The following is a 144,179-nucleotide window of genomic DNA, read 5'->3' as shown; positions in this document are numbered from 1 at the left end:
GTCTTAGGTGGGTTATACCACAGTATGTTTTTTCATTGCTGGTTACGTATCCCTAGGCAAATGCAGGGAGGTTCAGCAGTGCAAACTAGGACTTCTATAATATAATCTAATAATCTACCTTGCAAGGACCAAACATGGAGTATTTTAAGTTTTTCTCTTTACCTTGTTTAACTCAAGAAATAACAAGCCCTATTAACTGAACTCATGTTGGACCAGGGTGTATACTGACCTTTTAAGTTTTACTGCACCAAAAATGATGGCAAATTAAAGCCAATCTATAAGAACAAAACATTGTCCTTAAAGGATAAATCAACCCAGAATATAATTTTTGCCTAATAGAAGAAAACAAAATTCTAAGCAACTTTGCAATACACATTTATTACAAATGTTTACAAAAAAAATCCTGTGTTTCTTTACAGTGCAGCTTTTCTGTGAGTGCTTATGGCTGTATTTACATAGACCTTTCTGATAAAGCTTATTTAGTCTTTACCTTTCTTTCTCCTTTTATGAAAATAAAGGGTTTAGGAAATATTCACCTTGCGAATTCCCAGTTAACTGCAATAAGTATTTCTGTTGTGATGCAATGGATCACCAACACTGTTTCTCATTCCTCATCAGTACGGCTAATGTCACATGCAGGTTGGGCACAGCCTGCTTCAAGTGCTGATGAGGTGCAAATATTCGGTGCATATATGACTGTAGAGGCACAGGGATGTGCACATCACCACTTAAAAAGGCTGTGCCCAACCTGTGGCTGACATAAGCCACACTAAGGAGGAATGACAAAAGATCTCAGCAATCTTTAGCTTTTATATACAGTAGTTGTTGCAGTTAACTGAGAATTAGCAAGGTGAATATCTCTAAACACATTGTTTTCATTAATGCATAAATATTGCAAAAATGAATCTTTTTACACATGAAAGCCATATATGAATGTTATTATGAAGGTGAACCACCCTAACAAACAACACCCTGTAAGCTTAAAAAAACAATAATTACAAAATTCACATGGCTATTTATTGGGGTTTGCCTCTTTTAGAAGATCCTAATCCTAATATATTAGGATGACATACTCTGATTATTGATTTTTATTATGCTTTTATTTTTCAAAAAATGATGTTTGTTGAATCTAAAATCAAAAGGAAATGTGACAAATCTCAGCAAATAGGATGTCAAATGAATATAAAATCCTGCAGCTGTCAGTGTGTACAGTGCAACAAGGAGGCGCACTTACAAGTGGCCATGTGTTATACTGATTACAATAAAGAATTCCATGGAGTGCTAAATTGTGAGATTTTCATTTTTACAGATCATTTTTTATTGCTTTATTAGAGTATCAATTTCCTGTTTGAAGGGAAGTGGTTGATTTACTGAAACTATGCCACAGTACAGGCCAGGCTGAAAGGATTTTTTTTCCTAGCTAATTTGAGATAGGAATGCATGCTTAACCAAAGCAATGTCTTTTCCCTACATTCAAAATTCAAAACCGTTTTCATTAAAGGTGTAGAAAAATGAGAAATAAATTATCCTCTGAAAGTAACCCTTCCTTTATTACACTATTGTGTGCAGTCATTTCTCCCGTTTACAACATGAATCATTTTTCTTAATAATATCTATACAATTAAATACTATCTTGCTAAGAAATACTGACCCATATCATAGTGTTTCAGCTTGTAGTATCTGAGCTAGTGTATACAACCTGCATATATCAGCGTTATCATCACTCAACATCCAATTTCTTTATTCCCCACCTCATTATGGCAGTTTGCTACTGTTATGACATTGAGGGGATCAGGAAACAGGATGCACAATTTCCACGTATTTTCCCAGAGTAAATTTTTTCATCAAAATCCCTGGATGCAAAGGGGCATTAAATCTGATGCAATTGTGCTGTGACTGGCGCAACTGTGCCTGAATTGACTAAATTAACACAATTGCATGTGGGATTTATCACAAATTGGGAGCAGTTGTGCCAAATATTTGCTAGATCTGTCTGGTGTCATTTCTGGTGTGAGGTGTGCAAGTGCAAGCGGGTAGCAGTAGCTCCATGGTTCCCCTGCTTCAATAGGTGCAGCAGCACCTGATTTGAAACAGAAGGCAGGAAGGACATCATAGCACTGAGAACAACTTTTAAATACCTTTAAGGAAAGTGGTTTTAAACACAGCTCACCACAGGGAGAAGAGCAAGCTGCCCACTGCACTTGTGGACATATAAGTCTCAAAATAAAACAATTAAAGGGATCCGTTTTTACCAAAGCTGCAGGGTGCTGCATTGGTTGTAATGTCTATATATTAAGGTTAAACATTATGGACACTTCTTACAAATGCAGTATGCCGGGTTTATTGGGTCATGGCTATGGATCCAGTCAATGTACACAGATGGAAGGGCATCACATGCAATGAAGTGATATTGGGCTGCACTCTCTGTTGTGCTCCATGGTTCTTGTCATGTAGAACATAACATAAGCTGCAGCCAGTGTATATGATGAATATCTTAATTCACTTAATTCACCCAGATCCCACATAGGAACCCACTGTTTTAAACATTTGAAATGTCACTAGTGAAATTCTGATGGGGGTTACAGGTACCTGCAAATATTATTGTTATGAATTTTATGTACTTTAAATGATTTAGAACTCATCTTTCGAACCACTTAAAATCTTCTGCATTATGACATTTTAAGTCCAAGTAGAGGAAATACCAACCAATTAAAGTAGCACCTAGAGCGTGATTTGGGGCTAAAAGGCAGCAATATCAAGAAGAAGCCCTTATAAAAAAAATAGCTAATTTATGGGTGCAATTTTAGCACAAAGTTACATAAATAAGGATTTGTGGCTAGACTGGATTGGGGCTAGGGGTATTTTGTAAGTTGCCGTTCAAAAAAATAATCATGTGACCTATGTTTGAAATATGCATTATAATCATACCATTCCTAATTCAAAGGAATGATGTTTTATGATGCAACATAATGTTCAACTGTAATTGCATTGTAGGTGTTTCGCACTTGCCACCCAAGTAAGGATCTGTGTTTTATAAACTTCTAGCATCCTCTGAATCCTTTGATCTAAATTCTCTCACAACCATCTTGTTTTCAAGCTTCCTACTGAGACTTTGCTTGGCAGCCTGTAGATTTCCATAGGGAAGGGGGGGATGTGTGAGTGAAAATGACACATGGACAGCGGGTATTTGTTCCTGATGCGAGGTGCGGTCTGGACAAATCACAGAAAGGCACTGTGGCCTTTGACCCTCATTTACCTCACCTCATCATTTTATATGGAGGTGATGAGTTCTACAGAGCCACTCACAATTCACAGCTGTCACTGTGTCCTCTTTGATTGCCAGGCCTTGTCTCTCCAACATATTTATTGTCATAAAAATAACAAAAGCAGGGTGGGAATGATACCCTTCACAGTTAGTTGCTGGTTTTTCATGAGACTCAGTGTCTGCTTGACAGGGGAAAAACCGTCAATATCATAAAAGCATGCATAAAGCATTTATTTGATCTCATAATTATCTACCATGGCTATTATTTTCACCTGTTGAAAACAGTTTGACAACATTCTAACACAAACATTTTGACAGTAATAAACCATGAAATCTGTAATCTATAATATATATAAAAGATCATTTTAGTACAAAACTCTACCTTACAAGAATTTATATTCCACTGATTTTCTCAAACAGATAGTACAGATAGTTTGAAAACATTGATGTGTAGAAAACACATACTCTACTATATCCTTAGTTTAGACTACTATATCCTTTAGTTTAGACTTAGAGCATACCAGTGGTAATTGGCATATTGATTACCTCATTTGAGACATAGACAACTGTAATGGTCCTAAGTATGTGGTGCTGTTGATGTTGTTGTCAATTCCTCAGCAGGCAACAAGATGGCATCTTACAATCATCTATAAATACAAATAAAAATATCAAATGGAAGTAACAAATGTAATGCAAATATATTTAGTAATAATATCAGTATAATTCTTATTTATTTTTATACAGTATAATTAATTTTAAATGAACTGATTCACCTTAATTAAAAAGAGAATTTTTAATTTAGGAGATTCTACTATTAGAACTGACCAGTAAATTCTACCTGCTGATTTGCTCCTAGAAAACTTAATGTCATTTATAACATTTCCCCTTAGAACCTGAAAGTATTGGAGATGGAGAAATAGTCCACTATGGTTCTTTGGTGCCTGGAGAAGTGCACATAATACATGTAGCTACAACTACAGACTCATTGCTTGTTTATGACTGAAAAGCATAAAAACAAGGTAAAAATAAGTTAATTAAATAAGATGGAAATGGTTAGGGAATTATGAATTATGATTTATGCCCCTTCTTATAAAATTTATAGAAGGGGCAGGACATATATATGGTTGGTACTATGGTATATGTGGGGTAGGCTAATGGCTGAAATTGCTAAAGGAGATGGATAGGAGAGTTTAAAAAGAATTTCTCTGTCTCTAACCAGCAGGTGTTTACATCTATGGTATGCAGCACTGCTCAGAACTCCATCCATAGCAGGGACCCCCAATCGCTTTTTTTTTTACCAGTGAGCCACATTCAAATGTAAAAGGCTATGATTCACTATTTGGTAGCCCCTATGAGGCTGTTTGGCAGTACACCTGATTTCTGTGCAATCAAAACTTGCCTTCAAGTCAGGAATTCAAGAGTAAGCACCTCCATTAAGACCAATAGGAGCAACATTCAAGGGGTTGGGGATCAACATGTTGCTCACAAGGCACTGGTTGGGGACCACTGATCCATAGTCTTCCCTGTCTGTTATTCCATTTGAAAGACATTGAATATTCAGTGTTTTACTAGAGAAATGTAAATAGATGGGCTATACGTGGATTTAGCGAGATGACATAGGATAGGACTGAAACACTGTAGTGTAATGTATTTACACAAATAATTATATCATATAAATGGGTTACTTTGTTTTGCAGACCAATTACCAACCACCTAGTATGGTTTAAAGGAGCTGGGGATTTGGTTAAGGGCAATGTTAATAGGGATTCTCAGTAAAGGTCAGCAAAGATACCTTTAGGGTGAAAGCACAAGGGAGATTTGTCGCCTTTGGTTAAATCTGGGCTACTGCAGGCAACAAATCTCCCCTGAATGCTTTCCCACTGGCGATAAAGTGAATCTCCGTTGGCAAAACATATGCAGCATTTCGTTTTACAAACTCGCCCAGAGTTTCCTTGCAAGGAAGAACATTCTGGGTAGATTTGGGGCAACAAAACTCTCCATGTGCCATCACCCTTAGTTACCATAATTTAAAGATAAAGAAACCCCAGAAAAATACAGTTGAATAAAAGCATTAATGCATGCGTTAATTTGCGCACCGAAATAACACTAACGCATGATTCACACTTAGACGTGCTAAATATCGAATTAGTCTATGTGAAAATTAACACCTACTTGAGGCAGGCGGCAATTATAGAAAAGTACAGTTAATGAGCTTTTGGCAATAAAATATGGACTTTGCAGTGTGATTTATTCAAGTATGTGTTGGCCCTAGAGTGATGCAGCCTCCAGTTTGCAAGGAAATGGTCATTTTCAGTACAGTAATATTCCAAAAGTAATGGCATGTATGGCTAACATGGCATGCGTTTTTTCGCATGCGGCAAATATTTGTACGCGGTGCGTTGATTAGCGTTTGTTCTGTCAATACCACACAAAAATAGTCTTCGCGACTAAAATAATGCAAGCAGCATCGCGTGTAAATTAAGTATGCTTTTAGTGAATCGTGCGTTAGACGCGATAACATTTTTAGCGCACGCTATAAATAACGCACGTTTTATCGACCTTTAGTGAATCAACCCTATGGTTTTCTGTGAAATGTAGAACCATTTTTTGTTATGTATGATGTTTAGCACCATAAACTTAATTATCTTCTACATTATTCTGGGTAAGGCTCTTCTAGTCCACTCAGTCTATGTTTTGTTACCCTCAGAGGAGTAGATTATTGATTATTGGCAGAATAAATGAAACACAAACAGACAAACTTCACTATTGTTTCCCCTTCTCCTTCCATTGAACTCTGTGCTTTGACACCATCACTGTGTTTAATGAAATGTATCATCACACATTTCCCTGAGACTGACGAGGGTTTCTGTGTCAGATCTGTCACAAATCCTAATTGATTTTCACTAGTTAAAGAGCTTGAGCCTCAACTAAACAGAATTTTTTTGTCACAGACAATGGTAGAGGTGCTATGAAGACAAGAGGTATCGTTTATCAATATCTGCCTGTGCAGACATAAACAAATTACTAAAGGCTGTTGATAAATAAATGCCAATTAAAACATACATTTTATTACCTTTAAACTAAATGCCATGTTTTGACACAATGGTTTGGCATAAACCTAAAAAATGTGTAACCATAACGAAGGAGAGGTTGCCAGTGCTTCCAGGTTTATAATAAACTAATATCATGGAAACATTTTTCTTTTCATTCATTTGATCTAAACATTTCAGAGTAATTGAGCCAGAGATCTGTATTCACTATAATAGATTACAGATAAATATATTCTCATACAATAATGAAAAGAAATGAATAAGCAGAAGGATGGATCTTTAGTCTTTTGAGGGAACAATCTAGTTTGACTGGGATATCCCATGCTCTAACAGTGTCACACGATGCTGGCAATATCTACCAAGGTATTTTCAGTAAAAATGGATATAAATCAATACAAAAAGGATTTAACAAGAGAATGATAACACTTTAGAAAAATATTTCTATAACTACCCACTGTAAGAGGAGTGTAAGACTATTAAGGGGGTGTACCACTGGTTGACACAGAGGACATTGCCTTTTTCTCTTTTCCAACTGATCTGGCAAGTTGCCACTTCACATAACCCCCAGCACAGCATTTAATACACAGGACTCTCTCAGGCAGACCCTCACTGTAGGCATGGAGGAAGAGTTTTCATCAATCACTTCACACATCATGAACAGATCTTTAAATATTTTTGGTGCCAGTGGTTCTTTAAAACAACAATTAACCAATACAAAGATTTCAGCAATATTTCAGGTGTTTATTGCTTGGCTATTAGGCATTAGCAGAGCATTAATAACAGAAAGCTGTAATACTCACCAGTGCCCTGTCCCTTACAGTGGTTATGTTCATGGAATCTCTTTATCTCAAAGCCAGCTTGAGAGAAGTGGATATGCTCCTATATGGTCCTGTGTGTAGCTGCACTGACACCAGAATGCTGCTACGTGGAGTAAATATAGGTTTGAAAATGCATGCTTTCATGTTTTTTAGACTAATTTCTGTTCCATGTAGCTGTACTAAGGCCAACGTTGTGTGTATAGGAATGGATCCCCTTCTCTCCACCTGCCTACAATCACAGACATTGGGGTAATGTGGGTAACCTTGGGGGCCTCCAGTGGGCCTCCCTCACCAAAAATCAGCTAGATGTCAATTGGGCAGGCTTGATTTCCCCATCAAATCAAGGACTGCATTGGATTTTTTATGCCATCCTCACTCCAACAGCTTGTATCCCCTTTATTGTAATGTGATTGTTTAGCACTAGGGGCAAACAATCAGTTTAGAACAATATCACCCATATCAGGGAAAAGATCCACTCATTTGGTGACCTTGCCAAACGAGTGGATCATGTTTAGTCATAGAAGGGCTCTTATGAATAGTGTGCCAGTGCACCCATAAACACTAGGGAACTACTGCTAGCCTGGAAATACCATAATTCCATGCCTTATCAGGCTGTGTAAATGACTGTAAATGACTTTCACTAAGTGAATCACGCACTAATAATGTGATTAAAACTGTGCACTGAAAATTACACCATACCAACACCAACAAGTGTGAAAATAGTGTGAAATGCATCTTGCAATGTACTGCAACTTGCATATATATAAAATATACATGTATATATTTTTGTTTGTAAGACTAGTAATGGGCTTGTAGTATTAAACTGTGATTAGGCGAGGCACCGTGTAAGCTTATCCTTCTACCTAATAAGGAAACAGAAGTAGCAGCTATAAGAAGTCTCTTTTCTTTATTGTTATCATGGGGTATAAATGCATTTTCTGTTGTTCTTTTGATTGAAGAGAGATTGAAGAAACTGGAGAAAAAGTGAATTCCTAAACCTAAAATGACCCATGACAACTGTTTGAATTTATAATATAACTGAGCTGACATGACTGATATCTCTCCTGTATTGCAAAGTAGCAGGTGGCTGGGCTTATTCCATAACCCTTTGTAGGGACTGCTTCCTCCTCATGTGGAGAGGAAGTAAGTGAAATTTCACTGCACAGCTACAATAGTCTGAGAGAAAGTGATACAGCCCCAGGATCACCCGCTAGTAAATCACACTGCTTTGGTCTTGCTTGATGGCAGAATCTAAGGTGCTGATTTTTACTAGGTCTTGCCTGTCATCATAGGCTGTGATTTGCACAGCAAGGGTAAGACCTCTTTTCCCTTTCTTCTCACAACTGCCAGGGGATTGTGTTACATTAGACGGAGTGAGGTCTGACAGGTCGCGACCTTGGTCACTGTCACCCACTTCCTGCTTCCTATGAGCGCCATGCATGGGAATAATCCCTTTTTACTTTAAATAGGGGTCTAAGCAATTAATGGAAAGAGTGTGCACATTTGTGGTGTATACACACTAGGCATGTTACAGAGAGGGGACAAAAATAAACACTTGCCCAGCTCTTATTCCTGGAAAATGCTTTTTATGCCATAGCACCAATTGTGACAGACTTTCAAAAGAGTCTTGAACCCATTAAACAATACACTGCTGTTCCAATAACGGCCCTTATGGAGGTAGTTGTGGGAATGGTGTCAGCTGCTAAGGAGTTCCAAACTCTGAGCACTGGCAAGATAAAAGGAAGATTCTAATAGAAACAATGCACTTCTGTGTTCTTACTAGAAAAAGAATGGAGAAATCCTTTGTATTGAGCCAAAGATACATGTATACTAGCTGTAACGTTGCAGTCTGAAATGACTAGGGTATGTGTCAGGAAGAAAATCATATCATTTAGCAGTGATCCAAATAACCTTGGCTTTATCCTGCTTTATTAATTCTTTAAATGTAAAGTTTATAAATATAGTTATCAGGCTAAGACAAACTGGTGTGTCAGGGGTAGCTCAGGGCCAGCAATGATCCACCGCAAGCAAGTAGTGTAAGGAAGGGAGGTAATAGATGATTACCTTACCTTATGCTATAGCACTGGGGGCAGAAATGTAAACACAAATGGGTAAACATAAATCTGTGCAAATAAATAAATACAGCAGCATTCAGATATATAAGGAATGCCCAGTCTGTCACCTCCACATGTAGTTGGAATTCTGGAAAACTACCAGTAGGGGGTGTATCTATAAGGGGTGCAGGCACATGACCCCACCAACCAAATGCTAAACCAAAAGAGCTTGACTCCAAAAAGTCTGAAAATCACTGTGATACAGGTCAGCAGGGCCTTCAATTTGACCAAGGATTGATTGGGGTAGCAGAAAATGACTTCTTGCCATATTAATTATTAGTGATGATAAAAATGTTGCGCGGCAAAAAAAATTGTCGCCCATGACAATTCTTTTGACTATTGCCCGACTATTCTTCTGAAGCCCGCAAATATTCTTTTGATGCCCGCGGCTATTCTTGCAACAATTTTTGTTCTTTCGACAATTTTTTGCTGTGCGGTGAATTTTTCCACTGCTATTTTTTTTTATCTGTTTCACGAAACAATTTGCCAATGGAGAAACGCGGAAATTCACCACAAATCCATGCCTGCCGAAACATTTCACCCATCACTATTAATTATTCTTATTTAATATTGTGTCAGATTGCAATAGATAATGAAAAGCTGCAAAAGGTGAAAAATATTAGTTAATATTCAGGAAAAACAAATTATAGTTACAGACAATTGTTGTTCTTGTTCAAATTGTCTTGTTCTTTCTTTCTTAAGAATATTAAATATGTTTTTAGATGACTGAAAAAAGGCTAAAAATATTTTACAAACTTAAAAGTTGTTTTAAAAATTTTTCATGAAACTGTATTAATTGTATTTCCTGGCCTATATATATATATAACCCATTAAAAGATCATCTACTTTATAATACATCACCAATACTCAAATAACGATAAATAACTTTTTAGAAGTAACTCTAGCCCTTGCTAAAGTAAGTGGTCATTTTTTTCTTTCGAGGAGGCAGGGATGACCCCCAAGCAACTTGACTGGCATTTCTCCTCTACACTGTGTAACCCAGACTTCCCATATTCAGGAAGACAAGTATGTATGGACTTTACCCTCTACAGAGGCTCCAAAAATCCAGCCAAATCTAACCTCAGTTGGACCAAAAATTTTACCAGTATTTGACCTACCATAATGAAAAAAAAATCAAACCAAGCAAAGAAAGACTTTTCACACTACAAAGCATTATTTTCAGTTGACAAAAGATGTGGCAATTAAAAAAATCAACAAAATGTAATATATGTATTATCTATCCCACACAGCACAAAGTTTGCCCAGGTGCAGTAACCAAAGCAACCGATAAGATGTTTGCATTTACATTAAAATTATATAACCACATATAAATCTTTCTATACCTTGTTATTATATATTATTGGTATATTACAGAGACATTATATAGAGATTGCTCATCATTCTCACATTGCATGGAAGAACCAGCTGAATACCAATCTTAGGGCAAGGGAACACGATTCTCTCAGCTGTCTCGTTTTTCTGGCCGACCTCCGTCCCGCTCAGCTCTGTCTGGCTGCACTCAGGTGGTTACTGTATTTTTTAGTGCAGGCAAAAAAAACAAAGGGCTGAGAGAAGCGGATATACACACTGTGTATCCTTGCCCTTAGGGTTGCAGAAAGTTGCAAAGCAGACAGGTAGGCACCAGAAGGAATCGGATGCTGCAAAACCATGTGGAGAAGGCCAGAAGGAGGAGAGAGAGAAGATTACTGAGTAGGGTTTCTACCTTTTGGCTTTAGCAACTCCAGGCAGGGGGGCCGGTGGTGACGTCATGGGGCATTGATGTCATGAGGTCTGACAGGTGCCATTGGGGCAGAGGTGAGGCATATGTGGGGCTATGGAATGGCAATTAACAATTGGCCTATTGTTGTGTCAATCCAGAAGAAAATCCAGAGTCCTGTCTGATTTTCCTAATCTGAAACATTGGGCAGTCAGTTTTTACCCAGTCAGAAATCCTGAAATCTGGGCTGTCCAGGTCAAAACTGGACAGGTGGCAACAATATTCCAGAGATCAGGGAGCTGCATGTGGGCCTAAAAAAGGGAGGGCATATCCTGTGCTTGGAGAGCTAAAGACCTGTGAAGAGTCCTGATTGGAGGAACAACCACTTGTAGGGGGATCCCAAGGCTTCATGCCTGCAAGTGCTGGACTTGCCTAAAGATTCATGGTAATGCCTGTGCTGGTAGTTAGGGATGTAGCGAACATCGCCAAAAATGTTCGCGGACCCGTTCGCGGACTTTCGGCAAAACTCGCGAATATTCGCGAACTTTGCGAACCCCATAGACTTCAATGGGAAGGCGAACTTTAAAACCTAGAAAAGCCATTTCTGGCCAGAAAACTGATTTTAAAGTTGTTTAAAGGGTGCCACGACCTGGACAGGGGCATGCAGGAGGGGAATCAAGCAAAAATTTCTCTGAAAAATACTTTGTAAAAAACCGCCAAAAAAAAAACGCAAAAAAAAAAACCGCCAAAAAATAACGCCAAAAAATAACGAAAGGAAAAAAAACAAACGCCAAAAAATAACGCCAAAAAAAAACCGCCAAAAAAAAACCGCGGCGAACCCAAAATGGCGAACATCGCCAAAAGTTCGCGAATTTCCGCGTTCGCGAACACCCGATGTTCGTGCGAATTATTTCGCCGGCGAACAGTTCGCTACATCTCTACTGGTAGTTAGATAGCAAGACTCTGGATGCCAGTTTGCTAGGATTGTGTTAGTATTAGTTTTCTTTTAAATTTAAAATAAAAACTAATTTAGTTAGACTGTGTCTGTGTTATTATTGTTCCTACTGAGGCCACCCGTATGCATTCCCAGATCCCACCAGATGAAGGCATTGCGCCTGAGTGTTACGTACCCAGTCTCTACCAATACCAATCAAGTTTGTCCTGTGCCAACAGGTAAGCACCACACGTGGAGTGTAACACTGTTAAAAAGAACCAGAAAGGGCGTTGATAGTCTTACACATAGCAGAGGAAAAATATAAGCAAATGAAGATAATCTAAATTGAGAGTTTGCTACCTTTTTATACCTGCAAAATGCAAATAGGACCAGGGAAGAGGTGCAAATAGAGTAACACATAGTAGTTGCTGTCTCTTTTTTACAGGAATATATATGCAAATACCAGAAGATATGAGGTGCAAATCAGGTGAACTTTATATATAGAAATCTATGAAGAACTTGCTGGCTGTTTCTACTTGTATATACATTATGCTTCAAGTATAAAGCCATGCCTTCTTATCTATGAAATGGTAAAATACTATATTATGTTTTTATCACTGGGCATACAGGATTGCCCCAAGCAAAATCCATTAATATTTCCAATAAAATGCTTCTCTTGCTATGTAGAATATTGTGGTGTGTGCTTTTGAAACGAATCCCTAGGAAGCTTATATTCGAACAGAAATACACTAGACACTATGAACACTGTTTTACCTTGTGCAATGGTAGTATAGACTAAACTCTGTTTGTAAAGAACCCTGTGTATTGTGCATTTCTGAGAGGTGAAGTTAATACAATTTAAACTGTTCAGAAAGGGCCAGCAGGTCAGTAAAGGTCCCCATACACTATAAGATCCGCTCGCTTGGCGATGTCGCCAACCGAGCGGATCTTTACCCGATATCCCCACCTACGGGTGGGCGATATCGGGTAGCAAGTGACTTTAAAAAAAATAATCGGATCGTTTGGCCCTGGGGATTGGATCGGATTACATTTGCTGCCATGGGGCAGTCGGTTTGGGGACCGCATCAACGAGCCGATGTGGTCCCCGATCTTTCTAACCTGGCCAATTTCAGGCCAGATATCGGTCAGCCAGGCCCCTCGTTTCTGCCCCTACATGGGCCGATAAGCTGCCGAATCGGCAGCTTCTATCGGCCCGTGTATGGGGGCCTTAAGGGCTCAGTGGGAGATAAGTTTAGCATAAACATAATTAATTAGTACATTATGAAGTCTCCTTGTGCTGTGTTCTAAGTACCTAATACAAGTACTATGTCCACAGAGGTTTTATCAGTAAATACTGTCATTATTTTATTATAAATGATTATTAGAAAATATAGGTGAGAAAGGCCAATATATTTTTGTTCTTCATGTGGAAGTGGAAATACTGAATCATATTCATATAGACATATTTGGGTAATTTATTTTGGGACACAGGTACAATCAGATTGTGCAATTTACACACATGGGTTCAACCTATTCATTTGCTGAAACACTTGTGGTTGACCACACTTGGTTGGCTCACACATTCTTTATTGGGGCATCATCCATCCAGATATTCTATTAAAAACATCAACCTTAATGTATTGCATTGCAGTATGTTCCCTTAAAAAAAATGTTGATGTGGAAATCAAACTGTAGAATTTGTATTTTAGCATGCACACAATAAAACTGCTATACAGGTATGGAATCTGTTATTTGGAAACCCATTATTCAGAAAGCTCTGAATTACAGGAAGTTTATCTATAATGTATCCTCATTAAAGGCAAAACAATCTTATTGGGGTATTTAATGTTTAAATGATTATTTAGTCGACTTAAGGTGTGGTGATCTAAATTACAGAAAGATCCTTTATCTAGAAAACCCCAGGTCCCAAGCATTCTTGATAATAGTTCCCATACTGTACGAAATAAAGAATATTTAGGAAATGTATGTTTCTTTACTTCCCTTTTACTTGAGAAAGTAAGCGTACAATTATCTCCTTGTTCAACATTTGTGAATTTTGTATTAAATTACCACTTTGTTCTCTCTAACAACGTGGTTTTCTGACTATAAAACAATACTAATTATTCTAATGGAATCAGCCAACACTATTCAAGGAAACATTCACATAGAATAATCAGCACATATTTCATTTTAAATTGTAATGCCCTGGGGATGAAACTGAGCTGGCAACATAAGTTATATAGTCTAATGTTATCTCTTTAATGCAATGTTTTTAAGTGGAGGTACAAGGTTCATTCCTGGTCAGCTACACATTTCTAAAGCTGGCTATATACATTCCGGTAAAATCATACAAAACCTATTTTCCTGCGATTTTCAGACTGTCCTGATAATTTTTGTATCATGGTGATCAGTCATTTATTTTAATCGGCCTGGTAAGAAAATTTCGGTCGGCTAACAAAAAATCTGCGCATGTACTGTATTGGAGGATATGCTTGGGAGACCTACAATGGAAATCACTTTCATACTATTAGGGGCTGATTTACTAAGACACGAATTTGAATCCGAATTGGAAAAATTCCGATTGGAAAACGAACATTTTGCGACTTTTCGTATTTTTTTCGATTTTTTCGGCGCCTTTATGACTTTTCGGAAATTATCGCGACTTTTTCGTTACCAATACGATTTGCGCGAAAAAACGCGAGTTTTTCGTAGCCGTTCCGAAAGTTGCGCAAAATCTGGCGATTTTTTCGTAGCGTGAAAACTTGCGCGAAAATTTGCGCCTTTTTCGTAGCGTTAAAACTTAAAAGGTGCGACGTTTCGCGCAAGTTTTAACGCTACGGAAAATACGCAACTTTTTGCGCAAGTTTTAACGCTACGAAAAATCACCAGATTTTGCGCAACTTTCGGAATGGCTACGAAAAACTTGCGTTTTTTCGCACAAATCGTATTAGTAACGAAAAAGTTGCGATAATTTTCCGAAAAAATCGCTAAATACCGATCATTATGAAAAAAACGCAATCGGACGCATTCGGCCCGTTCGTGGGTTAGTAAATGTGCCCCTTAGTGTCTGCCAATTATTTCATTTTCAGAACATTTGCCAATTTGTATTTTAAGGGCTTTAATCCTACAATTTCAGTCTGAATGTTAGTTTCTGATTGTTATATTTAAACGTACAACCGAAGAAAACTAAAATCTGAATATGTATGGCCAGTTTAAGCCTAAATATACAAACCGGATTCCAAAAAAGTTGGGACACTAAACAAATTGTGAATAAAAACTGAACGCAATGATGTGGAGGTGCCAACTTCTAATATTTTATTCAGAATAGAACATAAATCACGGAACAAAAGTTTAAACTGAGAAAATGTACCATTTTAAGGGAAAAATATGTTGATTCAGAATTTCATGGTGTCAACAAATCCCAAAAAAGTTGGGACAAGGCCATTTTCACCACTGTGTGGCATCTCCCCTTCTTCTTACAACACTCAACAGACGTCTGGGGACCGAGGAGACCAGTTTCTCATTTTTAGGAATAGGAATGCTCTCCCATTCTTGTCTAATACAGGCCTCTAACTGATCGTCTTGGGCCTTCTTTGTCGCACCTTCCTCTTTATGATGCGCCAAATGTTCTCTATAGGTGAAAGATCTGGACTGCAGACTGGCCATTTCAGTACCCGGATCCTTCTCCTACGCAGCCATGATGTTGTGATTGATGCAGAATGTGGTCTGGCGTTATCTTGTTGAAAAATGCAGGGTCTTCCCTGAAAGAGATGACGTCTGGATGGGAGCATATGTTGTTCTAGAACCTGAATATATTTTTCTGCATTGATGCTGCCTTTCCAGGCATGCAAGCTGCCCATGCCACACGCACTCATGCAACCCCATACCATCAGAGATGCAGGCTTCTGAACTGAGCGTTGATAACAACTTGGGTTGTCCTTGTCCTCTTTGGTCCGGATGACATGGCTTCCCAGATTTCCAAAAAGAACTTCGAATCGTGACTCGTCTGACCACAGAACAGTCTTCCATTTTGCCACACTCCATTTTAAATGATCCCTGGCCCAGTGAAAACGCCTGAGCTTGTGGATCTTGCTTAGAAATGGCTTCTTCTTTGCACTGTAGAGTTTCAGCTGGCAACGGCGGATGGCACGGTGGATTGTGTTCACTGACAATGGTTTCTGGAAGTATTCCTGAGCCCATTCTGTGATTTCCTTTACAGTAGCATTCCTGTTTGTGGTGCAGTGTCGTTTAAGGGCCCGGAGATCACGGGCATCCAGTATGGTTTTACGGCCTTGACCCTTACGCACAGAGATTGTTCCAGATTCTCTGAATATTCGGATGATGTTATGCACAGTTGATGATGATAGATGCAAAATCTTTGCAATTTTTCGCTGGGTAACACCTTTCTGATATTGCTCCACTATCTTTCTGCGCAATTCTGTGGGAATTGGTGATCCTCTACCCATCTTGGCTTCTGAGAGACACTGCCACTCTGAGAAGCTCTTTTTATACCCAATCATGTTGCCAATTGACCTAATTAGTGTTATTTGGTCTTCCAGCTCTTCGTTATGCTCAAATTTACTTTTTCCAGCCTCTTATTGCTACTTGTCCCAACTTTTTTGGGATTTGTTGACACCATGAAATTCTGAATCAACATATTTTTCCCTTAAAATGGTACATTTTCTCAGTTTAAACTTTTGTTCCGTGATTTATGTTCTATTCTGAATAAAATATTAGAAGTTGGCACCTCCACATCATTGCGTTCAGTTTTTATTCACAATTTGTTTAGTGTCCCAACTTTTTTGGAATCCAGTTTGTACAATTAATAGATAAATATAAACAAATAAATAAACAAAATGCAAAAAAGTTTAATTTTCAATAAAAAAATAAATAAATATATATAAACAGAAAAAAGTCAGCACTAGACTCGCGCTCTGGCACCCAGGTAACAAGCATTTATATATATATAATGTTTACATGTATAGTTTTTTATCATGTACTAATCAACATTTAAAATGATTCACTACATAATTGTAAATGTGTGTACCTATCAGTACTGTATATATCACTAATTAACATTATTTACGTTTGTGTGGTCTGTAGCTACATATAACATGATATAGTGGCTGGTAAAACCAATTTCCTGTTTAGGTTATCTGTTAGCTATTTTATGGAGCATCCTGTGAAATGATCCATGCTGTTGGGCTACTTGCCTGCCTACTTTTATAGTGAACCGTTCTTAATGATTGTCTGTTTAGGGCTGAGAGAGACTTTTTCTCAAGCTCCAAAGGGCTATCACTGTGCAGATAAGACACCAACATCAGCAGAAGCTGCAATGATAGATGATTCCAAAGTAATAGATTAAACAAATGTTGAAAATTAGCAGGCACACTAATTTAAGTCATTAGCCTTTACTCTTTCCACAAACAAACAACTACGCAAGAGACAAACACTAATAAAGTTTGTCCAGACACCTTTAAATGAGGTGGAGTGTTGTATCCAATGCCACCCACAGTTCTCAAAGAAAGTTGTTTTATTATTATTTTACTTGCCTTTTCAGTCCTTTGCCTTAATTAAGCAAAGCAGGACAATGGATTTTTTGCAGAAAAAATAAAATAAGTTAGTATAATACAAAACTGATTGATAGACTACGAATTAGTTCTCAAAGATAGTTGTATTGTTGTTATTTTACTTGCCTTTTTAGTCATTTGTCTTAATTAAAGAAGGCAGGACAATGGAATTTAAAGATAAAATAAGATGAGTTAGTATAATACAAGACTGACTGAAGACAGATGAATTATATTGTCTTCTTAATAAAAGATTAAATAATGCCACAATAAATTAAAAAGAAGACCATGTCAGCCCTACAATAATTGCAAATGTAATGTAATGTAAATGCAAAGCAAGACTGTAATACCATGTTGAGAAAGAAAATACAATGCTACCAACCAGTCTACCATGGATTTACTACATGTATTTTATTTTTCATTTTCAGCAAAATGTAATCAATTACTCAGCTGTGCAGCATAATTTATATGCACATTGATATATTGTTGGGGGTTGTTAATTCATATGAGTGGGAGATTAGATGTTGCTTGCAGGAACAATGTATCCATAGATTACACAGAGCAATGTTTTCTTATGATCAAAGTCATAAAAAATGGTAGAGCAGAGTATGGTGGTGTTCTACTGGTAATAGACATTCCTAGCCATCCTGCTAACAATGCCATTGCAAATGTCCTAGGCACACTTGCTGCAATAGTTAGTACCTAATAACAGTGCTGCCTATTGTCTATTTAGTTAGTGGCAATTGGTAACCTACTTGTGGCAAGAAAGGACTAATGGGTGGGGGAATACAAATCAGCATCAAAGGCAGAAAATGATGAGCCTAAAGCTGGCCATACACGTGGCGATCCGACGATGTTTCGTACGACCATCGGTCGCACGAAACATCGTCAGATCCGCCACACACCATTCAGGGCTGAATCGGCAGGTAAGGAGGTAGAAACCATAGGATTTCTACCTCCTTCTGCCGATTCAGCTCTGAAGGGAGAATTTTGGTCAGGCGCCTTCTATGGCGCCCGATCAAAATTTTCTAACTTGGCCGATCGGCGAGTCGACCGATATCAGCAGCTTCCTGCGATATCGGTCGGCTCGCTGACATGCCATACACGCACCGATTATCGTACGAAACGAGGTTTCGTACGATAATATCGGTGCGTGTATGGCCACCTTTAACCTCGTCAAAAAGAGACCAAATGCTATATATTCAAATATATAATTTTAGGAACTCCAATGGAAAGCCTTCAATTTGTAGCCTTGTGTATGTTACACACATACACACCCCACCACATTTTCTCAACCTTACAATTTTGTGACTTCATTTATTTCCTTAATTAATGAATCCCACTTCATATAACCAGTTGTGGTGGGCCGATTAACCCCTATATGTAATAAAAGGCACTAAGTTTTCCAGGTGCAGTTACCTATAGCAACCAGTAAGATATTTGCTTTTAAAGAGGTGACCAGTAAACTCTACCTGCTGATTGGTTGCTATGGGCGACTGCACCTGGGCAAACTTAGTACCTTTTATTACATAACCCCCATAGTTTTCCATAGGAGAAAGCTCTATCAAAGAGGCTGCAGGAGTGGAGTTATCCTATGAGAAGTGATGAATGAATCTGTCTTGTTAAACTTCGCTGAAAAATTTGCAAAACTTCCAAAAATTTTCGAAATGTCGCTACTACACAAATTTTTTTGACATGCGCAACTTATTTTTTGATGCAACCAAAACTTTTTTTTACATGACCTCAACTTTTTAACACGACCACAACTATTTTGATGCAACTGCGACTTTTTCCTCACTCAGCGGACTTTTGCCACAGCCATTTTTTGCAGCGATTTCACACAAAAAAATTACATATGACAAAATGTGGAGTTTCGCAGCGAATCCATACCTGGTGGAAAATATTACTGATAGCCAAGACTTTTGCAATTTAGGGATGTCTTGTTAATCCACCATGCACATACCGAATATTACATGAAACAAGGTTTTAGTGCATGTATGGCCAGCTTAAAGGAGAAAGAAAGGCAAAGTCACTTGGAGGTGCCAAAATATTAGGCACCCCCAAGTGACTTAGATCGCTTACCTTGTACCCCGGGCTGGTGCCCCTGCTCGGAGAGAACAGCACCAGCCCGGGGTAGCTGCGATCGCTTCCTCCTTCCTGATTCCCTGCGCGCGCATGCGCAGTAGAGTGAGAAGCTGAACTTTAACAGAGAAGTCGGCTTTTCACTCTACTGCGCATGCGCTGACCGCTGGCATTTTAGGAAAAGGAAGCAGGAAGGAGGAAGCGCTACAGGTACCCCGGGCTGGTGCTGTTTTCTCCGAACAGGGGCACCAGCCTGGGGTACAAGGTAAGTGATTGAAGTCACTTGGGGGTGCCTAACATTTTGGCACCCCAAGTGACTTTGCCTTTCCTTCTCCTTTAAGGCATCAGAAGTCCATTTTATTTAACAACACAAGCAACATATCATCAAATTTCTATGTTAGTGTGACTAAATTCTTTGTTAGTCTGCTTAGGGAAGTAAAATGACAGTATAGGGTTTTCATGTCTCCATGATATGAAGGCACCATCTTGTTTTATCTGTTAAGGCCTTACATTATGCATCTTAAGTATTAACTATTAATTTTCCTCCAGGGCCTTTCTGCCTTTGGATACACTGCTTGCAGCACAATCGGTCATTATTTGAAACAGGAGGCATACAATAGGCAACTGCAAGATTGAGGCAGTTTTATTTCTGTTTGTTTATATATACAGGTATACAGATAGGATAACAAAGGCCCTACTGTCATTTACAAAGCTATTAGAAGGGTCAAATCATTTCTGTATACATTTCCATATAGAACCACCTGTGTTTCTTATTGTCGTTATCTTTTATTTGCACCTCACCATTCACTTACCTTAGTCTTAATTTGAGTACCCCCTTTTTACTCTGTTTGCACAATATCCCCTTAGCTCTTACTTTAAATCTATTAGTAACTGAGTAAAAAGGTTTTGGTTTGGTAGTTTGCAATCTAATTTAACTTATATTTAGATTATAGTTTTCAGGAATCTGACCTGGCCCTTGTAGTATCTGAGTTTCTCTAAATCCTTTGTACTGTATTCTGCTGATCTACTGATCCCCAAACAATCACATTTGCTGTGAGCTGCAATGAAGCTCGGTAAATATTATTACTGCTTGGTTAAAAAAACGGATCCCTTAATGTCATACCTGGATTTCTTTTTACAGTTGTCCCTCTGGCCAACATAACACAACACAATGGTTCGGGTGCAAGCAAAGTTGAAGCTAATGTCAGCATTGAGGCTGATTCCCAGCCTGTGCTTTTCCACAGGCCAAGATCAGCCCCTGTGTGGCATTAGCCTAAGCAACCCCTTGTTAAAGGCTGAACTCTTAAGTCCCAAGTCATACCCTCCTACCATCAAAAGTTCTAGTGAATGGCAAGTAGATCTCTGCAGAGACGTCCATTTTAATTGCCACGAATTTCTAAGGAGATCAAAAGCACCCGTGTGTAGTGAGCTTAATACATGCAGTTTGTCTTTTTTAACTGAAAAGTCATACAGTGTTTACATTGTTTTCAAACCCCACAATTGTTCAATATTATTTTTAGCACTGTTCGTTCATATCACCATTTTTATCAACAAGTTCGTGCTTATACTTCACATATTTTATACCAATCAGTGTTTACTTTTTAGACTGTGGCGAGATGAAAGGTTTAGGTGATAAAACATTACTGACTAATTCAGCCATTCATATAGGTTATATATTAGTAAAGATTCTCAAGTTAGCTCCATACTGCTTTCCTAAGAAAAAAAACCCTTTCCCTTAAACGGATTGTAAATAATGCACTAAACTTATCTATCATGATGTTACAAAATACCTTATTAAGGGATACCGGAGGAAATGTTTAACAAGGCTACCAATTTATCAATGTAGTGTGAAATCCTTCTTTAGGGCACAGTGAGTCATCCATGAAATTAGTTAGACAAGACAACTGCAATCTCATCAGTAACCATTCTCTTGTACATAAAAAACCTTCTAATTTCTGCTAGTACACAGGGGGCATAGGTTAGTACATTATGGGTTTTTAAGACTAGGGGTACAGTATATGCTTGTTTGTATGTTTTCTCCACTAGTGTAAAAATACTGGCAGAGAACAGGCATATCTGTCCTTCACCTGCCCCAATGTGTTTAGTGACAGAAATGAATCTGATCTTCTTTGCAGAATTTACTGTGTGTACAGTGACAGGCTGGTCACATTCATTTCTAGCACACAGAATATCTCTCTCTACATCATACTACATCATATGCAGGACTGTGGAAGTTGAATCGCCAATTGCAGAAAGACTGACCTGCATCTGTCCCACATGTCCAACCAAAGAAAATGGACTGTGTATACAAAAATAATGTTTTCTTTCTCTGAACAAGTGTTTGTTTACAAAATGTAGTTACCCAGTTTGAAAATGTGTATTAATAATCTAGCTGTTCTTAAAGGCCTAAAATCCAAGCCAGTTTCAAATTTACTTCAGATTTGCCCGGTCTCTGCTATATCATACACCTTTTTTACATTAATGTCCCATGTAGCCTCTAATTTTGACCCCAGTTTTTTCCTATCAGACTCTACCATGTAATAAGTTCACGACAACATGTTACTATTTATCAAACAGCACACTGCTGGAACAGAATTTATACAAACATATGGGAAAAGAGTTTAATTTAACCCTGTAGAAACCCATTAATATAGACTGGTATGTTAAAGCCCAAGCAAGCTAGAGCTATAGATTCTACATTTCCAGGTTTCTGTGCCAACCTAATATTAAAGGATTAAATAAACAATAAGGCTACTTTTAGACATGGCTGGAAAAGCCTGTCCACTTACCTCTGCTCCATGATGTTGTTGCACCTACAGGCACACGTCGGCCTAGATTTCAGCTTGGGAACATGAGAGAATGTATTTTCACTCTGAAATCTGCTCTGTGTGTCTGTAGGTGCAGTAACATCATGGAGTAAACATGAGCGGGCAGACTTTCTCGGCCTGTGTTTATACATGGGGCGAGAAAAAGCCATGCCTGACCTACTGCCAAACAGGGCTGATTCTTTGCCTGCGGGTAAACACAGACTGAGGATCACTGAGGAGCACAGGGAGCGGATTTCAGCGCTAAATTGCATATTCATAGAGGCCTGCTTGTGTGTGTGTGGGGAGGGTTGCAGAGGCTGATTCACAGCTTGTATTTATCCATAGGCAGACATATTTTACAACATAAAACAAGATGATATGTTACACATTTCTATTATTATAAAAAGGTGAAACCACTAGTTCCTATTATAGTTCCAGGGCTGATCTTGGAAGTGTTTGTCTATTATAATCTGAATTATTTTCAGTCTAATAATGAAGCTGTAAACCAGTGCTAAAAAAGAGACTAATTCCAATAGAATACCACTAGATTGTTTTAGCCAGCACTTTCTTCTGCTTACTTAGTCAGGTCTTGATTTTTCTTCTGCTTACTAGCTCTCATAGATCATTTTCCAATATGTACTACATATTCACCAAATTTCTTTTGTTAATTTGTCTTCAGATTTGCTTACTTTCGATACATATGATCTTGTATTTCTGTACAATATATTAGATACCAACTGCTACTTGCATTTTCCATTTATTACAAACACATTTAAACATTAAATGGTTGGTTGAAAATGATGCACCACTGTTTTTCTGTTAACACAGATGTATGCTAGGGTATTTATAAGCTACAATACACTGTTTTATAACAGAAACAACCAATTGGGCACATCAGACCTCAGGTCTGCAGACAGCTAAAACTACCGTATAGGCTGCTAATTCATAAGCCTATATTGTCAACTAGGAAGTGCATTCTGAACCACATTGGTCAAAATGTGCCCAAATGCCACAAAAGTTTTGTTGGCATTTAAAGAAACTGGCACTTAGAGTTTTGCCTGATATATACTGTATAGACAACAGTGGCTGGATAGTAAACTTTGTTTTTCTAGAGAGGCAAATCTTCTGCATATCAAATTGCAATTGCTGCCAGATAGCAGTGGCAACTAACTTATAAATCTTGTAACTCACCTGTAACCCATGTATCAATCATGTTGTTTTACCTGATGATGTTTGGAATAACACCAGTTATTACTGAGTGCTTAAACTCATCCAAAACAAGAGAACATAAAAGATACTGGTCCTTATAAATAAATCCATATAAATAAATCACTTTAAAGGAGTAATATTTTGTGATGTTATATGTGAGCAGGGATCAAGAAGGTAAAAACATGTACAAATTGAGATATCTGACAAAGTATTTCATTGCAAACCCTGCTGCATTTGAACAATAATTAACTAGCCTGGTCAATAGAACTCTCTTATACAGGGCAATACCATTAAAATTATGTTTTCTTTATAAAACAAACATCCTTCTTTTAGACTCAGATCTTACTGAGATGGCAGATTAGAGCAGAAATTATGCTGTTTGTCACTGACTGAACATTTTTTGTACAGGTATAGGACCCGTTATCCAGTATGCTCGGGACCAAGGGTATTCCGGATAAGGGGTCTTTCCGTAATTTGGATCTCCATACCTTAAGTCTACTAAAAAATCAATAAAACATTAAATAAACCCAATAGGATTATTCTGCCCCCAATAAGCATTATTTATATCTTAGTTGGGATCAATTACAAGGTACAGTTTTATTACTACAGAGAAAAAGGAAATCAGTTTAAAAATTCTGATTTATTTGCTTATAATCTAGTCTATGGGAGACGGGCTTTCCGTAATTCGGAGCTTTCTGGATAACGGGTTTCCGGATAAGGGATCCCATACCTGTAGTACCATAACTTTACCTGCAGAATACATGCTATCAGGAATATCATATTTCAGTGGGATTAAATATTATCTCAAGAGATATTAGGGTTGATTCACTAAAGTGCGTTAATTATTATCGCATGCTTTTTTGCGTTAAAATAGACGCGACAATTAGCAAGCGATTCACAACAGTATTACCGCATGCGTTAATTCGCGATTAAAATTTTTACCGCACGCTATAAATAACACAAAATGTGTTTTCAAAAAAAGGAGAAAAATTGGAATAACAAATGCAATGCAGAATTAGTATAGCCAGCGCAACGTGAAAAGACACATTCCCATAGATGTGTTATGAAGCAACATTTTAAAAGTCGTTTCCATTTGTTTTTCCCCTTTCACTACTATATTTATGTGACTAAGAAAATGACAAATGTATTTTAATATCACTATTACATAGCTTGTGATTATATGTTTTTATGTTGTGGCTTCTAGGAAGTTAAAATCTTAAATTCTAGTTTGCCTTCTTTGCATCAGATGTGTCAGTAGCACTCCAGAATAACAAGCCAGAAAGGCAAGGTTGTATCATTAGCCTACAGAATCCAGCCTGTAACCAGGTGGCCCCTAAAATTAAATGACTATGTCTTTCATTAACTACATGTTGGTATATACAGTATGAATTATGACAGATGTCAGGGAATTCAGACTGGAGAAGTACTGGAAATAAATAGTTTTATATTTTTATCTCTTACATGGTCCCTAAAAACTGCATTCTTGGACCACTTCTCTTTGTATTTAGGAAAAATATAGAAATTATCTGAATTACAGATTATCTATTCAGAAAACGGTTCCTAACCTGTCCCCAGACAACACGATAAAGTCTTTGAATCTCCATCTAATCACCCAGTTACAGTTAAATATAGGGCAACAGCACACAGGGCAGATTTTCAGCCTGCAGGTAAGCACAGGGTGACAATCCACTCCTACGCTTCTAGTTGTGCCTTTACCTACAAGGATTGAATCCACCTGGGTGCAGGCACATGCAGCCAATAACGAACAAAAGACTTGGCATTTGTTGGCAGATTTCAGCCTTAATAACTGTTTATATAAAATGCAGTCAGCATCTATTTAGTGAACTATAATCAAATAGATCATTAGATACATTATGTTCTATAACATACTATTTTATGTGATGAGGATATGATAAACTTTTTCAAGGTTTTAGGGTAAATGCTCAGGCTCTTAATAAGCTTAACATTTACCATTAAAGTTAAAATAACTCTATTGAAGCTGAAATAGCACACTGTACAAATAATACAACACAGAACAGAAAGGGGAGTGTTAAGTTGTGATTGTGGCCTTTACATTGAAGCATGAAGTCAAATAACCCATAAATAGGAACAAACTTGGTGGTATTTACCTTTTTAAGTTTATTACAATATGTAATCTATGAATAAAACATTGAATAATTACTACAATGGAATATTATCAATAATGAGAACAGCACACCTTTAAATGTACTGACCTTCCTTTTATATTCCACCGGTGCTCACAGCTTCCGAGTCCACTGTTGTAGTATTGTAACAATTCAAAAAGAAATATGAACTTGGGGCAACACGAGTAAAGGTGCCCATACACCTTAAGATCCGCTCACTTTGCAATGTCGCCAAGGCAATATATGATTGACAGCTGGGATATTTAAATGCTTATATAATGGGTATGGATGTGTTAATAAAAAAATGACTTTGGGTTCCATGTTTAATTTGAAAAGGGCTTTTATTACACAGCTTTTTATGTCTGTGTGACAGGTCCACTTTAAGGAAGGTGCAAGGCTTGTAGCCAATTTTATCAAGAAAAAGGCAAGTGCACAACATTTCTTCATATGAAGAAGGGTCTTTACCCTGAAACGTTGTGCGCTTGTCTTTTTCTCTAATAAAATTGGCTGCAAGCCTTGCACCTTCCTTACTCGTGTTGCTCCATGTTCATATTCCTTTTTGGATAATTACTAAAAAAGGGTCACTGCAGCCCTAATTGTCAAATAAACAGCAGAATCACACCTACAAGTATGCTTTTTAAATAGGTTGATAGTAGCTTTGCCATGGTCCCTTCGAACATGAAAAGTCACTCCCCTTATTATAATAAGCTTCTATGTGTAACTATGTATACATATATATATGACAGTAATGTTTGCAGCCTTGAATATTATATGAGGCCATTTAACATTTGCCATGAAACACTGGTGTCACCACTCTCAAAAGCCTCTCTAAGCCAAAGTCCTCTACAGCACAGACTATGACACTCAATTCAAATGGTTTTCACATAACAAAAAAACACATAAGGCTCTGCATAATATCAGCATAGTGCAACATTTATTGCTTGTTATCTTTGATTTCAGGAGCAAGTTGTAACATTTGGGAAAGTTCCTTCTAACTGGTAATAGTGGCATTATCACTAAATAAGCAGATCCATGTCTGATTTGGCCACCAACATTCAGGGGCACTGCTGTCATAAGAATCTTGCCACAGGTGGCACAGGTTACCAGGGATGGCAACATTTTCAGCTCTTCAAATGCAGAGTGGGTGCAGCCCCCATGACTGACGCCAAAGCTCTGAGTGGTAAGCACAGGGGGAGAGGGGGGTGGCAATGAATAGTCTGCCTCTGGGCAACCAGGGGCTTAGAATGGGCAACAAAAAAAGCACTGGCACTCAAAGCTGCAAAAATGGGACAAGCCCTATAGAAATCTTTATTGCGGAGGTGCAACATTTCGGGGCACAATAACCCCTTTATCAAGGGGTTATTGTGCCCCGAAACGTTGCACCTCCGCAATAAAGATTTCTATAGGGCTTGTCCCATTTTTGCAGCTTTGAGTGCCAGTGCTTTTTTTTGTGGCTATTGGAATTCGGGAGGGTGCCGATCCCTCCAAGCAGTGTGCACCGAGCGTCAATTTTTTTGGAGAGCTAAGGGTGTGCGGGTAGGATCTCCTGTTCTTTTCTGCTTAGAATGGGCAAGTCAGCAACTATTGTTGGTCAGTGTGTGGCCACCATTAGAATTTTTCCTTAGACACACGCCTTACGTGGAATTAAAAAAAAAAAGTTGTTTACACATTTTAAGTTAAGTTATCAGATACCAATTAATAATTAAATATAAACATTGTTTAGAAAGCTTAACTTTCAGACACAAGAACCCCTTTTTAAATGGTCTGTAACACCAGAAACGTCATTTACATTTTAAGATAATAGGAGTCATAATTAAACCAGTGCACAAGTTAAAAAAATCAATATAATGGAGAGCACAAATTGATGCAATTCATTAAACCCTATCCCGTTTTAGCCTCTCCTCCACCCCCCTCTATGCAAAAGTTTTCTGTTCAGAAGTATCCTTGTGTGCTAACCTGCTATAAATCTTCAGAGCTGCACACTGAATTTAACAGAACCATCTTCTATCTGTCTTGCAGGAGCATGCACAGTTAAAGCTGATTCAGGACATGGGTTTAACTGCGCAAGCTCCTCCAAGATCCTTGTAGGTGCACTGACAGAAGAGAATTACTGACAATAAGAGAATAATGACATCAGAAATGAAACATTTTTTACAACTATAATATAATTGTCTTTTCATGCTATTTATAATTTTGCCCTGAAAGTATTTGCCTAGTAATTTTACTTATGTGACCACCCATGTTCCTGTATGAAGGAGCCACCATATTTGTGCTGCAGTAGTGACTAAATGTTACAATGTAGAAATTCAAGTGACAGGATGAGAAGTGATTGCTCAGAAGTACCCCGGACATGTGCAATTTTCAAGAGCACTGGTCTGGGTGGTATCAGGTAAGTGATTATAATCACTGGGGGTGCCCAACATTTGCCAGAATTACAGGACTTTCAAAAAAATTGTCTAACAGCAAAAATGACCATATCTTTCTCCTGCTAAGCCCACCTAAGGTGGGTTGTATCAGAGTAACACAATCAAATTACATTGAGGGGTATAAGAGCTGTATCAAGGAGCATATCAATAAGCCAATGCAGGCCCTGATCCAACGGGGGTCCCCATACACGGGCAGATAAGCTGCCAAAATGGTGTGAAGGACTCGAATCAGCAGCTTAAATCTGCCCATCTATGGCCACCTTAACAGAGGGGGTCAAGTATTTCAAGACATGTTCTAAAGCATGTTCTAAAATTAAGTTTGACAGAAGCAGCCCCTGTGTAAGAACCTCTTACTTTATCCCATTTATGGTTATTATGATTATGTGTAACTCTTTCCCCCAATTCGCCCCCCCCCCCCCCCCCCACACACACAATTTATTTTCTCATTCTTTTCTAAAGTCACTGACTTCCCCGTAAAGTTTAATGGAAAGAAGAGTTGAGCCCCTTTTAACAACAGAAAATGTAATATTGATTGTAACCATTTGCCAAAGGAAACTGGAACCCTTGTGCAACAATAAAATTAACAAGTGTCTCAGGTCTTTCAAAGCTGTGTGCGGGGATTAATAAAGCTAACAATAAAGTGGCTTTGTTATTGCAGTTTGTACGAACTACAGGTGATACATATTGAGTTATGAGTCAGTACAATTTGCAAGAATAGGTTGTTGCTGCCAAATGGCCTGAGGTTATGCAGTCTAATAAAATTCAGACCACCATCAATCCGCTTTTTTTTTGGTCTTGGCTGCTTGTACACCTTTGAGGTTAAAATGATTAAGGTGCTGGCATTACACTGATAATTTGAGTGATACAATTGCGCCTTGTTAAATTACCAGTTAATGTATTTCAATTCTTATTACTTCCTGTTAGCATCCAAATACCCCCAGAAAATAGCTGAAATTACATTCTTTGATGCTCAGAAAGATTAATTGCCTTCATCCAGCATTTTAAAAAATTATAGATGAATGGAGTGCAAAGTCTTCTACTCCTATGTCCATGGGCTAAGCCATAGAGGGCCAGCAAGTACCTGGATATGTGTTTGATTTTAAAGGGATACTAGCAAAATTAAAAGTTTTTCTGTCTGTATGGTTTAGTGAATAGTGTTTTTTTCAAATGTTCTAATCTGTAAACCTAGTCACTTTTCTGGTTGCACATCTCCTTACACGCAGCCTATATACTATATTGTAGACATGTAATTCTAACTCTATTTTATCTGAAATAGAGCTTACAAATAAGTTGTCTTTCTTCATTTTAAAGCTCAGGAGCTTGAAGGTTTATCAATGAAAATATGAGGGATTAAGTTATACAAATGATAAAGGGCAGCACTACATGATTTGTCAAAAGCAATGAAAGCTTTTTTTGTCATAAACCATGACAAAGGGGTACATGAGCAGCCAGCAATTACATATGATATGCCCCTCAGCCCTAGGATGTTCTTGCAGCTTCAAGCAGAAACAAACTGGGTGTAAAAAATGAACGGTCATTTGAAATACTAAGGCCAGTGGCACATAGGTTGTTTTCTCCACTGGCGTATAAATGCTGATGCTGGCACATAAATGCTACCTGTGTATTCAGACAAAAGGTTTGACATGTATGCTCTAACTAATCAATGTGGAACAAATGTATGCTTTCTAATCTAAACTGCTTTAGATGGTATATCATCTTTTAGTGAAGGCCTTGGGGCCGTGATGATTTTGTGGCATGACCTTTTTTTTCCCCTTTGAGACAGTGTTTATTATTTAAGCTCACAGTCAGGCCTGGAATGGGATTTGAGATAGGCCTTAGTATTTCAAGTACAGCCCAATAAATAGTGACTGCCTATGGCATCTTACAGCAGCTGCTCTGGCATTTGCCAGTCGAGGTCTGCTCACAGTCGATCTATTGGGAACTGTATTTTAAAAGGTTTTGAGTGTAAGTGCACTAGATCAGTTAGCACCATGGATAAAATATTAAGAAGATTTAACCGAATAATAATAGAATTGAAATTGCAGTAGGTCTTCTAATGTACAAAACCGATTATAATCACCTGACCTCCAAACTACTTCCCAACAAACAAGGTATTCAACCTAAGTGTTATTAACCCACAGCTTGGCAAGTCTATTGATGTCCAATAACCCTTTAAAATAACATAAAAGTCTGGTTCAGTAATAAGATTAAGCAACAGAGATATAAAAGAGGATTTTATTTAGCACTGGATAAGAGGTCTGTGTAGAGATTCTGTAACTCTCTGTGAGTGCTCAATGCTCAGCTGTGATGTAAGGAAGTACTGATTTTCTCTAAATGGCTTTCGGATGTTATACTGTTTTTTCCCGTGATTTATGTCTTTTCCGACAGCCTAGAAAACATCAGCATCTTAAATAGTACTACAACAACTCTCCTGGAAATGTAATAGGGTAATATAAGCAGTTTAGGCTGCTCTTTAAACAATTCACAGTGTGTGGCTCAGATATTACGAGTCTGAAACGCCTCTTCATCTGTCTAAACAGAAGCAGATGTTACAGAAGCACAGTCATCAGCACAGAGTAGCTTCATACATCTGCCCATAGTTAGGATAAGTACAGATAAGTAGCAGCTGCATCAGCTCGACCTGCCAGTCACTTGCATAGAAAGCCGTGCATGTTATCCTGCCCCTTTGGCAAGTTCATTTATCTGAGGATAATCCCATTAATGACCGAGAAACGATCTACACCTTCCACCAGTTTCCTCTGCACTCTTACCTGTTTCCATTCTAGAGGGATGTTAGAATACTGTGACTATCTCTAAGATAGACATATGCACATTTTTACCTACCTATTTCATTACTGACATTTAAAAAAAATGAAAACTCCACAAAATTAAAAATGCTTCGAAAAATATAGCAAATGGTCCTTTATAGTACTTTCAAAATGTTTTTTTTTTCCTTTTAGCTTTAAAAGGTAGGACCATACATATAATATCAAAGGTGGTTATTAAAAACTGTAATTGCATCTCATAGGTGGCCACAACTTGATATACAGTATTAAATAGGTGAAAGGGAATAGTAGGGGTCATTTATGACCAGCTTACATGTGGCACATTCATGTGAAAAAATGGAATTCTTTAAAGATACTTGTGTCTAAGGGCAGTGACAGAGGGAGAGATTAGTCACCCGCAACAAATCTTCATTTCTGTGGGCGACTAATCACCCCGCAATGCCATGCCACTGGCAAGAATGTAAGTCGCCGGTGAGATGGCATACGTGTCACTACGATTTCCGGAAGTCGCCCAAAATTTTCTCTCATGGCAACTTCAGGTGACTTCCGGAAAACGTAGCAACACTGCACCTCATAAACCAGACAGACTCAAATGCCGAAAATACCCCTTGTGTGTGCAATATAAACAGCTGATGTTATTCTATAATTAGCATTTCATATAAAGAGCTCCATTGATTACTGTGCTAATAATTCAGTCAGTTTATTGGGGGTCAGTGGAGTTTGCCGTTAGTAAACCCCTTCCCACCTACCTGCCCTTGCACTGTGCTGTCATTGCTTGATATGGAAGTTACGTACGTTTTTTCATTAGTAACATAAACTGTGTAAGTTTAGGGGCCCAATGATCTTGCTGTGAGGCCCAATAACGAGTAGTAGTAGTAGTTGATAAAAAAAAAAATAAAAAAAAAAAATAGTAAAAATAGTAAAAATAATGAATATGGTAACGAGTCAGTATTTTATATTGGGGGGGTCAGTGGAGTTTATACGTAAGTAACGTAAATTTTTTGTTTTGTTTTGTTTTAAAGTAACATGAGTTTTTGCATAAGTTCCGTAAATTGCGTAAGTGTAGAGGCCCAATGATGTTGCTGTGGGGCCCAATAACCAGTCATTTCCCCTGTTGGAAACTTTATGTAGGAGATATATAATTTAGTAAACGGATCCTAATATAAACAGCTGATGTTACTCTATTATAAGCTATACATATAAATAGATAAAATGAGTAATTAATGAACTATTAAGTCAGTCAGTTAATTTGGGCAGTAGAATTTACCTTAAGTTTTTTAATTCACTGGGGGTCAGGGGAGTTTGTCCCTTCTTTGCATTGTCTTTTGCTTCATACACAAGTTACTGAAGTCTAAGGCAAGTTACATAGCTTTCTAAGCCGTTTTTGTGGAAGTTACATAAGTTGCATGTTTTGGCATAACTTTATGCGCAACTTACGTAAATTGTGTAACTTTCGCAACAAAACCAGGCCCCCGCAACAAAGAAATTTCACGGGGCCCGGTACAGTTGTTATCCCTCTACCCCCCTAATGGTGGCCCTGTGCTCCCACTTATGGCAATCAGATATCTCACAGGTGTGTTAGCCTTCAAGTAGCCACACACTAAAAGATCCACTCTTTTGGAGAGGATGCCCCCAGTGAGCGGATCTTTCCCCCGAAATGCCCACCTAAGGTGGGCAATAACAGTCTAATCCAATGTTTTGGCCCTGGGACCAAACAAAAGAATTTTTACGGGGATAGGAGCCGTTGGAGCAGGGGCCACATCAATAAGCCGATGTGGTCCCCAGTCCAACAGGGAAACCCTACCAGATATCAGTCAGGGAGGCCCATCGGGGGTCCCAATCTGTCCGCATATGACCACCTTAATTCTCATGTCTCCTCCAACCTACACATTTAGCTATATGGTGCATGCACATCCTCCTTCTCCTCCTTTTCCTGACCACAAGGAACATACAAGAGGCTCAAACCAGCCACCACTTGGGTATAATGAATAACCAGTGCTACATAGACAGACATTAACATATTACTAAAGGATACAACACCAGTTGTCCAGTGAATATTGTTCAGTAAAACTGTGTAAGTACAAGGGCACAGTTTTAAAAAACCCTCAGAAGAAAGGTAATTTTATCTTCAGCTAAACACATATTATTCAACATCAATTACAAATCATTTGTCGTCCTCCTCTCTGGACACTTCTTGTTTTTAATCTCCCACAGTTCAACACCTCAGCATGCAGCAAAGTTGTGCTTTATTGGTTCTGCCTATTCACCAGTGTTTTGTTTGACTTCTCTTTGGGTTTTTTCCTGTAAACCTTAACTTTTTGCTGTGTTTTGCAACAACAATTAAACTGACTAGAAAGACTGGAAGAATTATGCCATTAGAATTCTCCTCTGTGGCTTCTTAGAGCTACTTACTCTGTCACTATAAGATCAGTAATGCTATGTGTTTGTTTCTCTAACCCCATTCCAGTAATTCATTCAACAGCTGTCTGCAAGTAATTTACCAAATTAAGTAACAGGAGAATTTACATAGAGATTACCAATTGTATTCTTTAAATATAGTTTAACATAGGGGCAACAGAACACATGAAGGAGAAGAGATTGAACAATATTATTGCAGATACAGAAAGGGTCTGTAATATGCAGATAGTTTAGACATCTGAAGTGAAACAATAATAATTGAGTCATATAATTGATGCCAAGTACAAATTATTTAATCATTAATATTTGGCAGAATATTGTTATATTTCCCTGTTTGTGGCCCCCTGGAATTCACTAGCAGTGAGGAAGGTTACAGTGGCAAAATTAATAATAAAGGTAAAGTAATCATAAAGTGTGTGAGGTAAGTAAAGGTTTCTTAAAGGGGGAAAAAAGGTTAGATCACTGGGGGGGTAACAAAATGGTAGGCACCCCCCAGTGACTTTAATCACTTACCTGAAACCCCCGGCCAGGATGTATGCAAGCGAGCGTTCCTTCTTTGACCTTCTCACATGCGCAGTAGAGTAAAAAAAATAACTTTAACAAAAAAATCTGGCTTTTTCACTCAACTGCTCATCCCCTGGCATTCTAAAGAAAGAAGATAGAAGGAAGAGGAACACTCGCTTGCATATACGCCAGTGCAGTTTTTTCCTAACAGGAGCACTGGCCAGGGGTATCAGATAAGCGATTACAGTCACTGGGTGGTGCCTAACATTTCTCCTTTAAATAATAAAAACTTTGGCACCTAAGAGCTTCTGACCGTTTTCTTATTTAAAAAAAAAAAAAGCCAGCCTATGGAAAAAAAGCCTCAACTGGCCAGGTATTTTTGGGAAAAACCGTTGGTGAGCTCCTTAACTCACACAGGGTTTCCTTCATGATTGCTTAAGCCGAAAGGCATCATTTTTTTTATAACTGTTTTACTCTGCCCTGCTGTAATCGCCTATGGGTGCAGAATCTGAGCTTTCCCCATGAATTCAGAACTGCCATTGTTCGGCACTGTATTCATGAGTGGTGGGTTGGGGGGAGACACATATGCAACATCCCCCACTACCATCCCGTACTTATTCCCTTATGTTGGTTGTCTTTCAGATGACAACCAAAATACTTTTAGTTCACTAACACTTGTGTCTGTGGTCATCATAAATGAACCCTTTTTTTTTTTTTTTAAAGTCTGCTGAAACTTATTTCCCAGAAATCATGTGATATGTACAAATTCCCTTACTGGTACATGTCATGTTCTAAGACAGAGTTCACTGACAGGCAATAGATGCAGCCGGATTAACCATTCACAAGTAGACAGAACTAAGCAATGTGACACAATCCTATGTAAATAAAACAGTAAGAGTACACAGCCTTATTTCACAATGCAATAAATGATGAACAAGAACATTATAATGAAGAAATTCAAATTAGAAATACACTGTCCTGAATATGTGCTGCATGGATTTATGGCATGAAGGGCTTTTTCCATAAATAAACATAACAGTAGCCGAGAGTTAAACAGCTCTCTAAGGAGAAACAAGGGGAAATCCTCCTAACTTCATGAGTAAACTGTTTCATGGTTGATAGGAACTTTAAATCTTTAACAGGATTTCCCTAAGCTGTTATGGACCTCTGCTCTCATAATATAGTAAAACATTTCTTTTGCCTACATTTTCATAGTGTAAAACTGTGGGATTGATGTGGATTAGAGAAAAGAGCGCTTATGTTATGTCCCACAGAGGTTCCTTTTTCATTATGATCACCAACAGCAGTACGCAGTCAGTTTGATTGTGGTTTTACTCATTTGCAATTTATCTCATTAAATCCAAACAAACTAAAAACCAAGATAAACAGGACTATGACTTTAGAGAGGAAACAAGCACATATGTTCCAGCCATGGAATTAGTTCATCAGAAAGGCTTATTCTTTTTTGTTTTATTATTAGTTAAAGAATGTGTTTTGTCACTATGCCTGAGAAACATTACATTCAGTAATCCTCACACGGATGACTTTTGTTATCAGTGTTTTACAGCCCACCCTGCAGCAATAATGGGGTGTAAACCCATCAAGAATATTAAATGCAAGCAAATATGCTGTTATTCTCAGCACTTTTGCAGTTCATTTGAATTCTTCATTATGCAACTTGTTCCTTGTTCTTGTCCTGTTCTACAGAGCAGGTTTATTTTGGCTATTATTATCAACCTTGTCTGTATTAAATATGCAGGAAGCTTCTTTAGTTTTGGCCACAATATTAATAGGCCACCCATATTAATTACTAGTCTTTTGGGTTTATAATCTGATCCATTGAATGTGATATGTTACTGTGCCACATAACAAAGACAAAAATATACACAGTATATAATTTAAGGCCTTGCTATGCCATCCATTTTCCTGGGTCTCTCAGCCTTCTTATGGTCTTTGGTCCTAAATACATCTAAAAAGCATGTTAAATGCTAAGTGCCCATAAGCTCCAGAGACATTGTTTATTTTCCATCCAGAAGTCCCCTTAAATGTCCTAGGTTTCTAATATCAAACAGCAGTAATAACAATTTTACTTGTTTAATGTTCTTACAACCCTTAACCCAAAGAAATGTTACTTTAAATACCCAAACATTAAATACCTAGACATTAGAAAATGGAAATGTGCCAGACATTTTTATAATGTATATAGTCTGCCTCCATGGTAACGTTATACTGTACAGCAGTATACATATCATTGACACATTATCTTGTGGGAGTTAAAACATCTCTAGCCAAGTTCATCATGCTAAATAGTATACACATAGAATGATTTGAATTGGATTCTTTTTTTTGCCATTATCAGGTAAAGGCTTTCCAAACTAATATAACATAGAAACTGTACTATAAAGCAGGACTTTGGAGCTTGTCCAAACGTGATCTACATGCCTTTCATGAAAAAATTACAATTATTGTGAGATTTGAGAATAATTATATCAATAAAATTAGCTCTTGCTTGCTTAGCTGATAAACATAAAAAAATTTACAGGTATCGGACCCGTTATCCAGAATGCTCGGGACCAAGGGTATTTCGGATAAGGGGTCTTTCCGTAATTTGGATCTCCATACCTTAAGTCTGCTAAAAAATCAATAAAACATTAATTAAACCCAATAAGATTGTTTTGCATTCAATAAGGATTATTTATATCTTAGTTGGGATCAATTACAAGGTACTGATTTATTATTACAGAGAAAAAGGAAATAAGTTTAAATTCTGAATTATTTGATTAAAATGGAGTCTTTGGGAGATGGGCTTTCCGTAATTCAGAGCTTTCTGGATAACGGGTTTGCAGATAAAGGATCCCAAACCTGTACTGTGTATGTATATATATATACATATAAGGTCAAGGGCAACAGCTGCTTAAATTATTACTAATGTAGAAAGAAAACATCCATGAGCACTGATTCTGGACATCCTAACACGTCAGGCCAGCCCAAAAGGCATTATCCATCCCAAACCCTGAGTGGTACCCCTCCCACAGGCAAGTATAATGAAAAGCAAAAATTAAATGTTTATAGGATAGTATGTAATATAGTCACTGTTGTTCTGTATTCATTTCTATTAATTTTTGTTGAGTAATCAATAAAATGCGTTTGCTAATGGGGCAGGGTTACCTCTAAAGCTGCTCAGATATGTATAGTTTCTCCTAGGCATGGTTATTGTAAGCTGTTACTTATTCATAGTGCTGACTGGCAACACGTTTTTCTGAACAGTGGGCTCATATCCTTAAGGTTCTATGTCAAATATTTTCTTCAAAAAGTGGCTAAAGGTCAGACCTTAGTAGAAAATATAAGCACAGAGCACACTTGCTTTCATCTCTGCTTATTTGGTTTTTCCCTCAAGGACAGCTTGTGAGACATCTGTTCCTCTGGGGACATCTGCTGGTTGTTTTAGCAAAGCAATGTGTAGAACTTAATGCCAACTTTACAGGAAACAGTACAATGATCCTTTCACAAATAAATTATAAAAAATACTTGTGTTGAGATTTTTTACATATTTCTGTGCATGTGAACAACGTTGTTGCTCTTTCCTGAGAGAACCCAGTTTTCTTAGGGAAAAGATTCCCCTGATTTAGCCAGTCATTTAACCACAGATTTCATTATTCTGACCACGCTAGGTCAATCAGACATGATTGTTTCTACACTGGCACAAAGTAGCACCTATCTTATGCTGCATAACACTACGTTGTAAATGCTTTTGTATTATTATAAATGGAAGCAGGATTGTCTATAGTAGCTGCAGGTACATAGATGTACAGAACACATAATAGCCTCTATTTGATTAATGGCCACAGGCTCCAACATTTCAACCTGCCATAATCTTATATCCATTAGTCATTGTTCAAGTATGACTTCCAACATACTTAGATTTCGAATGTCTTTTTGTACTGGAGTTGTACTTCAACAGCTGGCAGATCCTATCACAATCTAGCTGTGTTCTATGAGGAGGTGAGCAAAAATATCTGATACAGTACCTCACAGAAGATTACTGGTTAAAATAAGGAATTTTGTACTTGGATATAGAACTGGCTGATGGTTACAAATGGTTACAAATAGTAGTGGTAAATGGAATATATTCTAATTGGACCAGTGTTGTTAGTAGAGAACCACAGGGTTCTATCCTTGGTCCTTTGATTTTTAATTTGTCTATAGGAGACATTAAAGTAGACATTGTAAGTAATGATGGGTGTAAAAATTCGCCAGGCATGGATTTGCAGCGATGCCCGCATCAAAAGAATTGCCGAGAGCGTCAAAAGAATTGTTGCGCGTCAAAAAGTATTGTCTCTCCTGGCAAAAGAATTGTCGCACGTCAAAAAGAATTGTCTCTCATCAGAAAAATTGTCTCGCGCATCAAAAGAATTGTCGCGTGACGATTTTTTTTTTTTTGCCACACAACATTTTTTCCATTTCCCAAATTTTTAATGAATCTTTTGAAAGAAACGGGACAGATTCACTCATCACTAATTGTAAGTACTGACACAAAATTGTGTGCCTAACAGACATTGTAACTATGGGTAATGTCCATTAGTGCCTGCTACACCTAACAAATACTCTTTTGTTTAAAAAATGCATTGACTAGAGTGATGAAAATAATTCTTTATAGATCCCTGGTAAGGTCTCACCTTAAATATGCAGTATAATTGCAATCCCCAGTGCAACTAAACTGGTAAAAGGAATGGAACAAAGAACTATAAAGAAAGACTGTCAAAGTTGGGCTTGTTTTCTTTGAAGAAATGCTTATGAAAAAATATAATGCTTGCTAAAAATATGTTAGAAAGCATTACCAAATAATAGCTGGGGATATTTTTTCACAAAAGAAAAGAACAAACATTTTAGACTGTAGCAATGGTCTCTCTAAGCCATGAGCTGTTGTGCATGTGTATAAATTTTGGGCCCAAAAAACACAATGATTATGTCTTTAATCCAGAGCTTTCTGAAATGGGTTTCTGGATAATGCATCCCATACCTATGTCTATATACTCTTATATTCATATTTATTTATTATAATTGTCTTTATATAAAGTTATATTATTATTTATCTATACAATAGTCCAGCAGATCCATACAGTATATAATAGTTATTTTAAACAAATTACAATGGAATCCATATGTTAGATATTATAATAAAACTAGGCATTTTTTCTTGTACTAAAATAATTTGGCTGATTTCCCACGCAAATATGCACTGGGATGTTTTATTTGTTCCAAGCATATTGCTAAATATGCAGTCTAATATACTACTTCCATAGTTGAATAAATAAATATAAAGGACTGAATGTAGAACATACTATGCCCAAATGTTTACGGCATTTCCTTGCTGTCAAATTATTGAAAGATGAAGGTTCTATTTTTCACATGAGCTTCTTTCTACATGAAGGTTTATTAACAGTGAAAGCAGGGATCTAGCAAATTCAATGCACACATAAATCAGTGCAAGATTGTAACAGATGGGACATGTTTGAGACTCCGCTATAACTGTCCTGGAGAGAGATTCTCAGCAAAATTGCATTTATAATACCCATCAGCCATAGTAGATAGACCCGTTAATTTGCATTTAGGCACCCTTGGTTAAAGCCTCACTCATTTAATAGCAGCAAGTGGCAAACTTAAGGAAGCAGTGGGTCATGGGAAAGGTCCAATTAGATCAGTAGGAGCACACTCTAAACAAATACAGACACATGGATGCAGACATTAGGAACACTGCCCAAGGGAATATGCAGACATATGTTCAGTGTGGATGATCAAGGCTGGCTTGAGGCCTTTAGAAACCATGATAAAAAAAAAAAATTCCATCAATCAGAATCTGGCCATGTGAATGAAAGAACCAGTAATGCTAGGGGAGCATGTGCTATTTTCTCTTTCACCATTACCCCCTTATCTTTTTTGTTGTTCTTCTTCTAAACAGCTGCTTACTTTGGCTTGGGCTAAAGACTGCCTGGGGACAGATCCAAAACTCTCAATGGATATGCATACTAGTAAACATCATCATGCCACAGTGTGTTTTCCAAAGAGACGGAAAATGTATAATAAAAGCAGAGATGTAGTAAATCTGGCATTAGGCTCAGATGTTAAGTGCCAGCCTTCTACCACAGGCTATATGTATATAAAAGAAAAGAGGTTTAGCCATTCAATTTTTAGATAATATAAATAATAAATGACCACATCCTTAATAAAAAAAAAAAAGGGTTTTCTTACTTCCTGTATGGATCTGTATGCAATCTCTATGATCCTAATAATAATAACACTGGTAATGAACAATAGCATACGTTTGTGAAGTACAGTGAATTAAATATGACCTAACACAATATTTTATTTTATCTCCCCTAAAATAAATTGTTTGACTACTTTTCCTAGTAGACTTTTCCTAGCGCAATCCCCTTGATTAGTACATTTCTGAATTAATTTAATTAGGGTTATCTTAAAGGTTCTTTAGGTTTTCCCTTCAGTATAAAGGGCTTATTTTGTTCCCACGACCATCCTTCTCTGCCTAATTGTATTACATATTAGTGTGGTTTGCAAAGAAATGCATCACCTTTTCTGATCCATATTCATTTTATTACATTACACGCTATAAATGAATTAGTTAATTCATTATTAGTGAATCATTCTACCCAACAAAAAGGGCTTCAAAAATATGGATGCTTCCTTTGTAGATATTGTAAAAAGCCCATTTCTATTTCTTCTATTGCCACAGGAGTGCATATTTTTTATGTGTAAATATAAATTCATATTAACATGTTTAACCCCAATAAATATTGATTGGAATCTTGATCATGGCATCTGGTTTTAACAACTTCATAATTGCAAATCACAAATCAAAAAGACCAATGGCAAACATGTGAAAGCAACAAAGAATCATACAGATATTGGGCAGAAATGATAGCTGTCCTTGTCTTCAAGAGATTACATTCTGGTACTTGCTGCCATCATGAGGAGCAGATCATAATTTAAAAGTAATTATCTGACAATAGAAGCCAGAAGGCATGTTGTAGGATGAGGGGTTGGAGATAGAAGAAAATCCAAGAAATTATCATGTAAAATCTGCATACTTGCATTGGAAACTAATTAAAGACCTCATGCCAGCAGGCAGCTTGAGCACAAAAATAGTATTGAATGATTAAAGCCATTAGTGCCTGTCCCAGTGATTGGAAACCCCCATGGGAATCACTGTTTGCAAATAGCCTCAGGCTAAGAGGTTTTCTTCCCATACATTCACCCCATCTTATCCCTCCCACTTGTAAGTTGTAAACACTGCCTGCTGCTGCATGGACAGGGAGCAGTGAGGGTTACAGTAAACAGCTTAGTGATGGTTAAGGGAAGAGAATGTAATATGTTACTATTTGCCCTTTGAAGAGCTGAATATTTAGGTCCCTATTTATAGAGCTGTGTAAAATGATTTACACTTGAAAAGCAGTATAAAAAGTGGCGTACAATAAATGGTGTATTAAAAAGCTGTATGTTTTCCTTTGGGTTTGATTTAATGACATCCATCACAATCATAAAAACCATCCATTTAAAAGAAATGGCCATGTTATTTTATATACGCAGTGTGATAAATATACAGGATTGTACCAAGTGAAGCTTGTGTTTAGACACCATTGTGGTGTACAGTAATTGATTGCATTTTTTTACACAGCTTTATGATTAGGCACCTTAAATACAGGGGCGCTGCTGCCATGAGGTGAGTTCAGAAACTCCAAGTTACCAGGGATAGAAAATAACCACTCCTGGTAACTTCAAGAGCCAATTTTATGTTTTTTAAACAGGTAATTCTGGTCTGCTAGTGCAAAGAGTGCAATTGCACTCTCTGCACTAGCTATGTGGCCCCCACTGGACTGTAAAGCGATAGGGGCGAGGGGGGATGCATTGCAGGAACCACCTCAGGGCCGCTTCAGGGTCAGATATGCCTCTGCTTAAATATATTCTAAGGAAAGCAACCATTGAGTGCATCATCTGCTTTCCTCAGCCTGCATCTTTATACAGGTGGAGGAAAGTGGATTCTGCTCTTTTATCCTCCTCAATAACAAGGTGTTGGCAAAAAAGGTACCAGATGTAGCCCAGTACCTTTAATATTAAAATATTAAAGATGCACCTATGGTTTTCATCTTTCTTTGACTTTCGGTCATGTTCCTTAAGTTTCTTAAATACACAAGCACACTGCCTCCATCACAGCTGCAATTATCTATTCTATTCAGGTGCCTGCCTACCTCTCATGTGATGTGTACATTTCTGATTCATTTTGATGCATGTGATCTTACTTTTTGACATGTATTGGGAATTTTTGTTAACTTGTTTTGTACTGTACCATGTGGTAGTTAAACCAAACAGCCACATTTTATATGAAGTGGGAAGGGAATTAACTGCAAGGGAATGTACTACAAGGGAAAGGCTCCATGCTCCTAGAAGTACAAAGTTAAAGTATTCAAACAATTCACAGTTAGATATATTTGATATTTGTCAATTCAGGTTGCCAAGATAAGTCCCACAAACTCTGGGAAGCCTGGCTGGATCAAGGATCCTTCTCCACAAAATATTTACTAACCTGAAAGATTCATACATATAGTAATAAACCCCCCAAGAGTTCGGGTTGTATTCTTTTCTCAGATGAATCAGATAAAGTAATACCATATAACTGTACCATAACGTTAATAAATGTTATTCACTTCAAATTGGTAGGGATTAAATAAAAAGGATTAGTAGGGTAAAGGATTTAGTCTAGAATTTACACATTGATCTTCACAGTTTTGGAATCTGTCTCACAAGAAAACCATGGGAAGCCACTACAAGAAAGACCCAGTACACCCTGCCACTGTAGGACATAGATCAGGCAAATGTCAGACAGTAATAAATACGGGGGAAGTCACCCACGTTCAGATGAGCAAAGCACATAAGCAATATTTTCATATGGCATTGACGTTTGAATGTTTCTAGTTTGAGCTTATTTGAGACACTTGTCTCCTGACAATTTATGGCAAGAGAATATGATGTGTAGTCTGTAGGCTTGCAAACCAAACTTTATGGCAGAAGTGTTTTGCTGCATATTTTCTTTGGATAATGGCACAGGGCAGTTTTGCCCTTCCCTGCCATCCAGAGAAAAACAGTGGTGTACAAAATCCCCTGTCTGCCCGTGATCACTCTTATCATTAATAAGAGTAGTGATCTTGCCTCAAACATACTGTCTCACTGCCATCACCTGTTCCTTTATATCCCCACAAGCCAACAGCACAGAGGTTCTCTAGAGCTTTCTCCCACCCTCCTGACCAATGACCAATGCCAAAACTAGTAACCATTTTGGGTTTTTGAGCCCAAGACAACATCTCGGTTTGTTAACAAAATATTAGCTTATTTTAGGACAACCTTTATATCCACAGATATCAGTAGAAATGTGAAATGTATTTTAATCCATTAGGGGGACTGTTATTGTAGGGTTTATACTATCCAGCGACAGCTCTCTGTGATATCATCATTATAATATAACATGGTCATGTGGTAAATAATAAGGTCTTATGCTTTCTCAAAAAAGTATTCTCAATTTGAAATTGCTGTTTATTTTAAGTACTGTTCTAATCTGTTTTCCCACAGAGTGCTAAGAATGACAGTTGACATTTACATCTAACAGATGGTTGAAAGCTGCCATTATGCTTGCTTCACTTTAACATAATAGATCTGCACCCTGATCAGTCATAAATATCTGATGATATTTTAACTTCATAGCTGCATTACCAATGTCTAATTTGTAATAGAAGCCCAATTTAAAAAACAACAACAACACAGCCTTAACCATGGGAAAAGAACCACCAGAATGTTGCTCATTTTCATGCTGCTACTGCATCTGCAAATATCATTGTTCCAACAGAATCCCTCTGGCAATGGAGAAGGATACTTACACTCCCTGTCTGTCTGCTTCATTACTCAGTGAAAAGGAGATACCTCATTAACAGCTTGTAATGAGCATCAATAAACCATGGACTGGTAAATTATGAATACTGGTGCTCACCTGATATGGCAATTACAAGTGCTACTTACAAGGCTATAATAGAAATATTATTCTTAAGTAACATGTGAAGATAGACACAATTGGGACATAGGGAATATATTAAAAATGTTTTACCGCATTATCCTTCTGCTCAGTTCAGCAGTATTCTTAGAATATTGACTGAAGTCTTTCTCCTGCCTTCAGATGTAAGGAGCTTCCTAGTATAAAAACTTTTGCAGTTACATTTCTATGCCAAGCATGGGAACCATAGGGTTCCACGATATCACTTTCATGCAGAGAGACCTAATGGTGTATTAGATTTTACATACATTATACATATTATGATCGAAGTGGGCAACTAGTGCGAATTTATGGATGAGGGTGCGCAAAGAGCAACATCTGTATTATTCTGAGGTACCAAATTATGCCACCAGTAATATAGTTGCAGTTAAGTAAATGGCGGTAAAGTATATGTAGAGGCATTCATCCAGCAACACCAAAGCTGCAGACCAGTGGTCCTAAACATAATGCCCTGCATTGCCATTTTTATAGAATACAGTAGTTCATTGACAAGGGCAGTGGCAGGTCTCATTTATATGTATGAATGCAAACTTGTGGGAACCTGTGCTTTTACTCCATCTTTCCAAGTTAGAAAAAAATACATGGATCATGAAATACTGTTATTTTTAATAGAGCTGTAACAATGGTTAGCTCTTCACATTTATAAACTGAATTTCCTTTTTTGATTTTTGATTCTTTGGGGTGTTATAGTTCAGTGTTGCTGGGTTCTGGGAGCACAATATGGCTCAAGTATATATTAATTAAAGCCATCAAACTTCTGCCCCCTCTACCTCTAATGAAGTAACTCAGGTCACGTAAGCATTATATTTGTAATGATATCATTTTATGATAGGTACGTTATATTTCTGTGCTTGCTTTGGGTACTCAGTGGGTGGTGCAACAGCTTTATCCCCTCTTTCCGCCATAATATTTACACAAATATATACCCCTGGATATGGTACTAATGTGGTTATGTGCTAAGGAGCAGAAATGTCTGAAATTTACAAAAAAATCTGAAATGAAAAAAGCACGAGTAAGAAAAGTCACGAAAATTCCAAATATTTTGGTTTGTTGCATGAAAACTGCAACTTTTTCAAATTGTTTCACAAAAAACAGTGTCAAAACCAAAACCTCTAAAGTTTATAAGCAAAAGAAGGATCTTCCAGGGAAAGGAAGGGACATCTGCTAATGACGTCTACATGATCTCAGCAAGTTTTAGTTGGCCAATTGTCGGATTCAGATTTTTAGCTGTTTTGACATGTAGTAAATCTTGTCACCTGTTTAAAAGCAAATATCTAATTGGCTCCTGGGCAAACTTTGTGCCTTTTATTACATATGGGGGTAAGTTGCAAAACATGAGATTCCTAAATCAATGCCAAAAAGCGCATGGAACACTGCAACAGGTATGGGCAGCTTCCAATGGTTATTTTATTCCCCCGGAATAGCTTTTATAGGCTATGCTACTACTTTATTATTACAACATATCTCTTAGGAGGCAATTGATTGTTCCTTGTTACATGCTTTTCCTAGTCAATGATTCTGTAAATCAGACTGACATTAGATTTGAGTAATAATCCTTCATATCATTAAATACTGTTTTTGTGGTTTTAACAAGCATGCAGTAGCATATTGAATATGAGAACCGTGAGTAGTTGCATTTGAATGAACATATTTTTGTAGGCAGCAGATAACGGCATGCCTCTACATAATTGCCTTGGCTTTGAAAATGCCGAAGATAAAAATAAGGATATGGCAGGATATGGTAGTTAATATTTAAAACTGAGAGCTTACAACTGTGTTATTGCAGGGTGCGCACAAGGGTTCATTGTCAAGAAATAATTGTACCGTGCTATAATAAAAAGATTAAAGGCTGAATAGCTGCAGTCTGGTTTAGTTATTGTGTGAATATAATTTAGTGGTATTAAAACAGGATGCCTGAGAGATATCAATTCTATGCTGAACATCATCTCCTAGTATTCTCAGTGGTCACTTGGAACTGTAAGAACAGTGAGAGAATCACAAGGATTTTACTGTATATCATACTGTTAAACAATGCCACATTGCTAAAAAAAAGATGGACAGCGGCACACCTACATAACCTGACCATGCAATTTTTGAATTTTCAACTGAATATCTATTCATGAAGAAGTCCACAAATAAGCCGGTTAAGCATTCTCACTATGGTGCTATCACAAAAGATGACCACTCAAAACAGAAAGCCAGCCTAGCTAAAGGCAGCAGAGCATATGAATAATGGACAGAATGGATTACTTTTCCATAGTGATAGAATCAAGTCCAAGGCCAACAACTGTACTAACAACATTCTGTTTCCTAAGCCCATATATTCTCCTACTTCCAGAAGTTTGTATGTATTAGGTATCAGGGTAGAATCAGGCTTAAGTTAAGGTCCAATTGGGTAAGGATTGGGGGGTCCAGCTTTGCCCAGGGTAGCAATAGGCTTGGGGTAAGTTTCAGTTGGGTGGGGACGGGGGGGACGTGGGGCTCCAGCTTTGCCCAGGAATTGAAGAACATCCTTTTCTTGCCTGTAAGCATGGTTCATCATGCAACTGCACTGCAAAAGTGTCCTGACAGTCAGACAAGTGTTTGACACATTAACAAAGAAGATCAACTTGGTAACTTTCTTTGAGCAGCCCAACACCATTCTGTGCTGTTGGGTGTTAGAGCACAGTGGCAGCTTTGAGCTCTATCACCCCATCAAATGTTCATGCTCATTAATACAATGAACATTGTATTAAAATGAACCCAATCCAATTCATAGGGGAGGCTCAACTATTCAGAAAAAACTCATTTACACAATGAAATGGAAAAGACCTTATTATCACACAGTGACACCTCAGTTTTGATTATGATACCCTGATATTGTTTTCCCACGTTTTATTCTCAGTGTTTTTTGTGATCCCATAAATTTTTAATGCATCTCAGTGAGTACTTTTCCCTGATTTTACATCATGTTTTCCCAGATTTTACACCAAAATTTTGTCCTGATTCTCCCAAAAATGGCTGTTTGTTATTATTAGTGAAATTAGAAGGTTTAAAATATTAACCAGATGCATATTTTGCCTTGGGTTCGTCTGTAATAATAAACAAATCTCCATTTGCTTTAAGTTATACATCTGACTGAGGTCTTGCACATGGCCCCCATAGTGTTACAATAATGCTGCAAAGCTTAAGCTATATTTCCTTCATACATAATCATGAAATAAATGAAACCAGCAAGAATGATTACATTTATAGAGAATATGTGCACTATACACTCAGTATGGATATAATAAATCCAGAGACAAACAAACCCCAGTAGCCCAAACAATCCAAGGATTTAATTAGCTAATTACAACCTGCTGCCATGCATACACTTAATAAGCTATTCAATGAACATTTATTTTTAATTCATTTATTATTAACCCCCCTGTAAACATCTGATCTCTCCTTCCCAGAGGGAACAAAGTAGTAATTGATCTCTTGAACACCAAATTCTCTTGCCAATATTCTTAGCTGACAATAATGTATCACCGGCTGTCACTGTTCACAAGAGAAAAGGATGAGAGAACAAGTTGCGAAGTACATTCAAGCCTTCTGGTGTGAGTTCTGTCAAGAATATTGTGTTAAAATATTCCCATACAAGTCCAGGGGAAATTATTTACATTGTGTATCATTCTCTTTGTTCTGCTACGTGACATGGTTACATATTATGGTTTTCTACCTGAATATAATAGATTTTAAATATTACAGTACAAGATACTGCCTGCCAGAAACCCAGGCTAAACCTAGCATTATGGATAGAATTTTTAAAGGCCTGACATTTAATTGATCTCATATTAATATCATAATAATCACACAATACTAATGCAATGACTGTCTAGGATGTGTATTTGAGTGAGAGTCTGCATACATTCTGACTTACTGAAATACTGTATAGTAAACCTGAATGTTAATTTGGCTGTAAGCAGGTCTAAAAATGAGGCCCAATGGGATAAAGTACACAGTAACAGACACAGTAATTGTGTATATAGTGGGTTGAGTGAAAGGGAAGCTATAGCACTGAACAATGTAGATCTCTAAAAAAAAAATAACATAAAACAGCTCATATGTAAAACCCTGCTTCATCTAAACACATCATTTTCATTAAAATAAACTTTTCAAGTAGTATGTGCCACTGGGTAATCCCAAATAGAAAATTGCCATTTTAAGTATTAAAGTGATACTGACACTAAAAAACGACTCTTAAAAATATGAATCTACATAAAAAGTTCCCTATAGTTCATGTTGATCATTGTTCGCTGATAGGGCTGCTTTTGTAAGTATTTGTTACTTGAAGTTCCCAAACCTGACTGTTTTGCCAACCTGACTTTCCCTTCTCAGCCTGTCAGTTACAGCTTCTAATGCTAACGGACTCCTGCTGGACAAATATGGCAGCCCCCCATAGGGGAACATGGGGGATCAGATAGGGAATGTAAAAGCATCATGCAAATACATTTATGGCAAAATTATTAAGGTCAAGAAAAGACAAAGTTATGATAAATGTACAAAAAAGGCTTCATTTCTGGTGTCAGTATCTCTTTAAGGGCCGCCTCCTGGGTTTATACAATCCACAGTGCACACAAACAAGCCAAGGCACACATACATGCTAGGCCACATCAGCCAATTAATGGACAGAGCTCTGTCTTTTACTCCCACACTTCCTGTTACAGTTGAGCTGCATTATTTTCTGTCAGGTGATCTCTGAGGGAGCACACAGCCCCATCACTAAATGGCAAATTAAGGTAACAGATGTAAAAGGGCAATATTTACTGATATATATATATATATATATATATATTATACTTTGGTATGGTTCTATAACATTTTACATAGAAACATCTCTGGACAGCAGAAAAGTACCATATTTCTGTCTGGTCTGTCCATTAAATGTTTAATTATGACTTTATTCTAAGTCCTTAACATAAGGGTAATGTCACAAACAGTGTCAAAAACAAACTGCAACAGAGGAAACAGCTGTTTACTCTTATCTTCCCCATGTGCACACTGGCAGGTAAATGCTATGTCAGTGGTGCAATAACATCGCTGGATAGGTGTGGGCAAGTTAATAGGTATATTGACTATATGCCTTCTCCATGAAGAACAGGCCTTATTTACCTATGTCCCGTAATGAGTATTCACTCAGAAACTTGCTTCCTAGGGTCCCACACCCTTTTGCCTACACTGATGCCAAACACAGGCAGCACTTATAGGGGAAGTGTAGGCGCACTCCATGCTGCACCCCGAGTTCAAAGTGCGGGTCAGGCTGCACTTTATAAATTGGCCCTGGCATCTGTTATATTTAGTTTTCTCTGTAGACAGGGCCTTTAAAATCAAAACAATATTTAAGATGAGGTCTAAATAAAGCTTGAATGAGAATATAGAAATGGACAGTGCTCATTCCCAACATTGGATATCTTCCTTTACAAACATCACTATTTACTGTTTGATCTCATCACAGAAGCAGTGCTAAAGTGTCTGATCCCTTTTGTGGCAGCCTGCCACTTCCTCAAACATCTAAATAGTGAGCAATAAAGTCATGGTAAGAACCTCTTTTTTCTACTGGCTTACCTATTTCTTTACTGGCTTGTACTTCATTTTTTGCATACTTCTGTAGATTTAAAGGGATATGGTGACAGTATTCAAATCTCTGCAGGGAACCCCCTAATGCTAATGATGCAATTTTTCATCAAATTTCCATATTTTTGTAGATACAGCAGCCCAAATTCTTAACAGGGCTTATTAAGAAGCACATTAGGGAGCCAGATTTCTGCACGCTGCTGTAATGAAAAGTGAGCAGCAACCAAACAGCAAGCTCAGTAATGACTGGGACTTAGAGGTTCAAGGTGCTGTAGCCCTAAGATATGGCTACAAAGAATTTATTTATAGGTTTTTAAAGCAAAAGCCAGGATAATAGCAGATCAGATTCCCAACTACAGACCGGTTTCGCCCTTCTTGGGGCTCATCAGTGTAGTGCAGGGTTCCCATACTTCTGTGGTCCAAGGTAAGAAAAAGTGGGCGGAGCCAACAACAGATCAGATTTCATTTAGTGACTTCACATTTTTCAACCCAACATGAAGTTTGTTTTCAAACTTCCCTTTCTAGTTGAACTTATTTGCCTTATTGAAGACAAAACAATCCTACTGGGTTAAATTCATGTTTAGATTATTTTTTAGTAGACTTAAGGTATGGAGATTCAAATTATGGAAAGATCCTTATCCGGAAAACCCCAGGTCCCAAGCATTCTGGATAACAGGACCCATACCTGTATTGTAACCCAAACTGTAATAGTACTTTGTGCAATAACTTTCCCCTTGGGTGTTCATTATATATGGTAAAGACATGATATTATTTACCTAAATGCAAGACTGACACATTACATTAGTAAATGCCTCCAGATAAAGAAGAAATAGTTTTTCTTAACTAGCAGGCACAATTTTCTCCCCTCCCCCTTTGTAGTGATGGGATGACACTGAAAGTTCTTCACATGATCACAGACTGTAAAAGTTACTGTAACAAGATCCATAAAAGTCAAAAAGAACTTATCCATTCATGATTATTTGATGTTTCTCACAATGTACATTGGTATCACTTGTCAAACACACACATAATGAGTTGCATGCCCAATAATGAATGACCCAGCTGCTTCCGTTGAACAAGCACAGGTGCATAACAAACCTTATACTTATGTGTTGAAATAGCTGAACAGCGTTTTCAGGATCATTATATCTAATTACATGCCGGTTAATTACTGCACATGATTAATTAAAAAAAGGAATTGCAGTGCAGTGCTACTAGTATACCTCCCAGATGTCACAATCTAGTATTACCTGAGTTTCACCAATAGAAACATATAGCAAGGTTGGCCTAGTGTATCAATACGAAACCTAAGAGTGAACATGCATTTTAGGTTCACTTACTCTTTCTTTTAACTCAGTCTACATCCTAATCTACAGCCACTAGTGAGGAAGATCACACAGTGATCACATTACACTTATTGCTTGTAATTCACACTACCATTAGAGAATACTTTTGTATTTTGATGCTTCCACGTGAGCAAACAAAAGCATATTTTCTATAGCTAACAAAACAGTAAGACAATGCAGGCACACCTTGGGCTGGATGGGTGCTGTGCCACACTACAGCTGCGCTAATGTTCCCTTACACAGCCCACATCTCTTTTTTTTCCTTTAAAAAAGCAAACAATTACCTGCCAGTAAAATCGATCACAGCACAGTTTGCAAATCCTACATTCCATGTGTAATTTGGACACCCAGCCAAGCAAACATTAACTCTGAAACCTGCCAAAGCTAAGGCCCAATGTAAAGCCATAGAATTGGCACAATGCAAAGGCTTAGGGTGAAGACACACTGACACACTAGTAGCAGCTACTTTTTAATACCCTGCCATAGACAATAATGAGAATTGCCTTGCTAAAACACACGTAATGTAAAATGATCAGCATTGTCTATTTATAAGCCATGACAAGTAGCTGCTACTAGTAGCTCCATGTGTCTTCACCCTTAAGAGCAGTGGCTCACAGGGAGATTAGTTGCCCCGAGATAAATCTTCATTACTGCGGGCAACAAATCTCCCTGCAATGCCATCCCACTGGCTAGAATGTAAAGAAAGTAATGTAATTACCGGTGGGATGGCATATGTGTTGCTTCCTTGAGAGGCAACTTCGGGCGACTTTAGGAAACGGAAGTGACGCATATGCCATCCCACCGACGATTTACATTCTTACCGAAGGATTGGAATGTCAAGGATAAAATATGATAAAATCATATGAAACGTCATTTTGGACTATTTTCAGACTGTGTGTGGGTTCCAAATTATTGCCCTGATAACTTTTCGTACTATATCAGTTGAACGGCCAGGTTAGAAACTTTTAGTTGGATGTCAATAAAATCTGTGCATGTGTTGTGTATCGGACAATATCCTTGGGGGACCTACAATGCATTTCCAGGAAGTCATACGACTGGTGTCTGCCAACTATTTCATGTGCAGAACATCCTCCAATTTATGTTACAATTTCAGTCTGAATGTTATTATTAGATTGTTGCATTTAAGGTATAATCGATATCCGAACGTTCGTCAGAAGAAGAATAAAATCTGAACATGTATGGCCACCTTTAGGCCGATGTCCCACAGTGCATATTAGTGACCCACAATAGATCTCTGCTATCTCAGCGACTAACCACTCTGAAATGCCTTTTCACTGGCAACAATAAGAGTGGCCGGTTGAAGGGCTTTGGTTTTCTAAAGTCACGTGAGGAAAAACCAAAGTGATGTGAAGGCCTTTCCACCAGTGATTACTATTTGTATCGTGGTTAGTCGCCCACGATAGCAGAGATTTACCATGGGCAACTAACGTGCTCCGTTAGACATCAGCTTGCTAATTCTTCAGCAATTCTACAGCAGTATGCTGAGATTTTGCAAACACAGCACAGTAAACAACAAATGTATACAGTTTGAATTCATTATGTTACCATGAACACAGAATTTACGATACATTATTAACAGCAACTGCAGAAAAGGAGTACATTGTGTTTGTGCTTATGACAGGTATTACTATACACATAGAAGAACTATACAAGACTGCTATGAACTTTTACTGCAAGTGCCACCTGCATCTGGATTTTAGATCCCTTCCATAAAAGTTGAGTGCTGTCCTTGTAAAGAGAGTTGTTACATTTTAAGTATTCTGCTATCCATAAAACACTGTTAATCTTTTAAAGAACTGATAAGATAAGGCATTTTTTTATCAACATGAAAAGAGAACGCACTATAATTAAGCTCCTGCCTTAAATGTAAATACGAGACATTGTTCTTCTTCAGAAACAGACCACATACATATGAACAACACAATTTGTTCATTAAACATCTGCCATAGGGTAGAATTATTGATTTGTATGGCCCATATTCAAAAAACACTTGAACAATGGCACCCTGTTCACTGAGAAACAGTGAGCAACTAGGATTTTTTTGTGATTGCAGGCCTGCTCAAATATAAGTGTGGGCCCTACTGTCCCTGCCCAGACATTTGGGTATCTCAAAAAAAGTGCACTGAAACATGCGAGGAAGAGGTACCATCTGAAACAACATAGTCATGCACAGAAGTATCTTTATTTGAAATAATAGATTGCCATGGCAAAATGCTGGGAATTGTCCATGCAAAGGCTTCAATGGATGGTAATTACCAGGCAGGGCCCTGCTAGTGCACTTGGAACCACAGCAGTGAAAGTTCCCAAGTAATAATCCAGTGCATCGCCATGGTCAATACAATTACCATTAAAGTCAGTGCAGGGGCAAAGAGTGGCAAAATGCAGAAAGTGTCTTTTAAATATGGCACAAAGGAGACTATAGGGCTCATCTCCATCTGCAAATGCAGTGAGCTAAGTATAATATTGAGTGCAATCAACATATTTTTGTCCAGAATTCTGGTGTCATTGTGGATGCAATTCTCTTAATTCAATTGTGCTGCACCCACCACATGTTAGCTTTGCTATAATAAAAAATACAAATGGTTCACTCTAAGGCTAATTCAATTTATGTAAAATATTGAGACTAATCTGGCCAGAATTGTCTTAGCAATATGCCATGACCATTCCAACATCAGCTCTTGGTTATCTTATAGCCTTTATACAGACACTATAAAATTATGGCAGTATTTTCTAACCTAAGCACAATTCTACATGAAATTTGTTTAGGTTTCGTGTCTGCTTAAAAACATGTAGTGCCACAATTTATATGAGAAATACCTAAGTGCCCCACACCTTTTCTGAAAAACCTAAGGGCGTTTATTGAGAACTAGGGGTCTGGGCAATGTCACCCATGCACTGCTCTAAGCAGCCTTGAGAAAAGCATTGTAAGGCAGCTTTACTGAAAGCCTAACATACATATTTGCTTACTAACTTGTAATCCAGTTTTACTTTTGCCAATGCTAATATGGCACAATGTAGTCTTCTTCACACATTTTTCCTGTGCAACTCTTGGATGTCCATCTGGCCCCTGGGTCTCTAGTTGGACAGTCCTGTAAGATATGACATCTGATGAAAATCCCTCAAGTAGGACAAAGAATTCACCATTCTATTTAAAGAAAAGTGTAGGAAGTCAATTAGAGATGAAACTTCTCGTGCTATTGTATAATATACTGCAGCTATTTTTATGGATTCTCAGTGGAGTTGTAATTACCACAATCAATAGGGTTACACAAGCAGTTAGGAATGCTTTTTGCTTGTCTTTACTCATAAAACCTGCCACTGCTTTAAATATTAATAGGTTGTATGGATTAGGTTATAAATGACATGGCGCGAAGATAAAGTGTGCCTGCATTTGCTGTCTCACTTAAAGGGACAGCATACACCTAAAACACCTTTGCTAAAATGAAAGCAATAAATAGCACTAGTGCTAAAATTACATTTTGCCTATTGTTTATACTTTTTTAAAAATCTGTATTTTCCCATATGGATTATTAAGCATGAATTTGAAAATTCAACTGTTTTTACTGAATAAATGTTTACTGAATTTGTTTAGAGCTCCCTGTCTACCTTTAAACAAACAAACCTCTTGCTTCATTCAGGCTGTTGGCAAGGTGATTGCCCGCATTTTACTCGCAAGGCAACTTTAGAAAAACAAAGCACTGCGTATGTTTTTCTATCAGCGATTTACTTTATTAGTCACCACAGTAGAGGGGAATTAACACAGGTGACTAATCTACGCATGGGTCAGCAGCCGAAGCAGCAGCCTTTGAGCAGTTCATTATCAGGGGCTTCTGGGTGGACTGGTAATTAATTTTATCAGATCTTCTGAAGTTCTGTAGAATCAGGAAACAATAGAAAGTGCTAAAGTGAGACTGACTGCATATTCTTGAAAATGTTAAGCACATGCCCTGTTCAGCCAATGCCCAATTCATTGAGGTCCTGTTGGGAAAGGTTGTGTACTTTATCTTTAAACAACTCCATATGAACTATTCGATAATTACACTGTTTTCACTTTCTTATTTGCTTTCATCTAAAAAGCAAATTATGCCTGAATGGTTCCTGCTATTCCCACAGCTACTTGACTCTTTAATGGTATTCCTCCTAGACATCAACAGAATAGAGAAATCTGTTTGAGAATACAAGATGATGATGTTGCAGTGGTTAGCACTGGACTGTGGAGCAGTCATTGGTGGGGGCCCAGTCTAAAAACTAATTAGGGGCATATGGGTGAGTATGGCTATTTGTGTTCTTGATACTCCTGGAAGCTCAGTTTAAGCTGTCCGTAATATTCTTAGAACTATTAGTGAGTGGCTGATATAGAAGTATTTAAATGTATCTGCAAGCTTGTTTGACTAAACTGGCCCCTCACCAAATGTTGTACCTTAAAGGAATCTTGAACTAAAAATTCCTGAAAATCTATAAAGAGTTCTTTCCATTTGAAAATTTCCAGGGTAAATACCAAAATAAATCAATAAATAAAAGTTGCAGAGCACATATCTTTGAGAACTTAACACATATGTCAGAAGTTATAATAGACGAGCTTCTCCAGCAGGATCCTGCATTGAAATCTGTTTTTAAAAAACACAAACAGATTTTTTCTATTTAATTTTGAAGTTTCACATGGGGCTAGCCATATTCTTCATTTCCCAGGGTGCCACAGTCGCTATGTGACCTGTGCTCTGATAAACTTGAGTCACACTTTACTGCTGAGCTGCAAGTTGGAGCAGCCGATCAGCAGAACAATGGGAAGGCAGCAAGATAGCAGCTCCCAGTAGGTATCAGAATAGCACTCAATAGTAAGAAATCCAAGTCTGGCTTTGGACTCCTCCAGTTACATGGGAGTAGAAGAAACAGTAGGTTATCTGAAATGTTCAAAAATGAAAAATTATTGGTGAACTTTGTATAAAGTACTTACGAAAAATGCTTTAGCTCCTAGTTGTTGCTCTGTGCTGCAACCAAATACAACTGCAAAAATCCAAAAATAGGAAAAAAAGCTCCAGCAGATTAACTGCAAAACATTTATTATGGGTAGTGGTAACTATGGGTGTGTGTTACCACTACCCATAATAAATGTTTTGCAGTTAATCTGCTGGAGCTTTTTTTCCTATTTTTGGATTTTTGCAGTTATCTGAAATGTGTAGCATTGGCTCCTTCTGAAAGCTCAGACTCAGGCAGTGCACTGAGATGGCTGCCTACTCACAAATATTACAACTTAAAAAAATACATTTGTTGGATCAAGAATATGGTGTGAGTGAATTATTTGCTATGTAAACAATGTAATTTAGAAATAAAAAGTATACCATGAAATCATGACAGTATCCCTTTAAAGCAAGAAAGAGTACATTGATGCTGGTGCCATGGCGTCAGACAGTGAAAGCCCAATTGTAGGTCCTATCTGTAGCTCATGGAAGTGCTCTATTACTGTTTCTTGTTGGTATCTTCACCTTCTTCCTGTTCCTGACCTTGTATTGATCACTACGCTATTTCTCTGCCTGATCTGAGTTTCACTCTTGACTGACCCTCTTGGTTACTCAGTAGGGCAAACATTTGTCCTCAGGGGGCATTCACAGTAGATGGAATAGGGAGAAAACACATTAGCAGCAGTAAGTGCACAGTTATACAGAGATATGAATGAACCAAGTACAGTGGTCAGAGGGAATACTTAAGATACTTAGGATACAAAAAAGAACATAAGTAAGTAAATGGCCAATAATCAGTAGCCCTGGAAACAAATGGCCCTCCAGGGCATTTTATGCCCCGAGTCTGTCTATGGATTCTATGAATACATTGTATGACACCATGTTTTTTAATATTATTGGGCCTAACCATGTGTATACTGGTTTACTGACTCACTACATAGATTGCTTATCTCACAGAACTCTTGGCACTGGTGATGTTGGGGAGGGGGACTTACAATGCAGTTTAGGGTTATAGAAAGTACAGAGATATCGGGCCAGTAGATGATACCCAGATACAAAGATATAACACGCCAAACCATATTTGCTAGGAGAAGTATTGTAAGGCATTTTTTAAGTGGATTCTTTATTAGTATAAGGTGGTGCTTGAGATTAACTGCCCCCCCCCCTGCATTGTTCACACCTCAGATTCAGGCTGTTCACCCCTTGCATTGTTCACAACAGGCTCAGACTGTAGGTGCCCACATGTTCACCTGTTCACAATTCAGACAAACTGCATTGTGCCAGCATTGTGTCACTGTACATACTGCCTGCCCTGTGCTGCATGTGTGTGCTGCACTTTGTCTGCCCTATGCTGCCTGTGTGCGCCATACTCTCTGCCTTCCCTATGCTGCCTGTGTATGTCAAAGTCTGCTTGCACTATGCTGCCTGTGTGTGACATACTCTGCCTGCCCTATGCTGCCTGTGTGTGCCATACTCTGCCTGCCCTATGCTGCCTGTGTGTGCCATACTTTGGCGCAGTATCATCCCTCCACCACGTAGGCCAGAAAAATTCCGGCCCTTGGTACCACAGAAGTTGGACAGCACTTGCAAAAGGTATAGAAGACAAAAAAGATGGCATGCATGGATATATGTCATTATGTTCCAGATATGTATTAACTGTATATTAATGCCAGCTGCTTTTTTACAATAGAATTCTGTATTTTGATCACTTTGTGATCTCAAAAGAAAAAACAGAACTGGTGGTATTAATAGGTCATATTTATTGGAAGATTGGTGTTATTTTAATTGACTTTGCTGAAGCTTTCCCCAACTGCAAACACATTAAGTTAAGGGTGCATATATTAGCTATCAATATAATATATGAGTATATACATTACATACATACAAATGAGTCCTGTTCTGTTTTATCTATGTTTAATTAAAAAAGGAGATTCCAGAACAACCAGCAAAGATAAAGAGAAAATAATTAAAAATGCAGGAGCTCCCTGTGTCAATTGCTTAAAGAGATGATTTAACTGCTGGGCACAACACACAATATATTACAAAGGCCTTTCCCTTTCTAAAATGTTGTTGTCAGCATTCACTTTAAGGCCCTATTTCTACAGAGGTGTATTTAGTTAATGCAAAAACATGTACAATACAGTTTAGCACAAAATGCCTATTTATAAAGCTAAGGAATTCAAACTAAAGGTGGCCATACATGGGGGAATTTAAGATTCGGCGGTTTATCTGTACCTCTATGGGGTCCCAGACAGGACTATCCGACTGATATCTGACCAACAATTGTCCAGATGTCCATTAGATTGGTGGACCGCATTGGCTCATTGATGCTGTCCTTGTTCTGATGGCTCCTATTCCTGTCATTGTAATGCAGTCGATTGGCCCTAGGTCCAAATGACAGAATTAGCCCAATATCGCTCCACCTTAGTCAAAACAAGCACCAAGCAAGCAGATCTTATAGTGTATGGTCACCTTAAGACCCAGTTTCCCTGTAGGACAACCTCCGAAGACTTTGGGTTCAATATTGATATAAGTGCACCCATCAGTGTTATGCCAATGGCACAGCCTAATCTATTGTATTGGAATAAAGTAGCACAAATCAAGTAAACTTTCATAGACACTGACATAGATAGCAAACCATGTTTCTCACTGCCATTTTGTCAGAAAACAAAATGGGGGGAATATAATAAAAGTCTGTAACGTAAAAATGATACGCAATGCAAAAATGTACTCCTCTGTGCAAGTTTGCCTTTGCGTGAATTGCATATGGGCTTTGCGAACACGGAAACTGTTTAGCGACCACTTTTGACAGAAAAGGAAGAAAGTTTGCAAATGTTATTGTTTGCAACAGTGCGCAGAGTAAGTAATAAAACTTCTTAATGAAAAAGTTACGTTTGCTCCAAAAGATTACACCGCATTCAAGCATGCCGTAATGCAATAACAATATTACATTGCAAAATGCCAATTTTTATTCTTATTTGTGCGCGTTTGTTTTTCGTTTATGACTTTTATTACATTCCCCAAATGCACTGATGATGCGATGTGTGCAGTGGAGCTTGTGCATTTCCAGGTAATTTAATTGAAGATATCAGAGGATTTGAGGGTCTTCAATAAAGAGGCACTTTTTAAATAGGAGAGAGATTATGGGTATCAAATAGGTATCAGATAAATTGATACTGTGGCAGAGCTGCAAGATTAGTAATTTAAAAGAGAATCAGAATAGAGAAATAACATTTGGCCTGAGCAGCAACTTGACAGTAAATACTGGGAGACTTTGGCCAGTACCCCAAGTTACACTGAAGAAACAGAAATAGATAATTAAAGGAAATAATTACACCCATTGGCAAACACTTTCTGCGTGACACTAGATCAGAGGTTCCCAAACTGTGATGCTGACCTCCCATGGGGCACAGAGCAGTGACTGGAGGGACCAGCCTGAAGAGCTCACCCGCCAGATATTCCATGACGCTTTACTAAATATTCTTGGTATTAGTTGAATGGGTGATCCAACAGTGCTTTTATATTACACATATATATATTTGTCTATCTGCACTAGAAAAAGGCAGTGCACAGAAACAGAAACCATCTGCCTATGTTTCAGGTAAATTTCATTGACACTTCATAGGCCTTGAGGGGTAGGGTAGGCTCAAACTTGCATGCAATGTTGCTCCTAAAACTGCGTCTAATGTAACTAAAGTTTGCCCAATGTAAGATGTGCAAGTGGGGAAAGGAGGCTTAAAATATAAGGTTACAAGGTGAAGAAAATGTATCCACCTGAGAAATGTATGGCTTGAAGGATCAGTTAAAAATCAAAAAATGAAATTGTATCAAAGTATAATATATAATATAATGTACTTTTGCCCAACACTGGTAACATTGGTGTGTTTGCCTCAGGAACACTACTATAGTTTATATAAACAAGATGCTGTGTAGCCACGGGGGCAGCCATTCTCACTGAAAAAAAGGAGAAAAGGCACAGGTTATTTAACAGATAAGCTCTTTAGACTAAAGGTGGCCATACACGGGCCGACTATAGCTGCCGATATCGGTCCCTTGGACCGATTCGGCAGCTAATCGGCCCGTGTATGGGGAGAGCAGATCGGCCTGGCCGACCGATATCTGGCCTGAAATTGGCCAGATCTCGATCGGCCAGGTTAGAAAATCTGGTCGGATCGGGGACCGCATCGGCTCGTTGATGCGGTCCCCGATCCGACTGCCCCATTGCCGCCCACATAATCCGATCGTCTGGCCCCAGGGCCAAACGATCGGATTATTATTTTTTTTAACTAAATGGTCCCCGATATCGCCCACCCGTAGGTGGGGATATCGGGGGAAGATCCGCTCGCTTGGCGACATCGTGTATGGCCACCTTAAAAGGTCATTTTATCTGTTATCTGCTATGTAATCTGTGCCTTTTCTCCTTATTTTACAGCTTAAATGGCTGCCCCCATGGCTACACAGCAGAGTATTCTATAAACTATAGTAGTCTTTCTGAAGCAAACACACAACTTTTACCAACACAGTGTAACAGTACATTATATTTGAATTAGTTTGATTCAATGTCTTTTTTGGTGTTACTATTCCTTTAAGAGAGGTTATGTAAGCAAGGAAGAATGGAAGAAATTTCCCTTTCAGTATCTGGAGACTGCAGAGGAAAAGGAATAATAATAATATCATGTTTAAATTCACACCAAAGTCCTGGGCTCTGAAAATGAATGATGGCTCAGCATTGTGCTTTTGGAGTTTCTACTAAGGGCTCTGGCTCTGGAGATTTGTCATCTGCGACAAATCTCCCTGTTCGCGGGCGACTAATCTCCCCGAGTTGCCATCATCTGCCATCCCACTGGCGAAAATGTAAGTCGCCGGTGGGATGGCACACGCGGCGGCGCGATTTCGGCAAATCGCCGAAAAAGCCTTGCAAGGCAACTTCAGGCAACGGAGCTACTAGTAGCAGCTACTTGTCACGGCTACTAAAATAGACAATGCTGATCATTTACTGATAATTGTCTATACATGTGTTTTAGCGGAGGCAATTCTTAGCATTCTCTATGGCAGGGTATTTTCTGAGGTTTAGTAGCCATGACAATTAGCTGCTACTAAGTAGCTCTGTGTGTCTTCACCCTTATACAGACATATTGAGTTGTCCAAAGGCCGGAGCACAAGGGGTAGCAGTCAAAAATGTATCCATTAAATGGATGAACATTATAAGTTGAAGGGGGACTCTATGGCAAAAGGTACTAGCAAAAGAATTCAGTTAACTGACATTATACACCTCTAGTATGTGCCCCCCTCAATGATATTTTTTTTAAAAACCTCTGTTAACTCTTTCAGCTCAGAGGGAACACCTGCCTATGAGTGACAGAGCCATGTGCATGACTATTTGCAATTTTTTGCAAATTTGCTTTTTCCTCCTTTATCAGAATGTTTTGTTTAGAAATTAACTGGCTGAGATTTGATCACAAAGCTGAGTGTTGCAATCACAAAATGAATGCACAGTTATCTCAGACATAAAGGTAATAACATGTCCCTAAGCAGGTGGCCATGCCAGCGTGCATAATTCCTCCAAACAGATTAGCAGATGACCATAAAACACATTAGTAAGCAGCATGGCGCTTGTTACATTTGATCATAAAAGCCTGTTTATTTAAGGGCACCAGGTGAGGAAGGTTTATTGCAGCCCATTGTATCACTATGCACACAGAGGCATACAGTCTTTGCTTGCTTATCTTGGGAACCTATGTACACAGCAGGCCAATAGGAAAAACATTAACTAGACCTTAAGATGTGGATCACTTCTTTCCTAGCAAGACAAGCTAGTTTATCTCTGGAAGAGACAAACACCTGCTTCTTCTATAAATCTTTATCTCTCCCCTGTAATAGGGAAAATGAGAAGGTGCAAAGGCAGGCTTAATGCTAGATGCTGATACAGTGAATTTTCCAGTCTGGCAGTTAGCTTTCTCAAAGGGATGAAATTGATATTGCTTATGCTGAATTGTTAGAAAAAAAAAGCTGACCCTCATGCTCAAATGGAATTATTCCTGTGAATCCTAGAGCACGGACCCTGAAGCCATAACTATTTATATATTTTTTATTCCATGCAATTACCATAACAGATACAGTTGGATAGTTGGAAGCAGGCTGTGCAGACTGACCAATTATTTCCTACTGCTGATAAAATGTTCTAGTACTAGCTATACAGTGTTTCTTTGAGTAGACCATTATGGATTCCCTTAGGAGAACCATTTCTTAAGTTTTACCATTACTATGACTGATGTATAAAATAGTACTTTAAAAGTCCATTGGTTTCCTTGTTCTGCTTAATTACCTTAAATAACCCAATAATAATAATTAATAATTAATTAATTAATTAATAATAACTTAAATGCCTTGTACGGCTTTCCTGGGTCTCAGAGATTATTTCTGTTAACATTATTGCTTCGTTAACAGCCTTTTGGTGTGTGTGACTCTGTATTGTTATATATGTTGTAGATGGCTGAGCTACTATTCCTACTCTGCAGGTAAAAGCAGCTGAAATATGTCAGTGAAATATGTATGTCTGAATACTTCATTTTAATGGACTTTGGCCTATGTCCTGCTATACATCAAACCTTTGTCCTCTAATTAAGGGAAATGACAGTGATTTCAGCCTTCTTTTTTCATTGACTGGTTTAATCTTGGTTATACTAAAGCTGGCCATACGTGGGCAGATTTTGAATGAAATGTGGCAGATATGAGTGCCCAAATTCTTTCTGCAAGAGGACACTAGCAACAGTGGTGTAGCAATAGAGGAAGGAGACCCTGCAGTTCTGGGGGGGCCTGGGGTACAGGGTCTGCTTCCTACATTTTACATGTAAACCCCACTCTACTCTGGCTCCATGGTAGGAGAGTGGACGGAAAGCACGGAGCAGGCAGGGGAAGGGGGGATGTGGCAGGGCAACAGGAGGGTTGAGAGCCGGGTAAGTTTGCTAATCTGCACCAGGCCCCTTTAAAGATTTTTCTGCGGGGGGGCCCAGCGCAGAGTAGTTACACCATTGGCAAGAAGAAAAAATTAATAAAAAGTGTACAAATGTAGTGTTAACCTTTGATATATAGTTAGTTTGCCTTTGTGTTTCCTGCAACTACAGGTATAGGACCCGTTATCCAGAATGCTCGGCACCAAGGGTATGCCGTATAAGGGGTCTTTCTGTAATTTGGATCTCCACACCGTAAGTCTACTAAAAAATCAATAAAACATTAATTAAACCTAATAGGATTGTTTTGCATCCAATTAGGATTATTTATATCTTAGTTGGGATCAATTACAAGGTACTGTTTTATTACTACAGAGAAAAAGGAAATCAGTTTTAAAATTCGGAATTATTTGATTAAAATGGAGTCTATGGGAGACGGCTTTCCATAATTCGGAGCTTTCTGTATAATGGGTTTCCGGATAAGGGATCCCATACCTGTACCTTAGGCTAATCTCAAATGTGACATCTAACAATTCCATAGAGGCGCCTCCTTCCATCAAGCCACGTTTCTGTGGTAACTAGCTCAATACCAAGATTTGGAACTGTCATATGTGCCAGAGATACAAGCATATACATTGACTTGTGTGGCTGTCATACCTGCTTCTACATGTACAAATGCACATACTGGGGTAGTATCTTGTATATTAAGTCATTTGGGCAGATTCCATAATTCTTTATAGAAATAATTCTATTTATTAAAGAGAACCTGTCATCCACACATAAAAAGCTAGATGATAAAAACCCACATTCTTTTTTTTATTGAAACATCCACATTTGTTATAAATGTTTTTTAAAATATGAGCTTTCGATCTATGCCTTGGGCATACAGGTGGGGCAGGCAATTCCTTTCACTTTCCATTCAGCACTTCCTATATATCACAGCACTCCTCACATTCCCCCTCCCTCCTTATGCTCTATAATTGTGTATCATGTGAATGGGCATTAGGTTTCCCATTCTGGTACATGCACAAGAATTTGGGATGATACAAAACTTGCCATAATAACAGTGTTTCCAAAATGGCACTGCTGTGACTGTGGCTCCCAAGACTGAAGGAAATAAAATTTAAAACATTTTTATAGGGTAATTAATGTTTATTTTGCTCAGCTAAAATTATATAAAGTGACCTGCAATTATTTCTTAGGGGGGGCAGAGATCCCCTTTAAAAGTAAAAATGCCAGAGAATTTTTATGCTGCCATCTTAATTAGTAAAAGCCCAGCATAACACATACCCTGCGTGCCATAGCACACATTAAACTATATAAATCCTAGGAAAGAACAAGCAGATGCATCCACAGGAAAACAATGTCTGGCTGTGGCACAAGTTGACTGTGTGCGGAATAATATCTAAGGTCAGCATGTCCATTTGGCTAATAGTGTAAGTATAATGGAGCGCTGCTTGTAGGCTGAATGCACTGTCATGGATTGCTTGGCACAGCAGTTATTTTCCTGGGCTGAAACTTCCCAAAGAGCATCTGTTACTCCAATCTTCCACCTATAAGTTTCCTAAAAGCAGTTAGCTGACACACTTCTTCATAAAATGAACACAGAATGACGCAATACTTTTTAAAAATAACTTTGGATTTGACCATTTAGTTTCAAATAAAATAAATAATATCATTGCCTGTTTGCTCTTGTTGTTACATATGACTTCCACCATCCTGTTACATTTAGGGGCACATTTATTAGATCCCATCTTTTTCTGGGCTTAAAACACGATATGGAAAAATTCAGAATAACCACGATCATTTCTGAAGTTCTAAAATGTCTCAAAAATGCTTTTATTGTTCGGACGAAAATATCGCAATTGCATTCCAAAAGTCAGAATATTTTCGTGACGAAAAGTTCGTTATGCCACAAAAACCTTTCTGGCTTTGAAGCATTCCATAGGACTCAATGGCTCTTGACAGATCAAAGCCGGTGAAAATATAGTCCCGAGGAAAGTGTAACAAAAGCGTTAACAAATTCAGAAAAGTTTGTATTCTTTGCATGGGAATGTAACGAAAACCACAAAAAACACATAGAATTTTAACGAACTTTTCGCATACATTCTGAGATGTTCTATAAGTTAGAAAAAATTGTTTAGTAAATAAGCCCCTTAGATTCAATTTGTTTTAAATGTGGACAAATCAAGTCCTTTTTCCTTTATATTTTTTATGACAGTGCTTGCTACAATGAATATATACACCACATGTTCAAAGGCCAGTTCCTAATGAAATAATGCCTCACAAGGAAGCCTTTGTATTCTCTGCAAAGCCTGGGGGGGGGGGCACATGAAGATGCCTTGGACCTCTAGTTTGGTGGGCTGCTTCATGGGCAGGAATGTAATCTGCAAAGTACTATGGTTATATGTATAGTCTCTGCTTTAATTCATTTCCCATCACATATAGTGAGTGATTGTACAGACTAAAACTGGGGCCCCTGACATCCTTGATTAAACCTCTGACAATTAATTGCAGCAGACTGATATATCTGCTCCTCTAGGATTAATGAGGGTGATCTTCAGAATCTGGCCTCAGACACCATACATTTCTACAGAGGAAATTTGAAACACTCCTCCCTCTTTTCTCTATAATACTGTATAGACATTATACAAATAAGATGAATGGAAACTAGGCCATTGTATTTAAAACAACCTTTATTGTAACATTGCAGAGTAAATAAGGAAACCCCCACATTATTGTTATTATGGCAGTACAAGGAAGGAATAGGCATTTCCTCAGTGCAACCACTTTGTCCATCTGGTGACATTAGCAGTAGAAACAACTCCTCAAAGTGTACGGATGCCCCAGCTCAGTGGGAGTTCTTTTGATTCGTTTAGCTTTGCACTGATGGAAAAATATGGTCCCTGTGCTCCCTCTTGTGGCATAACATCAGATGAGATTTTTGATTGTTAGACAAGTATTCTGTATTTTGGAGAGAATTAGATGGAGCTGCTCTTGAAATTACACAGTCAGGATGATGACTTTTACAGTTATTTTTCCCATTTATTCTAAATAATGATGTGACAGAGATGTAGCCCTCTCCAAAGAAATATAGAAAACTAAAGACTTCCTACATATGAATGCTAAATTCTATTTACACTTATTCCTGAATGTATCAGGAGCAACAAGAATGGCAACTTCATTGCTGAAATACAAAAAGTTATTATTTAGGATTAGTGATAATATTTACAATCTGAATCTTTGGTAATTATAGCCTTATTTTATTGAAAAGATATTTTCACACACCTGAATGGATTTTGCAGTCTGGACTAGGAGCCAATGGGCACTCTGAATACATACTGTGTATATAAATTAATGCTGGAAATACTGACCTGGAATATTAAAAGGCTACCAGCTGATTGGTTGCTATAGGTGGCCGGACCTGTAGCAAATTTTGCACCTTTTATTACATAACACCATAGATGTTGGTATAAGTAAAGATCATGTAGTTTCTTTGTAATTAATGGATGTCCTGCTAGCACTGATGCATTTCAAAGGAAAATATCTGTTTAATGATACTTTAACATCATTCACTACAAATCTCTGCAGAAGGAGTTTTATTACAGTAGAATAATTGGAGCAAAGAAATGTGTAAAGCTTTCCAGGATATTTTTATGGCAGCTATGTGTAAATAATATAAGACCAATAAAACATCAGTAATTTTTTGTGTGATGTAACAGCTGTAATGGTCCATAAGTAAACTCACTTTAAATAACCCGGCCAACATATTTATTTCATCATTTTTTTAACCAATGGAAATTCAACAAATATATGTATTATGCCATAAAGAACATATTTATAGTTATTGGTACTGTACATTTTAATAATTTCTATTCAGGTCCTGTCCTATTAAGATTCCAGTCTCTTATACAAATAGAAAAAATGCAATGGCACTCAAGAGCTATAACTGGGACTAGCCCTTTAGATACTTTATATTCTATACAAACCACTGTCTGGTTGCTAGGATAAACTCGACCATAGCAATCAGATGGCTCACCCACACTGGTGAGCTGTTTAGCAAAATAAATAATGAAAAAAATGACAAATTAAAAAAAAATGAAGACCCACTGAAAGTTGAACTAACACTTTGGGAAATAATCTTTAGTAGGAGAAATGCATAACAACGAAAAGAAAGGAGTGTTAAATTGTGTAAATGAGAAGCAGAACAGAAATCTGGGAAAGAGCCAAAGTTAACCAAGAAGCACCGTCTATCACAGAGTCAATATACTGAAGCTATTGAAAATGGCTTGAATACTGTAAAGAAAACTATACAAATTGTGTCTTTGTTCCCATGCTCTGCAAACAATGTTGTTTGGGCACCGCTGGGTTTTTCTCCCCAAACTGATGAGCCAATTGTCGGAGGTGATGTTTGAACTCATTATTTTTCTGTTACAAAAATAGGCAAACTGAGAACAATGTTGCTCCTGCAGATCTGGCACGGCAAGAAAGCGAGCAGTCACAAGCTTACGGGCAACTGATTAACCAACTTATTAGATGAATGTCTGGAGTGGAGCTACCGATGGCGTGTACATACAGCAAGTATCCTGTGGCACAGAGAAATAAAATAGAAATAGCCACCTTGCTGAAGTTGGAAACAGAGAAAACAGAATTCACTGTTCCCTTGTAAAAAAATATATATATTGCAGGATGTGGAGTCCATTCAAATCTGATGGGCAGGGTGAAATGAGCAGGAAATGGGCACAACCTGGCATGTCTCTGCACTCTATATTAGAGTTCCCCAACTCAATATATAGCCGCCTGCGTTAGGTATCACTGTACATATGAGAGGCGCATGGGGGAAGGCACCTAGATCCCTGCTCCTGAACATTATTTGTCCCAACTTGCTATTCATTAAGACAAAGGCGACACGGGCCACAATCATTCCCTGCACCTACGGCCTGCTCTATGGTCGGCTTGCTTTGCACCTCCCGACAGATTTTTTTATCTAATGCAAGGTGTAAAGCACAGCCAGATGCAAGTGCTTTTTAAATGAGGACTAAAAGGCATGCTTTTATGGCCCTTAGTTCTGAGGCACCCAAGGTCTCTGTAAATAATCCCTAAATAGAGACTGTTCCAGAGAATATAAACAGATCAGTGAGAAACTAAGGGGCTGATCTAGCAAAGTTTAAATCTAGCATTCCTGGTTTCATTAAAGTTCAAACATTATCAAATGTATTACATTTTACTGTAAGAATAATGTTCCAGATTACAAAAGTGTTTACATTAGGGCCTGATTAATCAGTGGTCAAACCTTCAGGCTCGAGCATTCATAAAGGAAGCCCCAATAGGATAACACTGAGTTCAGTGGTTAATTACTTTGAAGGTTTGCCATAGGGTATCATATACTTAAAAAATGTAAACATGGCTAGAAAAGTATCCCCAGTAACCTACAGTATTGCGCTTATTTATCAGTTTTCCAGTAAATTTGAGTTTGTTTTTCTAAACTGAATAAACTCACATATCGACTGCTTGCTTATTTATTAATGTGGTAATGTGGTAACCTTTTGTGAAAAAACTTGAATACCTTGAATTTTCGAGTTTACAAAATCAAATACCTCAAACTAAAAATATGGCTTGACTTTGTCTAGGACAACTCCAATTGATTTAGAGTTTTCTGCATTTGACATTTGAGCTTTTGAAGCATATCTCAAATTGTGCACGTTTTAGTGCTAAAAAACTTCAATTGTGAAAGAAAAACCCCACATGCAAGCCTTTATAAATCCCCTCCCTAAGTGTAGCGATATGGCAGGTGAGGAGTTTTGACTGGACATTTTGACAGCATTTTGGCAAAGTACCCAATATACAGTAGCTTGTTGCTGCTTCTTATTGAAAAGTACTGGTAATGCTTATGGCACGCCCTGTCAATGACAGGCTGACACAACTCCAACTGCATTGATGCATCTTACATGTCCATGGTAGCTTTGAGGTAAGGGCAACCCCAGAGTAAGGCAACTCTAGAGTGGGTACCAATGCATCTAGACTTGAGAAAGCACACAGGAAAGCATCCGAGGCACAGCCACCATGCCCTGAGACAGTAAGGCTAGACAGGTTAAATAGGAATGACTTTTCTTTCTAGAAATAAGGGACTGAACAAAAGGGTCACAAAGAACTTTATCAACACATAAAAATCTAGTGAACACTCAGCAAAACAGTTAATGGTAACATTTCTATTAATAATTGTAACATTTAATATTTTCCCTTCTGCATGTTGTTTTTATGTAACTGAACATCAACTTGTGCTTGCACCTTTTAATGTAAAGCAATGAGAATACAGAGAGTGGCAAGTAATGCACTTCACACATGTTTAACCTCAAAGTGCCCTTGTTAGTAAAAAAATAAAACATACATCTTCTTAATCAGGGAACACATTAAACAATTCCAGGCCTTGAAAAGCCTGCTGAAACCAATGGGAGTCCCAGAGCTGCTCTATCCCTGTAAAGCACAGAAACACAGGTCTATCATCTTTACATTGGTTCTCAGACACTTTACATGCAGTAGTAGTAATGGCTAGTAAGTCTGACTCCTGCAGCCCATTTCTGTACAAGGTGCCATGTGAGTGCTCAGTGCAGCTGAGATTTGCTATCAGTCTGAACTTATTCCAAAAAATTCAGTAGAGTAACCAGTAAATACTGCCACTCTGAGCCTCTGTTTAGCTAAGCTGTTGCCTGCATCGTCTCAGAAATGAGAGAGTGGCAGATCTCTGTAAAAACCAGAGGAAGAGGCAATATTGGACACTGGTCAACCTGAATAGGCCGAGGCGCCTTCTAAATGCTTTGTTTTCAACAGGGGTTAATAAAAATAACGCCATTTTTAGCTGCAAAAAAAACCAAAAAAAAAAAAACAGAATTATGTCACCTCCAATCAAAGGCAACCAAGACAATTTGTTATGATATTTAATTATCTTTGGTTTATAATGTCCTTTTTTGCAGTAATTCCAGTGCCTTTTCAACAAAGTTCCCTCTTACAAATATGTCTTCTGTAGCTTTTCCCCTCAATTTGTAGCTTTTTAAGGCAGAGTAAATGTATGTATCGACATACTGGGATTCTTTAAGGGTTACAAAGATGGCTTTAGAAAGGAGCGAGTCCCAGTAGGGAGGACTTAGCAGTGCACACACTGGTAGAACTGACAGTGTTTCCTGTGTATATAATTAAAACCTGAACTGAAAATGCCACAATGTAGCTTCTCCTTAACCTAAGAGGATTAGTGGCTCATAAATTTGTATGCATTACTGTAGTGTTACTGCATGGCATTAATGTATTTGTTAGAAGGTTTTAGAGTTCTTTGTTCTTCACTTCAGCAGTCCCCTGCTTTCTATTGGCAGTAAGTTGGCACAACCCCAGTAAACCTTGTAGTAAAGTTTGATCTTCTGTTATTTTACATAGAGTTCCATAAACAGTATTTTTGTAAATGAATTCATTGGTTTGTTCATCTTCCTTTAAGATTTTTAGTCAACAACAACAACTGGGAATAGATTGTTGGCCATAACCCTTTCATAATGCTCAAAGCCGTGCTGATGGAAGCTTCTCTGTAAACATTTGCAGTCCTGTAAAAGTGAAAAGATATTCTAGATATGAATGTTGGACACTATATAAGTGTTGTGATGTAATTGTGTAAGCAGAGCAACATTACATCCTTTTTTCTTGGTTGCTAAAATGACCAGCAGGTGGAGCTGTTACAAAATTCATTACCTTAGCATTGTCTAAAATATCTAATATCTTAGAAATAATAAAAAAAGAGAAAAATAATTGATGTAAATTATAAAAGTGTTTAAAATGCTCTGAGTATTAATTACATTAATTTAGTGTTTAGACACTTACATTTATGATACTAAGAGCTGCTGAGCAGGATGTTGTTGGACTGTACAATATACTCACACATGCACATATACATGCAGCTAAGTACCCTCAAGTACAAGGTACAGAGAAAATAGGAAATCATTGGAAAAAATGATTTGCTTAAAATGGAATTTATGGCAGATGGCCTTCACAAGTGAAAACTTTCTGGATATCAGGTTTTCCCATCCATTTTAGGGATCTCTCAACAAAATCCCTTTTGAAGACTGAAATAGAGAGACAGAGAATAGGAGAAAAAAAAAAGAAATCAAGCCCAGACTGAGTGCTGTGCTGTACACAAGCACCAGGGCAATTTGCTACAGATGTTGAGTGATCATTCTCATTTATACAAGTGCAATGTACTGTGTATATAGGATATAAAATGGTGTAACCAGTCCAAAAGCCATCCCTATGGTAACTACTCTTTTACCATCTTACCAAGCTTTTCTGCTGTTTCCTTTACCATTTTCTTTTCTAAACAGAAGGTTGCCTCGCTGACCCTGCAAATGAGAGCATACTAGTTATATATGCATTTTAAACACCAAACAGCCGAAGTACTATCTGCTATGGTTGTATTGTATATAGAACCATAAGCATATGCAGCACTTTACAAGGCCTAAACATAAATAGGGGTACAATTTTTCGTATCCGTTACGACTTGCACGAATTGTCGCAACTTTTTCATAGCCGTTACGACTTGCGCGAATTGTCCCAACTTTTTGGTATTGAGCGCTAGTAAACGGCGGGCAAACCTTTCTGATTTTTTCGCGACAGCTACGAAAAAGTCGCAAAATACCGATCATTACGAAAAAAACGCATTCGGACGCTTTCAATCCATTCGTGGATTAGTAAATCAGCCCCTTAGTCTAGAGGCATTGGTGTAAAGTACTCACTATATAGCTTGATTTCCAGATCCCTGCTGTCTTGTGTCTGATATGGCACTGGCAGCCTACAGCACTCTGAACACTCCTGTGACGTCACAGGATCTCTCCCCCCCTTCCTGTGGGCTGCCAGCAGCAGCCTTAAGTCGCAGTAGGGTTGATTCACTAAAGGTCGATAAAGCGGTATTGCATGCTTTTTTGCGTTAAATTTGATGCGAAAAAAAACGAACAATTCTCTAAAGTATTACCGCATGTGTTAAAAGTCGCATATCGCGTGCGTTAAATAGCAAACAACCGAATGTGTTCATTTTACCGCATTGCGTTAATTAGCGAATAGAAATAATATTAACGCATGATTCACAAATACATATGAAGTGTTAAACGTGCAAAATATCGCATTAGTCTGTGCGAAAATTAACACCTACTTGAAGCAGGCGGTAATTCTAGAAAAGTACAGTTCATGAGCTTTTGGCAACACAATATGGACTTTGCAGTGGGATTTATTCAAGTCTGTGTTGGCCCTAGAGTGATGCAGCCTCCAGTTTGCAGGGAAATGGGCATTTTCAGAACAGTAGTTTTCCGAAAGTAATGGCGTGTATGGCTAATATGGCGTGAGTTTCTTTGCACGTGGCGACAATTTGTGCGCGCTGCGTCAAATACCCCACAAAAATGGTCTTTGCGAGTTAAATAACACAAACAGCATTGCGTCTAAATTAACGCAAGAATCCATTTAGTGAATCTTGCTTTAAGTCACGAAAAATAAGACGCGATAACATTTTTAACGCATGCTATAAATAGCACTCGTTTTAACGCACTTTAGTGAAGCAACCCTAGTGCCTTGTATTTTGCTCTTGTGCGCATGTGTATAATGTGCTTTCCCTTCCCTGCTGTGTCTATGCACGCTCCCTTAGTAACGCCCCCTAAAAGCCCCCAGCCAATGAAAAGCGGAGTTGCCATTGCCATAGCAACGTGTGTCCGCAACTGATCCGTTCATTTCTTCTGTGCTACCTAGGCTCAGGGGGGAGGGAATGCTGCACATGCTCAGTATAGACGGTGAAGGAAAGGAAGTGGGCAAACCTTTTCAAAGATGGCGGCACCATTCACAGAAACGAGTATGCAGCATGCAGTAAGTGTAACTCTGTAAATCTTTCATTAGGCAAGTCAGAAATATAGCGTTTTTACTTAACAATAGTAGTACTATTGAATAGTAATACTTTCATTCTCCTTTAAGCACCATCATTATCTTTCTTATCAAGACAAAAATTTGTATGTACTCACGATTTCATTCTCTTTAGAACCCCAAGCTGTACAAAAGAGGACAGTATATTTTTTTGCATATCAGAAGATAAAGCTTCATAGCATTTGCTGGTTCCTAGAAAACAGAATATAAGGAAAACACTGTAAATTCACAATGGCTATTTAAGATCTTGCAACTGGTATTAACTGTTAGAAATATGAGAACACCATTTAGAAAGAGGGAAACAGGAAGTATCAGAGTGCCAGAGATACTTAAAGTTAATACTTCAAATAGCAAATATTGCTATTTTAATGACCATATCAGTGCTAGTTTAAACCAGCTGAAGTAAATGCAAGTATGAGTGAGCCCTAAGGGCACATTTACTAGGTTCAGAAGCTAAAGTGCCAACAATACAATATTGTGCTGCTGACCACACAAAATGCAGCACCAAAAAGGTTCAGATTTTTGCACCAAATGTAGAGTGGTCTCTACATTCTCAACGAGGATATATCAGTATCAGAGAGGCTAGGTGCATCTTGCTCCAGTGTTCTAAACAAGCTATTTAACCTTGTTGCAAAAAAATGTTATGGCCACACCTATATATTTATTTTAGCAGGTACAGTATATAAGTGGTATGATTCCACAAACAGTGGAGATTTAAAATAAGAGTCATCATAGTATATTTGTTCACATGGTGGTGTAACTTGTGCTAAGCTTTGCAACTTAATAGGTCAATGACAGCTTGCTTCTCAAAAACAACCACATATGACCAGCATAATAAGTCAGTGTTAAAAAGCTCCGACATGATGTTAGTTGCTTACCTCTTGTGCCTGATTGCGGTATGGACCATTTTAAAAAATAAATTTTTTTCATTAATGACTTTGACCAGTAAATCTGGTGATGTTTTAACGTGCAAGGCATTGGTATTAGGTTATATAAATAATAGATCGATTGACCCATGAATTATATGGTAGAAATAAAGTACTTACCAGACACAATTAGACGAGAAATAAAACTCCTCACTCCAGATATGTATTGCTTTTCTGTAAAAGCATTAGTAACTTCTCCCACAAGATATGTATAGGCTAACTAAAAAGAAAAAAATACATTTTAAAATTTTAGTTATATAATAAGACACACATAGCAAATTATATTGATGAAAAAAACATCCCTGGATTCCAAAACACTATAGGACTTCTAGCAACATCTTTTGGGGTTACCAAGATCTAGTACTACATCTAGATCTGGTGCTTTTATATGCTTTATGCAGTTAGACCCCCTATATATACCTCTACTGATTTCAAACCTCAATTTATGTGTTATGTCATCATTGAGTGTATTTTAAATAATAATATTAACAGGGAAATCAGAATACATTAAAGCTACCTTATAACCTTCCAGAAATGGCTGGAACATTTTTGATAGAAAGAAAGCAGCAATAGTTCCTTTGTCAGTAATCATAATTTCACTTGGCGTTGTGTGAATTATGTCACATTTGGTCAACATAAAGCAACCTTCATCAAAATCCTGTTAGAGAAAATTAAAAAGAAAATAGTATGATTAACAACATTACAATAATCTAACAAGCCTTTGCTTTTCAACAGTGATTATGAAATGGAGATTTATTACACTTGGAAGGGTAGGGTGGCATTTAAATATGCACCGATGGTGTGCTGAACAATCTTGCCTTCACCTGGGCATTATTAATTCACCCTAATCTGAGCAGGGTTTTGTTCAACAGTTTTACTGCCTGTTGAGATTGTTCAGAAAGAAAAAATAAATACTTTTCCGAGAGACGACTGGGAACTTTTATAGGGATGCACCAGTTCTTAAATTTGGCAGAATACTTGAATTATTTGCAACATCCAGGCTTGCCAAAATCATTATATAATCAGATAAATGGAAGCTCTTTGCTTATATGTAAATAAAATACACTGGACAAAGACATTTTAGTCACATTATCTAAATTCTGAAAAGCACAGATATATATATGGATAGATTTCAATACCAGACAGCACTGGGCCCTAACAGGCTTCATCCTCTGAGAGTGCACAGCCAGGTCCTTCTCAGCATAAAGTTAAACTGCAGGGTCTGAGTGCCTGTTCATTAAGTGCCTGTTTGGCTTCCCATAAAATCCAAAAGGATTTACCAAATCCCCCTTTTTTTAAACCCACTTTCCTTTCTTGAAATTTAACTAAGCTTGTTTCTGTTCTGCTGCAGAAAATACACACCAAATTATTTTTTTGCAATTGCCTTTGCCTGTCCTATTGACTGCCTGGTTCTGACCCTTGCCTGGCCATTGATTTAATTCTAGCCCTGCCTTGACCTTTGGCATAAAAATTAACTAGGCCTTCTAGTGTCCTATATTTAATGTCAGTAAATATTTGATATTCAGCCAATTATTTGAAAATTATTCAGGATTCAGTCAATGCAAAGCAAAATATTTAATTAGGTGTTTTCCTATTTAGTAACTGGGAGAACCATAAAACTGCTCATGCTGAGTTCTAAGCCTAACTTATACACCCCATTAAAAAGAGAAACTTTCGGAATTACATCAAACTGAAACTCATATTAAAGCATGGGTTACATTGAACTCCTGTATTGAATATAAAGTATATACTTTATTACCTTGTCTTCAGAGCCAGGAAAGAAGATGAACTCCTTAGAAAAAACACTCCGTAAGAAGCTAAAGGATCTGAAAATTTCTTCTGAAATTAAATAAAATATATATTTTTTAGTTTGAGAGATGAAGCACCTTTTCACTTCTTCATATGTTAAGGGGCAGCTATTTAGTACAGGAAAACATATTTGGTTCAATGTGCAAGATAAGGACTTAATTTTCTACCAAAACACCTAGATCAGAAGCCAAAGTGATACAACTCTCAGTTGCTGTTTTTAGACATATAAATATTACCTTTTATGGAACTCTGAACCATTTCACAAGCTAGAACAACCAGTGCAGGGCGGACACACACATTAATCATTTGGTTCCTATAGAAGGCACACATGAGTAGAGACACTGCTTGTTCAAAGACTATTTCCTCTGTCAGTAAACCTGTGTGCTTGTGCTCAAGCAAAGTCACATGCCCATCAACAAGAGTGAAAATGTTTGAATGAAGATCAATGCTGGACCGAACCACTCTGCTGGCAGACAAATTATCTGGAAGACACAAGAAGAAGAAACCATCATGAATGTAAGAAAAGCCACTTTTTTTGAACACAGAATAATATTTTATTTTTCTTTGTATTAAATAGATTCTTAATTTCTTTCAGTTTCCCTGCTATTATCTTATATATTTATCTATATATACATTCTGATATCTAATCACAGCATTAAAGGGGTGGTTCATCTTCGGGTTAACTTTTAGTATGTTATAGAATAGCCTATGCTTAGCAAGTTTTCATCTGATCTTCATTTTTTTGTAGTTTTTTTTTTTTTTTTAATTATTTGCTTTCCTCTTCTCACTCTTTCTAGCTTTCAAATTCGAGTTACTGACCCAAGCTGCCAACAACTATTCCTCTGTGAGGCTACAATTGTATTGCTATTGTTAGTTTGTATTAGATATCTTTTTGTTTAGGCCCTCCTCTTTTCATACCAGAAAAATGGGAAGGTAGCAGGATAGCAGCTCCCAGTAGATATAAGAATAGCACTCAAGAACTGCATAAAACCATTTTCCACAACCAGATTTAGGACACAAATTACTTACCTTTATCTGAAGAGTCTTAGCAAAAAAAAAAAAAAACCCCCATCCTGCTTTTTTCCCCTCTGATAACCCCCATGTTAACTGCATCTTCATTTGGATGGAAAACTGTCAGTCTGTAGCAGATGCTTCGGAGGGTAGAAACGGATCACTTCAGGACAGTGAATTACACATTCCAGAGTAATCCCATCTACCAGCAGAATATTCCACTATAATCAGCATGTATCCCATTAACATAATGAATGTGCCTATCTGTGAACACAGGAATTTTAATTGCCAGGCTTCTCCATAACAGGTCAGCAGCAGCAGGTGCAATGAGATGAAATTCAGGTCCTCGGCTCAACAAGCTAAATTCCTCAAAGGCAGCCAAAGAATAAACTGTAAATTATTCCAACACTTACCCCAATTGATGCTGTAAATGTAGTCTTCACTCTGCAAATAATTTGCCAAGCGTAATACTGAGATACATATACAATACTGAAATATAAAAATGGCATACGTACCAGGCCATTCCAGGAACCCTCCAAAGGCCTCTATTAAATCTTTCAGCCAAAGGGTCTTTTCCACTAAGACATTAAAATCCATTCCTGGTAAATTCTGTAGCAAAATGGTTGCTACCAAGACTCCAGGACTAAGAACCATATTTGCAATTTGGTTAAGTTCTACTTGATAAGCCACATCACGAACAAACGATTGCACATCTTCAGGTGGTCGCTGGGGAAGGTGTCTGAAACACAGGTTAACATATGATTTTTTTGCCCACCAAATATATGTTTTTGTTTTTTTTTGTTGTTTTTTTTATTGTGCCCTTGACTGTACTTCACAGGTTCCAAACAAAATATTAAAATAGAACTAAATAAATGCAGTGAGTAAAGAAGGGGTTTTTAATCCTTTTAGTATTAAGTCCATATTTGAGGTCCAACATTAGGTTTTGGCCTCCCCTTGGTTATAACAAAGTTAAAAATATATGAAAACACTCGCATGTTGCTACTTTTAGCAATAGTTACAAAAATATGCAGGAAATAAGTGCTAATCCTATATTTCAAACCAACTACTTTCAAACCAAGACCCAATTCAATTTGGGTCTTCTCAGAGTATCTAGGACAGCCAATAGACATGTTACCTTAATTTCACAAATCTGAGGCTGGGCCCCTCACCTCCATTCTTGGCCCCCTGGTGGGGAAGCCCCATAGTTTAAAAAACCCTGCACTATAGGAATGTGAACTCTATGAAGCCCTATTAATATTCTTCAAGTCTGTTGGCCTTGCTGGCCATACACGAACCGATATTATCGTATAAAACAAGGTTTTATACAATATTTGGTGCGTGTATGGTGGATCGACGAGACAACAGATACCGCAAACGACTTGGATATCAGTCATCTCGTTGATGGAGCAGGACAAAAGATTTTGATTGGGCGCTGTTGAAGCACTCAAGCAAAAGCATACTGAATAGTCAGATAGGGGTAGAATTGTTTCTACTATCATATCAGACAATTCCACCCTCAACATCCAGTGTCAATTGTACCAAAGAGGTGCAGGTACTAAAATGCAAGACTATATTCATTAGACAAAAGGAATATATAAAGATTTAAACAAATACTAGAAAGTAGCTTATAATTAGAAGACAGAATATGGTTAGCAAAGATGTAACCCAAGCTTATATAAATGCCACTGATAATGGCTAAACAAACTAACAAATGGGTGATGCCTTAGCTCATAAAAGGGTTACAGATATAATTATAATAACAGTATAGTAGAGCAAATACATGCTTACCCCAAAAATACCTATACCTATTTGACCTTCTTGCTTCTAGAGTATCTAAAAGAGCAACAGACATTCTCTGTAAACCTCATACTAACTGGCCTTGAACCTGAGTCCCATAGCAATGTTCCATCCCCCACCCTCACCTCCACAGGGGGCAGTCCCAGGGTCGGACTAGACTGTCGGGACACTGACTAAAAAGCAGGTGGGCCCCGCCATCCCAAACTTGCTCCCCGCCTGAAACCTTGTACACTCCCCCCTGACCTCGGCCACAAAGAAGGTAAGCACAGGGAGGGGGGGTCCCATGTGGGGCGAGGGACCCTGAGGTGGTGTGGGGGCCCCTGAGGTGCAAAGTCCTCAGCAAAGAGTAAAATGCAGAGAGTAAAATAGTGAAAGGTTAGGTATGCTAAAGGGGTAGTTCACCTTTAAATGAACTTTTAGTGTGACATAGACATTGATATTCTGAAACAATTTGCTACTGGTTTTTAATTTTTATTGTTTTTCAGTTATTTAGCTTTTTGTGCAGCCACTCTCCAGTTTGGTATTTAAGCAGCTATCTGGTTGCTAGGGTACAATTTATCCAGCAAGCAGGCAGTAGCTTGAACAAGAGTTGGGAATGTGAATAAAAAGGGTCTGCATACAAAGATTAGTAATAAAAATTAACAGTAACAATTAAATTGTAGCCTCACAGAGCAACAGATCTTATCTGCTGGGGTCAGTCACCCCCATTTGAAAGCTGGAAAGTGTCAGAAGAGGAAGGCAAATAATTAAAAAAAAAAAAAAAAATTATGAAAAAGAATTTCAATGTTGCTAGGAATGAGATATTCTATGACATACCAAAAGTTTACTTAAAGGTGAACCACTTCTTTAAGGTAGTCTTCTCCCAGAAGACAATGCACGCAAGTGGGATCAACTAGGGCAGTGCTGTCCAACTTCTGTGGTACCGAGGGCCGGAATTTTTCCGACCTACGTGGTGGAGGGCCGATAATGGAAGCCAGTTTTGACCACTCCCCTTTTTGAAACCGCACCCACTTGAAACCACACCCATGTTATCACATGACCATACCCATATTAATGGTTGTAGTACAGCAAAAACCTGCCATACTCTGCCTGCCCTTCCCTGCCTGTGTGCCATACTCTGCCTGCCCTACCCTGCCTGTGTGTGCCATACTCTGCCTTCCCTACCCTGCCTGTGTGTGCCATACTCTGCCTTCCCTACCCTGCCTGTGTGTGCCATACTCTGCCTTCCCTACCCTGCCTGTGTGTGTCATACTCTGCCTGCCCTACCCTGCCTGCGTGCCATACTTTCACTGTGTGTGCCATTCTTGGCTGGTTTGTGCCAAACTTGGCCTGTGTGTGCCATACTCTGCCTGCCCTACTCTGCCTGTGTGTGCCATACTCTGCCTTCCCTACCCTTCCTGTGTGTGCCATACTATGCTTGCCCTATGCTGCCTGTGTGTATGGCACACACAGGCAGCCTACAGTGACACAATGCTGGCACTGCTCCTACAGTCTGCACAATAACTATATATTAAAAAACTTTTTAATTGCAGTACCACCTCAGTATATGTTCTTTTTGTAGCATGCAGGGATTATTTGTGGGTTTCTACTGCTCCTGAGGTGTGAACAGGGGAACAATATGGGTGATTACAGCCTGAGCCTGAGGTGTGAACACTGCAGGGGGTGAACAATGCAGATATTAAAAGGTGTGAACAACACAGGGGATTACATATTCAAACAATACAGGGGGATTACAGCCTGAATCTGAGGTGAGAACCATGCAGGGGGGGCAGTTAATCACAGTACTGATACCATTTAAAGCTTACACAAGAGTAAGCCATCAAAGCAGCCAGACAGGTGGGGGGCCACACAGAGGGGGGTCGCGGGCCGCATGTTGGACAGCACTGAACTAGGGAAATACTGAACAAACTGATTAACAGTCTGGCAGATCACATTGGGCTGCACTTTTAGCAAGTGAATAATAAGTATGTAAGCTTTGTGTACAGATGCATAAATCATGTTGCATAGTTACCTGGGCTTTAAATTATATTGGGTGCGGTTTATTATCCCAGAAGCTAGAGATCGCAATGATATAGGCTGTCCAAAGTAAATGTGGATGCTTCCAAAGTTTTCATTAAGAATTCTTCTTGCTTTTATCAAACCCTGCAAACAGAATAAAAAAATAAGGCCTCTATGCCTGTTGCGATTTTAATACAGAGGCAATGTGCAAAGAAATGTAAGCCTTACTGATGTAGATTCTTTAGGTTTTGGCACGCCAAGCAGTTCATATGCATAGAGAGATTCTTCTAGGACTCTTTCATAATTAATACTGATTGGAACGATGTATGTGTCAAACACTTCACCTTTGAAAAATGGCTCCATGGCAATATTTAACAGACCTAAAGAAAGAAATGGATTATATCTAATTAAGCATACTATTAAAAAGCATATTTGTACTATATTAATAAAAATATTGGTTTGTTTTTTTTTTTTAAATGACTCGCCGACTGGCCAGGTTCAATAGCACCTGAGCAAAATCTACTTTCAGGGCTGAATTGGCAAAGGGAGGTAGAATTCCTATTGTTTCTACCTCCATATCGGACGATTGAGCCCTGAATGTCTGTGGAGGGTTGGAACAATCTTTTCGCACGAAAGATCGAAAATCACTACGTGTACGGCCACCTTTAAGGGGAAATTTTTAGCTCAAATCTGAACAAACATAAGTAAGGAAGACAGAATTAGAATTACATTATAGTTTCAGATGTTTGTATATACATTGCTTTATACAATCAGCTTGCAAACAGGCAATGTCTACCTTTTGGTTACCAAGAATTTTGCATGGAAAAGTTGCACTGACAAGTTCATGTGTAACATTAGCAAAAATGTTAAGGACATTATTAGGTACTGCAAAATCTGTAGGTGTTGCCCAAACTCTGCAATCAACTAAAAGTATGCTAAGTTGGGGATGGTTCAAAGAAATGGCTCTGCCAAGTATAGCTGGGGTATATTCTAGTTAGAATAAAATACACAAGCAGATGGCAAAATGTGCCTATACCCTGAATGCTGAGTAAAAAAATCTCTAGATGTGTACTCAATTTAAGGGTGAAGAAAAACCCAAACACTTTAGTCCTGAACAAAATGCTACTCTGGCAGAATTTCTTTAAAGCTTTTCAACTTTTGATTTTTTTTTGAAAGGTGTATTTTATTGGTTATTTCAACTTTTGATTTAATGTCCAGTGTGCGATGGATTGATTATTTAACATGCCTTTGAGAAAATAATACAGTACGTACCAAACTTTGGACTTAATGTTTTGCATGTTCTGCTCCTCTGACCTTCAACAAAGAATTCCACTGGAGCATATCCATTCTGTAAAGGTAGGTTTCTCATTAAAGAGTGAAGCAGACAAACACAGCTAATTGGAGATTCTGTTAAATGTTATTAAATGTTCTTACAGTGGAATAAAGATATATTGAATAGTGAATTTAAAATAAATGTTTGTTAAATAAGACAGGGTGGCAGAAATAAAACTATTTTTAACTGATGCAAGCTGCATGCAAGGGGGATGTATATGTATGTATAACTTTATTTATAAAGGGCAACATATGTGCGCAGCGCTGTACAGTAGAACAATAGATTAATACAATTTAATAATTATAGATAAATACGAAGTATAACAATAAATACAAGGTACAGTTGCAATAAGTTAAGAATCAAAGAGACAAGGGGATAGAGGTCCCTGTCCTGTATAGCTTACAATCTATATGGAATAAGTGTAAAAAATTATCCACTGTATCTGCAACCTAGATACAATATATGCAATAAGCATTGTAGGCTTACAGTAGTCTTATTACACAGCAGAACAATGGACATTAATCAAAGCCTATGTAGCTCAGCCACTCACCAAATCAATCAATGTATGTATGTATGTATGTATGTATGTATGTATGTATATATGTATGTTCACCAGAACTCATTATGGTTTTGCCATTTCAGCATTTTCCCCACGGAAAAATTGTATTAATTTACACAAACCTTGCAGTGGGAAATTCAATTTGGCATCAGGAAGGAAATCCTAAGCTAAAAGTCACGCATGACTCTTGTCATGTCACTTGTGTCACAAGTGTTCTGCGACTATAAAAAGTGCAATAGCTTTAGCAATAGGGTTGTTGTTGTACTCTTCATAGGGCAATATTTGTTAGGTTTTTAATAGGAAGTCTGCTAAATCTAAGCACTATTTGCAGAATTTAGGTTTAGCCAAATCCACAGCCAATTCAAATCCAAACTGTAGAACTCATGGGACTTCAAAGCAGACAAAAAATGTTTTCAGTTTATTGACAATATGCAAATTATGTTTTATATTTGCTTTTGGTAACTGATTCAGTTGATGCATCAGTTGATGAATGATGAATTTGGTACATCACTAAATGTTAATCAAGGCTTTAAATACATAGTCTACTTACCCGTATTAAAGTCTTCACATATTCCGCAAAGACTGCCCAATATAGCTGGTTCCCCCGGAACGATCTTCTCATATAGAAGGCACCAGACATGCGCAGCAACTCACCTACAATTTTCATGCCCATGAAGTCTGTCACATACAGAAAGAGATCAATCCTTTCATTAAAGAGTAATGCACACAGACATACTTGATTCCACAGACTGAATGATAGCCTGCCTGTGCTGTAGGAAACATTTTTCCACCCCCTTAGGCTCAAAGTGTGATCCTACCACTCCCTTACCTCGTTCCCATGTAAAGTGTTGGAGTCTAGGATTTGTATTGATTTATACTGTTAAAACAGATCAAGAACTAAATACTTGCCCATTCCTGCAGCGATGACAGGAAGTGCTAGGTCATACGAGTACAGAACATAAGACATCATCAGAAAGTCAATGTAGCTTCGGTGACTGGGAAGCAGCACAACTGGATGTTCTTGAATGGCTTGAGTCAGCTGAGTGAGAAGCAGAATTATAACTGGAGATGGAATACCTCAAAATCTGACAGCATACAATGCCACACAAGAAACATAAAAAATGCACCCTGAGTTGTCATTAAATATCCTGTTTGGGATTAATACTTAATGGCTCAAAGTAAAGATGTAGAATTGTGGACAGATGCGACAGGTATGCCTTGAAAATTGCTCTGTTAACTATTTTTTCTGGCAAGGAATAAAGCAAATCAAAGCTAAAAGGCAGAAATAATCTAGCATCCTTATTCTAGGCTTACATTGAGAGTTCATAATTAGTATAGGACAAAGACTAGCATCAGTGGGGATAGAAAATATGCATACTGGTATGCAGAATAAAAGAAACACAAGGAGCTATGCAGATTCAGGGGCTATAGTATTCTCCAATATTCTAGGAGGCCAGCATATTCATATCTCCAAAACGGAAATGGAAAAGACACAGTTTACCCAGGTTATTAAAGAAACACATTTACAAAACAACTATATATAGTTACACTAGTTATATTAGGTTAGTTATGTTAAAGTCCGAGCGTTAGAAAATTATGCATCATTTCTGGAAAGCATTATTTAAAAAATAATTGTACTGTCACTTTGTAGAGCTTTAAGTCCTTTCAATAAGCTCCTTAGCAAGAAAGCTAATAGTATAAGATAAACCTGATAATCCTGAACCATTTTAGTCAGTCATACACTGGTCCACCCAAACTCCTATACAATAAAAACCATTATATATTTGTCACTTTTTCCTAGCAAAAAGATGTGGCTCTAAAGTAAACTAACGTCAAACTCTGATTTATGATCCCTTATACCTGCTTGCCAGTGGGAAAGAGTTGGCAGAGCTAGCGGTCAAAGTAAATTCCTACCAGTAATGCTTCAGGGTCTGCTTCTGGCTTATGGGAAAACATAAGGGTGTGACATTAGCCCTAGACTATTACATTACATTACCCCCTTGGTGTGTTTTGTTAGATAGCCCCATAAGACTCTTAACTCAAAAACAATGATATGCAACAATGATGAAGGGGAATATCGCCACAGGCCAAAGGAAAAGCCAATAACAAACTTTTAATATATAGCCTATTGGCCACCCAACAATCAGCCTAATCAGGGGTTAAAGGTGTAGTTCACCTTTAAATTAACTTTTAATATGATGTAGACATTGACATTCAGAGGCAATTTGCAATTGGTTTTCATTTTTTATGGTTTTCGAATTACTTAACTTTTTGTTTAGAAGCTGTCCAGTTTGGAATTTCAGTAGCTATCTGGTTACTAGGGTCCAGCTTACCTTAGCAACCAGGCAGAGGGTTAAATGAAAGACAGGAATATGAATAGGAGAGGGGCTAAATAGTAAGATAAGTAATAAAATGTAACAACAAAATTTGTAAGTACACAGAGCAATTGTTTTTGGCTCTCGGGGTCACTGACCCCCATTTGAAAGCTGGAAAAATGTAGAAGCGGAAGGCAACATCATGTGGTGCTGTATATGAAGGGTAAACACACTACATACCAAAAGATAAAATATTTCTAGCTGGCATACAAAATGTTTTCACTATAGATGCCACTATAGAGGCCCAATGTGACTTACCCTCTGTATGCCTTCCTCATTGACACACACTTTCTGGAAGAGCCGCTTGAAGATTTTACTTAAGCTCATAGCAAACAATCGGATGGCTCCCATCCTTAAATTGTGACCCATTTCATCCAGAATCTCAGCTGCCTGTTCCTGAATGCTTTCACATGACTCCCCAGACTCTGATGATATCTTTAGAAAAGGAAGAAAACACCAATACCTTATTTGCATTAAAAGGGACCTGCTGCCCTAACATAAAAAGCTGTTTCCAGTGAAACATGAAACCCACAATGATTATTTTATTGAAACATCCATAGCTGTTGGAAAGGTATTTAGAAATCTCAGATGTTGATCATATAATGCCTGTCCTGCCCTGCCTTTTAATTTCCATTCAGCACTTTCTAGATGTCACTGCACTCCTTAAATTCCCTCTATTTTCTCCTTGTCTATAACTGTGTAGCCTGTGCATGGGCATGAGGTTCTCCATTCTGACACCTACATCAGATTTTGGGATGATGAAAAGCTTGCCTTAATAACAATGCCCACAAAATGGTGTCTTCCAGCTTGCTCTGGATTCCAAAAGACAGCAATATTTAAATAAAATAGAATATAATATATATAAGATATATAGTGTAAGTAAAGTTTATTATGCTGACAAACACAATAGGGTGACAGGTCTTATTTCCAGGGGGGGATGGAGAAAGATGCAACTAATCGGTGTCTAAAACAGTAGATGTATAACCACAATTTATATGTAATATGGTAAAATTGTCCTATGAAACAAAATGCCAAACTTAATGTTGCAGTAATTGTTTCTTACATGTGTTACGACTCTTTCGTAAATTGTAGCAACTTTTTCGTAGCCATTACGATTTGCGCAAATTGTCGCGACTTTTTCGTAGCCGTCGCGCCGAATACGAAAGTTTCGGATTCATTCAAGCTTCAGTATCGTGACTTTCCTTGGGCCAGGTTGGAGCTGCAGAGTGCCACTGAGTCCTATGGGAGGCTTCCAAAATCACGCAAAGTCTGAAAGGTTTGCCCGCCGTTTACGAGCGCTCAATGCGAAAAAGTCGCAACAACATACGAGCAAATCGTAACGGCTACGAAAAAGTCACGACAATTTGCGCAAGTCGTAATGGTCACGAAAAAGTCGCGACAATTTACAAAAAAGTCGTAACGGCGACAAAAAAAAATCGCAAAAAATACGAAAAAAATCACAAAATGTTCGTTTTCCAATCCGAATTTTTCCCATTCGGATTTGTGGATTAGTAAATCAGCCCCTAAATGGCAGCTAAAATCTACATAAGGCAGAGATTTGTCAAACAGAAAAAAAGCAACATGTTGTCAAAATATTTGTTGATGGTGTTTTTTGGTGATGTTTATACATCGCCATTACAGAATTAAAGAAAAGGGATTTATTAAATAATTATTAGTTCAGTGCAATGAAAGCACAAATACATAAAGCACACAGCTTTCTTTAATGCAAAAAAAAAAGAACAAACAGGGCTCAGAAATTCTTCTACGCCCTGTGCAGGCTCACTATTTTGTATGCCCTGCTTTTCTAGTAATGTTGTATGGGTCCATAGGTGATCACATGAAGGTGCCCTTACCCCCCCCCCCCCCAAGTTTCCCCTCAAACAGGGCAACAACTAGTGCCCCAGGTTCCCATAAGGGTGTTTAAGATTTTAGTAATGATTCTGTGCCAGTCTCCCCTGATAACACTGCAGGCTCCTGCTTGTTACGTTTTCTGAGCCTCAGTCTGGTCACATGATGTGATAGCGATGTTGTGTTAGACTATGGCTCTGCTGTAGTTTGGGGAAAGAGGCTAATCTGCTTGTTTGTGTGAATAAGAGTGTGTGTGTATATCTACCTGCTGCACTAAGGGAATCCATCAAATACCAATCTGAGCTCCTCTATTTATTCTAGCAGGAGAAGGGAGATTTATTGCATGCGTATTTCCCATTCATTGGCACCTCTCTTCCTGTTTGCCCATCCTGCTTCTAAACTATCCCAATACATCTCTCATTATAAACATTTTTTAACCAACAAATATATATAAAATAGTGGCTGCCCAGCCATCTTTATATAACTCATATAGTGCTATTTTGACATTTTTATTATTTCCAGCTTGTCAAATAGATTTATATCAGTTGCTGAAATTTAAAGAAGGAATGTACACCCCTATTATGTGTTATTTAAACATGTTTTTCTTGCTAAGAGCTGCTGAGTGTTCTAGTTGAACAGCAGCCTGATGAATGGAGGTGGGATGTATACAGCTCAGAAGACTTTTTTTTTTAAGGCGCAGTGTATTGACTGCATAATGGCCCTTTATCTGTAATGTGTAGCTATGTCTGTCTGAAATGTGTACCTAGGGGGGACAGATGGTTACAGCCCAGCTGTAGCCAACATGTATTTCAGTGTTTGTTTTCCCATGAGAAAGGCCACAAGTGGTGACCAAAACGTTGGGAACTAAATAAAAGTTTTTAGCTATTTATACAAGTCATGTTGGGTACTATACTTTAAATTATCACGGTATGGTACAACCTTATGATGTTGGTTTAGATACAGAATAATTATCGATCAATTGCCATTAGCCACTAAAAAGGCTTTCCTTTTAGAAACCTTACCTGTCTGATGACATATTGCAGCTCCAAGGATTGTAAAACACTAGTCTTTAGGCCACTTGGGGTACAGGGAGTCAAGTTCCTGTAAATCACCGGTGTGTAGCATTTCATAGCATATCTGAGGTCACTTGACTGCCGACGTTCCTCAAGTATATCTTCAAACACTTCTCTCTTCTTGCTCCTGAACTCCTTCTGCTGTGTATATATTACATGTTACATAGTTTTTGCCAGTTATGTTTTGCACATTTTTCTGTGCAGTGCTCAACTCCCACCATATTCCACCCTTCGTCAGTTTTTAAAAAAAAAAATGCCCTTAACAGGTTAACTGATTGGAAACAGAGATGAATAGAAACCAGCTTTAAATGTTAAAAACAAATCATGGCCTGTCATTCTGCAGTGATGCAAATTATAAGATATAGTTCTGTGCACTGGAAAACATTATAACTCACTGCTATTGGATAGGATCCTTACACTTGTCCCTCTCCCTGGTTTTGGCTCAGCACAGTTTGCATAAGCAGTGATATCTCCTCTTTGGGGGGTGAGGTGGTCTAAATTACTCAATATATTCATCTGGATCCAAAAATGATACATATTGTGCAGAATACATTATTGTTGTGTTTAACTGTCCAACATGAATGTCACTTGACATTCAAGGCTTACAATTTGGTTTGGCTGAATTCTTGCAAATAATACTAATATTCAGCACATCCCTAATTAAAATAAAAGAATAAATGTCTCTTGTATTCACACAAGGCTCTGCTTGTAATCTCTCAAATGACTTGTTCCTAAGGGGTGATTTTCTGAGCAAATATGTATGAGGAAGTGCTGCCCTTGTATTAGTACCCTAAACATACATAAAAGGGACAAACAGGGTAAATATAACTCCTTTCTCTGAAAGGGTCTAGTACTGAATGCAGCATGAACTCTACATGAACAGCAGAGGGCGCTCACAATACATTTCATGATATTAGCAAAGGAAAACATAATAAAAATGTTATATACAAAAAATCTTATAATAGTACTGTAAAAAATGTTATATATTGTTGTTATATGTTAATTAACATAGTCAAATATAAACTTGCCACAGATTTCCAGTAAAATGTTCATTATCAGCGTTTACTAGATTTTCCTTTGCAGAATGTGCAATTTTTTGCTTGAGTTTATTTCTAAGATCAAATATTTGTAATGACATTCTTAAATAATGAAAATATTAACAAGTTGTTGCAGAACACTCAACTGAATATTATATTGTCTATGATAACAGACAATACTGATTTTCAAACTTTGCTTTTCAAACTTTGCCCACAGGTGAAAGGCCTTTCCTATCAGATCATCTCATCAAGCTAAAACAGTATTACAACATTACTATTACATAACATTTTATTGTCTTGAACAATCTATATCAAAAGACTGTGGAGTCTTGAAAAAATATGACTTATGATAAATCACAATTCCCCACCTGACTCCAATCATTGCATTATTTCAATAAAAATTAATATATTATATTTCATATATAGTTTTTACATTTTTTTTTTTTGGTCCCACCAATACATAATGCATTTCCCTGGATTTTACACCATTTTTTACTGGTTCCTTGAAAAATGTAAGATATGTGTTCTACTGTTGTTTCATGCCAATATGACCACCAGAGGCAACTGCTTCCCTGTACAGTATAAGCATGACATTGAATGCATGGATATCAACTAAAATACTATGGTAACCCCTTATAATAAGAAACGCTTGTTGACACCTGGGGCACATTGGACCGTCAAATTTTTATTTAATCAGTAATGTTTTTAAGCAACTCAGAACTACTGTCTCAAAGCTTTTACCCATTAAAAAGCAAATACACATAATATGCCCAATTTACCAGCATCTGAAAATCATTTCTAAAACATTTTGTCACTTGGTCAAGCACATAAGATGAGCATTATGTGTCCTATCTACCATATACAATCTTAACCATATCTAGCTTAATATCCATTGTTCTAATAATGTAACTGTGTTGTTAGTAACATCAATTGATTATAGAGTGAGAACAGACACTGTGTAAACCCATTGATAAAATCAGTGACATTGGTAATAAGGACATTACCAGGATATGGGACTGTGTCTGGCAATGAGTAGGTCTATAGGCAGACAAATATATGCTCATGTTTTACATAACTGTTACAATTATTGTTAAATAACTGAAATGTTATTCATAGAGGGAAGTTCATATTTACATTTTGTAATGTCCCTATACTATCTTTTAATTTGTCTTCATTATTTATTTTGTAAGGCTTTTACATTCTCATGCTGGTTCTTTGCAGACTGCAGCTGAAAATGCTGCCTTGCTTCAAATGTATTGCTATTTGTATTTTATTTTGCTCATCTTTCATTTTGAGTCAAGACTACTCCCTGGTTGCTACGGTAATCTTCACCTAGCCACCAGAATTCCATTGCATTTTGTCAAATTAAAAATAGTAAGTAATTCAAAAACCGCAAAAATAAAATAAAATTAACTTAGAATTCTGCCGCCTTCCTATACCCCTTTAAATACAGACCATGGAATAAAGCTTTTGTGCAGGGGCTCCTCACTTTAACTGCCGAACCCCCCATATTACAAGCCATTGGAGAGCTCATACAGCTCATTAGAAGTGTTACACGTGTTCTATGCAAACTTACCGAGTAGACGCTCCCCATAGAAGCAGCCATCACTTCACACGGAGCCGTCGCTCTCTGTCACAAGAGAAAGTCTGATTTCATTTGAAGTCTCAGGCAAGAGTTGTAAGTCCGCTGTTTAACAAGTTAACATGCACAGGAAGAGGCGGGGGAACGGCACAAGTGACATCTCCAAGTCCACTTTGACAGCTACGGAAGCCGAGCAGACGCTACAGTCTTCTTCTGTACTACGGAAGCCGAGCAGGCGCGACAGACTTCTTCTTACTACGGAAGCCGAAATGCGCTTTCCCTTTAGTTTTGCACTTCGCGCTTGTCTTAAACAATGGCATTCGCGCATGGGCTTACGGAAGCTTCACATGGTCAAACTTTCTGTGTTTGCGGTTCTACGGAAGCCACGTTTGGTTAGTGGCATTCCCTGGTTGTTTCATGAACTGGTTCTCACGTGTTGCTGACATACGCTTTCTTCTCATCTGAAACGATTTTGAATTAAGTACATGACTTAAAGCGCTCTAATATGGCAGAACGAGATCTCTCAATGACGAGTCAGCTAGATGATGTGCTTAGTGCGCTGTACGATTTTGGTGAGCATTATAAAAGTGGCCACTCTATGTGTACTTGTATATTATGGTTATTATTTCATTGACATATGGGTAGGCATTTACTTATTAAATATAAACAGTAATATTTGTGTGTCAAGTAAAGGGAATGCAAACCCCAACCTAAAGAAAATGGAAATCTAACACAGTAAATGAAAAATTAATAATGGAAATGGAAATGTAGTAAATTAGAGATCTTCTCTGTTTATATTTTATAGCACCAATATCTACAACCACTAGGATCTCTGTTTAAGTTGAGGAAGGAAGTTTAGGAATTTGTGGTAAAGATTTTATCCTTATTAATATAGAAGCCCTCATTTGCTGTTGCCAAACAAGTGACCATAAATAAGAAGAATATAACCATGTCCCCAATATATAAACTGCCAGTGTAACAGTGAGAAGCTCTATTAATCCATAGTGATGCTGTTCAGTATTTATTTTATATTACCATTCATTTTCTGCTTTTAAACAATTTATATTGGTATTTAACCATTACTATAATTTACTTTTGATACCAACTCTCAGGTGATGATACCGTGCCACACAAGAAGAAAAAAACTCAAAGTGTACCTGAAATCCAGCAGAGTCCAGCAGCACCAATATCGAATAAGAGTGAAAAAGAGGATTTTGAATTAAATGTTGCTATTCCCAATACATGCTCCAGCCACAGGAAAAGAAATGTTACCCTGTTCTTCGATTCATTAAAAGAAGAAATGTGTAACAGGACTAAGTCCACAGAGGCCTCATCCACAGTTGCAAATAGTAATCAGTGTTCAGAGAACAGCATTGAAGTTGTGACATTCAGAAGCAGGAAGAAAGCAAAATCACAAATTGAACCAGAGAGCTGCTCTGAGGTAACCAGGATCCCATGCAATCTGGAATTCTGTTTGCAGAAAATGACTAAAGCACTAATTTATCTTGAGAATCGAATAAATATATGAACATAAAAATAATTGTTCTAATTGCTAGGAGTCTTAATTGTAAGAAACTAATGGATTTATATTAGCAAAATCAGTGGGTCAGCGGGAGCTTGTAGTTAAATTGGTCTTTGACACGTTTTATTCTTGTATTGCTTTTGCTATGTACTGAAGTTTTTATGTTCTTAAATCTCTTACCATCTTAATTAAAAATCATTTTTGTAAATGCTAAAGCTACTTACATATTCTTTCAGACAGTCTTGATAGACAAGGAAAAAGAAGAAAATGGACAAAAAGGACAATCATTTAATTTTGAGAAGGTATGTTGGCATAAATCTCAGTTTTAATGGGTTTTAAAGGAACAGTAACATCAACATTATATAATACATAATTCATCTGTACACTGCTATAATAACAGGTACATGTTACTCCTACTTACTTTTCAGCTGCTTCACCCTGAATTACACTTACAAAATGGGGCTTTCTAGGTCTGCTGTCTGCTGAAAAAGGCATTCAGGCAGATTTTGTTAATTGAAAATGTTGGTGTTACTAGCCCTTTGAAAAGTGAGGTGCAGTTTTTTACTTTTAGAAAAGTAGTATTTATATTGCTATATGTAAGAAAGAAATGGCCCCTCAGTAGTTCATTTGCTCTTCTATTGGTATCATTTGACCCAGTAGCATGTCATGACAGTGCTATTTTAATATTCTTTTCATTCCAGTCTAATTCTGCTTTGAAGGTATAGTGTTGGAAGAACAATTATTATTAGTTAAAGAAGAATGAGATTAGTTTGGTTTACATTTTTCTTTTTTTCTCTCTTAGGCACGCCTGGAAATTCACAAGTTTGGGATTACAGGCTACAGGAAAGAAAAGCAAAGAACATTTGAACAAGAAAGGGCAATCATGCTGGGTGCCAAAGTAAATATATTTTTGCCTGTTTGAATGAGTTAAACTGTGAAGGCGGTCTTCAGGCTTTTTAGTATAAAATTGCTAATACTTAGAAACCTCGGAAAATGTATGTGAATTGCAAAATTACTCAGACAAACCCACTCAAGTAAGTTTGCATCAGTTTTTTGGAGTAAAGGGTTTGATTCCTCCCCCTTAACAAGAACAGTCCAGCAAAATCCATGGAATACATGTTAGCTTCGTGTCAGTTAGCAAGATTCAGAGAGCCCATGTGTCTTTGATTTAGAGGAGACTGGTGATTTACAGGATAGAGGCAGTATTCAGCCCCATACCATTTACATATTTTACAACTGACTTTTGTATGGCAACTCCGATAATTTTTCTCTAGAATTAGGAGAATTATACTACGGATATAATTATAAGGACTTTTATACTATGGATTATATAACGGTTACATTAAATTCATTATACATTATATAAATACATAATAAATAAATACATAAATACATTAAATTTAAGATGCTTCCAAGCAAAACCCTATTATATCTCGTAAGGTAAGAAGCACACCTATACGGTGCTTCAAACTCCATCTTGTCACCACAGACAATCACCAGCTGCAATGTTGTTTAGTAACGCCTACTCCTGGGAGGTGTTAAGTTTCACAGTAATTATCGCCACATTTTATGCTTTTAATGCTTCAAATATGTCTGTGAATTATGCATTAGTATTATTTCTATTAGATAATTACCGCAATGCAATGGAAATAACAATTTGCGATAATTGGGGTTATTGCGCATGCAATATGAGTAGTAACGCGAAATTACTTTGATAAATCATTACTTAATTAATGAACACTTTTTAACGCATAAAACTATGCGTTAAGCGTTAACGCCCTTTAGTAAATCGGCCTCTTAGTGTTTGGATGGATCCAGTAATTATGGATTTATGAATCTCTGCTTCATTCTGTTCCATTCATTTTCTTTCATTGAATGAGCACATTATGGTAGAGTTAGCAATTTTTTTTCTAGTGATCCTAGTGACATTATTCATTGCCTAATGCTGAACTGTCATCTTCTAGTAAGAAGACACAAGCCATTTCATGGAGATAGCAACCAAACCAATGTATAAATTTCAGTCTCTCATTTTTAAAAGTAGTATAATTGGTTCTAGATTTTTATGTAAATAATATTTGTATTACAATGGAAATCTGAGGGTTTTTTTTTTTTTTTTACTTTTTAGCCACCTAAAAAAGAATATCTGAATTACAAAGTGTATCAAGAGAAGCTCAAAGAAAAAGAAAAAATCAAGCGAGAAGAGAGCACAATGGTTTGTATAAAATCCCTTTATTGAACTTAGAGCACACTTGATTCCCTAATTGTAATGACACCATAAGAGAACAGCATAAAGCTCACAATCCCTGCTCTTATGAGTGCTTTTAGACTGAAAATAGTTTTAGTATTTCTTCCTATTTTGTTCACAATGACTGTATTAGTTAAGAGATGGATACTACCTCTCCTACTCTGAAACAATGGTTGACCCTAATTAACACTTACCTCCCTTCTATATGACTCACTTATGAGGCACGTGGTTGCCCAGGAAAAATTGGACACCCTGTCTCGATGCTAACCCAGGTGTATTGGGAGACACCTTGTAAATAGTTAGCTCTAATAATGCTCTGCAATCTGTGCTACTAGTATAAGTTTATCTTTGTTTCTGTAATGGAACTGTGACATAAGTTGACAGCTGTTACCATACTATGTGCACCACCTTCTTTGTTGTCTTGTTCTTCTCCCCCTTTCCTTTTCTCCTTATGTTACATAATAAATAAATAGATTTTTTTTAAAAAAAGAGGTTTTAAGAAAATCAGCTGGAATAACTCTTGTTATCTTAGACAATGATCAGTCTTTCATTCCCTTGCTTTACTAACAAGCACATGCATATCAATAAAGTGCACCTCTTTTTGGTAAGATTTTGTATACACCATATTAATGCAGTCAACATGTGCTGTGAACTTTGCATCAGAACTGTGTGGCTTGTAAAGGTCATAACATGTTACATATGTAGAATCAATTTGCTTTTTTTATTTCAAGGAGAAGGATCCTGTTAAAAAGAAGCAAAGGAAAAGACAAGAAGGAAAGTAAGTATTAATGGTGATTGCTGTGTTATCCACATATAGCTGTTGATTTCTTTACTTCCTTCTTGGTACCTGCTCCTTCTGTGCTCATACCACCAGAAAAAGAAAGCACAGAGCCACACTGGGGACTGGGCAGGTGTCAAATACCTGTCAAATCTTCTTCCCACACTGTCTCTGCTATGGCTCCCTGCCTACTTACAATGCTGCCCCTTAAAACGTGCTGCTCTAAAATCATGTTTTATATATTCCGAATATAGAACAACTTTTGCAATGGCAGAAAAGTCCCTTTTGTTTCTAAAGGCAGATTTTTTTTTCCAGTATAATGTCATTTACCTTGCTCATTGGGATGCTATATGGTAATGTTATATGTTTGTTTTTAGTAGACTAGCCAGTAACATAATTCCCCTGGATAATTGCCCTGGATGGGGCCTTGAGCTGCCTGCCCCATCAATATTTGGCCAAAAATCACCTAGATATCTATTAGGCAGGTTTAAATATCCCATCAAACTAGGAAGGCATGCATTCATGCATTCCTAAGCTGACTGGCCTTTGTAGGTCCCAAACTATGCTGAGATTCCCAGATGAGCAGATCGGAAGGAGATTGACCAATAAAAATATTTATAGTATCATCATCATCTTATATATGAAAATTAGGCCAGGCTTGTTACTTCCCTCTGAACTGCAAACTCTGGATTTTTTTCAAATGGTTCCTGGTAGCAAGGAGTCCCTCCATCTTTCTTTTTATTGTTGGCATTTGTCTCATGTTGAATAACTGAAACATTATTTTTCACACTATTTTTTTATCTCTATACAGAAAGCCCAAAAAGGGCTCATCATCTGGAGGCTTTGTCCCAGCAGGTCAGGTTGGTAAGTTTAAGAATGGAGCACTGATACTGAGCAGCCTTGACATTAAGAAGATTAAGCAATCCAAAGTCGGCAAATGATACTTTCTGCTGTGATTGGGCACCTTGCTCTTGAACTTTGGGCAATAAGGATATACATTAACTTGTGGCTCACCATTTTATAATCACTGGAGCTGCACAGGACCTCTTATCCTGGGATACTTGAAGTTTTATCAGCAGATGAAAGAGAGAGCATCCTGCCAATGGAGAAATCATGTAGTAGTATCTGCCATAACATGGACTGGCTTTTTCCTTCTGTGGCAGCACATGAAATTAAGTACTCTTTATAAAAAAAAAAAAAACATTTTAAAAGTATAACAATTAACTAGATGGATTCAATATTTTACAGAATGATATAATTATGAATTTGTCTCAAACTTTTTTATAACTATTTTTTGTAACATTGTTTCTAATTACAGTGCCTAGTAGAGGCTTATGCCATGGGTCCCCATGTGCAGGGGCCCTAAAGAACAGCCCTTACAGGTATAAAGTGTGGATAGGCTCAACAATGTACCACATATTCATGTCTGCTGTACAGACAGCAGTACCTTTACCTACTGGTTAATAAAACCCACACATTATTTGTATCACATGACAAGCTGCATTGTGGGCTAGTGCAATAATACACTTCAGTACAATTGACTTACAAACTGTAATGGCTATTAAGTGTATGATATTTACGTAAAATAAACTGACTTCTAGGATGATTTAACAGCCACTAGCAAGGTGGAAAGTGAGTTTTCTCTAGAATGCCAGTCTAGGGTTTCTTTTTATTATTATTATTATTTTAAACATTTTGCTATTCTCTAAAGTGGTTTAAATGGGCAGTGACACTATTTTCACCTTTATCAGAAAAGGAAAAGGAAAGGTAAAAACTAAGTAAGCTTTATCAGAAAGGTCTATGTAAATACAGCCATAAGCACTCACAGAAACGCTGCACTGACTTCTCTGTCAAAAGAAACAGGATTTCTTGTCTCTTTGTTTTCCTCTGGCACCTCTCTCAAGAATGCTAAGAACTCCCTCCCCCCCTTAGGAATTTGTGATCTGAGCCAATCAGCAAGAAGCTTTCTCATAGTCTGCACACCGGTCTTGGTGCAGGAGCGAGGCATTATGGGAACTTTCTTTACAGAGCTCAGTGTGCCAATGCACTTGTCTTTCTGCTGCTCTGATAAAAGACCTAGTGTGCTTGGTGGCTCTGCCCTTTGAGTTTCTGTATTACACATAACTTTTTATTGCTCAGCATGGGGTATGAAGTTGTTTTCTTGTGTGGTGTCCCATTATTGTCTAACCTAGGACAGACTGGACCAGGTGTTCTTCACATCTCAAAGCCACTATAGAGTGTTAAAATATTTTGCTGGACCCCTTTTGTGAGACTTTTAAAAAAAATTAAACAGGAAAAGGTTTTTCTGTCTTGGCTTCTCACATTGACTAGTGGAGGCCATATATTGAAGGAAGAATAATGCCACAATACAACCTATAATAGGATTTGTCAGATTTTGCAGGAGTCACTTCCACAGAGCTATTGTGCAGGTTATGTTGAGTATGAAATCATGGGCTCTAATTGTTTATCCTGTGCTTATTGCATTTCCCCATACCAATAAAACACATGTGGCAAGCAAAAGTGAGATCACCTTTGAAAGCAGCCAGTTATAAATAATGTAATTTGTTTTTATTTCAGGGATGGACTATCATTGCAGAAGCCTTAGCATTATTTTTCCTGGATAAAGTAAAAATATACCGCATTAAACAATCAGTCCTTTAATATCTTGTGAGAGTTCCACTTAGAGCTAGGTTGCATTAAATATACATTTCTTAATCAAAAACAATGAATAGAAAGGTTAATTGTTGGCTGTATTGTAAGAATTTTATTCAAAATCTGTAAAACCACACTGATGCAACATAAATCAAATTACCATAACATTAGAGACATGTAGTAGCCAATCATTCCCTCTAAATTAGGACATACACACATTAACGGAGCAGTACAAAATTAGAAAAGAAGTTATTTGGGTTTCTCTTCGTGAAAGTACAAATATAAAAGTAAACAATTTGCAATCAACAGTGCTGAATATAAGAAAACAGAAAATGAGAAAGAAAAGCATTACAGTGCTATTCCTAATCCAGGGGCAAGTTTTGTCCCAATGTGGTGGGTGTTGGGCTTCACCTTGTCAGAATGAAATCCACTTGAACTGCTAGACAGCTTGCATTTGTACAGTAAGAATGGCAGCCTTCTAGAGAATACAGCCTGGGGGAGATTGCAAGAATCTACAGTACTGATAGCAATATTTAAGTGAATGCTTTGTGCAGTGGGTCGAAATGATCCCTATATGGTAGAACTCAAAGCAGACACTAGTTATCCAGAGTTTGGAGCCAAAGTATATATTAAAACAAAAGAAGAAATAAGCACCTCTTAATGAAACAAATCTGATCTATGAAATATATAAATATCTTAATAAACTGCCCTTCATGTCTCCCAACATTACCCATAAGTTATAATTATTTGAAAAAGAAGCTTTAATTTATTATTTTAATTTTAAAAAAATGAAAGAAAGATGAGAAAAACCAGTATTACGTGCCTTAGTTACTTTTGGTTCTTCTGCCTTTCTCCAATTGTTTTATCATGTTTGTCTGTAAATATTTTGGTCTGGAAATTTAAAAGGAAATGTTTTGTAATGTTTGTTACTAATCAGTTTTGTAACAATTATGAAATCCACACTACATAGTCACATACCTCATCAGAACACTCAGAAACAGCACTAGAAACCGAAATGGACAGCATACATCCATTTTCTGTTGGTTTAGTGCTGTTGTTTTAAATAGGAAATATTATTTCTGGCACTAAACAAGAATATGAGGCCAGTGTCACTTCCTGTGACTTCCTCATCCCACAGAACGTTAGAGGAGCTGATAAAACTAATTACTTGTCCACAGAGGTGCCCCTGATAATGAGCTACTCAAAGGTTGCTGCTTAGAGAAGCTAGGGATTTGTTTCTTGAATGGTAGATAGGGAGATCTAAACAAACTGCCCTGTTTATAAAGGAAAGGGGGAATCAGTTCAATGAAAATAGCATAAAGTTGGGAAAATATGGATTTTTTTCAAAAGGCAGAATGTATTACAACACAAATTCTATTTATTGTGTTCATTTTAGCAAAGGGGGTTTTAGGTGTATACTGTGTTTTTGAAGGTTAGGCCTTGACAGAAGTTTTCATGTATGTCCAAAAATAGTAGTTTCTGTGTGTGGCTAACCCAAAGGTGTTTCCTCATGTGTCAGTACTGTAATCACAGAAAAGTATCTTAGGTATATACAGTACATGTTCCAGGCAAATTCATGGTCAGAGTGCCACAAGGTGGGATATTCAGTGGGGTACAAAAGCTAATGCTATTTATCACAGTGGTAAAATCTACGGATATGGTCTTGGTGAAGGCCACGCAAGTACAAAATACAGAAATGACAGAATGAAAATGTGAATCTACCTCAGTGTATTTTCTAGTTTGTTATTAAGATATTTCTACACATCTACTTCTAACACAGTGTCACGTGCTTTTGAATTGAAACAATTTGCTTAATACGTTTTGAAATATTTACAAAACTTGAATTTACAAGATTCGAGAGGCATATAAGGTACTTTAAGGCAGAACTACTGTGTAATATTATGAAACTGTTATGAAATATTTGCACCATGTACCATACAGCAGAGTTCTGCAAAAGCAATAGGTCACTATACACAAGGATCTGCAAAAGCCAGATATTGCACATACTGGGCCGAACAAGGCTTGCCAAAAAATGTCAAAGGGAGCTTTATATCCCTCAAACATTTACCCTTGTTTGGCACCATATAAGTACTAGCTGACTTTGCTGTCCATTGCTTTGGGAGGTCTACATAGAAGCCAAACATCCAGGGTATCACACCATAGTGAGGTTCCTGGGCATGCTGCATCATACCTTTATACTCATTTAACTTCTTTTCTACTATGATTTTACTTTTGCAGCCCTACTGTATATATATGTTGAATGATTTTGCTCAAGTTCACCTTGACTTTTATGGTATATCAACTCCAGGACCCTTTAAAAATGGAGTAAAAGTGGAGTAAAAGAAAGTTGCAGTTCAAAGCAAAGCTGGTTTGAATGGCTCTTGAGACCTTTGAACTCCCAAAGCGTTTTGTTCAGATAATTTTATTGATAAGATACAATTACTGCATTACCACAGTTCCCACAACCCAATGGCAATTAATTAATTAAGGAGAGGGGGCTTTGTGTCATTTGCTGATAAAAGTCTTCCTTGATAAGTATATACTTTAAGGAGGTATACAGTTATTTATTATTTGATGCTTAGGATGTTGTTGATCAATAGCAGCTGCTAAGCTTGATTGCCAGGATATGCTCTTCTACAGGTCTAATCAACTGCTATATGACCCATGTAGCAGCCAAGAACTGGACTCTTTGACATGATTTTGAAGATGCATAGCTTGGGAATGTGTTTGAGGTCATTGATATATACCACAGCAGGATAATGTCTTTTTCCCTACAACCAAAAGTCAAAAAGTTTGTGATCCACAATAAGATGAAAGAATAGACTGACTGATCATAATTCAGCATCTAAAAGGTTCCAGCGGGTGTCATGGCACTGGTCTTGTATTGGTCCTTTAGTAAATGTACATAAAAAGTATAAAGTGTTATAGGGAATAATTACCCACCCAGAAAACAATGTAAAATTGCTCAAAAGGCTCTTCTGAGAACTTTGCAATTAATTCATTTTATTTTTATTGTCATTTCTTATTAGCAGTCTTACACTGCTAATATCATGGATTTAAAAACATAAGACATTTCCAGCTGGCAAGCAGAACGGAACAACAGAAGAGCCAACTGAGGCAGGGGGCGTCTTTAGACAGCTCTCAGCACTCAGAAACTTTACAGCACTCTAAATTTTGGCCAACAACATCAAGAATCGAAAGCATACATCAGTCAATAGTTAAAAGATGCTGGGAGTTGAAGCTGTGTTATCTTTCTGTAAACTGGCACCAGAACTACAGACATGATGTAAAATAATAATTGGTACCAGTTAGAGAGATAGTATAAACTGTTAAACACTCTGGCCCAATATCACTTTGAAGAGAGATAGGTTTGCATGCAAGGTTTAGGTTGTGTTTATGAAGTTTTACATAAGTTATACATATACTATGAAAAGTCCTGATATGATGCTGATATTTTCAGTATTTTGGGATAAATGTTTTAGATACCTTTGCATTTATAAATAATTTGTATTTTAAAATTTGTATTGACAAAATGTTGAGAATGATACACTAGATCCCCTGGCCAGAAAACAAAGACAATGCAATATAAGGGCAATGTTATATAATTCACTGCATAAACTATGTCTTGTATCTGGGTGGGAGCGATTACATTTATTGCCAGTTTCCACCATGGTTTAAATAATTAGGTGGAAGATTTAATTAATCAGCAAACAGAAGCAGGAGGGTAGCTTGTGGCGTTATGGATCACACAGTGTGTAAGTGTTGCCACAAATAGTGCCCAAGAGCATGCAAGAGTTGGGGAATATATAGGGAAAGAAAGTTATGCCCCAAGTGCTCCATGTGAATTTTCATAGCAGCAAGTGTAAAATAGCAACTGTATTTATATAATAGAATTGATAGAGCTTTCCCTTCCATTGTACCCTTATGGAAAAAAAATGAAAAATACATACGTGTAAGTGCACATACATGTGTGTACATACATTATAATCTGCAGCACATTTATATCCCAATTACAGGAAGAAGCAATGATCATTTAACGGTTTAACTTTAAAACAATTTAGTATTTGCCTGAAAACAAATGGAAAATTTGCTAAATTCATTCTCTGGTTTCTAACCGTCCTTAGGTACTGCCAAGTTAACATGTCACATTCTCATTTTAGATGTTACCCTTGACAAAGAAATATCATTTGTACACAACATACTGTGTGCACTTATATGAAGAAATAAGTAAGCTCCATTATTTGAGTGTATTAAAATTCTGTGTATTTACAGACCCTATTTATTTAGCACTTGGAGATTAAACAAAGACTGCCTTTTAGGCCAAATCATCCCATGTACATAGGTCACCCTGTATTCCATATTTTCTGTAAACCAGGCAATTCCTCAACTTCTTGGTCCAGATAATAATCCCACTGAAATGGAATTTCCTTAGACTGTTCATTCAAAGGTGTCTATAATATACATACACTGATATAAAACTTAGCACCAAAGGCTGGGTTCAACACGTGTGACAGCCTCTAGAGACCTACCTTATCACAAACAACACAACAAATAACTGGTTTACAATTTTTGTTAACACTTAACCACAAAGACAATTATCACGTTTTTTTTGTTTTTTTATGAGCTTAAGCTACATCTCACAGGAAACCTCATTCCAGAATGTGCACTTCCCTTTCCAATTTTCTCCTTTGGAGATTTGATACATAATCCAGAACACCTTAAACTGCTACACTTGTATCCTCTATCACCAATTATCCATATTTTGTTGTGCACAACAGAAAAGCTTTTTTTTTTTTTTACTATCAGTTGTATACCACGTACCACATACTCTTGTTATTTGTTGTCTAATTTTAAAATCATTTTATAAATGAAATTCCAACATGGAAAAATACATCTTGTGACACCCAATTTATGGTTTTTTAAAAAAAATTATAGTTTGTTTCATAAGGTAGAGTTTTATGACAGTTGCATCCAGGTTATAAAAGAAAACATGTAAAAGCCTGCACCAGTTTCAGGGTTAAATCAATTTTGCGGCTTGGTCTGCCTGTAGATCATTGGCACTTCAAGTCCTGTGTGAAGAGTCACCTGCGGGAATAGGACAGGATTAATCATGAGCTTCTGGTAGAAAAATAAATTACAATTATACACTGTATTAAAGGGGTGAGATACCTTCAAGTTGACTTTTAATATGTGTAATAGAATGTTTACTTCTTAGTAGTGATGGGCCGAAATAAATTGCTCATCACTACTTATTAGCAATGTTTCTTATTTTTTAGCTTTTTTGAATTATTTGCCTCTTTCTTCTGACTCTTTCAAGCTATCAAATGACCCCATCAGCTTATAGACTGTTGCTCTGAGAGGCTACAATTGTTATTGTCATTTTTTATTACTTATTTTTCTATGTAGGCCTTCTCATATTTGTATCTCTGTCTCTCATTGAAGCAACTGCCTAGTTGCTAGTGTCATTTGGAACCTAGCAACCAAATGGCTGTAAAATTCCAAACTGGAGATCTGCCCTGTAGCTGCAGATAATAACTGTTTGGTAATGATGGGATAATCTTCTGAATGTTAACTATTAAAATGTATGTAATTATAAAGTGCAGAATGAGTGGGATTATAGTCACTTGCTTATAATTACTCTGGTACATTATATGACCCAACGTAGAGGCTTAAATTATAAAAGATATAACAGGTAAACCAAAAAAAAGTCATGCCCTGAACTACTATTTCAATCACACCTGATCCCAAAACTAATATTGTGATCTACGCAGTATTTGGATATGAGAATATGCAGGGAAATGATCAGACATACATCATTCATTATTGAATATTTGCTGCCAAATATGGTGGGATCTGTTATTCAGAAAGCTCCAAATTACATGAAGGCCATCTCCCATAGACTCCATTTTAATAAAATAATCAAATTTTAAAAAATAGTTTCCTTTTCCTCTGTAATAATGAAACAGTACTTTGTACTTGATCCCATCTAAGATATAATTAATCCTTATTGGAGGCTAATTGGGTTAAATTAATGTTTGAATTTTTTTATGAGTAGTCTTCAGGGATGGGAAACTAAATTACAGAAAATCCCAGGTACCTGTCCCAAGAATTCTGGATAACAGGTCCCATACCTGTACAATATATATAGCAAATGTTTTGGCTCACCTGTACATTCCGATTGAGACTTACAGCTGGCATAAACACACCCTCAATGTTCTCGAACGCTATGGGACCCTGCTGCTTTCCATTAATATGAAAGATCAATATGCGTTTAACTAGATCCAAAAGAATACCAACTGTAGTTCCCTTGCACACACCACCTTCTGCCCTGTGAAGCCAAATAAGCAACTATAGTTAGTGGCTTAACCAACATTTCTGTAGATTCATTGTTAAAACATATATATTACTCTGGATATGTATTTATATGCAACATCAATGGTTCATAAAAGTTCTGCCCTGTTATTTGATTTTGACATCAGAAGTAATTAATACTATGACTTGAAAAGTAAATAAGAACATCGAAAACCTGTGTTTTAAATACATGTAAACGTATGCTTGTACACGAGTGAACAAATAAGCTAGGGAACTACTCCTTTCTAGGGATCATCATACCGTTGACTCCTTTTCCCTTCTGTTCATGTTTCAAACAACAAAATGGTTAAATCATTTTCTGTACCCTACCTAAGCACTGATTTATAGTAAAAGGTTCGTTTTCAGGATTTATTGTAATACTAAGGGGCAGATTTATCAAACCACCATTTGATAAATACACTTCTAAAAATCCCATAGGAATCAATAGAGAGTGGGTGAGTTTTTCTGTGGTGAGCTCTAATCTCACATTTTGATAAATCTTACTCTTAATATGCTGTTCTAAATACTAAATATGCTTTCTTCATCCATGGTGCTTGCATGGAAAAGTTCATACACAAGGTCACATGGTGACATACACATGTTTCATGTACTGTCTTGTTTTTCATTGTCATTTTAGCAATGTTTGTGACAATACATGCATCACATACACAAGCCATCAACTGTTTATCTGAAAGAATTTGATGCATATTTATCAAAAGGTTAAAATAACTTTTCACAAAATTCTACTAAAATATCCCAACAGCCAAGAGAATCTATGGTTTCAAACAGGGCTGTCCAACTTCTGTGGTCCCAAGGGCCGCAATTTCTCTGGTCTATGTGGTGAAGGGCCAATAACGGAAGCCAGTTTTGATGACTCACCTTTTGTAAACCAAACCTACCTCAAACCACACCCATGTCATCACAAGAGCTTTTAAGACCATCCCCACATTAATGGTGGTAGCACAGCAAAATCCCATGGTTGGTGCTTACTACAAGGTTATCACCGATCTCTCATATGTGAAATAAGTTAATTATTAAGCCTTATCTCCTAACTCGATTTCTATATTTTTCAAAAAAGTCAGATGCAATTCAATGAGAAAAAAAAAAGATCTCACTGTTTATCACATAAAAACTCTATTGAAGTCAAAGGGAAAGAAGGAACCTGATTCAGGAGAAAAGTGTTTTCTCCTCAAAATGAGTTTTGCCCATTGGTTTCACAGGATAAACCATCAAATAGAATTTTCTCTTGGAACTGAATGTATGCTAAGCCAAAAGAAAGTGTGGGTTGGGGAGGTGAATGCCAAAACTTCTCCCCAAAATCAGTCTGATACTGTATAAAGTATACTGCAGTCTTATTTTTATTTTTTGAGTCATGTTCTAGATTTACTTAATCCTTACCGGTTGGTATGAGAGTTGCAGTGCATAAACCAGCTTCGATTATTATCCACATACATTGCCCAAGCTTTATCATCCTTTCCCAGCATCATGTCTTTCACAACATTTATTCTCGCAACACCAAAAGCTGGGTCAGGATGGTTATCATATCGATCAACTTGTATCTCCCAGTAATGAATGCCTTTGGAGAATGCAGCAGTGCCCAGTACCACTCGGTCATCATAGCTACTGCAAGTGGCTGTCATATTTTCATTGGACAATACTATGTCTCGATGTGCAGCGTTAGAGTCAAAGGTAAAAAAGGCCACTAGGAAAAAAAATATATACATTTACAACAACATGGGAACTGGACCAATATTTTAGCCTTCATTAACTTTATGAAGGAGTTCTATGTATCTATCTATCATCTAATCTATAGATTAGAGGAACGGAGCTTCCATTTGAAGCAGCGTTGGTGGTTTTTCACGGTGAGGGCAGTGAGGCTGTGGAATGCCCTTCCTAGTGATGTGGTAATGGCAGACTCTGTTAATGCCTTTAAGAGGGGCCTGGATGAGTTTTTGAACAATCAGAATATCCAAGGCTATTGTGATACTAATATCTACAGTTAGTATTAGTGGTTGTATATATATAGTTTATGTATGTGAGTGTATAGATTGGTAAGTATAGGTTGTGTGCTGGGTTTACTCGGATGGGTTGAACTTGATGGACAATGGTCTTTTTTCAACCCTATGTAACTATGTAACTATGTAACTATCTATCTATCTATCTATCTATCTATCTATCTATCTATCATCTATCTATCTATCATCTATCTATCATCTATCTATCTATCATCTATCTATCTATCTATCTATCTATCTATCTATCTATCTATCTATCATCTATCTATCATCTATCTATCATCTATCTATCTATCATCTATCTATCTATCTATCTATCTATCTATCTATCTATCTATCTATCTATCTATCTATCTATCATGGGAGCTGTATTTAAACAAAACTGAAAAGTTGCAAGTTCCTTCCCTGTGTAAAACACATGTAAACTTACCATCAGATGTTTGCAAAACAACAGTCTTGCTATAAGGTCCAAGTCCTGTGGAATTAAAGGCCTTGACTCTTGCATTATACGTGCTATTAAAGTGAAGCCCATCAATCGTGCATAAGGTTTCCTTGCCCAAGTAAACTTCCTAAACATGACAAGAACACACAAAGTACATTAGGACCATTGTCTGCTACTTAAATAATTCAAGTTATATAACTCAGTTCAGTGAGTGCCTATAAAATTTGCTGAACATTAAAAATATATTCTGTTTTTCAGCCAACTACCAGAATAAATCCTGTATTGAGCGAATCCCAACACTGTAGTGATCACCCTAATGAGCTATTTATGAAGGTCTTAATGGCCTGCTCTTATCCTAAGGACCTTTTCTTTTTTCTTGTACTTGTCTCACTCCTAACCAGCACTGAGTTTGGCACCCAAGGAAGGGAAAACAGGGAAAACAGAGGGACATATTTACTGTAGTGTGTAAGCCAACATCACTGGACTAGCAACCAATCAGATCTTTGCTTTTTTTTTAATTTCTAGGTGAACATTAAATTCTAATTTCTGATTGCTTTTTATGGGTAACATCACTGGTGATGTTGTCTTACTGTAATAAGTATCAACCTCATCAAGTAACAACCTCATTTCCCCCTTACTGCAACTTAAAAGCAGACCCATACTGCCTCCATACCTACTACTGTTAATTGCATTTATAGTGGCATTATTGTACTGAGTTGGAATAATAGTACAACATGCAGTGCTAGCATGCTGAATAAATCTTGAAATTCAGTAGATGTAGAAAACAGATAACACACAAGGAAAAGGAATTTTATTTGTAGAGGACATTAGAATAGCTTTTCAGTTAGAATTTTGAGTTAGAAAGTGGCTGGGGAAGGAGGATTTTGGTACAGCAAACCCTGCGGTCGTGTCTTCCGGGCCCCCGATAACTGCACAGTCAGCTTCCTCTATATTTACGTGCCTGTAAGTGTGTCTATGAAATGTTAAAAAAAGTAATATTACGTACCCTAAAGGGACCACCATCTCCATCATCAAGTTCTAGGATGTATCCATCAACAGGATTGTGAGTGAAAGGTGGCATTCTCCATGCCAGGGTAACACTGTTATTCCTAGTGCAGCATTTTTCCAGCTGAAGTAGTGGTACTGGGGGTACTGTAATGGGAACTACGCACAGATTAGTGTAACCTCTTAATTCCATCTACAAGCAGATTTGTAATTACATATATATATTTATATATATCACATACAGAGGGATATTCAAAAGTTCATTTAAAGCTATATATTGGTAGAGATATATATATATATAGTTCTCCTTCCATTGTTTTTTCTCCCCAAACAAAAATGTCACCCTCCTCCCCTATCTACACCGATGCCTCCGATGCCGCCCCCCCTCGGCCCCCTGTGCTTACCTTACAGTGCCAGGGGCATTCAGGGGGGGCTGTATAGCTAGTGTAGAGAGCACAATTGCAAATTCGGCTCTTAAAGTTACTAGGAGTGGCTTTTTGCCCCCCCCCCCCCCGGTAACTTTGGGGGCACTGCTGCCTGAGGCTAGTTTCTCAATTCACCTCATGGTAGCAGCTCCCCTGGCTGACAGAATCAGAGGGCTGGCTGAATGAATGTGAGATCAAGAAATTCTCAACTTCCCTTACTAAATCACATTTCATTATTTATTTTTTATTCTTTTTAATTTAAAAATTTTAAAATGGCCACTGACCCCAGCAGCCAAAATACTATCTATGTGAGGCTACAATTTTATTGTTATTGTTATTTTTCATTACTTATTTTTCTATTCAGTTCCTCTCCTATTCATATTCCAGACTTTTATTCAAACCACTCCATGGTTTCTAAGGTAATTTAAACCCTAGCAACCAGATAACTGCTGAAGAGAGTTGTTGAACAAAAAGTAAAATCATTTAAAAAACATAAAAATAAAGACACATTGCCTTAGAATATTTCTCTCTACATCATACTAAAAGTTAATTCAAAAGTGACCAACCCCTTAAAAATGAATAAACAAGCCAGTCTATCTTTAAATGCAAAAAGAATTCAGTTGACAGGAAACATAGAAAAAAGTGATGGAACTGTGAGCTCACCCTTACATTTCATCTGAATAAAATCCAGCTGGTGAATAGCCTGCTGCAAAGGTTCATTGTCCAAGGTGAGGTCAAATTCAGGGGACACTTTGGGTTCCAAAGCCCCTTTCACCCACTGTTCTTGAGAACCTTGAACCCTCTTTATTAAAGCATCTGAAATCTTCAAAGGAGAACAAACACAGAGTAATAGTAAAACCATTGGCCTAGAATCACAGCAACTCATTGTGACATTTTTATTGCTATATGGTATATACACAAAACAGCAGCATTATATGCAGTATTGTACATCTTATTCAGCAAGAGGAGAGTGTGAGCAATGCACTTTAAAAAAAACTGCAAAGTTTAAGCCCTGTCAAATAATGTCAGTTTTAACTTTCACCACTCTCCATATTGTCAGCCATGAACACTGTTTTAGTTTAGATTTTTGCCTTCCACGTTCCCTACATTTTTTATCTAGGTCATGCATGTGCAAGCTGCTGCTGCTGTTTTACGGATTACTGCAAACAAATAGATGTCACTGGATGCTGGAGAATGTAGTTCAGCAACATTTGAGGAGCGAATCACAGCAAGCCATGATCTAGGTCACAGATGTTAATCTTTTCCTGATCAGCTAATAATTACATCTGAGTTCTAGATGGCAGGTCAGTAACAGCCAAAGACCCAAATTCTCCTGCTATTTGATCTAAGTACTGTAACTGACTCCTATAATGGCAGTTGACTGAAAAGAATTGCGCTTCTACTAGAGCAGATAAATACAGGTATGGGACCTGGGGTTTTCCAGATAAGGTGTCTTTCTGTAATTTGGATCTCCATTCTTTTCAATAATTGAAATTAAATAAACCAAATCTGTTTTTTTGCCTCCAATAAGGATTAATTATATCTTAGTTGGGATCAAGTACAAGCTACTGTTTTAGCATTACAGAGAAAAAGGAAATCATTTTTAAAATTTTGAGAAAAAGGAAATCATTTTTAAAATTTTGAGAAAAAGGAAATCATTTTTAAAAATGTGAATTATTTGATTAAAATAGAATCTAAGGTAGATGAGCTTCCTGTAATTCGGAGCTTTCTGGATAACAGGTTTCTAAATAATGAATCCTATACCTTTACCGAATTGTAAGAACATTTGTGGCAGTGATGGATTGATGTTCTTGGCAAGATAAGCCATTTTTAATTTGTCAGGGACACTTACTAATTCATGGAAACTGATACTCTTGATGCTGTTTCTGCCAGGTAGCCATTAAATATTTTACTGGTTACGATTGTTAAGGTTGGATAAGGATAGGGTTGTCACCCCTCTTGCCCGGGAACTCCAGGCAGGGAGGCGGCGTGACATCACTGGGTGGGGCAGTAATGTCGCAGGGGCGGGGCTTCGAGAATCCTTCCCCGTTTTCCAAATTGCCAGGCAATTTTGACACAGCCAGCCCTACCAAAAACCAGCTGTCAAAACCAAATGGCAACCCTAGTTAAGGTAGAAGTTAAGGTAGAAGTAGTAGTGCTAATAATTGGCCCAATGGTTTAAAGTCAGAACTGTACTCTTTTTTTGGTAAACATATCAGATAAATAAGGTTTCAGAAATAAACCACAGTGCATGTGCTAGGACCTTGCAGTGAAGAAAACCAGTGTTACCTGCAGAAAGCCAGAAGGATCATTTTCTTTAATTACTTCGAGACAATATTCCATGAGGCCTGTCGACTGGCGTAGTTTCAGTGTGCAGTGATTTATCTGGTCCCAGACAACCTGAAAGTAAATCCACATTTCACATCATCCCTGGGATTTAGAGAGGATCGAGAAATTGTACTAGTCTGAGTATAACATAAGGACAATTCTTGCTACTGTGTGGGGTTCATCTCTCACGTGGTCTTCCCTGCCTTTTGTAACACAGATCCCCATATTCCTCATTTATATACCTACAAACAGAGTCTGCAGGGATAACCACATTCTAAACATGTGCATGGCCCTAAAAATAGAAACATATTAGGGCTGATTCACTAAAGTGCGATAAATTTTATCGCACGGTTTTTTGCGTTAAATTAGACGTGATAATTAGCACGCGATTCACTATAGTATTATCGTGTGCGTTAAGTCGCCATATCGCATGCGTTATTTTTCGCGTGACTGCATGCGGTAGTTTTAATGCATGCGTTAATTAGCGCACAGAAAAGAATACTAACACATGATTCACAAACAGTAAGGCGCGCTAAATATCGCATTAGGCTATGCGAAAATTAACACCTACTTCATCCAGGCGATAATTATAGAAAAGTACAGTTAATGAGCTTTTGGCAATAAAATATGGACTTTGCAGTGTTATTTATTCAAGTATGTGTTTCCCCTAGAGTGACGCAGCCGCCAGTTTGCAGCGAAATGGTCTTTTTTAATACAGTAATTTTCTGCAAGTATTGGCGTGTATGGCTAACATGGCGTGCGTTCATTCGCACGACTATTTATATGCGGCTACAAGTGATGAAATGTTTCGCCAGGCATGGATTCGCAGTGAATTTTTGGACGTGCGGTGAATTTTTCCGCAGCAAATTTTTTCATGTGTTTCGCAAAACAATCTGCCAATGGCAAGACGCATGAAAAAATTTGCCACGCAAAAATTCACCGCACGTCCAAAAATTGACACAGGCGGCAAAAAATAATAGTCGCGGGCAACAATTTTTTTGCCCGCACAACCTTTTTGCCGTTTCGTGGATCTTTCGAAAGATTTGCAAATTTTTCACCAAAGATAACCAGAAAACATTTGCTCATCACTAGTGGCTACTATTTATAAGCATCTACTATTTATATGATACCATTTATATGCTACCATTTATATGTGGCTAATATTTATATACACCATTTATATGCGGCAACAATTTATATACACTATTTCTAAGCTACTTTTTATATCCGGCGACTATACGCATGCGTTATTTAGTGCATGTACCGTCAAATACCGCGAGTTAAATAACGCATGCAATATCGCGCATAAAATAGCGCAAGTATGCTTATAGTGAATCATGCGAAAAGTCGCGATAATTTAGACGCGATAAAATTTTTAGCGCACGTTATTTCGCACTTTAGTGAATCAGCCCTATTGATTTGTTCTATGGCTTTGCACCTTCCCCTTTTGAAGTATTAGGTTATTCTTTTATTTAATGAAACACATAAATGTGCGTGTATTGTGTTTGTTTATTTATTTACATAGAGCCACAATATAAACAAAGAAATTCATTAGGAAAGATCCTAATGAGGATCAAAACATCAGATTTTTGTACAATGTGCTGAAAATAAAGTTACACATTATAAAGGAGTGCTGGTCTTAAAGTCATTTTTCTATATGGCATGTGATTGTGCACCCTGCATTTGAGTGCAGACACTCCATGGACTGAAGGGAATTTAACACCACCCTGACTGTTCTACACTGAATTTTGTGTCATTTGCAAACATTATAATTATACATTCCTAGGGATTAGGACAAGCTTCCCTTGACCAGAAGAAGGCCACATCTGTCTTATCACCAAGCCCTGCCTCTAAGGATTTATCCCTTGCACATTTAAGTAAAGACAACAATAGGAGATATAGGGATATAGGCTTAAGGCAGGTTTCCTGTGGGGAAAAAAAAAACATTAAAAGGCATCATAAGTAGTGATGAGCAAATCTGTTCCGTTTCGCTTTGCCAAAAAATTCGTGAATCTTTCAAAAGGCCCGCGAAGCGGGCGAAAAATTTGCAAAACGGCGAAAATGTTGTGCGGCAAAAAAAATTGACGCTTGCGGCTATTATTTTGTCGCACGGCTATTATTTTGTCGTCGGCGGCTATTATTTCGTCGCCCGCGGCTATTATTTTGTCACATGGCTATTATTTTGTCACGCGGCTATTCTTTTGACGCCGGTGACTATTCTTTTTTGATGCCGGCGACAATTTTTGGGCGTACGGCAAATTTTTCTGTGGCAAATTTTTTCATCCATTTCGCGAAACAATCCGCCAATGGCGAAACGCGGAAATTCGCCGCAAATCCATGCCTGGCGAAACATTTCGCCCATCACTAATCATAAGTTACAATCAAAATCTTAGCACTATATTGAGCCATTATTATTATAAATTAGGATTTATTTGCTTTTATATTGTCTTTAATTCAAAATTTTCTTATTCCACTTTAATGTAAAGACCTGCCTCTAGTTTTCTGTTCCCAGTACATATGAATAATAAAGCAAATAGGACTAGTGATGAGCGAATCTGTCCTGTTTTGCTTCGCCGAAATATTCACAAAATGGCAAAGATTAACAACAAACCACATTGAAGACAATAGGCATTTTTTGATGGCTACCATATTTAGCCCTTAGTTTACCAGTGTACATTACCCGTCCCTTCACCCTTTCTTGTCACTGTCTTGTTAGCAGGAGTCAATTATGCCAGGTGATTATCTGCGCTCTGTAATCTAATTATCTACCTTAATATCGTTCAATAAACACTGAACTCAATGTTAATGAGGAGAAAAGTACATGTATCCAATGGAAGTCTTATAAATAAATGACAAATAAGATTAATTAGGACCTGCTATTTAATGTTCACAAAAGGCTGCTCACCTTGAATTTATGCTCCCGTTCCTTAGTAACTTTGGTGAGCAGTTTTGCTTTTTGACGATTTAATGCATCAACTAATGCATCACATTGGGCAACCAAGCAAGCTTCATATTCTAATCCATTTTCCTAAAAAGAAGAAATAGGCATGAACAGTGTTAGATCAATTAAACATAAATAATTCCATTTTAAAGGGTTTCTGTCATGATTTTTACAGTGTACCTTTTATTTCTAAATTGGACTTCACATAGCAAATAATTCATTCTACCATTTAAAATGTTATTCTTGAACCAACAAATGTATTTTTTTTGTTGTAATATTGAGGTGTAGGCAGCCATCTCAGTGCATTGCATTGAGTCTGAGCTGTCAGAAAAAGCCAGTGCTACACATTAGAACTGCTTTCAGGTAACCTATTGTTTCTCCTACTCCCATGTAACTGGAGTCCCAAGCCAGACTTGGATTTCTTACTAGTGCTATTCTGACATCTACCACTTTTAGCAATACATTTGTCAGAGAGCTGCTATCTTGCTACCTTCCCATTTGTCTGCTGATTGGCTACAGGGGGGGCAGGCATGGGGGCGATATCACTCCAACTTGCAGCTCAGCAGTAAAGTCTGATGTTTATCAGATCACAGGTCACATGGCTGTGGCACCTTGGGAAATGAAGAATATGGCTAGCCCCATGTGAAATTTCAAAATTAAATATAAAAAAATCAGGGGTTGTTCACCTTTAACTTAACTTTCAGTATGAAAATACTATATTAAATAATGAAGACCAATAGAAAAGTAGCTTAGAATTGGCCAATCTATAACATACTAAAAGTTAACTTAAAGGTGAACATCCCCTTAACCAGGGCCATATATGGAGCAGAATTAGCAAACAGGGTTGCAACTGAGAAACTGAGCAGCTTCTGATATATAATCAGGGCCGCCATCAGGGGGGCACAGGGGGTACTGTTGTGCCGGGCCCGGACGATATCCTCGCTTTAAAGGGGGCCCGGCCGTGACAGGTTTTTTTTTTTAGCTCGGGCCCCCTTTAAAGAACTCCGGGCCCTGGCTGTCATTGGTGGCCAGTGGGAAATTTGATTGGTTGCGCCCCGTGCGTCCATACGCACGGGGCGCAACCATACGAAAGGTGCAGATCAGCGGAGGGCCAGGCACAGATCGCGAGGACGCAGAAGAGGAAGGTGAGCTGGAGGAAGCCGCATGGGAGCTGGAGGGAGTCGCTGGGTGTGGGCGGGGGGCTGGACGAAGTCGCTGTGGGGGAGCTAGAGAGAGTCCCTGGGTGTGGAGGGGGAGCTGGAGGAAGTACCTGTTGGGGGGGGGGAGCTGGAGGAAGTAGCTGTTGGGGGGGGTCGAGGAAGTTGCTGGGGGGGCTGGAGGAAGCTGATGTTGTGGGGGGGGGGCTGGAGGACTTTGCTGGGGGGGCTGGAGGAAGTAGCTGTTGGGGGGTCGAGGAAGTTGCTGGGGGGGGCTGGAGGAAGTAGCTGTTGGGGGGGCTGGAGGAAGTTGCTGGGGAGGCTGGAGGAAGCCGCTGTTGGGGGGGAGCTGGAGGAAGTAGCTGTTGGGGGGGAGCTCGAGGAAGTTGCTGGGGGGGGGCTGGAGGCAGTCGCTGGTGGGGAGGAAGCTGAAGGAAGTCGCTGGTGGGGGGGGCTAGAGGATGCTGGTGGAGCTGTGCAGATATTGGGGGGAGCTTAGGCACATATCAAGAGGGGGGAACCGCAGGATGCTGGTGGGAGCAGGGGGGAGCCGGAGGATGCTTGGGCAGGTGGGAGCTGAAGGATGCTGAGGGGGAGGAACTGGAGGACAAGGGAGGGGGGTTAACTGTAGGATGCTGGGGAGATGCTGGCTACTAATGTTTTAGGGGGCCCCGGGCTACCACTGTTTTAGGGGGCCCTGGCTACCAATGTCTGTGTGTCCTTTTTACTAATGGGAGGGGCCATTGAGGGGCAGGACGTGGGTGGAGGGGGGCCCAGAAAATTTTCTTGTGATGGGCCCCGTGATTTCTGATGGCAGCCCTGTATATAATCTATAGCAATATTTAGGTCAATACTACTATGGTGACTATGGCATCTTCTTTCTCCCTACACGGCTTTTTAGACTGTTGATTTTCCCACAAAGTTTAAGCCCTGGTGCAGCCACTTGGGGATTGAATAGGCTGAAAGGGAGGTTCAAATGTTACCCTCCAGCCTGTCTAATCCCCATGCAGCTCTACCAGAAGTTAAAAGAAATCGAATAGTCTAAAAAGTTGTTTAAGGGGGAAAGAAGATGTAGGAGCTAAAGCTCTGCCCTCCTTACTCGATTCTGCAGCTCACTGACAGCAGGGGGGCCGGCACCAGAGTAAGTACAGCGCGGCTAGGCACACCTTAGGAACCCAAAAGGCACTGGGCAATGTTACTTCCGAAAAGTAGGAACCAGTTGGAAACTTTTGTTTTGCCACAGTAAATATGAGTCTAGAGTGAACGGAATGTTCCATGGCCATTTTTAGTGATCTTTCTATAGTGATTATAGTGGCATGTCTGTGGTTAATGTGCTGGTTATCCATTTCTTGTAGTAATTATACTGGCATATTTTGGGTTAATATGCAGATTTCCATAGTAATTGTACTGGCACATCTGGGGTTAAAATGACCATTATCTATTTTATTAAGTGATTGTACTGGTTTGTCTGGGGTTAATATGTATGTTTTACATTTTTAGTAGTAATGATATTGGTACGACTGGGGTATGTTAAAAATATGTGTTGTATTTAAGGATGTGTTCACAGGTGCACATGGCCCAAAAAACTTCACAGTGCTGTGTGCGGCACATGTTCATGATTTATACTCTGTACTAACAGTCCCCCTAGTTATACAAGTATGTAAGTTGTGAGCAACTCTGTGGGCTTTCACAGTAAATTGACTCCCTACAAACTTGGCACCTACAGGCTTAGAAAATCAGGTTGTTTCTGCTTGATGACCTCCCCCCTTTGGAAAATTTTCTCCGGATGCCCATGGGAATATGATAACTAAAAAAAAAGATGTTATTTCACATTGTACTGATGTTGTTACATTGTTGGAACATTTTCACAATCTTTTTGGTCAGTGCTATTAATGGAAAAGAAAATGAATGATACCTGGATTTGCTGTAGAATATTCTTCAGCTGAACCAAAAATTCTTTGGCTTCTTTTGCTTTATCAGATACACCACTTAAGGCCTGGGAAAGCTGTGCCTGCAAAATATAGAAAGACACTGATTGTATCAATGAAAAGAGATGTGCATATATTTATTATTTATACCAGTGATAATGCAATGCCCATTATTATGCTCTGGCTCTAATGGACTATGCCCTATCACTCTACTTTGCAAACTTGTCTGGAGCCAGTTTTAGTTTTACTTGGTCACATTTGTTTATTTGCCTCAGTAATTGCTTTCTTGTTAGGCAGTTTTTGTATTTTGTGGCACTAAAGAATATGTTTTTATATATAGAGGTATGGGACCTATTATCCAGAATGCTCAGGACCTGGGGTTTTCCGGATAAGTGATCTTTCTTTAATTTGGATCTCTATTCCTTAAGTTTACTAAAAAAAAAATAATTTAAACATTAAATAAACCCAATAAGATTACTTTGCCTCCAATAAAGATTAATATACTTTAGTTGGGATCAAGTACAAGGTACTGTTTTAGTATTACAGAGAAAAAGAAAACCATTTGAATTTTTCGATTATAATGAAGTCTATGGGAGATGGCCTTCCTGTAATTCAGAGCTTTCTGGATAACGGGTTTCTGAAAAATGGATCCTATACCTGTACCAATAATTAAGATACATGTAGTAGCCATTGTTATGACTCCCAGTCAGAAACATGAGTGGGTCAATTCTATTTCACCAAGCACTCTTACTTAAATCTACAAATTCTATAAAATCATATGGTTATTGAGCAACCATAAAAACTTGCTTGGAGGAAGCTCTTAACACAGATATTTAATGCTTGCGTGCACATATGCTATTCCAAGCACTCTCCACGATTGTGCTATATCATGTGTCAGTAAATGAAATGCATGGCTTTGTCTTGAAGTACCTTCACCACACAACCGTGATTTTAACCATTTACGGCACTGGTGATGCAGGTCTTTCATATGACCAACAGGGTCCTCACAGCAATGTAAAAGTTGTAACAGAGCCGCACACAGATAAGAATAGCTGGTGGGGATAGAGAATTGTTTAAAAGTAAAGATAACAGCCCCACTGGTATTAAGTGTAAATTTATGTCTCATTGTTATTTGTATTGATAATTGATTCATTTGTGTTTTCTGACTAGTTACCGTATATTTGGAGTGGTGTTTACCATACATGGACTATGGGGAATTTTATCACTGGATGCATTCCAAGGGTTTTTATGGACTATATACCTCTCTATGGACAAGATGGGACTTTGAGGAGGGGAGGAAGGAACTGTAAAGGTGTGTTGTTTACTTAGTAAAGAATCCTGATGAAGCGAGGGGTGTGCCCCCCCGAGAAATGTTGAAAAAAGTTGGTTACAATAAATGGGGTAAGCTCCCCAACTGCATAAAAGTGTGTGTGCAGCTCTGCTATAACCATTACATGGGGCAATTTGCATCCCCTAGTCAAATCCTGGCTACCTCAGGTGACGAATCTCTGCAAAATGTACAGCTGATCCACTTCCATTGAGGTGCAATCCATAACCGCTACAGAGATTGTACCCCAAGGAAAAATCATTAGTGCTAATAGACAAGTGCTATAGAAACCCAAACCTTCTTTCCTAAACCAAAACTTTAGCCATGCATGCATCCCCTCACTATAATAACTTGCCTCCATAAATCTACCCAATCAACCATAAGTCAACCCTGGACAGCAAACTGTTATGTTGTAGTTGTCCAGACAATTGATTACCCTATCCACTATCCTGATAATCACAATCTGTAGTGATGTGTGGGCCAACCCGAAAACTGCGGGTTTACCTGCAATGCAGGCAGGCATAGGCTGACATTCACACCGTGCTCCACTTACGTTTCTGTTTAAGCCTCTATTTATAGACGTGCACCTGCCCTGCCTCCTTCATTACATTAGAGATGAGGGTCAAGCACAGGTCTGTAAACAGAGATGGACTGCCAGGCCAGGTTGGGCATGGGTAAGGAGCAAGTGGCTTAGGGTCAGGTACATCGCTATTGCCCTGCTCTCCACCCCATCAGTACTACAGAGGTTGCTTGTTTGGCTGTTTGAAAGACCAGCCCCATTAGAAACAGTTAAACCTTGTAAAGTTGCTTTATAATTAGGAATATTAGGGTTTATGTGTGACTATATAGTTACAGTACATTAAATATAAACACAGGGGCAGCAACAAAGACAGCTTAGCCAGTCAATATTTATGGAATACAAATATTAGTTGGCTCCAGCCATGGCTCCCAGCGGAGAGGAAAAAGTCTCTCTGACTCCCTATCACCACCCTACACCTATTTAGCCTTCAGTTACAAATGATGGACCTAAGCATTACTGCACTTACACGTATGGATTAGATCATTTTTTTACTACACCGAATGTCTTACTTTTATTAAAAGCATTTATCATTTATTGATTTTCCATTAGAGCAGAAAGCAGAAATGCAAGCTGCCTTTACCAACAGATAACACTGCAGGAACAAAGAAGCACTGTTAATGAGAACATAATGAAATATGGATGCAAGTGAACTTTTCAGTACAAAAAAAAATAAAGAAAGCTTCATAGTAATTCATTTTCTGCTCACATATTTCTATAACATGTACAATACCCTATTTTGTGTCGTAATCTCTAGTATGTGATAGGTGTATATGAAGGATGTATAGGTATATTTAGGGGCCTACCATTTACCCATATTTGAATACACATGCTTGTTTGTTTTGATTAGCGATTAGGTAAAGGCTGCAAGGTGCACCAGCTCACAGGCAACCATGTTAAACAAATTACTCAGTAGCCATGTAACATGCTTTTTAAGGGAATCCTGTTTTAAAGAGAAGAACCAGAAGCTCTAAATATCATTAAAATATCTTGAATATTGTGATAGGGTTGCTGTGTCTAGGGGCTTTTACAGAAAAACCCTGAGTGTAAGGCGCATCATTTTTTACTTGATCTGTTTTCAACCTTGACCTGTTTTCAACTGTTATATTGTATTCTATAGAAAATGTACTAGAGCCCAGTGAGTGACAAGCTGAATCAACATGGTTCCTTCCTTTATGACTAAAATGAAACAGTCCATCTAATTGACAACAGTAACAACTGAGCCTACAAGGATGCAGAAACTCATGCATAACACTAATTTGAAAGACATGGAAGGTTGGACTGGCCAAATTACCTGATTACCCATGCTACAGTACATAATCTACTATACACAAGAAGTTGACTTCAAGTATCATCACTCTCTTCCCTTGCCCTACTATAACTCTAGAAGCTCAGAGTCATTTATCCCATGATACAAAGTGAGAACTTTGACAGCACAAAGTTACCTCCTAGTAACTTTAAGAGATGAAATTATTTTTTCTTACCAGATATTCAACTTTTCTAGTACAAAGAATTCAACAATTTGAGCTAAGTGTGGGGGATGTGACTATTTGCGGGTGGCATCATATATGCAGACCCTTGAATGCCCCTAAAGAGACGACTAGCCTTAGCACACCAGTCTGACATTAAAAACATGTACTAATGTTTTTTTCTGAGAGACCAAGTTGGCACACAGGCATACAATAGAGACTTTATAGAATTGCATAGATGTGTGACATGTTCCTAAACATGATGAGCAATTGGAAAAAGTGTGATTAGTTTGAGCAGAAGTAAAAGCTTTACATTGCAGAATTCTGATGACTGGGGGTAAGGGAAGTGTTCTTTTCTGCTAACTTATTTTTTTATAGACTTCAAACCAGTACTAGACCATGGATGCCGTTGGTGGTAGAACATTATCTGATAGCAAGCCTCATGCTTCCCGGTTAATCCCCTAGTTAACCTGGTGACCAATAAAGGCCAGTGGTAGAATAAGGCCAACGTATGATGTTGCCATTTGCAGTACAGCAGTAATAAAGGCACACACAGCCTCACACATACCCATGTACACGCATATAAATAATGAACAAACTGAATATCTGGCAACTCTGTGGCTTATATTTGATCAGACAAAGGTAGAGGTAGAGGCCAACAGTTTTGTTAAGTAGACCCAACTGGTTAACCCACACCTGGACCCGTAGTTTCCCCTGCTCTGACCCCGCTACACCATCTAACCACCAGCCACATTCTGAGCACTACGCACTGACTGCCATAAAGAGAAGGTGAAAAATGAGTTTATATTGAAATCTGCTAAACCTATATCCAGAAATCCTACTGGCAACCTGCCAAATACCTGTGTCTTTGCAAGTAATCTGTGGGTAGCCGTAGCCAACCAGTAGGCAGTCAAGGCAGTCAGACCATTTACTGTATTAGCAAGGCTGTGGAACAGATTATGAAAAGTCAAGATAAACATTTTACTCCTTCTTAACTAAAAAAGTGTTTTTCTCCAGTTGATCAAATTGTTTAGGCATGTCAGTTTTTATTTTTGATTATTTATTTGTGAGGTCAACAATTAAAATTTGTATCCTTGCTGCAAACAACACACCCATGCTGTGACTCACTGAGCAATTCCACCTTCTCTAAATGGTTCATTCCAGCCTGAGTCAGCAATTTGCATAACATTGGGGTAGTTTGGTTGCTTGCACAAGGAATATTATATTGAGAGAGCACACTATTAGACCATTTATATCTCAGAAACTATAAGGAGAAATGCTTAAAACTATTTGTGGAAAATGATTAATAAGAACCCGCTACCGTTTGAATGTATATAATGACGGTTCCCCTTTAATTGCATTTGATTGCTTGCCCTCATATACATGTAGGATACTGAAAACAAAAACAATAATAAAGTTGCAACAATTAGAAAAACATGAAAGCAGAGTGAATTACCTAGAATCATCCACCCAATAATTATCTAAATACTAAAACAACAGAGGCAGCCCACTTATACACGTGATATTCTCTCTACTGTAGACATTTTGCAGTATACAACTTCAGCTATTATTGTAAATATGAATAAATATTGGGATTGTAAGCTCTACGGGGCAGGGACCTCCTTCCTACTGTGTCTCATACCACATTGCACTTACTCCCTGTGTATTTATACTTATATATTGTATTTATTATAACACTTGTCCTCCCTGTGTGTAATTGTGTATATTGTAAGATTGTACAGCGCTGCGTAACCGCTTTATAAATAAAGTTATACATACATATTCCAGCAGTGAATGCGTACTCTAAACAGTTGATAATAACGCCTTTCTCTCCCTGTTGCAAGTGCCTTCTTGTTGTAAGCTTTATAAATGAAATATAGACTGGAATCTGAACTAACTGATCCACAAACAAAATTGACAATTGAAGTATACTCTTTATAATAAATCCAGCAGAAAAGTATTCCTCAAAGAATCTTGCGCTAACCAATGGCCCACTTCTAAGTTTAAGGAATGGCACAAACTGTTGTGATGTTTTTTACATTGCAGGCAGACCCACACTAGGCACCCATAGATGCAGGTCTTTGTGATCCATTCTGCAATGCATGCAAAGTAAATGTACTGTCAGTGTTGGACTGGGCCGCCGGGGTACCGGAAAAAACCTGGTGGCCCCGGCGGCCCATTGGGGGGTGCAGGGGCCCCTAAGGCAGAAGCCCCAGTGGGCCCCGCACTCCCCCAGTCCAACCCTGTGTACTGTATTTATAAAGGGTATTTATAAACACCCTTCACATTTAAGTTATTTGAAAATAATTGCAACTGAGGACATTATTTTCTCTCCCTTTGCAGCTCTTGCTCTGTGATTTAAAACAAAATAGCAGGAGTCAGCCTTGCATATGAATTCACAGGCCTGTTAATCAGCTGGATTCTGCTACATTGTTTCAGAAGTCAGAACTAGCAGGTCATAGACTGGAAAAGAAGAGACATCAAGATACCACTTATAAGTATACTAATATGATTAAAAACACTTAATGTTGTAGTTAAGGTGTAAAGATTGGTTTCATTTACCTGGTTAGGCATCCTTACCTTATGCTGCTTCCACATGATGCCCAGTGCTTTCATCTCATGCTTGCCATGCTTGCCCTCCTGCAGGCACTGGTAACACACAGGGGTCCTGCAGTTCAGACAGTACATGCTGTAGTTCTCCAGCTCATGATCCGCACAGGTGGGGAACTTGCGGGAAGCGTTAGATGGCACTAGAGCTGTAGCCGGTCTGTGGGCACTGGGGCCCGGTTGTGTAATGTGGGTGGCGGGCACCAACCTGTGTTTAGCAAAAGGCCCCCTAGTAGGGTGACACTTCTTCTGACAGGAGGAGCAGTAAAGCACATCACATTGCTCGCACATGACAGCCGCCTCTGCTGGGTTACTGTCACACAGCTGGCACCTGGCATTTGCACTACCGCCACAGGCCGCTTCTGCCGCAGCGCTGCCCTCTGCGCCTGGCGCTAAGCCGCGCTCCTGTTGGTACCGATGCACTATGGTTTCCAGCAAGCGGTTGCGTTGGAATCCGCGGAGGCCTCTCTCATCCAGCGATGCGCTGCGGTGGCACTGGGGGCACGTTATGGAGGAGGAGCTGCACAGGCTCCCATGCAGAGCCCGGGAGGAGGCCCCTGAGGAAGAAGCCAAGGATGGAGCTGGGGCCGGCGGCAGGACCCTCACGCCGTTTGGGGACTTGAGGCTGGGCGTGTAGGAGCCGTACCCGCTATCCGTCTCGCTGTGCAGGCTCATTTTATCCAGGTGGTCTGGGTAATCGTAATCTGCCCCCATGAGCAGCATAGGCCGGGCACCGTGGGGCAAATGCTCGCTCTCTGGGGTCTGAACCACGATGGTGCGGGCACAGGGCAGGCACACGTTGTGAGAGCAGGGCAGGATTAGGGGCTCCCGGAAAAATGAGCCGCAAACCGGGCACTTGAGTTCTTCCTCCATAGCGCCAGCCTGCGCCTCTTCTGCGTCTGCCTTACTGGCGTGTCATGGAATGGGCAAGGCAGGCACCTGAGGGAATACAGCCAGGGAAAGGGGGGCCAAGGCTGGGTGTAGTAAGACAAATGAGTACAGCAATTAGCAGTGAAAGGGCTGCAAACGGCGAGTAAAAAAGAAATGAATACAGATAAAGCAGACAGGCACTGCTACTAATCTGCTGAAATGATACTGGGAAAAGCTATAGAGTGCCTGCTGTTGTAACAGTTATTCCAAGAGCTGGTGGGGTGGGTATAGCAGAGAGGCTGGCAGCAAAGTGAATGAGCAGCCTGATACTGTAAGAATCCGATACTGTAATTATAACTGCAGCCTTGGCAAGAATCAATGAATGTATCCAGTGTAATATACAGTGTAATAGTGTAATATTCAGTGTAATATTCAATCCTTTCCTTGTTCTTCAACGCGCCTCCTCCAGCGCCCACTGTCCAGCTCACAGCACCCACTGCCCAGCTCACAGCACCCACTGTCCAGCTCACAGCACCCACTGCCCAGCTCACAGCACCCACTGTCCAGCTCACAGCACCCACTGCCCAGCTCACAGCACCCACTGCGCCCAACTCTCAGCTCTCAGCTCACAAGGCAGACGGAATGGACGTTGGTTTCAGCACCACAGCCGGGGGGACAGCTTCCCTTAGCGCAGGGCCGGCAAATCGCACCGACTCACTGACCTTGGCTGATCGCAGAGTAGCGGCTTTATCTGCTGCCGAGTCTTCTCATCGCTGCTTCTAAAACCCATTAAATCACACGGCCGAATTGTAATGGGTCCAGCTGTTTTAATTTGGCTGGCAGCACAGATGAGGGAAGGGAGGAGGGAGAGGAGGAGCAATCTCGCCAATGGAAGAAAAATAAAGAGATGGGAGGGAGGAGAAGGAGAGTAAAAGGCTTGCTGGAAATTCTCCCATCAGAATAATAAACAGGAATAAGGGTTTGAAATGATTTTATTCATAATTATATCATTAAAATACTCAGTAAATGTTCCTGATGCAGGGGTTGCGGGCATGCTGTATTGCACATAATACACTAAGCAGGGGATTTTGCTTTTGTTTTTAAACGCCATATGGCCGCATTTGTATTTATAGCCTGATTTTCTTTTTAAGTAATCTCTGTTCAGTAAAAATCCCAGAGAATAGCAAAGTGAGGCCACTGAAGTCTACTAAAAGAATGTAAGCCTCTTTTTAAATCCTCCATGTATTGGTTGGACAAGTGGGACTAGATTAGTAATATGTGGGATCCTAACCTGGTGCTGGCAGTAGCAAATGCCATTTTGCAGCGAAAAGCCCTGGTACAGGACCTGTATTTTAAGATGGATCTTTGTAGTTAATTCATTCTTTTTCCTAGCAAACTATTTAGTATTGTCGTTGATGAGCTACAATTTCCACCATTTGTTAGAAAAGAGCATCTCTTTGTGTGCTGTTATCAGGTCTTAATGGAAACTGGTACATGCATTTAAACATGTCTTGTGGGCAAGACAAACAATGTGTGTAGCTAGAATGAGCTCATACAAGAAACACCTGCTTCTCCACCTAACATGGTCTCTTTATTATCCAGCCAATGAAAATCCTGTTCAGCAGTGTAGTACAGTAGCTATAACTCCTCTTATCCATTTACAAATCTGGCCATCCCTCTATTAATCCCTGCACTCTGATTGGTGCAGCTGGAAAATACCCATAACCACCCCTACTCTGTTGCGGGGTGACATCATTGTACACAAAAATACACACATGCCTCCCTCTTGAAGCTTAATGGCTGCATATAAAAGAAGAACTGGATTATTTTGAATGCTCTGCACTTTGTTTAATAACAGTCATTATCTTTCTCTTTTATCATTATTGTAAAATATTGTATTATAAATACAATAATTCCAGAACCAGAATAATCTGCCCTACCATACTTTTAGAAAGTACAGATGACAGAATACTGCAGACAGGTATGAAGAGGCTGTATAGCAGGATTTTAGAATTGTTTTATATTTATGTATGTATAACTTTATTTATAAAGCACTACTTATGTGCACAGCGCTTTACAGTAGAACAAAAATTAATTTAACAGGGGGTTATTAAAATAATAGACAAATACAAAGTATGGTAATAAATACAAATAAATACAAGGTATAAAACACATCTTGGTAAAGACCCCTATAAGGGTCTAAACATCAGTCTGAAGATTTTGAAATAAATGGTGTGTTTTTTGATGATTTCTGTTAGCATAAGGCATGGGAAGCTTTATTTATATATATATATATATATATATATATATATATATATATATATATATATATATATTTATTTATTTAGTGTATGAAAGTATGAAGAGTGTTATAGGTATGATGAGCTTGAGAGTATGGTGGGTATGATGGGTACAAATATATGATATGAGTATGAGAGCATGAGGGAGAGTATGGAAAGTATGAGAGTGTAAAGAGTATGTAAGCAGAAAGTGTACAATGAGTATGTTAGTATGATGAGAAAAGGAGTATAAGAGTATGAGGATATGATGAAAATGATGAGTATTAGGTTGTGTTGAGAATGAGGGTATGATGAGTATATGAGTATTAGAGTTCAGAGATGGTGGGAGTATGGGGGTATGAGTGTGAGAATATTATGAGCATGAGAGTATGGCAGTTTGGTGAGTATGATGCATATCTGAGTATCAGAGTGAGTATGCAATTATGGGATGATTATGTGAGTATGGTGAAAATGATGGTTATGATGACTGATGAGTATGAAGAGCAAGAAGAACATTAGAAGTAAGAGAGTATGTGAGTATGGGGAGTATTAGGAGTATTGGGAGCATGAGAGAGTATGAGGAGTGTACAAGCATGTATGAGCATATTACATTTGTGAAAGTATGATTCATGTGATAAGAATGGGGAGTATGAGTATGCAGAATATGAGAACTTTTATGGTGCTTGTGTTGCTCTCCTTTTTTTTTTACATTTGACTGTGGCTCACGAGTAAGAAAGGTTGGGACCCCTGATTTAGAGTATGAGAGCATATTGAGTAAGGTTCTTACGTTCACAGAAATCGATGATATTTCCACAGGTTTTTTGTAAATTGTTTCTTCATCAGATATGTATTTTAAATCAAGGATTTATTCATCATGATATGCTGATTTGTTTATCTTAAATGGCTAATGTGGGTATATGTTGATGTGGGAATCATTTGTATCGAGTTGCATTTCCTACTCCCAGTAAGTATACAACAGTATACTTACTGGGAGTAGAAAATGCAACTTCGATACAAATGATGTTTCTTTATCCTCCATAGTTCTGCCTCACCTGAATCATCTTCAGTCTGAATAGAAATGTCTTTGTTGTGTATTTCATTATCAGCTCCACTTTCTTTGGGTTAAGTTGGTCAAGGTAAGTTTTTTGGCCAAGACTAAGTGGCCAGTTAACACTATAGTGTCTCCAAACATTTTAAATGATACCATGACAAAGACTCTAAAGGGTTAAAGTATTGGGATGGTGGAGAGGTGACGATATAGCGAGATCCCCATTACAATGTCAGAGTAGGTGGATCCACATAATGCAAACTTTCAATCTCTTAGCACAAATATTGAATTAAAAAAAAATAATATAAAATATATGGTATAAGTTATCCTTTATTGAAGGCCAAAACCTTTGCTTTTATGAATGTTATTTTGAGTGTTTAAGTAGTACATATAAGGTTTCAAATAATTGGCTTTGGTTAGAAATATTTATTTATTCTTTCCTGGAATATTATCTTTTCTTCAATTATTGTTTGGGTGCAAGCATATATCGTATATTCAAAGAGAATTTATAAGTTAACCATTTTATCTAATACAGACAAAACTCACATAAGTATCTTTTTTATGGAAGTAAATAATTTGATTTTTAATGTGTAAAGATAAAGATTTTTTAGACATCATTTATTTTAGCAGTAGTATATGTTAAAAGAGTAGTAATCTAATCATAAGAAAAATATTATGGCAAATAAGGTGCCTTGTTTGATATCACAGCATTCATACAAAGTATTTAATGTTTGTTTAAAAGTGAAGATATTGCAAGTATATGGAGAAAAGCAATCGCGTTGCTATGGCAACATGTCTGAGGAGAAGAAAGGACTGTGCAGAGAAGATGTGCATGTGCCGTAAAATGCAGACTAGGGCAACTGGACACATACGCAATAGAGGCAGCGATTTCAGAACAATATTGGCAGGTGGGGATACGGGAAGATACACCTGTGGAGAAGCCTGCATGGTAAAACGCGTCAGGTAAGATGCACTACCTACAGCCCTGCTGCAGTTATACAGGGGAAACAGAATGCTCAATACACTTCCCTTCCATTGCAGTTCCGGACTGATTGGGGCTTACTTTTCTTTTTACAAAAACATTTTTACTGAATGACAGAGTACAGTAATACTTCCTGTTATATTGTTACGTAACATACATCTGCTCATCTGCTTTTCCTTTATAATATTTCTAACAGAACAAATAAAGAAAACTTAAAAACATAAACTGTGCATTGCATTAATATTTCTGCAGAGGTAAAAGGGTTTAGTAGAAAAAGAAATAAAATATATAAGGGGGAGGAGGGGGCCTTATGGCCCTTTTTGTATTATGGAAGTTAGGATATGCTGTGTATGGGGTGTTGATGTCACGCTGCTATATTGTGCTTTTCTAACCATGGGGACCAGGTTTTTTCAAACTTTGTGGGGCAGCCTCTGTTAATGTATAAGATTTTGTATGTGGGAGCTGCTTGGTTGACCTGGTTCACCCAAAACTGAATTGATGGGGAAGAGTGTGCCTTCCAATTCATTGTTATGGTTTCCAAGCACATGCAAACAGAATGGAAATGAGAGCCCTTTATGCAATCGTTGGGACTAAGTCAGTAACTTGAGTTAATAACATCCCAGATGGGGTTACTGTGATAGGGGTACTGGTCAAATCAGAAATGTATTCCGCCTCCCTGGTCAAATCAGAAATGTATTCCGCCTCCCTGGTCAAATCAGAAATGTATTCCGCCTCCCTGGTCAAATCAGAAATGTATTCCGCCTCCCTGGTCAAATCAGAAATGTATTCCGCCTCCCTGGTCAAATCAGAAATGTATCCCGCCTCCCTGGTCAAATCAGAAATGTATCCCGCCTCCCTGGTCAAATCAGAAATGTATTCCGCCTCCCTGGTCAAATCAGAAATGTATTCCGCCTCCCTGGTCAAATCAGAAATGTATTCCGCCTCCCTGGTCAAATCAGAAATGTATTCCGCCTCCCTGGTCAAATCAGAAATGTATTCCGCCTCCCTGGTCAAATCAGAAATGTATTCCGCCTCCCTGGTCAAATCAGAAATGTATTCCGCCTCCCTGGTCAAATCAGAAATGTATTCCGCCTCCCTGGTCAAATCAGAAATGTATTCCGCCTCCCTGGTCAAATCAGAAATGTATTCCGCCTCCCTGGTCAAATCAGAAATGTATTCCGCCTCCCTGGTCAAATCAGAAATGTATTCCGCCTCCCTGGTCAAATCAGAAATGTATTCCGCCTCCCTGGTCAAATCAGAAATGTATTCCGCCTCCCTGGTCAAATCAGAAATGTATTCCGCCTCCCATTTTTACATTTCTGGCATGAAGGCAAGGTTTGGAAGCACAAAGACACAATCTTACTCCAAGCAGAGCCTCCTAAAGGCCACATGGGGCTACCAATTAGCCAATCGCAGCCCTTATTTGGCATCCCCATAGTACTTTTTTATGCTTGTGTGGCTCCCCAACAATTTTTATATCTGCATGTAGCTCATGATTAAAAAAGTTTAAAGGATCCCTGGTGTCCACACTGAAGGATTTTAACTTTGTAAGTGCAATACTTGTCTTATACATTTATTAAAGAAAGGTTTTACACTATGAGGTGCTCTTCCTGCTTAGTATAACTTTAGCAAGATTTGACATGCTGAAGGATTTCAATGAAAAACTGACTTAACTCACTTTGTGATATGTGATAAGTTCTACAGAGGGTCTGTGAGTACCCGCCTACACCATATAATAACTCATTTTGGGAGTTGTAGTTTAGCTGCTCCACTTTTTACTTGAAGCCTTTGGTTGAAATCAGGGTTGGACTGGGCCAGCGGGAAACTGGGGAAAAACCCGGTGGGCTTTGTGAATGCCGCTGGTTCAACCTGCTCCCCAGCTGAGGCCCCCACCGGCCCACTCCTTCCGCCCCCCCCCCCCCCACACCTGTGTGCCTGCATTTTACCCCTCTGTCTATCTGGAACCGCAGGAGGGAGGGTGCAGTATGCGCCACACAAACTGGGGTGGGGGGCCCCAGTCCAACACTGGTTGAAATGGTGTATATGTTTAAAGGGGTATATTCACTCTAAATACTCGAATACTGTTCCCCTTTTCTGCACTGAGCACAAGTGTATAGATGATGGGACACTGCCCACAAAGGTGTATCTAATTGAAAAAAATTACTGCACTATATTATCAATATTGTGTTTGCTTCTATCCTATAGCATTTGGAACTGGAGATACCTATTTATCTATATCAGTGCTGTCTTCTTCTGCAGTGCCGATGGTCGGAATTTCTCTAGTATACATGGCGGAGGGCCACTAATGGAAGCCAGTTTTGACCACTCCCATTTTTTAACCACACTCATTTTATCACAATGGTGGTAGTGCAGCAAAAACCCAAATGCTTAGTCCTCACTGCGGGGATATCAACCATCATTGATATGTGAAAGACTTATATTATGTCACACAGCAACCCCCAGCACATAATTACACACCTTAGGGGCCATTTAATGGCTATTTCCAACTGCTAACAAACTCCCAGAACAAACCCCTGCCAGGTTCACCTCCCACAGGCAGCATAGGGCAGGCAGAGTATGGCACACATAGGCAGCACTCTGCCTGCCCTACCCTGCCTGTGTGTGCCATACTCTGCCTGCCCTACCCATGCGGGACCAACTAAGGACCTTATTTCACCCTCTGTACACAATCCTTTAACCAGTTTCCTGTCTATGCACAAGCAACATTTTTGGCAGCAAGTGTCATTAAATCAGTTTACTTGGCCTTCTGGCATGGGAATTCATTTGCTTCATTAAAATGATTCGAAGGTTGTTTGTATCCCACAGACTGTAGCTTCTCTTATTATACAGAAACATTCAAGAAAAAGCTAAGAGACTGTCCCTGCAGCATCTGCTGAGATATCAGACACCAATAATGTAATTAGAAGTGCAAGTTGTGCAGCCCAGCTGCTGTCACTGCTCTGCTCTCCTGCTTGATTAATACAACAGTAGCTTCCATGTTTGTTCATTTGTTTGATATTGTGTAGTGACTGCATTCCTTTAGATGTTGCCAATAAACTAGATACCATATTTCCTTATGTTTTTACTGCCTGAGCAGGAGAGCAGAGAAGTGCAGGCGTAGGTCAGGCAGTACACTGTGAATGGTGCTAGCTATGATTTTAAATATCGTAATAAGATTACGTTGCAGTCACCTTCTGCCACATCAGCAACTGGATAGTGTGACCAATAGAATCCAAAACATATTGCATCTGAGTCAGGAAGTCTGCCCTTCACTTTCACTGCTCCTTACTTTCTTTACAACACAGGCTGGCCTTTGGGTATTTAGATGGCACATGGGACTGAAAAATGATTATTCTATATAAATATACTGTTCTGATTATAAACATTTTGTACATGAATTAATGTTAGAGCACATTTATACAAGTAGTATACCGAAATCTAAATATTAAAATCTATATTATTTATACTTAACACATATGCAGCGGTATTCCTATTTTCTGTCTTTGATACCCTTCAACGGAAATAGATCATGGAAAAGGTTTTCATTCAGTTCCTGTCCTGAACTTCAGTTACACTATCGACATCCATGAATTGTTCCTCGGGTTCATTCAACTAGCCACATGGAGCAAGTTCTGCAGCAGCTGATATAGAGATGCATTGGGCACATACCCCAGTGTTTCCAATGCACAGATCTGCTCATGGGGCCTGTTCTCTTTCATGCAATTACTGTCTAGGTCACTTTGGAATCAATAGCCTGTGTCTTGCTCTTCTCTGAGAGGGAATGTGCTACCTGCAATAAAATGAGATATTTCATGAAACTTATATAAGACATTTAACCGAAGAGGCAAAATAAAAACTGGAAATACATGACTAGATTGCTTTTTCTATGTCCTTCCCTAAACTTTGCCCCACTTTTCTCAATTTTGTTATGTTTGGGAAAGCAATAAAATGAATAAAAAAAACGAGAAAAAGGGACCAACAAACAATATATTTTGGTTTTGATTCTAGTTTGCTGTGCTTTGTTCCCTGCTTTGGGGCCTCTTTTAGCTTACAGAAATCATGCTTATTGGAGTCACTATTATAGGCAAGTTCATTAAGTAAACATTGTGCAAGCTTTTTTTTTTTTTTTTATTTTTTATAACAGCATTGTATTACCTAAGAATGTCCACTAGGTGTCAGTGCAATTACAAATTAAACTCAGCAATGTTAAATGTTGTACCTGCAAGATAATCAAGAGGTCAATAACAAACAAACCGCAAGTGTGGGTGCCCTAAAATGGACACAAGGAGCAGTTAATATGATATAGATATTGATATTATCAGAATCAGAGTTTTGATTTTCAGCAACGCTGACCATTTAGTGGTCTGTATAGCAGATTGCAAGATAAATGAAACAAGGCCTGAATAAAACGATAAGCAATAAAAAGTACCAATAAACCTGTAGCCTCACAAATAGTAATATCTGAAATGAAGAATATGAAGCTAAATAATTCAAAAATGTAAAAAAAAAAAGACTAATTAAAAAGTTGCTAAGAATAGGACTCATATAACAGAAAAAAATAAAAGGTGAACTAGCCCTAAGTACTGTATCCAAACATGCTGCTGCACCAGTGCACCTCCACATGGTTGCCAATGTGTCCATCATGCTAAAGCTGCTTCCACCCTCAGCCTGGTAGTAGCACTTTGTGTTTGTAAAGTCTCTTAGTTTCCACCATGACTAGTAACTAAACAGATGGATACTCTCCAATATATGACTAATACTTTCTGCATGCAAAATTGATTGCTATGGAATGTTTACATCTAGGGAAAAATTGCAAGACATAACAAATATATTTGATTTCATACGTGTAACACCACTAAACCATTTAAACTGCTTATTGATTTTACCAAGTTACTGCACCAGTACATTTGCATTTTTTTGTATTTACATGAACATTGTTCCTAAAGTGGTGCACAGCGATGAGCAAAACTTCCTCCTTTCGCCTTGCTTAAAAATTTGCAAATGCATTGGAGTTAAGGGGCAATTATTCCATGTTTTTATTGTGTCAGGGCATTTTATTGTTAAGGGCGTTTATTCTTGTGGCAAAGTCTGATGAGCATGAGAGAATGAGTATGAGACTTTTATGAGTATATTAGTATGAAGATATGATGTGTATGCAGGCATGATGAGCACAAGGGTCTGAGAGTATGTGTATGATGAGAACTGTGTGAGAGTATGATTATGAAGGTATGGAAAGTACGAAGCATGATGAGTATGAGAGTTTCATGAGTAGATGAGGATAATGAGTACAAGAGTCTGATTTGTCTGATGAGTGTGAAAATATGGGAGTTTCAAGAGTATCTGAGTATGGTGAGTATATGAGTATGTGCCTGTAGTTATCATGAGTGAGTATGAGGGTAATATTTGTTATGAGAGTACAGTGTATGATGAGTATGTAGAGTATGCATAAAGCATACAAGTACAGTATAAGAGTACAGCAGAATGATGGGTGTTATGAGCCCAGTGAGTATAAGAGTATGGCAAATAAAATGAATATAAAAGCACAAGAGTATGGAGTGTGTGAAAGTACAGGAGTATGAAAGTATGTTATCTATGAGAGTATGTTTGGTATGGCGAGTAGGAAAGTATGTGAGAATGATGAGCATGAGAGTGTGAGTATATGGTAAGTACAGTGAGTACAATAAATATGGGGAAATGGTGAAAATGAGAGTATGGAGAGTATGATGAGTGTGAAAGGAAGGGAGTATGAGAATATGTGAGTTTGTAAGTATGAAAATATGTGAGTTTGTAAGTATAAAAATATGGTGAGGTTGCCGAGTATGGCAGCATAAGTGTGAATACGAGTAGTATGAGAATATTTACAAATAAAATATCACCAAACTCCTATGTTGCACACCATACACTAAAAAACCCTGATGTAGTTAATCCTAATGTAAGCGGGCGCTTCCCAGAGGCAACGTGCTATATGCCAAAGAATAAAAGAAGAACCCCCCAACATGCTACACCAAGCCAATGTTTATAAACGCAAAAACCTTTATTATTCCCTTCTACAAAAATCAACCTTATAGAAAAAATAAACACACATACCTAATTTTCTTCTGAGGTGTGTTACCTTGTGTTTAATAGCTGCTGCAATTCCTTAATAGATTTACACACACACAATATGCTACAAATTGGAGGAATGTTGAATTTATGCAACAATAAGAGAAAAATGCCATGATACCAAGAAGACAGAGGGCTCCAGTGTTTCTTGCAAGGCAAACTGGGGATTGTGAGCTTGTCTCTAAATAAGAAGAATGTTTTGAATCAATATTCTATGCAATTATTACACCTGTTTGAACTTGACAACAAACGCTTAGAGCGGATCAGGCAGGATACAAACACCCAGTGGGTGGAATTTAATTCCTCCTTTACAACCGATACTATTACGTATTTCATATGAAACTTAATCAGGAATTCTCTATGTTAGAAAAAAAGACATTGTTGGAGTGAAACGATCCAAATGAATTCCAGACTCTTGTAAACACATTTATCAATGTAGCTCTAAGTGGTCACAGAATAAATTATGTGGTTTGCATTTTTCTTCCAGGAAAGGTCCCTTGTCCAGCTGGAACTTTGCACTAGAATTTAATTGCCCCACTCCCCCAGAGGATAAAGAGGACCAGGAACCTTTACAGATCTCTTGGGCTTACTCCTAACAGGCCTCTGTGTAGAAAACAGGCTGTTCTGGAGAGAATCCTCCCTCAGTCTTAAAGACTACCTTTTGGAGCACTCACCCAGCACCTGATCTGGGAACTGGCACTTATATTGTAGTGTCACCCACTGTGACCTACAGCACTTATATTTGCCTATTTGTGTGTGTTACCATCCCATTTAGATTGTAAGCTCTATGGGAGAGGGACTTCATCCTCTTTTCTCTTTGATTCTTAATTTATTCCAACTGTACCTTGTATTTATTTGTATTTATTGTTATACTTTGTATTTATCTATTATTATTTTAATAACCCCTTGTTGTATTAAAGGAGACATATTGGATAAATGGGAAACCACTAATCCTGTAGGCAATTATGAATAATATGGTGCTGGTTTCCCATTGGGCTAAACATGAATCCTATCTGTAACAATAGCCCCTTTATTGGAGCTCCCTATAGATCCTCTCACTTCTCTGTCTGAGTTTGAAATGGAGAGTGGGTGTGTCCTAACGGTCCCTGCCAGAAGCACAGTAGGAGGGGGAGAGCCAATCACAGCCCTGCAGTCACACAAGCACAGGCAGGCTTCAGTTCCCTATCAGGTCAGCCTAGCTGCTGATTGGTTCCTATCCTACAGTGCAGTGTACGGAGGGCCGCCGGCTCCCCAGCTCATCCAGAGAATTCAGCCAGCAGGAAGTGGAACTGATGGGCGGAACTAGTGGGGTTTTGGTGGAATTTCTCAATAATCAATCTCAAATAAAACTTTTTTAAGCACATTCCTTCTATATAATTCACTGGTACATTCATAATTTTTATCGGATATGTCTTCTTTAATCTATTCTTCTACTGTACAGCTCAGTGTACATAAATAGTGCTTTATAAATAAAGATATACATACATACTTTCAGAAGAAATCTACCCATGCACCTTCCGTCTCCAAATTTTATACAGTCTTTTTTTTAGTTTGCCAGTAAACAATATTCTAGGTTTCCAAATTTTCCAATGACCAATTTAACTAGGGGAGAAAGACAGGAACCAGGGGTTACAAGGGGTGATTATTTAACAGGCCAATAAAGGCAGAAATGTTGTTATCTGGCTAGAAAGTAAAGATGTTCCTACTGGATATCACTTTTGACTCCCAATAATTCTAAAAGATAGCCAGGGTACATATTATAAATCATACCTCCTCTGTATAGGTTTTGGCAGTCTAGACCCCTATTCTTCTGTTTATCTGAATAACTACTTTGAGACAACAAAAAAATTTCTTTTAACAGTAGTCAAATGTCTTCAGCCTGCATCCTCCAAATCACTCGATTCCCTGCACATGTTATGCCAATAAGGAAAGGAACATCACAGTGCAATACATTGTGGGTTATGTAGTTCCTGCATGCTGTCTGTAAGCCGTGGAGAAGTTGTTACAATTTGTAACTTTAATGTTTAAGTCCCTCCTCTCCTGTCATGATTTCAAATGGGCCCATGTGTTCGGAGCGTGCGTCCGTACGCACGGGGTGCAACCTTTTAAAATGTTAAGATGCAGGGGGGAGCCGGCACATATGAAGAGGATGCAGAAGAAGAAAGTTGCCGGTGGGGAAGCTGGAGGATTCCGGAGGAAGCCGCAGGGGAGCGGGAGTAAGTAACTGGGGTGGAGGGCGGGGAGCCGGAGTAAGTAGCTGGGGGTTGAGCTGGGGGAAGCGACAGGCGGACTTGGGGGGGGGGGGGTGCTGTGCAAATGCAGCAGGCAGCAGGGAGCCGGAGGATTCTGGTGGGAGCTGGGGGGAAGCCGGAGGATGCTTGGGGGGTTTTGGGAGCTGGAGGATGCTGGGAAGGACTCTGGTGGGGGAGCTGAAGGTTTCTGGGTGGGAGCTGGAGGATGCTGGGAAGGACTCTGGGGGGAAGCAGGAGGTTTCTGGTGGGAGCTGGGGGGGAGCCGGAGGATGCTTGGGGGGGGGATGGAGCTGGAGGATGCTGGAAAGGACTGTGGGGGGGAGCTGGAGGACCGGGGGAGGGGGGTAACTGGAGGATGCTGGGGGGCCCTGGCTACCAATGTTTTAGGGGGGCCCTGGCTACCAATGTTTTAGGGGGGAGAAAATTGTGTTGTGAGGGGCCTCGTGATTTCTGATGGCGGCCCTGGTTATATGCAAGTGCAAAATTGCCTCTGAAGCTGGAAAATTCTACACACTCATGCGCAAATGCATCAGATCACATCTCCGAATGCTTATTTTGCATGTGTGCCCGAAATTCATCACAGGACTTCGAGCTGCTGCTGCTGCTGCTGGCAGATGGGAGAACTGCGGAGAGCCTTCAAAATCATGTAACTCCCAAAGAAATAGGGGAGTTGAAAGTTCTGCTAATTATATTTTATAACTTTTTCTTAAATGAGAAATGGAGTGCTGTTTGTACCAATTACAAATGCAGCCACAAGGTGGTGCTTCAAAACCAAAAGTTTCAGTATGAATACATTTATAATTTACAATAGTTTTCATTAACACATTTCCAATCAGATGGTAAAAATATACTATGTTACTAACTGATGATTGGCTGCTGATGTTTGTGTTTTGACCGCAATGGACTCCTCCTTATCTGTAAATTGAAAACAGACCCTAGCTGGGGTAGTGGGGCTTTTTTAGTCCAGAGTTTAGTATACCTCTTTGAACTAACTTTGCTAAATTCCATTTGGAACAATGGAAAGCTTTAGGGATGAAAAATACTCTATTGGACCTTTATACATACACAAACATAAAGAAACATAAAGAAAGTGTGGTTTGAAGAAACTATAATAGAATAGGCAGAATTTATTTTCAATGCAATTTATTTTCCATATTTGTTTCATTAACATTAAATAAGCAGTTATTAATCACCCATTGTGATGAGTTAATCTTAAAATGATGTGCGTCAAAAAAAATTGTAGCATGCATCAATTGTTGTGTTTGTCAAAAAAATGGCATGTGCGGCAATTTTTTCAAAGTGTCATTTTTTTTGCCATGCGGGCAAATTTTATACCACAATTTTCTTGCATCCATTTCGTTAAACAATTCGCCAATAGCAAAATGCCACTACGTAGGTTTTTGCATAAGTTACATAAACAGCATATGGTTAGGGGCTCAATAACTAGTCAGTTGTAGTTCATAAAAATAGTGAAAATAATTAATGTGCTAATAAATCAGTATTTTAATTAGGGGATCAGTGGAGTTTATATGTGAGTTACATAATATTCTTTGAAAATAACGTAAGTTTTTGCATAAGTTAGGCAAATTGCGTAAGCTAGGGGCCCAGTGATGTTGCTGTGAGGTCCAATAACCAGCGTAACTTTTCCGTAATTTTCTTGCCGTGACTGGGCCCCCTCTAGAAAATAAATAGTGTTTTAATTGAAGTCAAAGATAAACTTCAAAGTCAAATTATTCTTATTAATATAGGACATAAACATATTTATAAATATTTTGAAAAATGATGTGCTATGCCTGACAAAACTAGAAGCATATCAGTGATATACCGTTCATATTAAATAATACAATTTTCACGTTTATTGCTGTTGTTAAAATTAAACTGGTCTTCCTTCCAGCACAAATATAAAGTCACAAAAGCTGGAACAAATTTAGCACCTATAAAATACTAAGGAGCAGAAGTCTCTATTGGAATTGGGTTTATTTATTCAGTTTATTTAAATCTAGCTTCTGTTTCTCTAGGTTTTTCAGGTTCAATCATTACATGATGACAGCTCTGGCCAGCTCAGGATCTGCAGCCTTGTCAGGTGGGTATGTGGTTTGGTGCTTGTGGTAGGTGGGAGGAATTAGTAAACTGTTTGTTTTTCTTTCTGTTTCTTGTGCATTTGCAGATTGAAACCGGCAGTGCTTATACCCATGGTAAACAGAAACTCTTAAACCTTGCTTTGTGCTTGTGGAAGGTTGGAGTGCTCCATTGGAACACCTCTGAGTTCTACTGGATTTTATAACATCTGCCTTGCGTAATGCTTCAAAGTTGACAATTCCTTTTTTATTTCAAGCATTGCCCTGCATTCTCTTCATCTATGCTCATTCTCTGGTAGTAGTGCTTTTACCATTTGTGGCAGTTATTGGCTGTAGCAGACATAGTGAAGCAGGAGAAAGAGCTCTGATTGCAGCAGCACTGAATAGATTAAAACTACTAGCATTAGGTTGGCTCGCGTGAAGCCAGCATCCCTTTACAAGTGGAACCCTCCAGCCTGGAACAAAATAAAGGGTTTGCAGTTATTGGCAAGAGTTATTGGTAGTGAGGGCAACTTTTTGGTAACATTGGGGGTGCTGCCACCTGAGGCGAGTTTCTCAACACACTCCATGGCAGCAGGAAGATGCCTACTGGGAAAAGGTTTCATTCTCCCCCTTATCCTGGTCACCTGGTAGCCTGGCAACTGAGAGCTGAGCTGCTACTGCAAGTAAAAGGCCTGTTTGCATACCTATGGGCTCTTCCTGAAATGAGTTGTGTAACAGGAAGTGACACGTACAGGCTGCCCAAGAGCAATGTGGAACATAGCCAAGCTGTATCTAAACCTGAGTCTGGAAATGCCTGAAAATAAAACTGGCTATGAGCCAGCATTTATGAACTGTCTATTTGAAAGTGTGAATGATGCTATGGCATAAAGTGTGGGATGAAGTTTAATAAAATGTAAATAGACATACACCTGTTGGTCGTGAGTGGAGTAAACTTTGGCTTTACCAACAAAATGGCACTAGTGACTGGTGTACTCAGGATTTTGAAGACTGCAGGCAAATGGTGGGATTTGATCTAAATCATCCAGCAGTGCTATGTGCACATGTATAATGCTGCTCAGTGGGTCACAGGGGAGAAGGCGCAGTTACAGTGGCTTGCAAAAGTATTCAGCCCCCTTGAACTTTTCCACATTTTGTCACATTACAGCCACAAACATGAATCAATTTTATTGGAATTCCACGTGAAAGACCAATACAAAATGGTGTACACGTGAGAAGTGGAACAAAAATCATACATGATTCCAAACATTTTTTACAAATAAATAACTGCAAAGTGGGGTGTGCGTAATTATTTAGCCCCCTGAGTCAATACTTTGTAGAACCACTTTTTGCTGCAATTACAGCTGCCAGGCTTTTAGGGTATGTCTCTACCAGCTTTGCACATCTAGAGACTGAAATCCTTGCCCATTCTTCTTTGCAAAACAGCTCCAGCTCAGTCAGATTAGATGGCGTTTGTGAACAGCAGTTTTCAGATCTTGCCACAGATTCTCCATTGGATTTAGATCTGGACTTTGACTGGGCCATTCTAACACATGGATATGTTTTGTTTTAAACCATTCCATTGTTGCCCTGGCTTTATGTTTAGGGTTGTTGTCCTGCTGGAAGGTGAACCTCTGCCCCAGTCTCAAGTCTTTTGCAGACTTGGAAGAGGTTTTCTTCCAAGATTGCCCTGTATTTGGCTCCATCCATCTTCCCATCAACTCTGACCAGCTTCCCTGTCCCTGCTGAAGAGAAGCACCCCCAGAGCATGATGCTGCCACCACCATATTTGACAGTGGGGATGGTGTGTTCAGAGTGATGTGCACTGTTAGTTTTCCGCCACACATAGCGTTTTGCATTTTGGCCAAAAAGTTTCATTTTGGTCTCATCTGACCAGAGCACCTTCTTCCACATGTTTGCTGTGTCCCCCACAAACGGGACTTCTTATGGTTTTCTGTTAACAATGGCTTTCTTCTTGCCACTCTTCCATAAAGGCCAACTTTGTGCACGACTAATAGTTGTCCTATGGACAGATTCCCCCACCTGAGCTGTAGATCTCTGCAGCTCATCCAGAGTCACCATGGGCCTCTTGGCTGCATTTCTGATCAGCGCTCTCCTTGTTCAGCCTGTGAGTTTAGGTGGACGGCCTTGTCTTGGTAGGTTTACAGTTGTGCCATACTCCTTCCATTTCTGAATGATCACTTGAACAGTGCTCCGTGGGATGTTCAAGGCTTTGGAAATCTTTTTGTAGCCTAAGCCTGCTTTAAATTTCTCAATAACTTTATCCCTGACCTGTCTGGTGTGTTCATGGTGGACAACCTCTGAGGCCGTCACAGAGCAGCTGTATTTGTACTGACATTAGATTACACACAGGTGCACTCTATTTAGTCATTAGCACTCATCAGGCAATGTCTATGGGCAACTGACTGCACTCAGACCAAAGGGGGCTGAATAATTACGCACACCCCACTTTGCAGTTATTTATTTGTAAAAAATGTTTGGAATCATGTATGATTTTCGTTCCACGTCTCATGTGTACACCACTTTGTATTGGTCTTTCACGTGGAATTCCAATAAAATTGATTCATGTTTGTGGCTGTAATGTGACAAAATGTGGAAAAGTTCAAGGGGGCTGAATACTTTTGCAAGCCACTGTAGATGCCAGTGAGCAGAAGAGTGAGAAGCTCCAGGGATGAAAAGTGAGCATTGCCAGGAGCTGCAGGAGTTGACGAGTGATAGGGAAAGTCCAACTGGATGCTGGAATGGCAGTTGATGTCATCTACTTGGACTTTGCTAAAGCATTTAATACAGTACCTCACAGAAGGTTAATGATCAAATTGAGGAATATTGGCCTAGAACATAATATTTGTAAGTGGATAGAGAACTGGCTGAAGGATAGAGTACAAAGAGTGGTGGTAAATTGAACATTTTCTAATTGGACCAATGTGGTGAGTGGAATACTGCAGGGGTCATTCCTTGGTCCTTTGCTGTTTCTATTTTTGCTGATGACACAAAATTGTGCAAAACTATAAGTTCGATGCAGGATGCTGCCGCTTTGCAGAGAGATTTGACAAAATTGGAAAACTGGGCAGCAAATGAGGTTCAGTGTTGACAAGTGCAAAGTTATGCACTTTGGTAGAAATAATATAAACGCAAACTATCTACTGAATGGCAGTGTGTTGGGGGTTTCCTTAATGGAGAAGGATCTAGGGGTTTTTGTAGATAACAAGTTGTCTAATTCCAGGCAGTGTCATTCTGTGGCTACTAAAGCAAATAAAGTGCTGTCTTGTATAAAAAAGGGCATTGACTCAAGGGATGAAAACATATTTTTGCCTCTTTATAGGTCCCTGGTAAGGCCTCACCTTGAGTATGCGGTGCAGTTTTGGGCTCCAGTCCTTAAGAAGGACATTAATGAGCTGGAGAGAGTGCAGAGACTGCAACTAAACTGGTAAAGGGGATGGAAGATTTAAACTGAGGTTAGACTGTCAGGGTTGGGGTTGTTTTCTCTGGAAAAGAGGCGCTTGCGAGGGGACATGATTACTCTGTACAAGTACATTAGAGGGGATTATAGGCAGATAGGGGATGTTCTTTTTTTCCCATAAAATCAATGCACTAGAGGTCACCCCTTTAAATTAGAGGAACGGAGCTTCCATTTGAAGCAGCGTAGGTGGATTTTCAGTGAGGGCAGTGAGGTTGTGGAATGCCCTTCCTAGTGATGTGGTAATGGCAGATTCTGTTAATGCCTTTAAGAGGGGCCTGGATAAGTTTTTGAACAAGCAGAATATCCAAGGCTATTGTGATACTAATATCTACAGTTAGTATTACTGGTTGTATATATAGTTTATGTATGTGAGTGTATAGATTGGTAGGTATAGGTTGTGTGTGCTGGGTTTACTTGGATGGGTTGAACTTGATGGACTCAGGTCTTTTTTCAACCCTATGTAACTATATTCCCACCTTCTGATACTCCTATACTGTCATACTCCAGTGGAAGCATTGGGGAATGCGTGTATTGGGGCATGAAAGTAATGGAGTGTGGGATTATACACGTATTGGAGTTAGTATGAAAGCATTACTGTAACAGCTTTTCAGTACAAGTGTATTAGGGTATAGAGTATGGGTCTGCAAGTATGGTAACATGGGAGTCTACATTTGGATGTATGGTGGTATGGCATTTTGAGTATTTGAGTATAAAATATCCTCACAGCAGTATGCAGTTACTTCTTGCTTAGAGAAGCAATTGTCTTATTCACTCCTCTTTTAGTTTAACAGGTTTTCCAATAGCAGCATCACACTCATATCACAGTGCTATCAGCTTTTACAATGTATAGCATATGCAACATAGGAGCCCAATTTATAAGCAGTTTGCAAGATGGTCTTATTGGGAAATGATCAGCATAAACAGTGGCATACCAACACCGTGCTGGGCCCCCCACAAAAAAAACTTTGGAGGGGCCAGGTGTGTAATGCAAGTGCAACTCCTCCACCCCTCCTGCTCCCCATCTGCTCGCTAGCATCCCCTCCAACCTGCCCATTCAATCAGAGGAAGCAGACCTTATGGTCTGGCCCCCTGCAAAAATTTAAATTTAAACCTTTCCACATTAGATGCATGAGTGTAAATGCAGTGTAAGAAGCAAACTGTAGATTTATGCCAGCAGGCGCTTATCACGGAGAGAAACCTTATGGTGGAAACCTTGCTTCAGGGAATTATGCTTATAAATGATTGTCGCCCCAGCACACTGTTGCTATGGAAACCAGCTAAAGCTTCTATATCCTTTCTGCAAATGAAAATGCCTGATTTATAAGCCTGTCTGTAACTGTCAAGCAAATTAAAGGTGTGACTCTAACTGGGAGCTCCAGCACTTTACAGTACAGATTAAAATATTAATAGTAAATCCAGCATACCATGATCATACAACATATGATACAGTGTGCTGGCAGATGGGTTTAATGTTTAGCAAAGAGCTAAGTTCTGGAAAAACAAGAAAAATAGGAAATGAACATTGTATTTAGCCGTCATATTAAATGCATGCACAGGAGGAATTGAGATTGGCAAACTATGGCATAGACCTCAACATTTCTCTGGGATTAAAGAGCTGGTCAGTACATTTGGCAGTATTCATAATGCTGTAATTGTAAAAGATGGGTAAACTCTTTCTTTAGTCCCCTTTAGTAAGTATACTTGTGTAAAAAGTAACAAACAATAATATATAATAACATATATATATATATATATACAGAAACCTGGTTTGTCCCTGAGGAAGAGCACAGTTGGTGCTCGAAACGTTGGATTTTTTTTTTATTAATAAATTTTTTGCTTTCTAACTAAGTCCCTGTGTGTGCGGCTCACTGTCTTGCTATATATATATATATATATATATATATATAGTATGTTGCAAGAAGACAGGCACTCATGTATAAGTAGGTCCAAGGGAGCCTGGGTGCAGTCCCAAAATAATAGATGGAGTAGCTGTAGAGAGAGTCCGCACTCACAGGTCTTACAGAAAATGTAGAGGTGTTTATTCAAATCAACATCTAATGTTTCAGCTGCATCCACAGCCTTTCTCAAAGACTTTGAGAAAGGCTGTGGATGCAGCCGAAACGTTTGATGTTGATTTGAATAAACACCTCTACATTTTCTGTAAGACCTGTGAGTGCGGACTCTCTCTACAGCTACTCATATATATATATATATATATATATATATATATATATAACTGTAAGATATTATTGTTCCCCTAAACAAAGCCTGTCTCTTAACTATAGAAACTGATATTGGATAGAATTAGCATCAGAGCCAACACTAGGGATAGGCAGAAGAGGCACAGCCTAGGGTGCAGTGGTGGTGGAGCACTAGGCACGTCCCTCTTCCTTCCATTGGATGATCTCCTGAATGCTCATGAAACACAAAAAAAATGCATGTGGTCTCTACAAAAAAAATGTGATGAAAAGCGAGTGCCATAAAGCAAACTTTGCACACTTATGAGTACAGACAGTATATAATGAAATCAACTAGCTAATGTGTTTGGGTGCATTCAAACCTGGGTTAAATGCATAAAAAACATCCATGTGTAATAATCCTTACAATAACACCATCAGAACTTTTTTTTGGATGTAACAAGCCACATACTTAATAAACTGATTCTGCCCATTTGATACTAGGAAGAATAGAAAGCAGAGGTGTGCATAAACAAGTCCCAAGGTGAACATGGTCTGCGGAGGATGGTGGCTCCCTGCCAGAATATATTAAAAGATATCTAAGTGAAAGTCACAATTACAAAATATAGCCCTGGCTCATTATTGTTCTATGGAGGTTGGGTTGCTTAATGCTAGTTAATCCCTTTGGGAGCATATAAACAGGCCTTTATGTCCAGGCTGCTGTAACCCCAACATTGCTGCATTTTGACAAGGATATGGGGTTCTGGGTATGTAACTTCTGAATTCAGTATTGGAACTTGCCGGTATTGCTTTGAAATCTGTCTGCAATGAATCTGTTAGACATTTCTGAATGTTTGGAATACAGGTATTGGACCTCTTATCCAGAATGCACGAGACCTGGGGTTTTTCGTATAAAGGATGTTTCCATAATTTGGATCTGCTAAAAAAATCATTTAGACATGAAATAAACCCAACAGGATTGGTTTGCCACCAATAAGAATTAATTACATCTTAGTTGGGATCAAGTACAAGGTACTGTTTTATTATTAGAGAAAA

At 38.4% G+C, this 144,179-nt stretch overlaps 3 protein-coding genes across 6 annotated transcripts; 1 reads left to right on the top strand and 2 right to left on the bottom strand.

Moving 5' to 3' along the window:
* Positions 1–68,956: 68,956 nt before the first annotated feature.
* On the bottom strand, positions 68,957–90,377 carry gnpat (glyceronephosphate O-acyltransferase). Of its 2 annotated transcripts, none has more exons than XM_012963113.3 (16): positions 90,101–90,377; positions 87,437–87,625; positions 84,825–85,001; positions 83,101–83,230; positions 82,742–82,869; positions 81,572–81,647; positions 80,528–80,679; positions 80,313–80,443; positions 77,020–77,243; positions 75,730–75,975; positions 75,444–75,523; positions 74,202–74,342; positions 73,805–73,904; positions 72,857–72,950; positions 71,136–71,197; positions 68,957–70,408 (listed from the first exon to the last, which is right to left on the bottom strand). In XM_012963113.3, the coding sequence occupies exons 1-16, from the start codon at positions 90,128–90,130 to the stop codon at positions 70,365–70,367; spliced, it is 2,004 nt and encodes a 667-aa protein (XP_012818567.1). In that variant the 5' UTR covers positions 90,131–90,377; the 3' UTR covers positions 68,957–70,364.
* Positions 90,378–90,397: 20 nt separating this feature from the next.
* Positions 90,398–96,268, top strand: c1orf131 (chromosome 1 open reading frame 131). The gene is made up of 7 exons (XM_002931490.4): positions 90,398–90,678; positions 91,219–91,547; positions 91,865–91,930; positions 92,431–92,526; positions 93,754–93,840; positions 94,605–94,651; positions 95,463–96,268. The coding sequence occupies exons 1-7, from the start codon at positions 90,612–90,614 to the stop codon at positions 95,590–95,592; spliced, it is 822 nt and encodes a 273-aa protein (XP_002931536.1). The 5' UTR covers positions 90,398–90,611; the 3' UTR covers positions 95,593–96,268.
* Positions 96,269–97,388: 1,120 nt separating this feature from the next.
* trim67 (tripartite motif containing 67) lies at positions 97,389–123,705 on the bottom strand. Of its 3 annotated transcripts, none has more exons than XM_031902389.1 (10): positions 121,849–123,705; positions 115,883–115,978; positions 112,775–112,897; positions 109,831–109,941; positions 108,205–108,364; positions 107,118–107,263; positions 106,100–106,238; positions 105,053–105,356; positions 103,469–103,631; positions 97,389–102,388 (listed from the first exon to the last, which is right to left on the bottom strand). In XM_031902389.1, the coding sequence occupies exons 1-10, from the start codon at positions 122,746–122,748 to the stop codon at positions 102,326–102,328; spliced, it is 2,205 nt and encodes a 734-aa protein (XP_031758249.1). In that variant the 5' UTR covers positions 122,749–123,705; the 3' UTR covers positions 97,389–102,325. The 3 variants fall into 3 exon arrangements, with proteins under 3 accessions (XP_031758249.1, XP_031758248.1, XP_002931537.2); XM_031902388.1 differs by having other exon boundaries at positions 107,118–107,275; positions 108,211–108,364; positions 121,849–123,704; XM_002931491.5 differs by having other exon boundaries at positions 108,211–108,364; positions 121,849–123,704.
* Between the last annotated feature and the right edge of the window lie 20,474 nt (positions 123,706–144,179).

This window comes from Xenopus tropicalis, chromosome 5 (genome assembly GCF_000004195.4).
Source record: "Xenopus tropicalis strain Nigerian chromosome 5, UCB_Xtro_10.0, whole genome shotgun sequence".
NCBI classification, from domain to species: domain Eukaryota; kingdom Metazoa; phylum Chordata; class Amphibia; order Anura; family Pipidae; genus Xenopus; species Xenopus tropicalis.
Note: the sequence above shows the minus strand (reverse complement) of the source record. Positions and strands in the feature narration are given on the sequence as shown.

Bases quoted from the DNA above. Each gene is read 5' to 3' on its own strand.
- gnpat (XM_012963113.3), bottom strand. From the start codon at position 90,130: ATGGCTGCTTCTATGGGGAGCGTCTACTCG. The intron at 81,648-82,741 runs GTAAGTAGACTA...CTACCTTTACAG, and splicing joins ATGTGAAGACTTTAATACGG to AATGGATATGCTCCAGTGGA. The intron at 71,198-72,856 runs GTGAGTACATAC...TCTCATTTGCAG, and splicing joins GTTCTAAAGAGAATGAAATC to GGTCAGCGAGGCAACCTTCT.
- trim67 (XM_031902388.1), bottom strand. From the start codon at position 122,748: ATGGAGGAAGAACTCAAGTGCCCGGTTTGCGGCTCATTTTTCCGGGAG. The intron at 109,942-112,774 runs GTGAGCAGCCTT...ATTTACTTTCAG, and splicing joins AACGGGAGCATAAATTCAAG to GTTGTCTGGGACCAGATAAA. The intron at 105,357-106,099 runs GTAAGTTTACAT...TTTTTTTCCTAG, and splicing joins TGTTTTGCAAACATCTGATG to TGGCCTTTTTTACCTTTGAC.
- c1orf131 (XM_002931490.4), top strand. From the start codon at position 90,612: ATGGCAGAACGAGATCTCTCAATGACGAGTCAGCTAGATGATGTGCTT. The intron at 91,931-92,430 runs GTATGTTGGCAT...TTTCTCTCTTAG, and splicing joins AATCATTTAATTTTGAGAAG to GCACGCCTGGAAATTCACAA. The intron at 94,652-95,462 runs GTAAGTATTAAT...ATCTCTATACAG, and splicing joins AGGAAAAGACAAGAAGGAAA to AAAGCCCAAAAAGGGCTCAT.